Source organism: Oncorhynchus nerka, linkage group LG20, assembly GCF_034236695.1.
Source record: "Oncorhynchus nerka isolate Pitt River linkage group LG20, Oner_Uvic_2.0, whole genome shotgun sequence".
Lineage (NCBI taxonomy): Eukaryota > Metazoa > Chordata > Actinopteri > Salmoniformes > Salmonidae > Oncorhynchus > Oncorhynchus nerka.
In genome coordinates, this window is record NC_088415.1 from 31,930,847 (window position 1) to 32,075,025 (window position 144,179).

At 44.0% G+C, this 144,179-nt stretch overlaps 4 protein-coding genes across 9 annotated transcripts in view; 1 reads left to right on the forward strand and 3 right to left on the reverse strand.

Annotated features, from left to right (window-relative positions):
* Positions 1-25,306: 25,306 nt before the first annotated feature.
* LOC115102283 (MICOS complex subunit mic25a-like) lies at positions 25,307-80,129 on the reverse strand. Of its 3 annotated transcripts, XR_003859430.2 has the most exons (6): positions 79,881-80,129; positions 78,164-78,247; positions 52,047-52,117; positions 41,247-41,382; positions 28,159-28,286; positions 25,307-27,439 (listed from the first exon to the last, which is right to left on the reverse strand). XR_003859430.2 is itself a non-coding variant. In XM_029622074.2 (5 exons), the coding sequence occupies exons 1-5, from the start codon at positions 79,902-79,904 to the stop codon at positions 27,416-27,418; spliced, it is 339 nt and encodes a 112-aa protein (XP_029477934.1). In that variant the 5' UTR covers positions 79,905-80,129; the 3' UTR covers positions 25,307-27,415. The 3 variants fall into 3 exon arrangements, 1 of the variants encoding a protein (XP_029477934.1); XR_010460159.1 differs by lacking the exons at positions 78,164-78,247; positions 79,881-80,129 and adding an exon at positions 52,373-52,443; XM_029622074.2 differs by lacking the exon at positions 28,159-28,286.
* A 43,799-nt stretch (positions 80,130-123,928) lies between these two features.
* LOC115101654 (E3 ubiquitin/ISG15 ligase TRIM25-like) lies at positions 123,929-126,121 on the reverse strand. Its single transcript, XM_029621115.1, has one exon. It carries the CDS (start codon positions 126,068-126,070, stop codon positions 124,445-124,447), a length of 1,626 nt encoding a protein of 541 aa, XP_029476975.1. The 5' UTR covers positions 126,071-126,121; the 3' UTR covers positions 123,929-124,444.
* A 7,365-nt stretch (positions 126,122-133,486) lies between these two features.
* LOC115102285 (twist-related protein 2-like) lies at positions 133,487-139,280 on the forward strand. Its single transcript, XM_029622075.2, has 2 exons — positions 133,487-134,516; positions 137,336-139,280. Exon 1 carries the CDS (start codon positions 133,810-133,812, stop codon positions 134,389-134,391), a length of 582 nt encoding a protein of 193 aa, XP_029477935.1. The 5' UTR covers positions 133,487-133,809; the 3' UTR covers positions 134,392-134,516; positions 137,336-139,280.
* The window catches only part of LOC115102286 (histone deacetylase 7-like), a 73,468-nt gene continuing 67,547 nt past the window's right edge, over positions 138,259-144,179 (reverse strand). For all 4 annotated transcript variants that reach the window (XM_065005412.1, XM_065005411.1, XM_065005414.1 and 1 more), the window contains exons 25-26: positions 143,087-143,225; positions 138,259-142,942 (exon numbers count right to left, since the gene is read on the reverse strand). In XM_065005412.1, coding sequence (XP_064861484.1) covers positions 142,900-142,942; positions 143,087-143,225 — 182 coding nt within the window. In that variant the 3' untranslated portion in view covers positions 138,259-142,899. The remainder of the gene's footprint in view (positions 142,943-143,086; positions 143,226-144,179) is intronic.

The following is a 144,179-nucleotide window of genomic DNA, read 5'->3' on the forward strand; positions in this document are numbered from 1 at the left end:
GGTGCATTCACCTTATGACATCCAGTGGAACAGCCACTTTACAATAGTGCATCTAAATCTTTTAAGGGGGGGGGGGGGGTGAGAAGGATTACTTTATCCTATCCTAGGTATTCCTTAAAGAGGTGGGGTTTCAGGTGTCTCCGGAAGCACCCAGATGAAATAAAATATATTTAATGAAACAAAACCCGAAGATGTTAACATCATTCAGCTACTGTAGCTGCCTACCTAACATCAACAGGCAGCACCAGTAGCACAACAATTAAAAATAGACACCAAAGTAAAGTTCCTGGCGATCATAGCGATCTGACTCCCCCCTTCTGTCTGAACTTGGAATATTCCTGTTCGTGGGCTTGGGCCACTGACCCTTAACCTGGTTGTTCTGTTCTGCTTTGTGTACTATTCCAATAATTAGAAGTTTGATGGAATAACCGTTTTAACTCTACTACAAATGCACCGAGGTGTCTGTTTAATTAAACTACTAGCACACAGCTTGGATGTGTCACAAGACATACCACCAAAGGTCTCTTCACAATCCCCAAGTCAAGAACAGACTATGGGAGGCGCACAGTACTATATAGAGCAATGGCTACATGGAACTCTATTCCACATCGGGTAACTGATGCAAGCAGTCAAATTGGATTTAAAAAACAGATCAAAATACACCTTATGGAACAGTGGGGTCTGTGAAGAGACACACTCAGGCACAGACACAAATACACATGATAAGACACGCACTCTACACACACGTGCACATGGATGTTGTATTGTAAATATGTGGTGGTGGAGTGGTGACCTTTAGGGAACACACAATGTGTTGGGTAAGGTGTTTTGAAATATAATGTAATGTAGTAGAGAGTGTTGCAACTGAGGACAGATAATTTTTGGCGCTACGCTCTTCAGCACTTGATGGTCCCATTTTGTGAGCTTGTGTGGCATCCCACTTCGCGGCTGAACCGTCGTTGTTCCTAGACGTTTCCACTTCACAATAAATGCACTTACAGTTGACCGGGGCAGCTCTAGCAGGGCAGAAATATAATGAACTGACGGTGCCATGTTGAAAGTCACTGAGCTCTTCAGTAAGGCCATTCTACTGCCAATGTTTGTCTATGGAGATTATATGACTGTGTGCTCGATTTTATCCTCCTGTCAGCGAAGGGTGTGGCTGAAATAGCCGAATCCACTCATTTGAAGGGGTGTCCCCATACTTTTGTAAATATAGTGTATGTAGCTGTCTCTGACTGTCTCTGTCACTAACAAATACAGTCATGGGTGGCAACTCTGTTCACTTGAAAGGCGCTCTGGGAAATGTGCAAATAAGGCTTTACACTGAGCAGTGTGTTAATTTAACACAGAAAAGTCTAGACACTGAATAGATACTTTACAGTGTTACATTTAACACTCTCAGTGTTGATTAAATACTGGATAATTTGCTGTGAAATATTGGGAAACACATGTAAAACAGCTAAGGTCTGCTGTCCTCCATGGGGTGGAATCAGCTGCTGCTGTGTGGTGTTGTGCAATCCAGCTAATGGTAAGCCAGTGTACAGCCCCCAGCCTGCATGCTTCAGCCCCATGAACTGGCTCTAGTCTCCAGCCTGAGGAGCTCCAGTGAGGAGGGGATGGAGGGTAAATCCTGGAACCTTGGCAGGCTGATGGGCCCACCATGACGGCTGATATCACACATCCAGCCCCTGCCAGAGGTTCACCCCTCTCCATCCAACCAGGCATAAAACTTAATTACAGCTCAGGGCCGAGAGATTTACTCCCTCTCTATGCTGGTTACAGTGAGGTCTCAGGGCTGCATGGAAGAGTCAAGAGTGTGAGGAGGAAGAAAGAAATTGGATGTGTGGTATTTTAATAGCATGTAGGCCTTCTGAAGAGCAGTGTCGAGTGGGAGCATATGTATTCATGTTTGTAACACCTTAACATTTGCATGGGATAATGGAGAGAATGTAAACCTCACACCTTTATTGTGAATACATTTGACATGTGAGGATTTATGGTGTGTGTGTGCTTGTGTGTATGTTTCTAGTGTGTATGTGTGTGTGTATTGTATGAGCATGCTCCTGTGCATAGACGTAAATCATTTAATTCCCACTGCTCTACACGTCTATGTTACTGTCAAATCCACATACCAACCAGAGGCTAACAGAGAGTGAATTGTGCCTCGGCCTTCAAGCGAGAGTGCACTGGTCTCCTCCGACTCCAGGAAAGTGACAGAATGAATTTTCAGCTTGAGTGGCTGTGATGCCCTCAGTGTCAACACACCTGAGCACCTGCCGCCCTCGGAATGCTGACAGAGGAAGAGTTATGTAGTGTCCTCTTCTGTAGGAAATACCAGAACCACTGGACTTCTAGAAAACTTCATCCTCTTCTTCTTTCTCAAATCATTTCCCCCCGTTTATTGGTTTAACTTAACAGTCAATTTGAATGAGCTTAAATATTTTATTGGTTTAACTATCAATTTGAATGAACTTAGACGTGCATGAAGTGAACAATGATTTAACCACACAGTTATAGAGAGGGGAAAGATTCCTATCCAGTGTATTCACTGCTGTGCTCCATTTCCTATGATTTCCTAGCTTGTGCTCCATATAACCTAGGGAAAAGGTTAGGGCCGCCAAGTTTCCTCTGGAAGATCGGGCTGAGCCTCTTCATGTTTCTCAAACTATGGTCACTGAGGGGGAAACAGCTAAATGTAAATCCCAGCATCTTTTTTTCCCCATCAGGTGATTTGTCTGCAGACGTTTCTGCAGATGCATTGATTTTCTCCCCTCTGTATTATTGCCTGTTTTCTTCCCTTAAATCCCAAATGTAGTCCAGGCTTCTCGCCGCTCATGCATGTAGTAGTGTTTACAGTTGGCTTATCCTAAGAAAGGAGTCAGTGAATTCCCATTCCTAATAAGCTTACAGGCACAACACGTCACACTCTGACCAACTCATGTGTTACAGTAGGAATGACAGAGCACAGCAACTTCAGAATCATAATCCCTTCAGACAGGCAGCACAGCAGCACCGTAGAACAATGCTCTCATTCGCACTAGATGCTATCTCAACATGGAAAAGGCCAGTGTGCTTTGTTTAAGATTGAAATAAACTGGTGTGTTTTACCAAATCTATGTGAGAATTTTAAAAGATCAAATCATTTTACAATATAAGACTGGGTCTGACTGAGACGTATGCTCTCTCCTGGCTGTATCTGCCTCTGAGAATGTCGCAGATGCTGAACTCAAAGTGAGGGGTGATCTTTCTCAGACCCCTGCCTGCACCATGCCAACTATGAACCAGTTGGACTGTGCTCTGCTTCGGTCAGAGAGGAGACTGACTGGGGTGCGACTGGGAAAATAGCCCCATGTAATGCAGGGCCCATCACTGCCCTGGGGCTGTCCACACGCATGCCTGCCAAGTCAAACACGCCAGCTGCGTCGCCAAACAAGTGCTCACATTATTAGGCTCTTCAAAGCGAGAAGCACTCGCACCAGTGGACCGCTGCGACTGCTGCAAGCACTGGGAGCATGGGTGCAGTTATTTGGGTTACAGAGGCTGAAAACCCTAAAACATTTACTTATGTATTGCTCTAACATAGAGTAACAAAAGCAGGGTTAATGGGGGGAGAGGATATGGACCGCAACGGGAGATAACTGTGTCAACAATTGTATTTATCAAACTACATGTAATTGATTCTGTATTAGAACAATTCAGCCCAATCAGGTTGTGATCTTCCATATGTTAACTCCACCTCCCCTTACAGAACTGGACTGAAGGCTGTAATACGTCAAAATTGATAACTAGGTTTCTGGGTCAGTCCCAAATAGCATTCTTTCAATACAGCGAGAAAGCACTGGTCTCTATTCTGAGCTTTGGGTTGCTCAACTAAGCTTACCTTTCCTCTGGGACACATAGGCTGTCTGCTTTCGCTAGCTACATTAATTGAATGTATTCTGATAAAATATTTGTATAGACCGGACTGCCAGTGAATAAACAAACACAACAAACACATTTTGTATGGAGTAGGATGTGGCTGATGTGGCCCTAAAGGCATCTGGGGTAATATTACAGCCTGGTCTCATAGACTAGATGTAAAATAGTAAAGGTAAATCCGGGACACTCAAATTAGTATGATGTGTTACGTTTGGTATGGTTACATAAGGTAGATGGTTACTTAATGCAAAAACTAAAGTAAGGTGGTTGGCCGAGGTGGATGGGTAGGTGTATAACGTGAGTGTCTAGCAACCCAAAGTATTTAGAATTATGAATGTTTGAATCTCAACATGGACAACTTTAGCATTTTGCAACTACATGTTAGCTAACTCTTCCCCGAACCCAAGCCTTAACCCTTTAACTAACTCCTAACCCTAACTCCTAACCCTTAACCCTAACCACCTGGCCTAGCGTGGCTAGCCAACAAATTGGAATTCGTTACATATCGTACATTTTGCAAATTCATAACATATCATACGAAATGGAGGATGGACATCCACAAATTAATACATACCAATAAAAAAATGTAACATATCATACTAATTGGAGTATCCCGGATTTACATTTACTATTCTATGTCTACCCCTGAGTCCAGGTTGTATTAATAATACAGCGTTTACTGTTGGCAGGTGGCTGTAAATCCCTCCCCCTCCCCACCCATTCCCTCCATTAGATGCTGATTCCCTCCTGCTCTGCTGTTCCCTGATTGTGATGGAAATGACTGGGGAGTGACTCAGGGAAGGTCCGTGTGTCTCTTCCTGTCAATCACAGCACCATTAGCAGGTTGTGGGTCATACATATGTGGAGGAGTAATATCAGCTGTGGCAGAATACCATCACCCCCTATGCCTCGATGACACATACATGCCGCCTGTCTCTGGAGAATGTAGTTGAGCAAGTCACAACACCCAGACCATACTGGATATTAGAAAGGCTCTGTGAGTTTATGCATGTGTTCAGATGAGAACATGTTGATACAATGTTGTTACTACAGTAATTACAGCCATATAAAGTGTTACACCTGCCCCTTTCCCGTCTCCGACAACCGAACAACCATCTTTGTAGTAATGATAAAAAAACTTCTCAGAGAGACAGACAGAAATCTATAGCTGCACTGTTAGTCTGGTTATTGTGAATCTCCTCACTCCCCTCTACCAGTGTGCTCTGCTCTGCGTACAATCTCATCCTTCCGTAGCACAGCTGGGGAACCTGGGAGTATAGCTATCCTGTCTCAGGCTCCGGCAGGCCCAGCCAAGCCAGGAGAGATAGACAGGGGCAGTGGAGCGGACTACAGACCACCTGCAGGACCACAACACCACTCCCCGCCACGGAGAAATAGAGGGGGTGATATGATCAACAGGTGAGTCTTTACTTCCTCGTAGAGTTTCAAACATCTCAACAGTCCGCTTATAATGAAGCTCACCATAGTGTGAAGTGTACCTAATGTTATATAAAAACACTATAATGTGGAATGGCAATGCATTCTCTCTGAGTGACCAACCCTCTGTCAAACTGTCTGTGGAACAAACACAGGGCCAAACAATGACCCCATTTCCCACTTAGGAGAAGCAGGTCCACTCTGCTGAAATATGTAGATGAGGACCCATTTGCTTCCTTCCTTTTACAGTCTCTCCTCTACTCTCAGACTTTGTTTGTGATCTGCTGGTGCTGAAACCACCAGGGGTTGTACATAACCATGTTCTGTATATCAAGAGCTGCACAATGTGAGAATTTATAGTATGGATGAGGATTTTATGACTTAATTAGCTCATTTGTGTATGTATGGGAATGAGCGTGTGAGAGTGCATCATATTGTTATATATACATCATATTGTTATTGTTATATGTCCCTGCGTGTCAGTGCATCAGGCCTATGATCCTGTGATGCACTGCCCCCCTCTGAGGCAGGACATCATGAATCATGTCACTGTGGATCTGCCATAAAAAGAGGAGCCCTGTGCTTTACTAAAACAGACAGCCAGAGCCTGCGCCAGCAGCACTAAATCACAGTGGTCATCACTTCCATTTCATATGCGGAGCATGACAGACACAGATTTATGGAGGGCTCATATGGAGGTGGCGCTGGCTGGCGAACTAAAGAGAAGAACAGGTGGGAGGGGCCAGGCAGGCCAGTCAACATGCTACACATGGTTGTACAACTAGAGAGGTTCACTGTTTCTATGCCAGAGGTACCCACTGGGTTGGGGTTGGATTGCTACAATGCCAGAGGTGTTATTGGTATGTACTACATTTACATTGATATGTAGTAGCATTTCCTGACAGTGCCCACTTTCAAGTTTTTGTCCCCGATTGGGCTTTTTCTAAGAGCTAGTTCTAATGATAGACTGCAATTGATAGAGGATGCATCCCTGTGAACATCAGTATTGTCAGCAAATATTGAGAATGTGGAGGTGTATGGATGTTTCTGTGTACATACCTCACAATCGGCAATAATTCATAGCATCCCTTGAAGAAACTCACTCCACTTGAAAGTCTTGTGTTGTGCATTTTTTATCTGATCTGAGACAAGACCGTAGCCCTCTGAAAAAAGTTAACTGAAAAGCAGAAATAACAACTACAAAGGATACGTGGAAAAGTGGCTCTGCTTGTATTAGCAGCACACTCTGAGTACAAGACTGCCATCTATCGTTGTCAGTGGGTACCTTCATGCCTCAAACCATTAACGGCAAAAACACAGGTACTTGAGCAAGATGTATAAATACTGGTTTTACTGTAATAGTGTACTAAATGTGTTACTGAGGAACATATATTTTATTCAGTGTATGTGAGAGCATGTGGGTCTTATATTTGAGGCTCTGCAGTTATGAGCAGGTCAACATGTTGTACTGTAACATGTTGAGAAGGAACTTACTGTTACGGTTATCAGCCAACCAGACCGAATGTTGATGATGATGTAAATCAAGTGTTATCTAGTGCCACTAGTAGCAGCACTAGATAGCTAGTAAATAGCAGTGTAGCCAATTTACCAAGGTGATAGCTAAAGCACAAGCAACAGTTGTTGCTTGGTTGTAGTGATTTTTTTGGCATTAACATAGAATCAAAAAGTTATCAAAACTAAATTAACACATAGTTAAACATTAACACATAGCTAGCTAGCTCTCCTCCTTCATATATACAGTCATTACTATCCTAATTTCGGCCACTACTTCTTCTTCTTCTTCTTATTTGGTATCACATTTTGCTTGTGCATGCCGCCACCTACTGTGTGGTAGTGTGTGATCGATCACGTAAAATGTTGTGATACAAAAATAAAAAGGAAGGGGGAAACTAAAAAATTTGCACCACCAACTAACCTACACCTAAATACTACTATTTCATTCAAATAAAAATCCACATCCCATTCTACTACTTGTATCCTAACTGATCCTAGTCTAGGCTGACGGTCTGGGAGGACGGGACCCTTACGTTCAACACACCTTGTAACTATTTTGCAGTAAAACCTTGTACAGCCAAGTACTTCTCTGCAGCTGCCTCCACAAAATATATTTTCTTTGATTTGCGTTCCATTTCTGCGGTAGAGTTGATAACCATGGCAACGAATGCGAAGAAGCCAACCTTACTGAAGCACAAATTCATATCACTCTTTATTGGCCTATTACTCATCCTTGACCCATCATCCTCTACTCTCTTCACTGCCTCAGCATATGACACCTTCTGTTGCCCTGGCAACCTCAACCTGTCTCTCTCGCACAGGCCACTTCTGATCCCCAGCAACATGGGCACCCCCACAATTGACACACACAGTTTTTCCACCGACTTTCCTTTGTCCCATGCCTTCCTGCACACTTCTCACATCTGGGAATCTCCCTCCTACACACTGCTGCAACATAAGCTTGGCATCGGAAACACATTAGTGGGTTCGACACAAAAGATCTCATAGGATAAGTGACATATTCTGATATGACTTTATCAGGTGAAAACTCAAGAGGACAGACAGTGTCTTCTCCGATTCACCACACTCGCCAACAGGTCGCGTTGCACCTAACGGAGGGCTTCACAGGCACAGGGAACCTTCCATTTCAGTTGGTTTCACTCCTTTTAAAGGTGCCCTTCTCCAGAGAGCAAAGCACGTCACAGGTCCACTTCAAGCTACAGTCACCGATTATACAGTACCCAACTTATTTTCTATCCAGCCTATGGATCAGCCAAAAGGCAGGGATCCACTTTCTGCAAAAATGTCACTCTCACTGGGCCCGAATCAGCCTTGACCATCAGGGCGAAGCTCAGACTCTGAGGTCTTCACCACACCTGCCACCACAGGTAAGTCATCCTCACTCTCATCAGGTTTAGTTTTTGAGCCATCAGAGACAGCAGAATACAGTTTGTACATGGTGCCATTCTTCCTCAACACACATCTTCCCACCGCACTCAGCTCTTCCACCTTCTTCCTCGCTGACCATAACCACGTCTATCCATTCACCACGCTCATGTCTCACCTGCATCCGCTGTACTGCTTGCAGAACACACACCGATGGCCTTTCTCCAAAACCCACCTTCTGTTCCTTAACCTAATTTACTCATCTGGTCTCTCCATGCTAACAAAACGTCCACTGGTCATTCACAACTTAACACACCAGAAAGAATCAACAACAACAGTGACCTTAGACCATTACGATACTAATACACTAATATAACGCCCTGGACCAGAGCTAGTGCACCGACTGGTAAGTGCGTAGCACACTGACGCCCTGGAACACGTCGTAAAAATACCATCTGAGACGCATGTGCTTTGCAATTTGCAGACCAGGTGACATATTCTGTAGCTGGATCACAGATAGAACAATGAGCCAGATGTTTCACCGGATGTATAAATCTGAAAGATCTGATTGGCATTTCCACCCATTTAAGCAAATTGGGCTGTCACGTCCTGACCTTAGTTTCCTTTTATTGTCTCTGTTTTAGGTTGGTCAGGGCGTTTGGGGTGGGCATTCTATGTTTTGTTCTATGTTTGTATTTCTATGTGTTTGGCCTGGTATGGTTCCCAATCAGAGGCAGCTGTCAATCGTTGTCTCTGATTGAGAACCATACTTAGGCAGCCTGGTTTCGCCCTTGAGTTGTGTTTAGTTGTTTTCTGTTTTGTGTGTATCACCTGACAGAACTGTTTCATTCTCGTTATTCCTTGTTGTTATTTTGTTTAGTGTTCAGTTTTGATGAAATTTCCAACATGAACACTTACCACGCAGCGTTTTGGTCTACTGCTTCTTCCACCTACGAAAGCGGTGGCATTATGAGGAGTTAGCACGGCAGCGCAACAGGGACGAGAGGCAGCCCCAAAAATGTATTGGGGGGGCACACGGGGAGTGTGGCTAAGTCAGGTAGGAGACCTGAGCCAACTCCCCGTGCTTACCGTGGAGAGAGGTTGACCGGGCAGGCCCCGTGTTATGCGGTGAGGTGCACGGTGTCCCCAGTGCGCATGCATAGCCCGGTGCGCTACATCGCAACTCCTCGTATCGGCCGGGCTAGAGTGGGCATCGAGCCAAGAGGAATGAAGCAGGCTCAGCGCATCTGGTCTCCAGTGCGTCTCCTCTGCCCGGGTTATATGGCACCAGCCCTACGCACGGTGTCACCGGTTCCCCAGCACAGCCCTGCCTCCTGTGGCAGCCCCACGCACCAGGCCGTTTCTCCGTCTCCTCCCTCCAGGTGCTCCCGCCTGTCCAGCGCTTCCAGAGTCTCCCTCCTGTCCAGCGCTTCCAGAGCCTCCCTCCTGTCCAGAGCCGCCAGAGCCGCCCAACATGAACACTTAACACGCTGCTTTTTGGTCTACTCCTTCTTCCACCAACGAAAACTGTTACACGGGCATTAATAAATGATTGGTGACAGCCTATATGCCCTGCCACCTATCTGTTTCGTGTCTCAGGTAGCCCGCGAAAGCCAGCATGGATAGAATTAAATAATTGACCAATATTTTAGAATGCAATAATTTACGAATATTTGCCATATTCTAATAATTCTCATGTGCCAATGTATCGCCACGGCCCGTGCCGTTGTGAAATGTGCACTCCTGTAGATCTGAAATAATTGTATAGCCAAACTTGCCAGCCAAACGGAAAAGCAAGGCAAGGCAATTCAGGCAGTCTTTGAAGTCAGGAAAATCATTGTCCTGCAAAGAATCATAAATGTTATAGTTGAAATTTTATTTTGTAAGCAGTAGCCGTTTAGAATGTGTGGAGTGGATGCTTATTTACTTATTTTATTATTATTTTTGCACCAAAGAAAACAAGTGATAGACAACAATACAGATAGTTATAGTTATAGTATTTGGCGATCATAATTTATTCTGAAAACTGTCACACCCTGATCTGTTTCAACTGTCCTTGAGATTGTCTCCACCCCCTCGAGGTGTGACTTATTTTCCCTGGTGTATTTATCCCTGTGTTTCCTGTCTCTCTGTGCCAGTTCGTCTTGTATGTCTTTGCTTCTATTCTCTTTTTGCTAGACCACCCTTCCTGTTTTCTGGACTCCGTACTGCCTGCCTGACCATTCAAATCAAATCAAATGTATTTATAAAGCCCTTACATCAGCTGATGTCACAAAGTGCTGTACAGAAACCCAGCCTAAAACCCCAAACAGCAAGTAATGCAGGTGTAGAAGCACGATGGCTAAGAAAAACTCCCTAGAAAGGCAAGAACCTAGGTAGAAAGCTAGAGAGGAACCAGGCTATGAGGGGTGGCCAGTCCTCTTCTGGCTGTGCCCGGTGGACCATTCTGCCTGCCCTGACCTTGATCCAGCCTGCCACTCTGTACCTTCTGGACTCTGAACAGGTTTTGACCTTTTGCCTGTCCACAACCATTCTCTTGCCTACCCCTTTTAGATTGATCAATAAATATCAAAGACTCAAACCATCTGCCTCCTGTGTCTGCATCTGGGTCTCGCCTTGTGCCTTTATAGTACGAACGGGCCACGACAGACCCAGCAGACTTGGACCATCTCCGCCAAGCTGTCTCCCTGCAGGGAGCCACCATTGGGAGGCATGAGGAGCTTCTACAGGACGTTTTAGAAGGGCTTTGTTCCTTGACGGAATCCCACGGCCAAGGATTTAAGGCTATTATGGAGCAAGTCAGGGAGTTAGCTCATAGGCAGCCTGCCACCTCTGAGAACCGCCAACCACCCAGTAACTTTTTTCCTGTTAGTGGTGAGTTTGTACAGCCTACTCCGTCCCCCCGAGAACCCCACTTACCTCCTCCGGAGCAATATTCTGGGGATCCTGCTACCTGCTGGGGTTTTCTTTCTCAGTGATCTCTTAATTTTGAGCTACGGCCATCTTCGTTTCCTTCGGACCGATCAAAGATAGCGTATATTATTACGCTAATGTGGGGAAGGGAGCAACAATCCGCCATTTGTCGTCATTTTGAGGATTTCATGGCAGAGGTGAGGAACGTGTTCGATTCTCCGGTATCCGGGGGAGAGGCGGCCCGAGAACTTCTTGAATTACGTTAAAACACCCGTAGTGTGGCAGACTATGCTGTTGGTTTTTGCACGTTGGCCGCCGAGAGTGCCTGGAATGCCGAAGTCTCTTTTCGATACCTTTCTTCTCTGATTATCTGAGGTGGTAAAAAATGAGCTAGCTGCTCGGGAATTACCGTGTGGACCTAGACTCCCTCATCGCCCTCACCATTAGAATTGATGGATGTCTAAGGGAACGCAGGAGTGAGAGGAAGTCTGGCTTAGTGCACACTCGTTCATTCGCAATGGCTCACTCACCTTCGAAGGAATCCGGAAGTCCTCGAAGGCTGCTTTTCCAAGAGGATCTGAAGCCCCCCAAGCTCCCTCGAGAATCATCGGCGACCGGTGAGTCAAATACTCCAGAACCTACGAAACTGGGCAGAGCTAGATTATTGCCTAGGGTCCGTTCACATAGGCTAAGTTCCAACAGTTGTCTGTATTGTGGGGCTGCGGGACATTATATAGCCACCTGGTTAAGACACCTATTTCTGTAGAATCCTCTAAATCCCATCAACCTCCTTTTTTGTGATTCTGCTGTGGGGAGATCAGTCTATATATCTCCGGGTCCTCATTGACTCTGGGGCAGATAAGAGTTTTATGGACGCTACACTAGTTTCTGAATTAGGTATCCCCACTCAAATCAAATCAAATCAGAGTTGATGTGTCACGTGCGCCGAAACAACATATGTAGACCTTACAGTGAAATGCTTACTTACAGGCTCTAACCAATGGTGCGGAGAAAAAAAAGTATGTGTGTGTGTGTGTGTGTGTGTAGGTAAGTAAAGAAATAAAACAACAGTAAAAAGACATTTGAAAATAAGTGTCACGTTCTGACCTTTATTTCCTTTGTTTTGTCATTATTTAGTATGGTCAGGGCGTGAATTGGGTGGGCAGTCTATGTTTGTTTTTCTATGTTTTGGGGTATTTCTATGTTTCGGCCTAGTATGGTTCTCAATCAGAGGCAGGTGTCATTAGTTGTCTCTGATTGAGAATCATACTTAGGTAGCCTGGGTTTCAGTGTGTGTTTGTGGGTGATTGTTCCTGTCTCTGTCTTTGCACCAGATAGGACTGTTTAGGTTTTCCATGTTTATTGTTTTGTAGTGTTCATATGTACATTTACGTATTAAAAGAGCCATGGACACTTACCATGCCGCATATTGGTCCTCTGATCCTTTTCACCTCTCCTCTTCGGAAGAAGAGGAGGAAATCCCTGACAATAAGAGTAGCAAGGCTATATACAGACACCGGTTAATCAGGCTTATTGAGGTAGTATGTACATGTGGGTATGGTTAAAGTGACTATGCATATATGATGAACAGAGAGTAGCGGTAGCGTAAAAGAGGGGTTGGCGGGTGGTGGGACAAAATAACTCCTCTCTGTTCCCATGGACACTAGAACACTGGACGGCCGCTCCATTGGTAGAGTTACCCACAGCAACGTTCCTGTTCATTTGCGGGTTTCAGGAAATCACAGTGAGGCTATACAGCTTCTCCTCATTGAGTCTCCCCATGTTCCTGTTTTGGGATTTCTTGGTTCAAGAAACACACCCCGTTGTTGACTGGACCACAAGTTCAACCCTGGGTTGGAGTTCGTTCTGCCAGTCCCATTGCCTCAAAGCAGCGCAGCCTTCCCCGAAATGGCCTCCTCAGGCTTAAGTCAAGTCTCGGATTTCTCTGCTGTCCCCACAGAGTACCACAACCTCCTGGAAGTCTTCAGCAAGGCACAAGCTACTTCTCTTCCCCTGCACTTTCCTTAAGATTGTGCCATTGATCTCCTCCCAGGCACCACATCACCTCATGGTAGGCTATATTCTCTATTTGTGCCGGAGACCAAGGCCATGGAAGAGTACATAGAGGAGTCTCTTGCTACTTGTGCCCTCCGTCCATCTGCATCTCCTGCCGGGGAAGGGTTTTTCTTTCTGGAGAAGAAGGACAAGACCCGGCATCCGTGCATTGACTACCGGAGTCTGAATGACATTACTGTTAAGAATCGTTACCCCCTACCAGTCCTCTCCTCGGCTTTTGAACCTCTCCAGGGGGCCACCATTTTTTCCAAGCTGGACCTTCGGAATACCTACCACCTGGTTCGGATACGCGAAGGAGATGAGTGGAAGACAGCCTTCAACATAGCCAGCGGACATTATGAGTACCAAGTCATGCCATTTGGACTCACCATTGTCTTCCAGGCTTTGGTAAACAATATGTTCCGGGACATGCTAAAGAGTTTTCAGTTCGCCTACCTTGACGACATCCTGTTTTTTCTCGGTCTGACCAAGAACATGTTCTTCATGTCAGACAGGTCCTTCAGCACCTCCTGGAGAACCAATTGTTTGTGAAAGCCGAGAAGTGTGAGCTCCACCGCTCTACAATCTCTTTCCTGGGATATGGCATCACTGAGGGAAATGACCAGATGGATCCTGGAAAGGTGAAAGCAGAGGTGAATTGGCCTCAACCAACATCTAGGGTGCAGTTGCAACGTTTCCTGGGTTTTGCTAACTTCTACCACTGTTTCATTTGCGGTTACAGCACCCTGGTGGCCCCCCTCTCTGCACTCACCTCTCCCAAAGTACCGTTCCCATGGTCTCCAGCTGTCGACAGAGCCTTTGTGGACCTGAAGCATCAGTTCACCACAGCACCCATCCTCATCCATCCGGACCCGTCCGGTCAATTTGTGGTAGAGGCTGATGCTTGTGACTTTAGAGTGGGGGGACATCCTGTCCCAGTGATCTGCCCAGGACCAAAAGCTTCATCCCTGTGCCTTTCTGTCCCATCGTCTCAATCCTGCAGAGAAGAACTACGATGCAGGCAACCGAGAACTCCTAGCGGTCAAGATGGCGTTGGAAGAGTGGAGGCACTGGCTGGAACAGAGCAGTACAGCCATTCGACAACGTTTCTGGTGGCCCACAATGGTTCCTGATGTTTCTGCCTTCGGCGCCTTGTGCACGGTGTGTGCCCAGAACAAGATTCCACAGCAAGCTCCTTCTGGCCTTCTTCAGCCACTACCGGTCCCTCGTCGTCCCTGGTCTCATATCTCTCTGGATTTTGTCACTGGGTCAAAAAGGAAAATCCACCCCTGTCGAACAGATAAAAATGTTGTTGATCTTTAGAAAATGTCTCCAATATCTGCCGTTTCCATTAGACATTGCTTTCGTTGAATTAACCTGCCTAATGATTTTAAAAAATCTCAATACAGTTCTAGAATATGTTACGAACAGAGTGGACTAAGTTTTGGAGACTTTACCCTTTGCCAAAGTGTCTAAAAATTGTGTTGTTTTAAAGGAGTGCAAGAGTGAATTGAATTATTGCACACGCGCACTTCAGAGACCAGGTGTTCCATTATGGAAATATGCAACTACATGCTAGAACGTGCAAATCGTCCGTAGAGCTCGAAGACAGGTTTGTGTGTCGAGGCACAGATCTGGGGAAGGCTACCAAAAAATGTCTGCAGCATTGAAGGTCCCCAAGAACACAGTGGACTATTCCTAGTGCTGGCCGCCTGGGCCAAACTTAGCAATCGGGGGAGAAGGGCCTTGATCAGAGAGGTTACCAAGAATCTGATGGTCACTCTGACAGAGCTCCAGAGTTCCTCTGTGGAGATGCGATAAGCTTCCAGAAGGATAACCATCTCTGCAGCGCTCCACCAATCAGGCCTTTATGGCAGAGTGGCCAGATGGAAGCCACTCCTCAGTTAAAGGCACATGACAGCCCGCTTGGAGTTTGCCAAAAGGCACCTAAAGGACTCTCAGACCATGAGAAACAAGATTTTCTGGTCTGATGAAAGCAAGATTGAAGTCTGGCACCATCCCTACAGTGAAGCATGGTGATGGCAGCATCATGTTGTGGGGAGGTTTGTTATTGGCAGGGACTGAGAGACTAGTCAGGATCGAGGGAAAGATGAACGGAGCAAAGTACAGAGAGATCCTTGATGAGAACCTGCTCCAGAGAGCTCAGGACCTCAGATTGGGGCGAAGGTTCACCTTCCAACACGACAACGACCCTAAGCACACAGCCAAGGCAACGCAGGAGTGGCTTCAAGACAAGTCTCTGAATGTCCTTGAGTGGCCCAGCCAGAGCCCGGACTTGAACCTGATTTGAACATCTCTGGAGAGACCTGAAATAGCGTTGCAGCGACACTCCCCATCCAACCTGGCATAGCTTGAGGGGATATGCAGAGAAGAATGGGAGAAACTCCCCAAATACATGTGTGTCAAGCTTGTAGCGCCATACCCAAGAATAATCAAGGCTGTTAATCGCTGCCAAAGGTGCTTCAAAAAAGGGTCTGAATACTTATGTAAATGTGATATTTCAGTTTCTTTTGTAGTGCATTTGCAAAAACGTCTACTAACCTGTTTTTTCTTTGTCATTATGGGATATTGTGTGTAGATTGAGAACAAACAACAATTTAATCCATTTTAGAATATAGCTGCAATTTAACAAAATGTGTAAAAAGTCAAGGAGTCTGAATACTTTCCAAATGCACTGTGTGGAGATGGTTTAGTGGCTAAAATATGGGGTTAAACACATGTCCCAAAAAATATAAATATGTTTCCTTCTTTTTCTTATATCGCTCAGATATAGGACATACACTTCAGAACAAACTCTTTATTTTTTATTATCTGTTTATCCATGTATGAAGCTGTTATTCAATGCGTTTCTATGGGCTAATAGCAGAAAGGCCAAATTCAACGTTTAATCTTTAAAAAATGTTTTATACCTTATGGGGTCCTAAAATTCAAAATCCATTAGCTAAATGATCCTTGGTATGACCATCCTAAAACAATTCCATATGTTAGCTTAGCAGACCTCCCCCTCTATTCGCATGTCCATGCAGAACTCCATGTCATTATCTAGTTTGATTTGACAAGCTGCTGACATACATTCTCTTCTCTTCCTCTCACGATGACCTCTAGTAACCACTTGTTTTTGTGTTAAAAATGAAGCAAAACCTCCCCAAAATGTATGAATAACTGGATTATATGGCCAATTGTGCAAGCGCTTTGTTACTGAAGAGCTTCACAAGTTAATTGCATAATTTTGTGTAGTGGCAGACAGTAGTAATTAACACCAACAAATATCACTTGTATTAACATGGATCATTTTCCTCTTATAGACATGACCAGAGGGGTGGGAAGTGGCAACTCTCAGTAAATGCCAGTGAATCCATGCTCCCCGCTGCTGGAACAGGAACTATCACGACAAAGGGAAAAACAAAATCCACAATGATGAACCACTAAAGCCACTTGGTAGGGAGCATTATGGGGGGAAAGAAAGGGAGGAAAAGGGAAATGACAATGCGGTCCGGAGAAAAAAGAGGAGCGATAAGAGGAAGACTGTGGTCTAATCCTGCTTCCTAGAGGGATTAAATTGTGCACTCTCTCTAAAGTTGATGCCAGGGTTAAACAGACCAGTCGTTCCTCTCCTCTCCTCCCTCTGTACGCGTTCCACAGGTCTAATGGCATTACAGGGATGTGGAACTCTTTTATCTGAACGTGTAATATCACAAGGTAGAGAAGTCTTTAGCAGTACATCTAAGCTTGGCAGCGACCAGGTCAGTCTAATAGATGTCACTCGTCTGTCTAATCTGATGGAGGAGGTGATAAAAACGCTCTCCGTTCTGTGAGCCGATTTCCCCTGGGGACTACCGGACAAGAGGATGCACTCACTGTCTCTCAGGCCTACACAGACAGGGACAAGAAGACCAGCCACGCTGGCAGTTAATATCATACAGAGGAGAATGATATTAATAACCAGTACAAGAGTGGAATGACAATCACAGTAATGGCAATAATATACAGACAACTCATTTGGGTGTGATTTGTCATCATATAATGTACACAGTCAACTTACACTGTACAATAAAACCACTTCATGAGGGCATGCTGGTGACTATTGATGTTTTCTTATCCAAATGGCAAGGTGGAAATTACCAGTTGTGATTCTTCTTATTTTCTATTCTGATGCCTTGTCACTTTACCCTGCATTTATGTACATAGCTACCTCAAAGACCTCGTACCCCTGCACATTGATTGGTACTGGGAAAGCCCTTTCCTATTTCAGCATGATAATGCCCCTGTTCACAAAGCGAGGTCCATACAGAAATTGTTGAATTGGAATTGGAACGCTGACTGCGAGCCAGGTCTAATTGCCCAAAATCAGTACCCAACCTCACTAATACTCTTGTGGCTGAATGGAAGCAAGTCCCAGTAGCAATGTTCCAACATCTAGTGGAAAGCCTTCCCAGAAGAGCGGAGGCTGTTTTAGCAAAAAGGGGGGGCCAACTCCATATTAATGCCCATGATTTTGGAATGAGATGTTCGATGAGCAGGTGTCCACATACGTTTGGTCATGTAGTGTTACTTCATTTTTGTGTATTTAATTCCTCTTGTGTTACTAACATATACAGCGAATTCGAAAAGTATTTATACCCCTTGACTATTTCCACATTTTGTTACTTTACAGCTTTATTCTCAAATAGACAACAAAGAACACAATACACACAATATAGGTTTTCAGATCTGTTTATAAAAGTTTAATATCACATTTATAAGTATTCAGACCCTTTACTCAGTACTTTGTTGAAGCGCGTTTGGCAGAGATTACAGCCTTGAGTCTCCTTAGGTATGTACCTGTATTTGTGGAGTTTCTCCCATTCTTCTCTGCAGATCCTCTCAAGCTCTGTCAGGTTGGATGGGGAGTGTCACTGCACAGCTGTTTTCAGGTGTCTCCAGAGATGTTCGATCAGGTTCAAGTCCGGGCTCTGGCTGGGCCACTCAAGGACATTCAGACTTGTCCCAAAGATACTCCTGTGTTGTCTTGGCTGTGTGCTTAGGGTCGTTGTCCTGTTGAAAAGTGAACCTTTGCCCCAGTCTGAGATCCTGAGTGCTCTGTAGCAGGTTTTTCAATGATCTCTCTGTCCTCTATGTCCTGTTGGAAGGTGAACCTTTGTCCCAATCTGAACCTTCGCCCCAAAATCTTGTGTTCTGAGAGTCCTTTAGGGGCCTTTTGGCAAACTCCAAGCAGGAGGTCAAGTGCCTTTTACTGGGGAGTGGCTTCCATCTGGCTACTCTACCACAGAGTCCTGATTGGACTGTCAGAGTGACCATCGGGTTCTTGGTCAACTCCCTGACCAAGGCCCTTCTCCCCCTATTGCTAATTTTTGCCGGGCGGCCAGCTCTAGGAAGAGTCTTAATGGTTCCAAACTTCTTTCATTTAAATGATAGAGGCCACTGTGTTCTTGGGGACCAATGCTGCAGTAATGTTTTGGTACCCTTCCCCAGATCTGTGCCTCGACACTGTCTCCGAGCTCTACGGACAATTCCTTCGTCCTCATGGCTTGGTTTTTGCCCTGACATGCACTGTCAGCCGGGGGACCTTCTATAGACGGGTGTGTGCCTTTCAAAATCATGTCCAATCAATTGAATTTACCACAGTTGGAATCCATCAATTTGTAGAAACATCTTAAGGATGATCACTGGAAACAGGATGCACCTGAGCTCAATTTTATAGCAAAGGGTCTGAAAACTTATGTAAATAAGGTATTTCTGTTTTTTACTTTGAAGAATCTGTTTAAGTGTGTAACACTTTTTTGGTTACTACATGATTCCATATGTGTTATTTCATAATTTTGATGTCTTCACTATTATTCTACAATGTAGAAAATAGTAAAAAAATATATAAAAAAACTTGAATGAGTAGGTGTGTCCAAACTTTAGACTGGTACTGTATTTTATTTTATTTTTTACTCTGCATTGTTAAGAAGGGCTGGTATGCAGGCATTTCATGGTGAAGTCTACACCCATTGTATTCGATGCATGTGACACATGCAATTTTGATTGGATTTAAATACCAGTTGGTCACATTCACGTGCTTTGTTGAAAAACGGCGTCAACCATAAACTAAATGTACAGCGATCATGCTGTAATTGTAAACTAATTACAGTGTTCAAAAACATGTTATTAGATTGCTTTTAATAGATTATGTTTTGTTATTAAATGTAACTGCCAAAAATGCTGTAATCAAGATCATTTTCTTAGTAGGTGATGTCAGAGGTCAACATGTGGGAGAAGTTGGAGCTCAGGGATGATGGAAGAGTTTCCAGTCATATGTGGTAAATACCACCTTCCCACTTGGTTATAAACACAGGGTAATTATGAACATTACTATCACATTGAAATTGGCTTCCCTATCACTCTCATTCTATGAATTGTTGAGGGCCCAGGTTAAGATGAGGAGATTGGCTTACAGGTAAACTGAGGTTTCAAAGTGGAGTGCCCCCTGTTGTCCTCCTGAAGTATTGTCAGGTATGTATGAGAGAGGTGGTGTGTGAGGGAGAGAAGCAGAGCCTCTGAGTGTGACTGACTGTAATGAGTGTGTGCAGCGCCACAGTGCCAAGGCCTGCTGTGAGTGCTGTATCGCCAAAGGGCAGACAGGGGAGGCATTGCAACCACCCACCATGCAGAAAGAGAACGCGAGAGAGAGGGAATGGGGCTGAGAGTCAAAGTTCACCATGTAGTACACGGAAATCAGTTATGAGTTTTTATTGTCACACTCCTCTACAACATACCAACCTGGACTCAGGGGTAGATGTAACATAGTAAATGTAAAGCTGTCTCCCACCGTATGGTATGTATTAATTTGTGGATGGCCATCACCCATTTCATATGATACGTTACTAATTACAATTCATATGATATGTTACAAATTTGCAATATGTATGATATGTCACAAATTTCAATTTGTTGTGGAACTTGTTGTGGAGCTAGGTGGCTAACGTTCCCTATGTTAAGGTTAGGGTTCAGGCTAGGTTAAAGGGTTAAGATTAGGGGTAAGGTTAGCTAACATGGCAAGTAGTTGCAAAGTAGCTAAAAAGTAGTAAGTATTTGCAAAGTATCTAACGAGCTAAAATGCTAAAGTTGTCCGTGATGAGATTGGAGCAAGCAACCTTTGGGTTGCTAGACATTCGTGTTATATGTTCACCCATCCACCCCAACAAACCACCCACCCACCATCCTTTCGTTTCTGCCTTTAAGTAACCTTCTGTCTTATGTAACCATACCAGAAATAACATATCCTACTCATTTGAGTGTCCCATATTTACTTTTACTATGTTACGTCTATTCTATGAGACCAGGCTGAACATACCTGTAGGAAGTATCACAACCATACCAAGTCATAAGATATCTCTCTAGCCTCGATTATAAGAAACTCCTGTAATTCTAGAAATGTCAGCTCTCAACCCAATCAAATCAAATCAAATCAAATCAAATTTATTTATATAGCCCTTCGTACATCAGCTGATATCTCAAAGTGCTGTACAGAAACCCAGCCTAAAACCCCAAACAGCAAACAATGCAGGTGTAAAAGCACGGTGGCTAGGAAAAACTCCCTAGAAAGGCCAAAACCTAGGAAGAAACCTAGAGAGGAACCAGGCTATGTGGGGTGGCCAGTCCTCTTCTGGCTGTGCTGCCTTTCTTCCTTAGAAATCCCTGATCAGGGCTGGGCGAGGAGAGGAGGACTATCCGGGTCTGATTCAATTAGTATAAGACAGGTTCCGCTATGCATTAACAACTGGGGTTAAAATGGGAGTGGATTGAATTAGCAGTGAATCAGCTGTGGAGGAGCTGGTAGCTGGGATTGTGTAAAGCTGTTGTGTGGAGCAGGACATGCTGGAGCAGAATAGAGGCTGTCAGACAGAGGCACGCTCTAATTAAGGACCATTGTCAGAGTACTGCTCTCCCAGTGAGCTGGCTTATGGAGCAGCCTGGGAGGAGGGAGGCCCACTGTTTAGAGACTACTGAGAGCGATGTTAGGCTACACTGCAGCATGCGACGGGAGGGAAGAGTGGCTTGGTGTTCGAGACAGTTGGTGGTCCATGTTCAGTCGATAACATTTGCCTGGCATGGGTAAAGTAATTGTCCTGTATTGTTTGTACATGGAACCTTTACATACTGTAGCTTCATGTATCATGATTCCACCCTCTTCTCTTCAGGTGTGAGGATCTATGGCATGAGATGCTAAATGGATTCTAAATGTAGGTAGAGAGGAGGTGAAGCCAGCGGGTTATGAGGAATGATGGGAGGTGTTAGGTAGACCTGTGAATGCAATCAGAGACACTGCTGAAACCCCACCCCCAGCGAACACCATTCCTTCACAATCACAGGTTGGCATGCAAGGAAATTCAATCAAATATATTCAGTACATTTTCCAAATGACTCTAATTTGTGTAGCCCTTGAATTATATATAACTTTGTTATAAACAAGCCTGTTCACGAAAGTCACACTGTGTTACACCCTTGTGCAACCGCATGACTTTTCAACTGGGGAAGTAAAATAGAAAATATTAAATAAACGTCCTTCGCAGTGCTGTACTGTACTTCCTGAGATGCATCCGTGGGTGTCAAAAGTACACTACATGACCAAAAGTGTGTGGACACCTGCTTGTGGAACATCTCATTCCAAAATCATGGGCATTAATTAGGAGTTGGTCCCCCCGTTGCTGCTATAACAGCCTCCACTCTTCTGGGAAGGTTTTCCACTAGATGTTGGAACATTGCTGCAGGGACTTGCTTCCATTCAGCCACAAGAGCATTAGTGAGGTCGGGCACTGATGTTGGGCGATTAGGCCTGGCTGGCAGTCGGCGTTCCAATTCATCCCAAAGTTTCCTCCGCTCCAAAGTCTAATGGCGGCGGGCTTTACACCACACCAGTCTTCGCTTGGAATTATGCATGGTGATCTTAGGCTTGTGTGCAGCTGCTCGGCCATGGAAACCCATTTCACGAAGCTCCCAACGAACAGTTCTTGTGCTGACTTTGATTCCAAAGGCAGTTTGGAACTCGGTAGTGAATATTGCAACCGAGGACAGATGATTTTTACGCGCTACGCATTATAGCACTCGGCAGTCCCATTATGTGAGCTTGAGTGGTTTACCACTTCACGGCTGAGCTGTTGTTGCTCCTAGACGTTTCCACTTCACAATAACAACCCTTACAGATGACCAGGGCAGCTCTAGCAGGGCATAAATTTGACAAACTGACTTGTTGGAAAGGTGGCATCCTATGATGGTGCCAAGTTGAAAGTCACTGAGCTCTTCGGTAAGGCAATTCTACTGCCAATGTTTGTCTATAGAGATTGCATGGCTGTGTGCTCAATGGTATACACCTGTCAACAACAGGTGTGACTGAAATAGCCAAATCCACTAATTTGAAGGGGTGTCCACATACTTTTGTAAATATAGTGTATGTGAATTCAATCAAATTCAATCATATTTGAAAGGAGGCTTTCAGCAGGCTGAATGGAACATGTCTGTAGTAATATCTCCTGTGGTAAATGGTATGACATGGGATCAACAGAAGACGCATTTGAATGCCAAGGATATCATTTTCCAATCTGGTACCTGGAAGCTCATCGCTCAAGGCATTCAAGTAGTGGATACCAAAACATCTACGTGACCACATCCCGTGACATTTCTTTTATTACGTTTGCCCGCCAGTCGTTTCCTAGAAAGCAGAATGTCCATGTGTTGAGACCAGTTATGTGGTCTCTCAGTACTGTAAAGCTGATTTTCATATGAAATTACTCTCTAAAAAAGACTATTCTTAGAATTCCTTTACGTGGTTTTGTAAACAGTCCCTTATCACTTTATCAAAGCTGTGTCTATTACAACTTTCAAAGCAGCATTCAAAGTCAGAATGTGTCTCTTGAACATACTTTGTGTGATCAGTTGAGATTGAGAAAGGAGAGGGAGTATAAAATGATACAACATCATATAAGTACAGTATGTAGCAGCAGTTCTTCCAGTTTTGGTTGATTGAGAGGGTGTGTGTGTGCGTATACCAGCTCACGGGGGTCATGAGGGATGGTGTTCCTTACTTACGCCACCTGAGCCCCTCCCTGTGATGACTCGAGCAGAATGAAAAACGCAATAAAGCTGATATCTGACCGTTCGGACCTGCACTGCTCTAATTATTCTCCTCTTTACACACGAAGCGAGGGAAGAAGAGCAGCTAATAACTGAACCGGAGTGATCTGTGTAGCCTGGTATTTGAGGATAAATGTCAGCTGGGTGTGTGTATATACCAGTGTTGCCTAGCCTCTGTGCTCGGATCAAACCTGTGGACACCTCATTCTGGCAGCCCCGGAGTTGAGCCCCAGCGATACGACTGGATTAGCCAATGGTGCTCCTCTACTAACACAGCGCCGGAGAAGCCAGCCCACCACCACCACACTGTTTGCCCAAAGGGTTATCATTCTCCAAATGTCAGGGGCACATGTGGGGGAGTCCAAGAGAGCTCGGAAATAGACCGGGCCTAGGGTGTCCCCTCCGTTGAATGTTCTATTTTTTATATTGCTGCACTTTGCTGTGTGGGTTCATGTGTGGACATTGCTGTTGGCCTATGGTTGTGTGCAGTAGAGCTTCTGCTTCTACAGAAATACAGTACAGATTTGTTTGAAGGCCACCATGTATTGCTGTCCTCTACTCCTCTACTACCATTGTCACTAGGTTGTGGTGGCCTTTAGATCCTGTCCATCTCCTCTACAGGGTTGTGTGAGGTCCCTCTACCCTGTCACTTCTCACAGCACTCTCACTGAGAGAGCCTTATTATGAAAGGCAAATGGGATCCTGCCAGGCACTGTACAGACAGACACACACGCACAAACGCACACACAGCTCCTCATAAGAGATGCATAGCAGAAAGTTAATCGAGGCTCCGATCTTGTGCTAGACCTATCAACCCCTGCATGTCAGGTTACAAATTATGTCACCGCGGCTTGACATGAACAGCACCCTGGTCTGAAATCAATCCCAGCCACAGCCTCCTCTCCCAGCAGTATAAGTGTAGAGGTATTATTCCTGGCAATATTACTCAAAAGCCTCGAAAGTTTTGGAATACTGACTGTCCAAACATCAGGTTACAAGTGGCTAAATCAGATTTGTGTGACAGCAGTAATTTGCTGACATGGCTATGCAAGTGGTCATAGTAATGACGTGTGTGTGCACAGTGGTGTAGGCTGATTGGTGGTTGTGCTCCTGCTTCCTATCACTCAGAAGTGATGTAGCAAGCTAAGGGGACAACATTGCCTGCCATGGACGTTTCCCAGTTGCTTTGAATGTTCAATATCATAGTTCAAGAACACTTTTAAAGCCTCAAAGGATAAGTTGATTCAACTTTCAAAACGAGCCCTTTTTGGCTAGCCACAATCAGATTTGTATCTGACTTCAAACCACCTACGAAGGTGGTTTGAAATGCGGATTGAAATATCAGATTCCATGTGCTAGCTGCCTGTTCAGACTGCAGGAAAAAGAACAGATTTGAATCGGATATGCAACAAATTTGGATTTGAGTCACTTCAAACTGCCAATGTGTTTTAGTTGTGCTTAAATTAATTGGGCCAATAGGAAACACCACTTCATCTTTGTGATGACAGCCAACTGGGGGTGGGTGCTTCTGTGGATGAGGTATGACTTTCCACAGTTGTTTAAACCACTGGTGAGGCGTAACACCACTTCTTGTTATCCATACCTCTTATCTCTCTCATACCAAAATGAAACTGCCTTGATATTTTTCATTTGAATTGAATAGAGAGCAGAGCATCACTGCTGGACTTGATAACATGCTCCCAGGCAGCTGAAACACCTGTATGAGCTGGTCTCTCCTAACAGACACCAGGGTTATTATCTACTACCCACACTCCTGCCCCCATGCCAACAACACATTATATGCTTTCTTTATGGATAAAAGGGAAAAGTGGATGAATTACTATAAAGAAATGTGTTTCTTTCCATGTTTACAAAGAAAATAAAGTGAGCGGATGGATATAGTCACACAAGTATAGCTATAGCCAAACCAAGAATCAGACATACATTAGCATATGGATATTATTTAATTAATGACATCAAGGAAGTAATATAACATAAGCCTGATAAATTAATGGTCAGGATTGCCTGATAATATATTTTTAAAAGTATATATACAGTACGAGTCAAATGTTTGGAAACACCTACTCATTCAAGGGTTTTCTTCATTCTTTACTATTTTCTACATTGTAGAATAATAGTGAAGACATCAACACTATAAAAAAACACATATGGAATCATGTAATAACCAAAAAAGTGTTAGCTTCTTATGGCTGGGGGGCAGTATTGAGTAGCTTGGATGAATAAGATGCCCAGAGTAAACTGCCTACTTCTCAGGCCCAGAAGCTAAGATATGCATATATATTTGGATAGAAAACACTCTGAAGTTTCTAAAACTGTTTGAATGAGTATAACAGAACTCATATGGCAAAAATATGGGAAATCTGAGGTTTGTAGGTTTTCAAGTCTTTGCCTATCCAAGATACAGTGTAAATTTGGTCCGATTGCACTTCCGAAAGGCTTCCAATAGATGTCAACAGTCTTTAGAACCTTGTTTCAGGCTTATACTGTGAAGGGGGAGCGAATAAGAGCTGTGTGACGAAGAGGTCTGGCAGAATGCCATGAGCTAAGTCATGTGCGCGGCCGTGAGAGCGAGCTGCGTTCTGTTTCATTTCTAAAGACAAAGGAATTGTCCGGTTGAAACATTATTGAAGATTTATGTTAAAAACCTAAAGATTGATTCTATAGATCGTTTGACATGTTTCTACGAACTGTAATATAACTTTTTTGACTTTTCGTCTGGACTAAGTGCCTGCGCCTCGTGAATTTGGATTTGTGAACTAAATGCGCGAACAAAAAGGAGGTATTTGGACATAAATTATGGACTTTATCGAACAAAACAAACATTTATTGTCGAACTGGGATTCCTGGGAAGCATGGGAAGCACCGTGAAGCATGGAGGAGGAGGTGTGATGGTGTTGGGGTGCTTTGTAGGTGACACTGTCAGTGATTTATTTAGAATTCAGAGTACACTTAATAACCAGCATGGCTACCACAGCATTCTGCAGCAATACACCATCCCATCTGGTGTGCGCATCATTTGTTTTTCAACAGGACAATGACCAAACACACCTCCAGGCTGTGTAAGGACAATTTGACCAATAAGGAGAGTGATGGAGGGCTGCATCGGATGACCTGGCCTCCACAATCACCCGACCTCAACCCAATTGAGATGGTTTGGGATGATTTGGACCGCAGAGTGAAGGAAAAGCAGCCAACAAGTGCTCAGCATATGTGGGAACTCCATCAAGACTGTTGGAAAAGCATTCTAGGTGAAGCTGGTTGAGAGAATGCCAAGAGTGTGCAATGCTGTCAACAAGGAAAATGGGTGGCTACATTGAAGAATCTCAAATTTCAAATATATTCTGATTTGTTTAACACTATTTTGGTTACTACATGATTCCATATGTGTGGTCGGGGCGTGAGTTGGAGTTGGGTTTCTTCTATGCGTTTGGCCTGGTATGGTTCCCAATCAGAGGGAGCTGTCTTTCATTGTCTCTGATTGAGAACCATACTTAGGTAGCCTGTTCCCACCTGGTGTTTGTGGGTAGTTGTTTCCCGTTTTGTGTTGTGTCACCTTTCAGGACTGTTTAAATTTTCGTTGTTTCACTTGGTTATTTTGTATTTCGTGTTCAGTGATATTAAATTAACATGGACACTTACCACGCTGCGTTTTGATCCGATCTTTCCTGTTCCTCAGATGAAGATCGTTACAGTAGTTTTGATGTCTTCACTATTATCCTACAATGTAGAAAATAGTCAAAATAAAGAAAATCCCTTGAATGAGTAGGTGTGTCCAAACTTTTGACCGGTACTGTATATACAACTTAAAACCTTTAGTTAGTCAGTCCTCTTTCAAATATCTATTGTACCCTGAAAAATGTACAATAGTGTCTGCTTAAAACAATGTATAAAAGACATGATGCTAACACCAAAGCAGCCCGCTGCCCCTAAATAAGAATGAGGGCTACATTTGGAACTGCCAATTTTTGTGCTTCAGTAAAACTATTCCTGGACATGAGTTTTAGTATTTTCCACTGCTGTTCTCCATTGCTCTTCATCCATGGTTTACCAGCAGGTTCTGAAAACAAGGACAACGTTAATCAACCATATGTCAGATCAATTTAACACAATACATAACACAACAACACACACGTCTTCAGACTCACTTCAGCTCAATTCTTAACAAAATGTCTATCAAGCCTCTGACCCCCTTGGGTCTTGACTCTTGTAGGGGAAGCGAGCACAATGATTTTCATTCCTCTGTGATGCTCTTAGGAATTACTAGGTGTGAGTAGGGGGAGGAGTCTCCCTTCTAACCAGCACCAATCAAAGGTCAGCACCAATGATGTCTATGGTCAAGACAATTGTAGTGATTCTCTCGGTGGGGCGTAACCACTTGTCACATCTGCTCCTGCTACTCCCTCTGGTGTTCATCCGGTGTCTTCTTGACCTGCAGTTACTCTCCCTGTACACTCTCTCTCCCTCTCCCTCTCTGTGTGATTGTGTGGTTGGAGACAGATGTGCTGGAGTCAGAGCAGATCCCTACCAGCTGCAACTCGTTCCATAATCAAGACCTCTACAAATACTCAGTCCTGCTACTTCCACTCTGCCAGATCGTAATCTCTGCTCAGTCAGTTCATGAGTCTAGCCATTTATGATTATTCAAGATCCTGTTACTCTGCTGTGCCTGTTTCCCTGCCTGACACCGTTTATCCTCTCATTGCAGTTTACCTCTCTGACTCCTGTCTCCTGTTCCACATCTCACCACCCAACCACCTTGCTCTGGATTTTACTCACCACCACCACCTTGGATTCCCCTCAGGACTTGTTTACCCTGTTCTACTCAGCCAACTCCAACCTCAGTCTTCACGTCTGTTTTTTCTGCAACTCATCCAAGCTTCCCCGGATCTGCACTCCATATCTCTCTGTGTGAACAATAAATATTTTGGTTCATTCATCCCTGTTTCCTCATCTGAGTCTTCTCTTGGGTTCCCCTGTGTCGCTCCGCTTAACACCACTGACACTTTCATAAAGAGTACTCACAGATTACTGACAGAAGTCCTTTCCGTCTCTGACAACAATAAAGCAACATACCGTACATCCACAGTTTGTCCATTCATTTAGAGAGAAACAATAGAGACAAAAGAAAATCAAAATAAATAATTATCAGCTTGATCAAGGTGATGGCCTAACTAGTCTTTAAAAGCATTTCTAGAGTGTACTGTAGGCTTTGACATCATCATAAATACATTTGGTGCACAAATTGGGAACAGGTGATTTAAAGAGCACTCTCCCTGCATTCTCATCTATTCATTTGGCCAGACCTACAGGGCCATGGCATGGAGAGCAGAGTGCTGCTGCAGAGGGGGCAGGAATAATGGCATGTTATTGAGGTCCATGTGGAACAATACTCGGAGCCTTAGCAGGCAAGCCAGGCAAAATCCAGGATGGGATATTGACCTGTAGCTGGAGGTAGCAGTGCGAGGTTAGTACACACTGAGAAGCATGCCCCGAGACACACAGCAGAATCAATACGTGTCTCGTCACGACCGAGATCACAACACATCCCATCAGAATACATCGTAAGGGACACCTCCACCTGCAGGGAAAGTAAGTGTTTGTGTGTCAGGGAGAGAAAGACTTGCAGAGCTTAGCCAAAAAGTTCCCAGTGTGAATACATGCTCTGCTAGTGCGTACTTGTTTCACTTTATCGGAGGTGATTTCTATTTACTCACTCTACCCAAAGTCAGCACAATACTGTTTCACACTTACAAACATACAAATGGAAATGGAAAAAGTTATCCTATAGCTCTAATAGGAGCTACAGTATACAGTAGTAGTGTCTGAGCTGTTGTAGGGTCAGTCTTGATTAGCTAAGAGGGTTTCCTCAGCAGGTAGCTCTGACAACTGGGGTCAGACAGCAGCACATTGACCCCGGACCTCTGGCCTCTATATAATCACCACAGTGACAAGAGGTCAACACAGAGGGGAATATACATATGAACTATGACCTGAGTGTCTGTGGGAGTTATGTCAATCTGTCTGATGCTGTTCTGTGTCCAGACAGAGCCATCTACCCAGCTGGTAAGGAAGAGAATGAAGATGAGTGTCTTAATTGTACACAAGCATTATCGTTGATTCTACTCGTTTTCTTTCATCTATATCACTTAAAAATAACATATAACATGTCCAGCAATTTATTTTATAACTTTCTACTTAATTCATGGTAAGTGCATGTATACTGTATGTCACTGAGAATCATTTACTTTAGAAAGCAGTCCATTTTTACGGCAAGGAACACATCTCAAACGTCTGGTGACAACATTCCATCTGACAGGCTACTTATACTAGCCTGATTCCTCCATGGCAGTGGTACTACTATTTGTTTTCTGCTCAGATAGTTTTTGGGGTATAGAGGAGGCCGAGTGAGAGTCAGGAGGAGAGGGGGAGACCATAGACCGTACTCTGAGCACTCGGTCCCCTCTCCCAGGCTCAGCTCAATTGGAAATCCGTCTTATCTGATGACTGGCAGGCAATTGGAATTCCCGGGCGATAGCCCCCACTCTGCCACAGAGAGGGAGGCAGACAGGCAAAGAAAAAGAAAAAACTACTGAGATGTGATACGAGTGCCTGGTTTTCACTGAGAGCTTTCCTGTGTGGAGAGATAGCCTCTCCTAGCTCCTGACGGATGGCAACACAACATGCTGGCTGCATCCCTTTCAAAGCCCCCAGGCCACTCTATACCAGAAATAGGTTTAGTTTCCCTACTTTCCATTTATTATTAAATATTTACTACTTTACATGTATTATTTCTGATGATTGCATTCATGAGGAGAGGGATCAATTGCTTTGAAGCTAGACATGAAAGTGAGCATAACATGTCAACCTGGCCTTGAGTGGGGAAGTCAGGATGCCACAAACAACAACCCAACATAACTTTTTTTGGGGAAATGTTTTTGTATTAAAAGGGGGAAATTATTTTAGAGTACAAAGAGGAAATTGGAGTGCATTGTGAGGTGAGGGCCTGTGAGCCAAAGTGGCCAGGAGGACGTGGAGCGGCAGCCTGGCCGTTTGCGGTTTTGGCCATTTTGTTTAACAAAGCCAATTGAACCCCCCAGATGGCCAGGCAGGCTGGACATTTATCTCAGCTGGGGGCCTCACACAGCCTTTCACCCACAGGATAAAACAGAGCCCATCTCCAGGCCCAGGCGTTCTGTGAAATCCGCTACAGAAAGCCAAAGTGTGCCAATTCTTTGGCGTTTGAGGTGGCTTTCAACTCCACAATGTGTGAGCCATGGACCTGTGTTATTATCTGGTCTATTAGAGAGAGAAAGAGAGAGAGTGGGGAAGCGAGAGGAGAGAGGCTTTGGAAAGGTCAGCCAGCGCCGCTGGAGCCCATTGTGTCCTCCCTCCGTCCCCCATCCCTCCACTGATGGACGTTTGAAAGCCTTGTGTTGACCAAAATGGTAGCTTTGGATTCAGCTTGATCAGATGTGCTGTTCGATAGCACTCAGCGAAACAACAAAAGAGAAGGAGGATTGAAAAGGGAAAGAGAGAAAGAGGGAAAGGGGTATAGCTAGAGCAAGACCATGTTTAATGCATCACTGTTAAGGCTAGACCACTTTGCTGTACCGTGGTAGAAACTACACAAAACGGGTGAACAATCAAATATGTAACGACATTAAACATCAACGTATGTGACAGCTTGATGGTAGTAGTGGTTACGATGACCCTACGTGAGATAGCTGGCTTTTTCTGGTCGTAAAAAGGGGCTTAGCAGCTAATGGGCATTTGAGGTGAGGCTGAATAAATGAACTGCTGAGAGAGAGAAAGAAACAGAAAATGAGAGAAAAGAAAAAGACCGGGAGAGACTGAAAGAGAGAGATAGAGAAGAGGGAGAGACAAGAGAACCAGCACTCTCTCGCCAGTAAATGTAATCTCAAAAGGCCATGCAGCACAAATGTTTGAATAATCCCTAGCGACAAAAGAGAGTGATGGAACAAAAATAATTGCTTATAATTCCCATTAAAGTAATTCTACTGTAGTGCACAGCACAGCCCAACAGGCCCAGCTAATTGCAATAGAGACAGAGAAACAAAAGACTCTTTCGTGAAAGGCAGGGGAGACATCAGTGGCTGGGTGAAGAGGTTACCATTGTGATTGTGGTGCAAGCACGTTATGCATCAAAGAAAGCGGTCAGGTTCCAAGTTGGAAGACCTTAGTGACTTCAGAGATATCTTGATTGATCTACCCCAAACAGGCAGAGATATACAACATATTGTATTGTGATGGAGAAAACAATCAACCAGTACATTTACCTCAGTGTTTTTGTCTGTGGAAGAAAGCACAGGGATCCGGATGGTGACTTGCCTTGCTCTAGACTACCATTATAAAAGATAGGATAATTGTCCTGAGATTGCAGTATGCTCTTTCCTTGAACAATACTCAGACCCTGAAACCAAACTCCCATTATAAAACATTACACAATGTTGGACTCAATTAGAAACAAACTTTCCACTATGCTCTGTGCTATTCACTAGTCAGGTGTGCTGTTATTGTGTGCTGTTATGTCTGAAAACAATGTGGCACATAGCAAGTCGACGCCACGGCAACAGAAAGATAATGGTCTTCGGTTTGATTGGCTGCTTCTCCGAGCCTGGATCAATTCTTGTTTGAAAGGAGGGAAAGGCTGTTCATGATGACGCCTCCAACAATATGAAAATGAAATCAATAAGTCCACTGTGAAGGACTGTGAAAGAGAGAATGAGGGAGACATAAAAGAGAGATATACAGGGAGGTCAAACACAAACAGACACACACAGCTACAGTTCCTACCCACTGATATAATACTATCCCCCCCCCACCCTCTCTCTCCCTTGCATCACCTTGGAGACTACTCTCTCTCTCTTTCTCTTCCTCTTTTCTCCCTTTGTCTAAGCACACAAGTGGAGAGAGCGAGGCCAAAAGTTGCAAACCTCTGATTGTCGTGTCTGACTTCACACTCCACTGTGTGCTCACTGCGCTAGGGATTCATATTGAAATCATTGGAATTATTCTCCCCTGCAGGCCTGCTTGACGAGGCCTCTACTCTGTGTGTTGCTGTGTGTGTGCTGGGCTGCAGTCAGATAGATAGCTAGTGATAAGGACCATAGGACCAGTCCTTCTGTAGCCTGGCTTCTGACTCTTTAATGAGGCACGGCTGAGGGCCACAGAGAGCAGAGAGGGCTCCTCCGGCTAACACACTGGACTGGCTCTCTCTCACAGGGGCAAGGGTCTGGCTGTCACCACTGTCACCCTCTTCACTGGACACTGACGGAGTCACAAGAGACCAGTCATAGAGTTGTGACTGCCTCTTCACCCTACACATGGATGGAACACTAACCTATGTAATTGTCAAAGAGAAGACTGAAACAAAACTGGAGAAAGTAAAGTGCCACTAGACAGGGAAACTTTGTTGTACAACTTGTCTTTTTGTCCTACTTTTGCTCTTGAACTTTTGCATGTGTCAAAAGTTTTGCTTGTGTGAATTTAGACATACAGCTGCAAGTTATAACATACTGTATGTGAGGAGTACTGAGGATCAGGTTTTGGCTGTATAATTGTAGTTATCTGGATTCAGCTATAGAAGTGTAGTTACTGGTCCGGTCCATATTCAGTTCTGTGTGGAGCAGTGATTACTGGAGAATGACAGTCTGGTGGGACAGTATTAACCTGTGTCCCTTATAGGCCCTGCCAGCCTGTGTAGCCAGGCACACATCCTTCTTTATTAAGACTGAGTGATGAGGGACCTGGACTGGCATGGCTCTCCACTCCTCTGTGTCCCTCTGCTGTCTATCTCTCTTCAACTCCTTAAACACCATTCATTTCTCTCCATCTCTCTTTCCATCTCTCTCAGCTCATCCATCTCCTGCCTTCAGAGGCCTATTGTCTTTTGTCTAATTCTCTTACTCTTACCTTCAATTTTTTCTGACTATCTGTTTGTTTGTTTCCTCTTATATTTTCTCTGTTGACAGTCTGTTAAAAGTGTAATCTCTGCCCCTGCAGCATTAGTTCAATCCAGAATATTAAAGATCAATAGGTTTGTCTGCTCCCTCAGATCTACAGTAGAACCATACTTACATCATCCTGAGGAGCTACAGAGTTGATTTGCTTTTACTTGATCTCTGGACACATCATTAATCATGTTGTGAACAGCCCCGATTGTTCTCTGAGGCCAGCCCAAGGCTACAAAGCAGATAGATACTACCGGTGGACCTGCCTGCCTGCTGTCTCTCTAGCTACAAAGCAGATAGATACTACCGGTGGACCTGCCTGCCTGCTGTCTCTCTAGCTACAAAGCAGATGGATACTACCGGTGGACCTGGCTGCCTGCTGTCTCTAGCTACAAAGCAGATAGATACTACCCGGTGGACCTGCCTGCCTGCTGTCTCTCTAGCTACAAAGCAGATAGATACTACCGTTGGACCTGGCTGCCTGCTGTCTCTCTAGCTACAAAGCAGATAGATACTACCGATGGACCTGCCTGCCTGCTGTCTCTCTAGCTACAAAGCGGATCGATACTACCGGAGGACCTGCCTGCCTGCTGTCTCTCTACTTTCATAAACTGGGAAGGGTCCAACAGCATGGCTAGTTAACCAAGCTGCTGGGGATATTCTGCCCTTGCCAATGGAGTGTATCAAACTTAATGCACTCAGTAATTCTACAAAGTGTGTCCTGATGGACAGTGGAACTGACAGCTGATGAGGAGGAGCAGGTTTGACAGCACGCCCGCGTGCATGCGTGCGTGCGCGGCGGTGTGTGTGTGTGTGTTTGTGTACTGTATATGGGTATGTGTGTATATATCTGAGTGTGTGTGTATATATAATTGTGTGTACATATGAGTGTGTATGTACTGTATATGAGTGTGTGTGTATATATATATATATATGAGTGTGTGTATATATATATATATATGAGTGTGTATGTACTGTATATGAGTGTGAGAGGCTGACAGGAGGAGAATAGCGCTGATAGTGTGTTTCTCAGAGACCTATGACAGGCAGGGGAGAAGATGGTAACTCCAGGGTCCGAAATTAAAATAACTTGCCGCATCGACAACAGCGCAGGGCAGCCAATCAGAGAGCTGAGGCTGCAGCACTGCCAACATCAGGAGCTCAGGTAAGTTATTAAGACATGTGGCAGCAGCTTTAGGACAACACCACAGGGACAGGTCCGAACTGAGGTCTACACAGAAACAAATTCAGAAGCACATTGACAGTCAAAGACTATACACAAAATACATTTCAGTTCTATAAATCATAAAGGTGGTCGATAAAGAAGTATTTCATTCCATTGGGGAACCACTTGAGATCCTTAGTTTATGGAAAAACGATGGACAAATATACCTAAAACATTTAGGGTGGGCAATAGACGCTGAAGCATTTGTGACCGACTGGCTCGATTCGGTCTTATGTGGCAAAATTTTGAAATTGTGTTTTTTAAATTGATAAAAGTAGCTAGAAAATGGTATATAAAACTGCGGGTTGAGGAACAATGGGAAAGTAATTCTGCTTTGAAAGTTGATAAACTTTGAGCCCTTGAATGTTTTGGTAAACCTACTGGAGAGCTCTTCTTTGTCTACACCCATTCAGCATTGTTCACACCTTCTTAAGCCTTAGCCCCACCCATCTATTTAAGGATTCACATGAGGCCGTGTACTAAACAACCAAAGATTTCAAGACTAAAGGCTGGTTTATACTACGTTTCCCATTGAGGGGTTGGGTTAAATGCGGAAGACACATTTCAGTTGAATGCATTCAGTTGTACAACTGACTAGGTTACACCCTTTCCTTTCCCTTTCCACTGCGCTCTGGGCAGTACGCATGAAGCAGTTCAACACACCATTCTCCAAGAGAGCTCAATTCTGCATCGCTCAGTCAGCCCTGCAATCTTGCAGAACTTTGAAGTGAGCTCAACTTCATTGATGGAGGGATGGCACCTTACAGGAGAGGAGAAGAGAGGAGAGCTGCAGGAGGCTGGTGGTGTAAACTGCTGCAGGACAGGTGGAGGGCTGAAGGTTTACTCACTCCTTCCCCAGTCTGACAGTGGGGCTCTGGGAATAACGCCCAGACTTTAACACAAAAGCCTCAGCTGATGGTTTACGCCAAGCCAGGGCTACAGGGAAGGGAGCGCAGAGGGAGAAAACAGCATTAAAAGTTTCTGAGGTCTAAAACTTGGGGCTTTGCACACTGACCCCGTCGTACTGCAATATCAATCCGGCATCAGACACGCTACCCTAACCAGCGCATTCCCATCTCTCTCCGTCTCTGTCTCTGTCTCTGTCTCTCCTTCCCTCCACCCTCTTTCTTTTGTGCTAAATGCAGGGAAGCTCAAAACATCTATCACCATCAAAGTCAGGGCGTCTCTCTCTCTGTAAATGTCTTGAGAATCCTGCAGAGCGCAGAGACGGATCAGGCAATCTCAACTCATTATCCGAGACAGGGGCGAGCGTGGGCGCCTCCCAATCTCCTCACCCCCGCACCCCCCTCCCCAGCCTCACACTCCGCTCACTGGCTCCATTCTCTAATAAGGCCTGCCTCTGTATCCCCCTTTAACCATCACCACAACCCAAGCCCATTTACTTCACACGAAACAGAGGGGAAATACACAACACACACACACATACTGATACACACATTTACTGATACACACACATACACACACACACAGATATATACACTGGTACAAACACACACAGAGATCAGAAGATGCCTTTCATTTGCTGAGCGTTAATAAGGCAGTGTGTAGGGCTAGGTCGGCAGTTGGCCTGGTCTGGGCAGATGGCCTCCGTCTACAGTAACTGATGAAACCATACAGTTACAAGACTCCCAGTAACACAGCTGTCAACTGGCCTGCTGTGCTGCTACAGATGTCAACATCAAACAGGCATCAGAGTCAGACATTGATAGAAAACAGTTAGGGTGGAGATCTTTCAACTCAGAATGTTCAGGAAATGCTCACCTAGTCAAAGGGATACTATGAGATTTAGAGATTTAGGTGGTTTCTCTACTTACCCAGTCTCTCGAAATCTTGCAGTATCCATTTAAAACTAGGTGAGCATCCATTAAAAATAGATGAATTTGCTGAACATTCTGAGTTCATAGATCTCTGTCCTAACGGTTTCCTATCAATGTCTGACTCTGATGCCTGTTTGATGTAGACATGGTCTGGAACCAGAGTCAAACAAACTCACAGATACCATTTTTATGTCTGGTTGCAGTTTGGAGATGATTGAACTTGCCATATTTTTAGCTTAGCGCAGTTAATGGAAGTCTCCTGATACAGTAGCCATGTCACGAATCCCTCTGGAACTTTCATCATGAACACCTGTCCCCTATTCCCACTGATTAGTACTTGTATAAGTGTGCCCTTTGGTTTCTATTGGGCTGTCGATTATTGTTACAATGTCCGTTGGTTTGTGTGAGTACCTGTGCTATGTGTTTTGGGCTTTCGTGGCATTGTGGATTGCGCAGATGAATACGGGTCTCGTCCCGTGTGTTAATCATTGTGCGCATGTGTTATTTATTCGAGGTACTCCTCGCTCTTTTGTTTGGGTTTCAACCCTGTGTTTTTGTTACGTGTTTGTTTGGTCTTAGTCCCAGCGCCTTTACACAGCACGTTGTAATTTGGGTACAATAAAAATAACTATTACGCATTCCTGCGCCTGTCTCCCAAATCTCTTCATACCAACGTGACAAGCCAGCTCCTCTCAAAAGCAGGGAAGTAGACCTTCTAACTACTACAAAGCTGGGTGGTTGGTCATATAGTCTTACAAAGATATACATAGTAATCAATATTTTATAAATGTGTTCATTTTACTGATAATCATAAGAAACAAGATTCTATCCACGTCCTCCTTCTCTGTCCCACTGTCTCATAGAGATGTATAGAGATCATAACGTATCTGTCTCAATGGCGCTGACCGTGCGCTCATAGATGGCATAACAGTACAGGTACAACGTTGTGATCTCTATGCGACAATGGGACAGAACCTTTAATATCCTTAGAAATGTTTTTGGAAGAAAGGGTTCTTTGATGATTCTTTGGAAAGCAAGAAGGACTCTTTGGAAGGCATTATTAAGGGTTCTACATAGAACCTTATATCATATTTCCCAGCATGCCCTATTGGATGGTGATTTTCAGAATTGTTTGTTTTAATATCTGTGTTTTTGCATGTACAGTGCCTTGCGAAAGTATTCGCCCCCCTTGAACTTTGCGACCTTTTGCCACATTTCAGGCTTCAAACATAAAGATATAAAACTATTTTTTTGTGAAGAATCAACAACAAGTGGGACACAATCATGAAGTGGAAATGTATTGGATATTTCAAACTTTTTTAACAAATCAAAAACTGAAAAATTGGGCGTGCAAAATTATTCAGCCCCCTTAAGTTAATACTTTGTAGCGCCACCTTTTGCTGCGATTACAGCTGTAAGTCGCTTGGGGTATGTCTCTATCAGTTTTGCACATCGAGAGACTGACATTTTTTCCCATTCCTCCTTGCAAAACAGCTCGAGCTCAGTGAGGTTGGATGGAGAGCATTTGTGAACAGCAGTTTTCAGTTCTTTCCACAGATTCTCGATTGGATTCAGGTCTGGACTTTGACTTGGCCATTCAAACACCTGGATATGTTTATTTTTGAACCATTCCATTGTAGATTTTGCTTTATGTTTTGGATCATTGTCTTGTTGGAAGACAAATCTCCGTCCCAGTCTCAGGTCTTTTGCAGACTCCATCAGGTTTTCTTCCAGAATGGTCCTGTATTTGGCTCCATCCATCTTCCCATCAATTTTAACCATCTTCCCTGTCCCTGCTGAAGAAAAGCAGGCCCAAACCATGATGCTGCCACCACCATGTTTGACAGTGGGGATGGTGTGTTCAGGGTGATGAGCTGTGTTGCTTTTACGCCAAACATAACGTTTTGCATTGTTGCCAAAAAGTTCCATTTTGGTTTCATCTGACCAGAGCACCTTCTTCCACATGTTTGGTGTGTCTCCCAGGTGGCTTGTGGCAAACTTTAAACTACACTTTTTATGGATATCTTTAACTTCTTGCGTCGAGCCATCCCGGATCCGGTATCGTGACTACAGCCTCAAGCTCCTTACCATAACGCAACGTTAACTATTCATGAAAATCGCAAATTAAATTAAATTAATCTATTTGCTCTCAAGCTTAGCCTTTTGTTAACAACACTGTCATCTCAGATTTTCAAAATATGCTTTTGAACCATAGCTAAACAAGCATTTGTGTAACAGTATTGATAGCCTAGCATAGGATTATACCTGGCTTTCAGCATGCAACATTTTCACAAAAACCAGAAAAGGATTCAAATAAAATCATTTACCTTTGAAGAACTTCAGATGTTTTCAATGAGGAGACTCTCAGTTAGATAGCAAATGTTCCGTTTTTACAAAAAATATTATTTGTGTTGACAAATCGCTCCGTTTTATTCATCACGTTTGGGTAAGAATAAAAAATAAAAAAATTAAATAAATAAAAATATTAAGTCATTAAAACACGAACTTTTTTCCAAATTAACTCCATAATATCGACAGAAACATGGCAAACCGATGTTTAGAATCAATCCTCAAGGTGTTTTTCACATATCTATCGACGATAAATCCTTCGTAAATCCTACGCAGTTGACTTTCTCTTCTGAAGAAATGGAACGCGCATGGACCTACAGATTATGCAATAATTTCGACACAGGACACCGGGCGGGACACCAGGTAAATGTAGTCTCTTTATGGTCAATCTTCCAATAATATGCCTACAAACATGTCACAATGCTGCAGACACCTTGGAGAAACGACACAAAGGGCAGGCTCATTCCTGGCGCATTGACAGCCATATAAGGAGACATTGGAACACAGCGCCTTCAGAATCTGGGGCATTTCCAGTATGAAACTTCATCTTGGTTTCGCCTGTAGCATTAGTTCTGGGGCACTCACAGATAATATCTTTGCAGTTGTGTAAACGTCAGAGTTTTGTCTTTCCAAAGCTGTCAATTCCATGCATAGTCAGGCATCTTTTCGTGACAAAATATCTTGTTTAAAATGGGAACGGTTTTTATCAAAAAATTTAAATGATCTCGAAGAGGTTAAGAAATGGCTTTCTTCTTGCCACTCTTCCATAAAGGCCAGATTTGTGCAATGTACGACTGATTGTTGTCCTATGGACAGAGTCTCCCACCTCAGCTGTAGATCTCTGCAGTTCATCCAGAGTGATCATGGGCCTCTTGGCTGCATCTCTGATCAGTCTACTCCTTGTATGGCCTGAAAGTTTAGAGGGACGGCCAGGTCTTGGTAGATTTGCAGTGGTCTGATACTCCTTCCATTTCAATATTATCACTTGCACAGTGCTCCTTGGGATGTTTAAAGCTTGGGAAATCTTTTTGTATCCAAATCCGGCTTTAAACTTCTTCACAACAGTATCTCGGACCTGCCTGGTGTGTTCCTTGTTCTTTATGATGCTCTCTGCGCTTTTAACGGACCTCTGAGACTATCACAGTGCAGGTGCATTTATACGGAGACTTGATTACACACAGGTGGATTGTATTTATCATCATTAGTCATTTAGGTCAACATTGGATCATTCAGAGATCCTCACTGAACTTCTGGAGAGAGTTTGCTGCACTGCAAGTAAAGGGCCTGAATAATTTTGCACGCCCAATTTTTCAGTTTTTGATTTGTTAAAAAAGTTTGAAATATCCAATAAATGTCGTTCCACTTCATGTCGTGTCCCACTTGTTGTTGATTCTTCACAAAAAAATACAGTTTTATATCTTTATGTTTGAAGCCTGAAATGTGGCAAAAGGTCGCAAAGTTCAAGGGGGCCGAATACTTTCGCAAGGCACTGTACATTGATTGGTTGCAGTTAGTAGTTTAACTTATTGAACCCATTACTTAAATGGTTGTTGCAGTTTAAATGGCTTAGGTAGACTCCTCACAATGTTCCTAACCCTGGCAGTCGTTCTGAAATCAGGTTGTGGGTGATTTAAAAAGAATCCACTTATTAGATATCTGGCTGGATTCCAATAGGAATTACACATCACTTTGCAAGCCAGCATAATGTGACTTGCAGGGCCTGATGTGGCCTGTAAACCAGGAGATTCCTAACACCACTGTGTTAGGGTATAACTATGCCCTCAAAGAAAGGCCTCGTGATATATGTAATGTATTGTCATAAAGAATGTCATTTTAAAGGGTGATAAGGCTGGTGGAACTGTTCACATAGTTCTAGGAAGAAACCGTCATAGATGGTTCAAATGTAGGTATAATTACAGTATCTACAGGGGGTTCTTTGAAGAACCTTACATAGAGGGTTCTAGGTAGATACATATCATATGGGGCGGCAGCGTAGCCTAGTGGTTAGAGCGTTGGACTAGTAACCGAAGGTTGCAAGTTCAAACCCCCGAGCTGACAAGGTACAAATCTGTCGTTCTTCCCCTGAACAGGCAGTTAACCCACTGTTCCTAGAATATAAGAATTTGTTCTTAACTGACTTGCCTAGTTAAATAAAGGTAAAAAAATAAAATAAATAAATATAGGGGTAGCACTCTTGTGAAGAAGAGGCAGAAGACTCTAACGAGCAAGATTTGACTTGGGGGTAGAGATGCTAGAAACATCTTTACCTTGACTTCTGTATAACCTTCACCCTAAACCAGGTTATTTGGAACAGGGACACAAATAAAGTTGTATCTTTACTGGATGGGAAAAAATATCCTCTTGTTAAACAAAAAATATGAACAGGTGTAGGGTCTATATAATACATGTATCTATTTTGTAGAAAGAAGCCATGAAAACCCCCATGCATCCACTGAGTCAGAGCCTATCGTGAACACTGACCTTCTTGGCTGCGTCAATGCACTGCATGTACGTTTTGGCCAGGTCAGAGCATTGCAATGTCTGCTCCCGGTTCTCCTTGTAGCAGTTGAGGATCTGGGACTGCAGGTTGATGCACACAGACTCTGTGTTCCTCGCTCTGTGGACACACACAGACAGACACAGGTCACGGGTCAGCCCAGAGGTCATCAAAGAGATACAGTTTCATGATTTTTATGAGAACACAACCAGCAACATATGTAACATTACTACAGTGTATGATCAGTGACATTGCAGTTTTCTGAAAAACACTTCAGGTGATTGACGTGAAGGAAACGGGAATAAAATGGTGTAAGTTAAGGAAGTCTCAAATGAAACTGTTTCCACATTGTGCCTGAAAAGGAAGCCCCCCGTTTCACATAAACACACACTCAGACTCCACATTACATACCAATACACAGAAACACACACAGACTCCACATTACATAGCAATACACAGAAACACATACCAACATCCCCCATCGTGTACAAATGTCTCCCTCCCCATCTTGTGGACACTTTAGTGGAATGAATGGATGGGAAGAGACAGGTTAAACTGAATTACCAGCAGAGAGGATATTTATTAATAGAGCCTGTGACAAGCGTGGCATTGACTAACACAACGATGATAAATAACCTGATACGGCAACTGGAGGAGGAGGCAGGGAAACACAGTCACCCTGGCAATCTTGTAGCAGTGATGTCACTGAGCCTCCAGATTCCTGTAGACACAGAGCCAATGGTGTGTGGTTGTGTCTACCGAAGATGTTGACTTTAACATGGGGGGGTGCTTAGTACACTACAGTACCACCTCCATCTATCTACCACAACTAACGCACCGCTACAGATTAGAAATGGTGAAAATAGGGATAAATCCTTCCGAATTCAACGAATCAAGTTGAGTTGATCAAATCAGACTGATTTCACAGATTGGATTAGCCTGTTGTAATATGATATGTGATATGTAACATAATTGGTCTCTGCATTCCTGTCCCTCGCTGATAGAGCTCTGTGGCAGATTCATTGCCAGGTTGCCATGCTTAATGAAATTTGATTGATTAAGCAGAGTCATGTGCGTTAAACCCTCCCATCCGCTCCACGGCTGCTGCCCTGCACTCCAACTGCTACTATCAGAGGACCGTTTGACACTGCGCTTAATTGAAACCCAAATTAAAGCCCGGGCTCAGCTTTGATTCAGCGCGCAAGTCAACCTCTGCATTTCAATTAAAGCTCATCCAATGCTACCATCACATCACACAGCATATCACCAAACAGTAGAGCGATATGCTATCGCTAGCGTTTCCTTGTGAGTTGCTTGTCTTATCTGAACAGTCAAGAGAAAGAAGAGAAAGCTCCATCAATCCATGTTTAAGGGATGATGCCTTTGCGTATCAGATCCCCCTGTTTTACCCACTGCTGAAGCTCTTCCTTCCTCTGTTTAATCACACTAGGAGCAGAGAAAAAGACTAAAGCAGCGCTGTTTTTTGTGCTGGGAAGATAAGGAACTCTCCTTTAATTTAAAATAAACTGCCTTCATCAGGGAAGGAAAAGCTCCTGACAGTGCAGGAGGTTTATTAAAGGGGCCTGAAGCAGAAAATTGGTTTGCCGCAGCCAAAGCTGAACCGAATTGAACCAAATTGAAGGTGAGGCCTTAAATAAAAAATATTAACTGAGCCGATTATGCCACTTTGAGCGGAGCAGGCCATGCATATGAGCAGTAATTTCTGAATTCAAAATCTGTGAGTAAATATAACGGAACACTGAGAGATTAGGCCTTAATTACTGTCGATTCCCATTATTTTTTGTCTCCTCCAGCAAACGTGCAGTGGCAGAACAAAGGCCAACTTCTGAAAGTACGCCGAGCTTAGATAGGCAAAATGAGAAATGAAAGACTAGAAATCAAATGGGAATAAGAAAAACAACTACTACAAAAGGTTCCATTAGCAAGCCTGCAATGTGCATATTCAAGGAAGAGATTGGAATCAAATCAATGGAAATGCTAAGCAGCACAAACACACAGAAACTCCAAAGAGAGTGTGTTGGATGTGATTGGCTAGAGGCAGCGAGGGCAGAGGTCATGTGTGTGCTAGGTCTGCAGCTCATAGTGCTTCAGGTGCTATCAGATGGAGTCTGAGAGGAGAGGCACCGGTATCTCTATACAGCTGCTGTTGTGGGCAACCAGCGCTCGCTCAAATCACAGAGAGAGTAGCTACTGTACCGCCTTGAGATAACTCTGCTCTGCCATCCTCAGCCAAGCCACAGCAGATTACTGCAATAGGCAGATAAATAAATTAATCACACTGGCTTTACACTGTAAATCCACCAAACTTTATCTGCAAGGGAATTCAGAAGGGGCTGAAATTAACTAGAGGCCCCAGCTCTGACAGCTTTCACATTGACTGAGCTGAGGTGGGCAGCGCAGGCCTCCTCTCCCTCACCCTCCCTACATTCTCCTCCTTCTCTATCCCCCCCCCAGCCAATCTCACCTGCCTGGCCCCTCTCCCTCCTCTCCTCTTCTCCACACGATGCTCCCCCACTTAAGCCTGTCAGGTCTAAAGGGGCCAGAGGCAGACCGCTGAGGGCTCAGGTCAAATACAGGCAGGGTTCTGACACCGCTGACAATTACTACCGCAGAGGCCTGACTTGTTAGACCTCTGGGTTAGAGTCGCATGTAAGTGTCTGTCTCGCATGTAAAGATTCACATCCTAACCTGGAGGGGGTCACCTCTCCGATGGAATGTCCCCTTCCAAGTCATGTTTATCCAGTCTAGCTCACACACACATACATACACACACAGTGTAGTGAGGTGGCATAGTCCTGGTTTGACCATGGTGTCATTTGCTGTAAAGGACTGGTCCAGCTGTATAATTCACCACTGTGTCGTGGATCACAAGGTTGACAGATTCTTTTTTTTTTTGTCTCTTTCATTTGAAACACAATTACAGGGAAGAGGTGTGTGTCAAAATCAGAATCCTTATGACTTCTACTAAATAGTCATATTTTATGCATGACACTTACAGCATTGTTGCTGTTAGCACAAGACTACTGTATCATGAATGATCATGAACAACAGCTGTGGTACTGTATGATGGTAGTGGTAGTGGTGTTACCGTGCTACAGCAGCAAAGGAGAGGAGAGTGGGCTCAGAGCTGGTCCATGTGTGTGGTCAGCCAGTGATGACTGCCAGTTTTACACTCCCTGGACAGCCTGTGTCTTCTATAATGAGGGCTTTTTCTCTGAGAGGCCATAACACCAGCAGCAAGAACAACAAGAGCAACGTCTGTCTGGAGCTAACTAATTGGCCACTGTTGTTAGCTGTAGCTAGCTCACTGTGACTGAACGCTGGACACCTCATATTTTGTTTATATACTGTTTGCTTACTGTGTATGTATATACTGTATTCTCAACATAGTTCATCCTAATACACACTACCATTCAAAAGTTTGGGGTCACTTAGAAATGTCCTTGTTTTTGAAAGAAAAGGCCTAGAAGGCCAGCATCCCGGAGTCGCATCTTCACTGTTGACATTGAGACTGGTGTTTTGCGGGTACTATTTAATGAAGCTGCCAGTTAAGGACTTGTGAGGCATCTGTTTCTCAAACTAGACTATCTAATGTACTTGTCCTCTTGTCCTCTCAGTTGTGCACCGGGGCCTCCCACTCCTCTTTCTATTCTGGTTAGAGTCAGTTTGCGCTGTTCTGTGAAGGGAGTAGTACACAGCGTTGAATGAGATCTTCAGTTTCTTGGCAATTTCTCGCCTGGAATAACCTTCATTTCTCAGAACAAGAATAGACTGACGAGTTTCAGAAGAAAGTTCATTGTTTCTGGCCATTTTGAGCATGTAATGCTGATGCTCCAGATACTCAACTAGTCTAAAGGCCAGTTTTATTGCTTCTTTAATCAGAACAACAGTTTTCAGCTGTGCTAACATAATTGCAAAAGGGTTTTCTATTGATCAGTTAGCCTTTTAAAATGAGAAACTTGGATTAGCTAACACAACGTGCCATTGGAACACAGGAGTGATGTTTGCTGATAATGAGCCTTTGTACGCCTATATAGATATTCCATAATGAAAATCAGCTACAATAGTTTCCAGCTACAATAGTCATTTACAATATTAACAATGTCTATACTGTATTTCTGATCAATTTGATGTTATTATAATGGACAAAAAATGAGTGTTTCTTTCAAAAACAAGGACATTTCTAAGTGACCCCAAACTTTTGAATGGTAGCGCACCTACCACTGTACATACCATTTTCTTAATATCAATACCACACAGCAGCTCGTATACAGCTAGTTCTGTGTTGCCTTTCATTTTCACAGAGGGGAGCTCCTCAATACCAATGCTTTTCTGTTTACCTCAGAAAGGTCTGCAGTGCCTTGGTATGTTGCCAAGCTGATTATGGTGCAGCCAGCAAGGCTGTTCCATCAAAGATACACACCTTTGTCAGGGCGGCTCATAAGGTGTGCATTACATTACAATCACAACACAGCACTCTAACAGCCACACTCCAAGACCACAACAAACTACGGAGTGCTTTGAGAACTACTTCACTTTACCCGTCACAATACAGCACATTATCTCTCTTCAATTGAAGACTTCAAATAGGTAAAGTATCTGTCAGATAGGTAATGTCTGATACGAGAGATAAAACAGCAAGAAGACGATGGGCACTAGGTTTTGAGTGCCCTGTGCTCTGCTCTGTGTGCTAGAGAGGGAGTGAAGTCAGGAAGCAGTGAGGGACAGAGAGGGAAAGATATAAGAGAGCAGCCTTGTCATGCTCCAGGAGAGTTGGGGCTTGGGGAGCTGCAGCTGAGACAAGGCATCAGCGTGCACACAGGGAAGACAAGCAGGGACAGGACGCCCCTGGCAAACCTTCTCCAAGTCTAGGGATTAAAACCTGGATTAAAACATCACACCGTGGAGGAGGCTGGCAGGTAGGAGCCCGGCAAACTGCCACTGTCTGCTTAAACTCTGGTAGTACAGCTCAGGAAAATGACAATTTACAGTACGCAAACACAGCCCAAGCCTTGTAGCCCAATTCAATACTCTACACTCTCAGAAAAAAAGGTGCTATCTAGAACCTAGACTGTCCCTGTGGGAGAACACTTTGACCAACCCTTTTGGTTCCAGGTATAACCTTTTTTGGTTCCATGTAGAATCCTTTTCACAGAGGTTTCTACATGGAACCCAATAGGGTTCCGCAAAGGTTTTTCCCATAGGGAGAGCCGTAGAATCCTTTTGGAACTCTTTTTTCTCAGAGTGTAACCTTAGACCTAGTCTTGCTGCATAACCCCTGACCACATCCTGGCCTCCATTCCACCCTAACCCTTCCCCCAGCCCAACTGCAACTGTCTTCTTTTGATCTCCTTACCTCAGAGTCTTCACTCAATCTAACCTTCACCTGGTTGGCCAAAACTGGAATAGGAGACACTGGAAGGTTCTACAAAACCATAGCACCGAAAAACACTGTCTGAGACCATCACTGTACTGGAGACAGGGTACGAACACTTACGGAAGAGAGATCTCGCTCTGATCGTATTGCCATCTGATGGGAGCGTGCGTTGCCATGACTCCTGCCTGGGAGGGAGTCACTTCCTGGCTGACGTGGCATCAGACGGCAACACGCTCACATGAGCTTAGAAGCTCAAATCCCTGATTAGAGGCCTTCAGTAGTTTGCAGCGAGGAGCAAGGTTAGCACAGAGTATACAAGGAGAACAGCAGTCCCTAAGCATGGTAAATGCATTAGAAATAAGAAGGAAGGCAAGTAAACTGGTAGGATATGTGATAAGGCTAATCAGGAAAGCTCTCATTTGGACACAACATTTAAATATACAGACAACTGCCTAAATAAAGGAAACACCAACATGGTGTCTTAATCGTTTTCATGCTCATCAAACCATTCAGTGACCACTCGTGCCCTGTGGTTGGGGGCATTGTCATCCTATGGGGGTATAGTCATGATAGCCAAAATCATGGAAAATAATGGCCTGCCCAGCATTTTTATACAGGACCCTAAGCATGTGTAGGTGAGTTAAAATGGTTATTCCATCAAACTTCATATTATTAGAATGGTACACAACGCAGAACAGAACAACCTGGTTGAGGGTCAGTGTCCAAAGCCCGTGAACAGGAATATTCCAAGTTCAGACAGAAGGGGGGAGGCAGATCACTATGATCGCCAGGAACTTTACTTTTGGTGTCTATTTTTAATTGTTGTGCTACTGGTGCTGCCTGTTGATGTTAGGTAGGCAGCTACAGTAACTGAATGATATTAACATCTTCAGGTTTTATTTAATTAAATGTATTTTATTTAATCTAGGTTCTTGTGTCACCTACTAACACCCTGGTATACTCGTAGCTCCCGTTCTCCTCAGTCCAAGAAAAACACTGAGAGAAAGGTATGTGTTGCAAATTACTCATTTGTAGAAGTCCATAATGTGAAATAAATAAAACATCCCAAGGTTAATGCTGTATATATTGTTATAAGGGAGTGTGAGACTATTGAAACATGTAACTTTCAGAGTTTTATTGTTGTTATTGATATAGTATATATAGTATATATAGTTTATAGAGTGCTAAACATTATTGCTGTTGCTAGCTAGCATGCCTTCCTGTGATGCAAACGGTTAGCTGTGCTGCCGACTGATGCTATAGCGTTGCATTATGGGAAATGTAGTTTTAGCCATCTAAGGTCTGAATGGATTAAAGGCGATTTCATGTTGTAGCTTATTTGTATTACAGTGTTTTTGTACATGAGTTGTTGTATTTTAATACTGTCAACACTGAAAGCACCTAGCAATGTATTGGACACAGGATATGTGTTTTACCTTCATGCTCCTGTGTAGAACAACTTGTTAGATTGGAGACTGTGTTCCTGTCCTGTCTTTTCACAATACTATTGCAGGTATGGTTCTATTGTCTAAGAATTAAGATTATACATTCTTTGTATTAAGGATTGGTTATTATTTTATAGTATACATTATGGCTTTATGTATGAATGTGATTGTGTGAGTCCGAGAAAACACTGAGAGAGAACAACTTGTCAGATGATGCCTTGGAGACTGATGTGTTCCTTTCCTGTCTTTTCACAATACTATTGCAGATCGACATAAAAGCCAGAAAGACAGCCGTGGTGTCGCTCTTCATTTCTTGGTTCTCCTGTGGTACATGTAAAGACCGCTACACATGGTGGGATGTTAATTGCTTAATTAACTCAGGAACCACACCTGTGTGGAAGCACCTGCTTTCAGTATACTTTGTGTCCCTCATTTACTCAAGTGTTTACATTATTTTGGCAGATATTTGTACGATTCCCTATTCTGAAATAAATCAACAACTTCACTGTCATTTGTGAGCAATTTTCAAGCCCCCCATAATTCTTCAGGTGAAAAGGACATTATTTAATATTGATTAATAAAACAGTTGACAATTAAAAGCTTATTAGGTTTACAGCACTTTGCACAGGGGGGGGGGGTGTTTGCATTTAACTGGTAAGATCAAATTAATGGCGAAGAAAAGATTGCTATCTGGGCAGGTTATTTCCTCATGTGTAAAAGTAAGGTTGAGGTGAATTGAATTTACACTGACATTCACTATGGGCATAATGAGTGTAGTGTGTACGTTTTTATTAATCTGCATTAATTCCATGTGTCTCAGATATCCACTTGCTCAGAGGGAACGTTAGTCTGAGTCTCCAGCCCAGGCACAGGTGAATAGATCCTGTCATACATATGTCATTCTCCAGTTTACCAGAGGTGGAGCTTATGATGCCCAATACACCTACAGATGTTTCCCAGTTAGGTTAAAACTTCTTAGGGATTGGCGTCCCGTCAACGGGGTAGTTGTAAATCATGCAGCGCCTTTTGTCACCATCACAGATTTGAGAGAAACAACAAATGTTGGTACATATAAGTGTCTTATATCGGCTGAAAGCTTAGATTCTTGTTAATATAACTGCACTGTCCAATTTACAGTAGATATTACTGCGAAAAAATGCAATGCTATTGTTTGAGAGCTCCTAACAACAAAACACTACAATCCTCTCCTTAGTCCTGATCACTTTGAGGGAGAGGTTGTTATTCTGGCACCACACTGCCAGAATATTCTCCCTATAGGCTGTCTCGTCGTTATTGGTGATCGGCAAACTTAATGATGGTGTTGGAGTCGTTCCTGGCTGTGCAGTCATGAGTGAACAGGGAGTACAGGAGGGGACTGAGCATGCACCCCCGAGGGGCCCCAGTGTTGAGGATCAGCATGGCGGATGTGTTGTTATACCTACCTTCACCACCTGGGGGTGACCTGTCAGCAAGTCCAGCATCCAGCTGCAGAGGGAGGTGTTTAGTCCCAGGGTCTTAGCTTAGTGATGAGCTTTGAGGGCGCTATGGTGTTGAACGCTGAGCTGTAGTCAATGAATAGCATTCTCACATAGGTGTTCCTTTTGTCCAGGTGTGAAAGGGCAGTGTGGAGTGTAATAGAGATTGCATCATCTGTGGATGTTTTGGGGTGGTATGCAAATTGAAGTGGGTCTAGGGTTTCTGGGATAATGGATGTTGATAATGTTGATGTGAGCCATGACCAGCCTTTCAAAGCACTTCATGGCTACAGACGTGTGCTACGGGTCGGTAGTCATTTAGGCAGGTTGCATTACTGTTGTTGGGCACAGGGACTATGATTGTCTGCTTGAAACATGTTGGTATAACCGACTTAGACAGGGAGAGGTTGAAAATGAAGACACTTGCCAATTGGTCAGTGCATTCTCGGAGTACAAGTTCTGGTAATTCGTCTGGCCTGCGCCTTGTGTATGTTGACCTGTGTAAAGTTCTTATTCAGATTTGCTCCGGAAAGCGTGATCACACAGTCATCGGGAACAGCTGGTGCTCTCATGCATGTTTTAGTGTTACTTGCCTCAAAGCGAGCATATAAGTAATTTAGCTCATCTGGTAGGTTTGTGTCACTGGGCAGCTCCCGGCTGTGCTTCCCTTTGTAGTCTGTAATAGTTTGCAAGCCCTGCCACATCCAACGCGCGTCGGAGCCGGTGTACTACGATTCGATCTTAGTCCTTTATTGATGGTTTGTCGGAGGGCATAGCGGGATTTCTTATAAGCTTCCGGGTTAGAGTGCCGCTCCTTGAAAGCTGCAGCTCTACCCTTTAGCTCAGTGCAGCTGTTGCCTGTAATCCATGGCTTCTGGTTGGGGTATGTACCTACAGTCACTGTGGGGACGATGTCATCGATGCACTTATTGATGAAGCCAGTGACTGATGTGGTGTACTCCTCAATGCCATCGGATGAATTCCGGAACATATTCCAGTCCGTGCTGCAAAACAGTCCTTTAGCTTAGCGTCTGCTTCATCTAACCACTTTTCTATTGAACAAGTCACTGGTGCTTCCTGCTTTAATTGTTGCTTGTAAGCAGGAATCCGGAGGATATAAATATGGTCAGATTTGCCAAATGGAGGGTGAGGGAGAGCTTTGTACGCGTCTCTGTGTGTGGAGTAAAGGTTGTCTAGAGTTTTTTCCCCCTCTGGTGGCACATTTAACATGCTGACAGATTTAAGTTTCCTGACAATAAAGTCCCCGGCCACTAGGAGCGCCGACCTCTGGATGAGTGTTTACCTGTCTGCTTATGTCGGTATACAGCTCATTGAGTGCGGTCTTAGTGACAGCATCGGTCTGTGGTGGTATGGAGACAGCTAAAAAAAATACAGATGAAAACTTTCTAGGTAGATAGTGTGGTCTACAGCTTGTCATGAGACTCTACCTCAGGCGAGCAAAACCTTGAGACTTCCTTAGATATTTTGCACCAGCTGTTGTTGACACGTATACAGAGACCGCCACCCCATCTTACCAGAGGCTGCTGTTCTATCCTGCCGATACAGCGTATAACCCATCAGCTGTATGTTACTCATGTCGTCATTCAGCCACAACTCGGTGAAACATAAGATATTACTGTTTTTAATGTCCCGTTGGTAGGATATGCATGCTTTTAGTTCATACAATTGATTTTCCAGCGACTGTACGTAGGCCAGTAGTATGGATGGCAAGGGCAGATTAGCCACTCGCCAGAGGATCCTCACAAGGCACCCCGATCTCTTTCCGCGATCTCTTTCCGCAATATATTTTCTGTCTCTTCATCCTGCGAATGACGGGATGAGGGCCTGTTCGGGTGTCTGGAGTAAATCCCTCTCGTCCGACTCATTAAAGATAAATTCTTCATCCAGTACGAGGTGAGTTCTGATTTCCAGAAGCACTTTTTGGTCATAAGAGACGGTAGTAGCAACATTATGTACAAAGTAAGTTACAAACAATGCGAACACACTAACGAAATAGCGTGTTTGGTTAAGAGCCCATGAAACGGCAGCCATCTTCTCCGGCGCCATCTTCAACAGTGCCATCTTCAATCTCCATGGAAACCAAAAGCACATCACTCGTTGGTTCGTTGTATACAAACTCTTCTACCATTCCGACAACAACATCAATTACTGTGATTTGTACTGGGAGACAAAACGGGAGGAACTAGTATACAATCACTGTGTAATTTACAGCAAAGCCGAGATGAGAAATTGATCTACAGTCTACATGGATCCATCATAGATCTAGTAGAACACATTCAAGTGTTATAGCTTTTTCAGGGCAAACCAATTGTAAATCACTTTCTCTGTGGTGTTGGGTTGTGCTACAGAGGGACTGTACTTCCACAGGTAGTACATTGTAGCAAGTTTTACTGTAGAGTCTGGATGTGAACAGAACTATACAGGTGGACAAGCGGTTCTACTTACTTTACAAGAGCTTTGGATTTTGTGGCTTGGTCGTAGAACTGTTTCTTGGTTTTCTTGTATCGATCCAAATTCTGAAATAAACAAATAAATATTATGAGAAAATACTGAATGAAACAGGTAAGGTTAAGGTTACTGTACAGTTCATATGATGAAAGAAAATAACATGATCCCTCATAAAATGCACATCTATTACGCCCCAACACTTACTAAATACATACAGTGTATCCAACTACAGCCAACAAGCTTTCAATAATGAGATGGATCGTTTTTCCCCCCAACATTCTAATGCATCTACGTATGTACAGCGACCAACTGAGCCTACACACCTCGCCGATTCGTTCAACAACCATCCATAGACGGTCAGGTTGGCTGTAGTTGGACAGATGTGGAGAAACCTTAAAAGTGATGGCATAAAAAAATAACATTTTATGATACAATCCATGAATAATTAAAATGTTTGGATGCTAATAAAAATATGACTATAATCAGTATCACCTCCTTATTTGGCCACCATCCCAGATCATTGCCTTAGGTAACAGCCAATTCATTTAACATCTGCATATTAGCTGATGCAATTCTTGTTAACTGCCTTGTTCGAGGGTACATAGGAACTTTAATAGGTTTTAAAACCCTATCCTTATTGGCCATCATGGGGTAGTTCGTAGATGTTCTGCTGGCAGTCAGTCAGGCAGACTGGGGAGGGATCAGTGAGCCTGGTCACAGACACACGGTCTCTTCATTGTGCTATGCTATAGAGACTTTCACAGAGACCATCATCACCCACACAGTCCTCAGTAACAGTTCTAATTACTGCTGAGGAGACTCTGGTGTAGCCACAACATTAGCCCATGGCATATAGGCACTGGCCCATAGCACAGTGCCTCAATTCCCCAGAACCAAATCTTGCATGCCCTGGCCAGCTATAGTCTGTTACGAGAGACTACATGTCACTGTATCGTGGGGGTAGCTGTTGGATTCTCAACCAATGGTGTGGCTACTTCCCATAAAAGAAGACACTCTCTCAGCCCAGGTGGAGTCTCATTTCCCTAATTACTCCTGACAGGCAGCACCTCAGTTTGATGAGGTAATGACCATGCCTCAGAATGCCATCCTTAAGCCCAGGCTAAATGGGCTTCCCTTAATTATTTCTGATATTCGTCTTTCCGACTGAGAGAGTGAACCGGGGGGATTTGAGGTGAGCAGAGCAGGAGAGTGATGGGAGCATCGCTGAAGTCCAGCCCTGAATCCCCATCAATTCACCAGGTGCCAGTGGGGTCAGTCTCTCTCATATTTCACACAATCTGAACCCTACACAAGTCATCTCAAGGCGAGGGAGCCGACAGTGGAAACAGAGGAGCCCCGCTCATATGCATTCACACCAATTCAACTATCACAGGACAAATTATCGTCCATTTGACCCCATCCTCTCATCTTCTCCAATCATGGGAAGGGAGGAGGAAAGGAGGAGGAGCCTGAGTCAGCCCAGGCCCACTGCTTTGCCTCATCTCCCGTTGTCTGAACTCTCTCTGAAGGCCCCATTAAGAGCTGCTGCTTCTTAAATGTTAATGTATTTTATGAGGCTGTGAGGAGGTTCTCATAACAAGCAAGGAACTACAGCAGGGACTGTTATTGTGTGAGCACCGGTCCAGGAGATTGTGATGCTTGCAATTAAATGCAGATTTACCAAAGAGCAGTGACCCACTGTGGTTCTCTGGAATCAGTGTTCTGTAGCTACATTATGCATGGCTAAAATTATTAACCCATTTATGTGAGTGAAAATACGTGTGTGTCTGTGCATTTGTGTGTGGGTGCATGAGAGAGTGTGTGTGTATGTGTCTGTTTGTGTCTACACTACAATGAGGGCTGACAAGGTGAGACGTGGAAGTGGGATTACAGACACATTGACCCAGATACTACAGTACTATTGGATCTCCTTCTTAGCCATTACTGACTGATCTCCATTCAGGCCAGTTCATACCACCAGGGAGCAGATAGAATGCCTCAAAACAAAACTAGAGTGCATCCTTCCCACTTATCCAGTGGGGCTTCGAGGCGTCTTTGAATTTCCCAAATATTTAGCATACATAAACTGCCATCTTGAACTGGGTATATCTAAAAAGGTGAATGTAAAGACCTGGATTCATTGAAAACGTTGATTAAATGTCGTAGGATGGTTTGGGAGCCCTGTTGCGAGACTATTACTATATTGTGTCTGTTATTAAAAACAGTAGAAAGTCTAAGCTCCATCATATGTGCAGGTGGGTAGTGTGGGTTCACAGTGAAAGTAGGGTCAAGAAGGAATGGCCTAGTGGCATTTAAACCCACCGTTACTTTCACTGTGAACCCCTTCTTCCTTCCTGAATACATTTGCAGTGATGCATTGCCGTGGCAATGCTACCTGCATTAACCGGATTTGCCTGTGCTAATCTAACAGCTGGCAGCTGGCTCGTCTCACACTCCTCTTCCTGGCTGGCAACTGCCGTCAGCCACCCTCATCTGCCACCCTCCCCCTGCCCACCCTCAGTGCCGCTTCCTGCTGTGCTAATCCAATGGATATCTTAATCTGTGCAGGGTGGCTCTGCCTGGGCGTCGCCGCAGGCTAAGTGCTGTTCTACACACCTACACTAGGGGCACTTATCAGCCCAGCCCAACGATCCCACCGTCGACACCAACAGCCATGCTTTGATGCGCTGTAAATGGACCAGGTTTTCAGCGCACGCACGCTCCTGTTTTAGCGGCCATTTAAAAAAAAGAAGGGTGAAATGAATTCTGCAGTGAGATATTTAGACAAGAGATGTATTAACCTCAGCCAATCTCTGTCTTTGAGATGGATCCTCTCCTGCAGGCAATAATGAGTCTAGGAGATCGCTTTCAGTGTCCTGTCTCTTCTTCTATAAATATCAGGGGGTATGAGGAGGACGTATTACCCCTCCAGGGCCTCTGGTTCAGAGAACACCTTCCATTTAACTGCTAGTAGATCCATGTGAGGCGGCTTCCCATTATGGTGTTGCTGAGTGACAGCACAATGAACTAACAACATGTCTCTCTCGCTTGCTCTCTCTGTATGACATGTTGCTTCTACAACATAGCTCCTGTCATGACAGGCCTGTTCGGGTCAGGTTCCCGTGGACCATAATCCTACAGAGATATCTCTCACACCCAACAGAGGGGGAGAGATTGAGAGGTATGGAGGTGTTTTTTTTAATGACACCTCCCGTCCATTGTAACTCTTAAGGCAGCAAAATCCCCTTTGTCCTCTCAGTATGGAGGGATGGAGGGATGGAATGTATGTTGGGCCTATGGAGAATCTACCTCTGAACAGTAACATGCAATAAAAGGACTTTGGGACAATATGTTTCGTCAGCCAAAATGGTGGTAGTGACGATAGATGGAATATGAAAATGAATGTTGTTTTTGTTATCCTATTAAAAGTTAAATGACGACGTTATAAAGAAAACATAACTTGAAGAGATTTCACACTATGTACTTGAGGTTTGCATACTGTACGTTGTGTGGAAAATGTCCAGATCAAAGAGAATGTTTTTGTAAAGATGAAATCTGAAGTTAGTTGTCTAAATTGGATCTGAATAAAATCCAGACCTTGCCTCGGAACTAGTTATGCCCAGAGAACGCCCATTACCCAAGGGTATAAAACATGTGAGGTAAAAATGAACATATCAGACTAAGTGACCACGAGCTTCAGCCAAGGTCCGAATTAGTTGTAAACCCAAAATTCAACACGAGGTTGAAGAAGACAAAGGAACCTTTTTACAATCTATGCTATGGATGAGTAGCTGTGTCTAAGAGGGTGAATTCAAACAGGACCACCCAGTTACCGCTCTCCAAGGAATCGTGTGGCTACACTGCTTTCATTCCCACGCTGGAACCATCTACACGGCTGATTAGCCGTCCTTCGAAGACCCCCTTTCAGAGCAAGGGCGAGAAAACAGCCCACTAAGAGAAAGGACACTGACATCGTGAGGACAAACAGTGCTACACCCGGTAACTGAAGACGTGCCGTCATCAGAGAAGTCGGAACCCGGGCCACGAAGAGAAACCCATCGGAGACCTTCAACACGTAATTACATCATTATATTCTGACCCATAAGAGCGGCAGTTCGGGGCAACGTTAGGGTTAAAATAAGCAAGTTGACAAATGTACCCAAGTGTGCTTTTCTCTCGTGCTCTCTTTCTCTCTCTTTTGAAATCCCCATTTTGTTTAACATGTTTCATATTGTGTTGGCCCGCTAGGAACCTGTTTCATTGTACTAAGTTCTATTCAATAGATTAGACTGTATGTTTGTGCATGTGTACCATATATAATCAGTTTAGCTTGTTAGTAAATAAATAATCAACTCAGTTGGTGTGGTACAGCCTTATTTACTGAGACTCGGGTTTGTGCAGATTCACAAATTATGCGACGTTCAGTAGGAGTCTGTAGAGAAAATGAATTAATTAGCGACTGTTGTAAAATTGATATTCTGATATTCTTTGAGTTCATTTGGAAAATAGAAACTCAATTTTAAAAAAACTTTCCCATGGTGCCCCAGGTTACCAAGTTAATAATTACCTGATTTGTTTAATCACGTAATTATAAACCGTTAATCATTCGATGAGCAGCAGTCGTCACATTAATCAATACAATGTTATGACACAACTCTCTGAGCAAACTGATATTTTGTATCGGGAGATGAGCTTGACCTTCTGTGCCCAACATTACAAGGCTAAAAGGTACAAAGAAAGGGAAAATAAAACGCCTCATCCTTACTTGAAGTTTACTTCTTACATTTCCATTAGAAACCAGCAACACAGCAAAATGTGCTTTTAGTGTGGAGAAAAAAAGCACCCTGTACAGCATTCTGATTAGAATGCTTCTCCTGTCGTCTCTGTTCTAACCGCTGGCCCTGTGGTTTAAGAGGCGAAGAGGTATTACACCCCCTGGAGCCCCTGATATGTGCCTACATCCGTCTGGCATGCTGAGAAATTAATAATCCTTGCTCCAAAAAAGAAAATTAAAATGCATTCGTCTCCCCTTTGAAGTAAATTAATTTGTGATTGGTTAGCCTCTGCAGGCCTTGAGGCTAAAGGGGGCTGACTGTGTGGCGGCCGGCTGCTCCACTCTCTGTCCATCCAGGTAAAATCAGCTTCAGCTGGTTGGATGGGGGAGTCATGCAGATATTTCCAGAACAAGGCCCCTGCCGACAGCGTGTCAACGCGGCTGTCAGGATTTCAGGAGGATTATTATCTCGTACCCACGCTCAAGTGCTTCAAAGTGCTTTGCAACTAGTGACAAGGAAGAGAGAGAGAGAGAGAGAGAGGGTACTGGGTGGAGGGCTGGGGGGGCCTTGACAAGCAGAAGAGTGAAGCAAGGAGTGGTTCAGGATAGGAGAGGGATGGAGACAAGAGCAGGGGAGCCAGCAGAAGGCTTTAGCTGGATTAGAGAGAGCCTGTGCTAATTCAAACAGCAGTGGAACATTGCTGTTCACAACAAGTAGTTTTCACAGCTCTCCGACTTCCAGCATTCGGGAGAATTCACAGACACGAGACGATTATGTGTGGCGTCTTCACAAACATTATCGCACTCATCAAAAGCCTCTCTCCCAATTTCAAACCTTCAGAGTTGCAGCCAGGAGAGAACGACTGCCCCCTCTCATTGAAGACACGAAATTTCAACGCCAACCGCAGTACAGCAGGCATTGTTAGCAGAAAACAGGATCCTCATTATAGTGAATGGGAAAAATGGCAATCTTTGTTAAAATGAACCAAAAAAATTGAAGACAATCAATGCTAATGGCAGCCTGCAGTACCCTTGAGATATTCAGTGAGAGAGGGCCGAACTGAGCTAGCCTGCAATGTCACTTCCTGGAGTAGCTCAAACTGCGCATGTTGTCTCCATGAGACAACATCATTTTATATTTTTTAAACTTTGTTTCACATATACATTTTACACAAATTTTGCATACATGGTACTTTCATACACAGTAGTTACATAAAGGGTTAGTAATGTTTTTTTGATTATAAAACATAACATTTTGGATAGATAGTATCCAAAATGTATAGGGTTTTCAGCAATAACTATTTCTGATCATGAGCCTCAGCCCATCCCACCTATCTCTGTAGACCATCCTCTTTTGATTTGCACGTGTCATATATTTTTCAACTGTGATGTCTTTCATTCATTTTGAACCTTTCTAATTGCATTGATTGTGTAAGTTAAATATTTATATTTTTCCTAGGAGTATTATTATATTGTTGATTGATTTGGCTTTCCAAATAACCAAAACACTGCTAACCACCTGTGACCAGAAACAAGCTACATGGGGACAATGCCAGATGAAATGATCTAATGAGACGCCGTGTTAACCGACGTCATTTGGCTTCAATGAGTCTTTACATTTGGCTCTATTGAGTCTTTACATAGGGTGTCATGTGATAGATGGCTTTCTCCATTCATATGTACAGTCATTGGTTGCAGCCTACCTACATGTTATAGACAGCTCTAATTAATGGCTTCCATTAGCTGTAAAGGGAACTTAGGGTATAAAGTCTAGAATCCCTCTTCTTCTCTGAACCAGTCTGTCGGGCAGGGCCCACCCACCTAACCCAAACAGAGTGACAGCAGTTTGAACAGACACACCAACTCCACAGTATTATCTGCCTCCCTGGTCCGGCTCATAACACAACCCAAACCCAGCAGCAAATAGTGCACACACCATTTCCCCGCCAGTCTCTGATCCCTTTGGTAAATGCCACATTCTTATAATGAGGTAAATATAAACATAAAACACTCCAGTTTTCTGTCCCCACTTGCTTCAAGAAGTCCACCATTGTTCCTGTACCCAAGAAAGCAAAGGAAACTGAATTAAATGACTATTCGCCCCGGAGCACTCACTTCTGTCATCATGAAGTGCTTTGAGAGGTTAGTTAAGGATCATATCATCTCTACCCTACCTGACACCCTAGACTCACTTCAATTTGCTTACCGCCCCAATAGATCCACAGACGATGCAATCGCCATCACATTGCACACTGCTCTATCCCATCTGGACAAGAGGAATACCTATGTAAGAATGCTGTTCATTGACTATAGCTCAGCAGTCAGCACCATAGTACCCTCCAAGCTCATCACTAAGCTCGGGGCCCTGGGTCTGAACCCCGCCCTGTGCATCTGGGTCCTGGACTTCCTGACGGGCCACGCAGTCATGGGTGAACAGAGCGTACGGGAGGGGGCTGAGCATGCACCCTTGTGATTACTTCAGACAAAAAATGAAAGTAGAGTGGTTTGTCGGGGTGGATGGGTAGGAGGAATAACGCAAACATCTAGCAACCCAAAGATTGCGTGTTCGAATCTCATCATGGACAACATTAGCATTTGAGATAATTAGCTTCTTTGCAACTACTTAGCCTGTTAGCTAATCCTAACCCCTTGCCTAGCTAATGTTACCCACTTAGTTAACATTAGCGTTAACCACCTAGCTAACGTTAGCCACAACAAATTGGAATTTCTAATTCATTACATATTGTATGAATTGCAGTTAGTAACATATTGTACGAATTGCAATTCATAACACATCATACGAAATGTAAGTCATAACATATCATACGGAATGGATGATGGACATCCATAAATGAATACATACCATAAGAAACATCACATATTATACTAATTGGAGTGTCTTGGATTTACTTTTACTATGTCACGTCTACCCCTGAGTCCAGGTTGGGAAAAAAGGGTAGTGGCGAATGTGTTTGCAACATGGCATGGAACTAAATTGTTATAAAGTAGACAGTGGTGTGGTAAATCAGCAATACAACAAAGCTACCATGAACGGCTGTTCTACTGGTAATATTTCTCTCTCAAACCCTTTGTTTTCACATGGCCATGCATGAAGCTTGCATCGTCTGATTGGACATGCTATCTAGTTTAAATAAATGAATCCTAAGTGAACAAACACAAAAAGCCTATGAATACATTTGACAATAATAATGTTGCAGGGTGTAAAACATTTCTGAAATAAGTCCTTGAGACTGCCACACAGTAACAGCAGTCAGCGTTTCCCAGTCTTTCTGCAAGCCACCATGCAATGCATAAAAATTTAGGCTAATCCACACAAGACAAACTGTTAGATTAGATGTTATTGTCCTCCAAGGAGGAAATTCATTTCCACATGCTTGTACATTGAAATACAGACCACCAAAATACCCATACACCCATTCATAATATTTACAATACCAAAAGTAAACTTCCCTACACCCAGCAGATAAAACAGTCGGCCCAGTTAACAATTCTAAGGAGAGAGAAGGTTTTTGTAATGTTACCCGTAATGTTCCCTTCATGTTTGAGTGTCCAGTTTTCTGTTAGTTAGGGGAGCATTCTATACTGCAAAATATATATAAATGAACATGTAAAGTGTTGGTCTCATGTTTCATGAGCTTAAATAAAAGATCCAGAAATGTTCATTTTGCACAAAAAGCTTATTTCTCTAAAAAATTGTGCACAAACTTGTTTACATCCCTTTTAGTGAGTGTTTCTCCTTCACCAAAATAATCCATCCACTTGACAAGTGTGGCATATCAAGAAGCTGTATTGAACATAAAAAAATGTTTTTAGCTTCTATGTGGTAAATGGTATGTGTGTATGTAGATTCTGTATAGGCTCGTCTCCCTTATTAATCTTCCCTTTGTGCCAGACTGGGTTCAAGTGACTTCTGTTTATTTTGTTCATTTACTTCTGTATTTATTCATCTCTATATTATGTGTATGTATTTCTGTATGTGTATATATGCAGTGTGTATATATGCAGTGTGTATATATGCAGTGTGTATATATGCAGTGTGTATATATGCAGTGTGTATGTATGCATGTATGTATGTATGCATGTATGTATGTATGTATGTATGTATGTATGTATGTATGTATGTATGTATGTATGTATGTATGTATGTATGTATGTATGTATGTATGTATGTATGTATGTATGTATGCAGTGTGTATGTATGTATGTATGTATGTGTATATATGCAGTGTGTATGTGTATATATGCAGTATGTATGTGTATATATGTATGTATGTATGTATGTATGTATGTATGTATGTATGTATGTATGTATGTATGTATGTATGCAGTGTGTATGTGTGTATGTATGTGTATACTGTACATGCAGTGTGTATGTATGTATGTGTATATATGCAGTGTATGTGTATATATGCAGTGTGTGTGTATGTATGTATGTATGCAGTGTGTATGTATGTATGCAGTGTGTATGTATGTATGTACAGTGCCTTGCGAAAGTATTCGGCCCCCTTGAACTTTGCGACCTTTTGCCACATTTCAGGCTTCAAACATAAAGATATAAAACTGTATTTTTTTGTGAAGAATCAACAACAAGTGGGACACAATCATGAAGTGAACGACATTTATTGGATATTTCAAACTTTTTTAACAAATCAAAAACTGAAAAATTGGGCGTGCAAAATTATTCAGCCCCTTTACTTTCAGTGCAGCAAACTCTCTCCAGAAGTTCAGTGAGGATCTCTGAATGATCCAATGTTGACCTAAATGACTAATGATGATAAATACAATCCACCTGTGTGTAACCAAGTCTCCGTATAAATGCACCTGCACTGTCTCAGAGGTCCGTTAAAATCGCAGATAGCATCATGAAGAACAAGGAACACACCAGGCAGGTCCGAGATACTGTTGTGAAGAAGTTTAAAGCCGGATTTGGATACAAAAAGATTTCCCAAGCTTTAAACATCCCAAGGAGCACTGTGCAAGCGATAATATTGAAATGGAAGGAGTATCAGACCACTGCAAATCTACCAAGACCTGGCCGTCCCTCTAAACTTTCAGCTCATACAAGGAGAAGACTGATCAGAGATGCAGCCAAGAGGCCCATGATCACTCTGGATGAACTGCAGAGATCTACAGCTGAGGTGGGAGACTCTGTCCATAGGACAACAATCAGTCGTATATTGCACAAATCTGGCCTTTATGGAAGAGTGGCAAGAAGAAAGCCATTTCTTAAAGATATCCATAAAAAGTGTTGTTTAAAGTTTGCCACAAGCCACCTGGGAGACACACCAAACATGTGGAAGAAGGTGCTCTGGTCAGATGAAACCAAAATGGAACTTTTTGGCAACAATGCAAAACGTTATGTTTGGCGTAAAAGCAACACAGCTCATCACCCTGAACACACCATCCCCACTGTCAAACATGGTGGTGGCAGCATCATGGTTTGGGCCTGCTTTTCTTCAGCAGGGACAGGGAAGATGGTTAAAATGGATGGGAAGATGGATGGAGACAAATACAGGACCATTCTGGAAAATGGACCTGAGACTGGGACGGAGATTTGTCTTCCAACAAGACAATATTCCAAAACATAAAGCAAAATCTACAATGGAATGGTTCAAAAATAAACATATCCAGGTGTTAGAATGGCCAAGTCAAAGTCCAGACCTGAATCCAATCGAGAATCTGTGGAAAGAACTGAAAACTGCTGTTCACAAATGCTCTCCATCCAACCTCACTGAGCTCGAGCTGTTTTGCAAGGAGGAATGGGAAAAAATGTCAGTCTCTCGATGTGCAAAACTGATAGAGACATACCCCAAGCGACTTACAGCTGTAATCGCAGCAAAAGGTGGCGCTACAAGTATTAACTTAAGGGGGCTGAATAATTTTTGCCCAATTTTTCAGTTTTTGATTAGTTAAAAAGTTTGAAATATCAATAAATGTCGTTCCACTTCATGATTGTGTCCCACTTGTTGTTGATTCTTCACAAAAAATACAGTTTTATATCTTTGTGTTTGAAGCCTGAAATGTGGCAAAAGGTCGCAAAGTTCAAGGGGGCCGAATACTTTCGCAAGGCACTGTATGTATGTATGTATGTATGTATGTATGTATGTATGTATGTATGTATGTATGTATGTATGTATGTATGTATGTGTATATATGCAGTGTGTATGTGTATATATGCAGTGTGTATGTGTATATATGCAGTGTGTATGTATGTATGTATGTATGTATGTATGTATGTATGTATGTATGTATGTATGTATGTATGTATGTATGTATGTACAGTTGTTGGAAGTTTACACACACTTAGGTTGGAGTCATTAAAACTTGTTTTTCAATGACTCCACAAATCATTTGTTAATTCTTATGGCTGACGGGACAGTATTGAGGAACTTGGATGAAAGGTGCCCAGAATAAATGGCCTGCTCCTCAGTTCCAGTTGCTAATATATGCATATTATTGTTAGTATTGGATAGAAAACACTCTGAAGTTTCTAAAACTGTTTGAATGATGTCTGTGAGTATAACAGAACTCATATGGCAGGCAAAAACCCGAGAAGAAATCCAAACAGGATGTGGGAAATCTGAGGTTGGTCGATTTTCAAACCAGCCCCTATTGAATACACAGTGGGATATTGGTTATGTTGCACTTCCTAAGGCTTCCACTAGATGTCAACCGTCTTTAGAAACTTGAATGAGGCTTCTACTGTGATGTGGGGCCGGATGAGAGCTCTTTGAGTCAGTGGTCTGGCAGAGAGCCAGGTCCTGGTCATGCGCATTTCACATGATAGCGACCTGCTTTCCATGGCTTTTCTACAGACAATGGAATTCTCCGGTTGGAACGTTATTGACGATTTATGATAAAACATCCTAAAGATTGATTCTATACTTAGTTTGGCAAGTTTCTTCGACCTGTAATATAACTTTTTGAAGTTTTCGTCAGACGATCGGCTGGACATGCACGAGCGTTTGGATTTGTGTACTAAACGCCCTAACAAAAGTAGCTACATGGACATAAATGATGGACATTATCGAACAAATCAAACATTTATTGTGGAACTATGATTCCTGGGAGTGCATTCTGATGAAGATCATCAAAGGTAAGGGATTATTTATAATGTTATTTCTGATTTCTGTTGACTCGAACATGGCGGATAAAAAAAAAAATTCTGAGCGCTGTTCTCAGATTATTGCATGTTTTTTAAATTTTTTATCTGACACCGCGGTTGGAACTTGTTAAGGCGAGGGGTCCCCCCCCCCCGTTCAGCTGAAAAGGTGGCGCAGGGAATGCAAAAATATTCTTTAGAAATATTTAACCTCCACACATTAACAAGTCCAATACCTCAAATGAAAGATAAACACCTTGTTCATCTACCCAGCGTGTCAGATTTTTACAATGTTTTACGGCGAAAACACAACATATATTTATGTTAGACCACCACCAAACCAAAGAAAAAACGTAGCCATTTTTCCAGCAAACGACAAAAATCACAAAAGCAGGATTAAAAAAATCAATCACTAACCTCTTGAAAATCTTCATCATATGACAGTCATATGACATGTTACACAGTACATTTATGTTTTGTTCGATAATATGCATTTTATATCCATAAATCTCGGTTTACATTGACGCCATGTTCAGAAAATCCTCCAAAATATCCGGAGGAATTATAGAAAGCTACGCCAGATAACAGAAATACTCATCATAAACTTTGACTAAAGAAACATGTTCTACATATAACTAAAGATACCCTGGTTCTTAATGCAACCGCTGTGTCAATTTTTTTTTAACGTTACGGAAAAAGCCTAACATTGCAATAATCTGAGACGGCGCTCAGACGTAACAATATTTCTCCGCCATGTTGGAGTCAACAGAAATACAAAATTACAACATAAATATTCCCTTACCTTTGATGATCTTTCATCAGAATGTAGTGCAAGGAGTCCTAGTTCAACAATAAATCGTTTTGTTTCATAATGTTCAATTCTAGTGTCCAAGTAGCAGCATTTGCTATCACCTTCAGCTCACATGGCCAAAAAATGACTTCTGGTCCAGGATAACTTTGCAAAAAAACTTCCAAAACTTCCAAAAGACATATTACAGGTCGAAGAAACTGGTCAAACTAATTGCAGAATCAATCTTCAGGATGTTATAATCATATATATTCAATAGCATTCCAACCGGATCATTCGTTTTCATCTGGGGCTGATTGGAACAGCCGTAGCAATCAAAGACAAACGCGCCACAACAAAATGGCATTCTTTTGCGACATCGACTACTTTCCTTCCCATTAGGTCAAAGTACACAGCAAATGCTCCATTACACTTTCTACTGAATGAGGACATCTAGTGGAAGACGTAGAAAGTGTTTCCAGATCCATAACTTGTTGGGAAGGGAGGGGGCGATGACGTCAAAGTTGCCCCAACTTTTGCCCCAAGTGTTTTCTATCCAATATTAATAATAATATGCATATATTAGCAATTTAGGACAGATTTTGATGCAGTTCACTATGGGCACGCAATTCATCCAAAGTGGAAATGCTGCCCCCTATCCCTAACAGGTTTTAAACAGCTTGGAAAATTCCAGAAAATGATGTCATGGCTTTAGAAGCTTCTCATAGGCTAATTGACATAGTTTGAGTCAATTGGAGGTGTACCTGTGGATGTATTTCAAGGACTACCTTCAAGCTCAGTGCCTCTTTGCTTGACATCATGGGAAAATCAAAAGAAATCAGCCAAAAACGGTAGACCTCCACAAGTCTGGTTCATACTTGGGAGCAATTTCCAAACGCCTGAAGGTACCACGTTCATCTGTACAAACAATAGTACGCAAGTATAAACACCATGGGACCACGCAGCCGTCATACCGCTCAGGAAGGACACGCGTTCTGTCTGCTAGAGATGAATGTACTTTGATGCGAAAAGTGCAAATCAATCCCAGAACAACAGCAAAGGACCTTGTGAAGATGCTGGAGGAAGCAGGTACAAAAGTATCTATATCCACAGTAAAACGAGTCCTATATCGACCTAACCTGAAAGGCCGCTCAGCAAGGAAAAAGCCACTGCTCCAAAAACACCTTAAAAAAGCCAGACTACGGTTTGCAACTGCACATGGGGACAAAGATTGTACTTTTTGGAGAAATGTTCTCTGGTCTGATGAAACAGAAATGGAACTGTTTGGCAATAATGACCATCGTTATGTTTGGGGGAAAAAGGGGGAGGCTTGCAAGCCGAAGAACACCATCCCAACTGTGAAGGATGGGGGTGCAGCATCATGTTGTGGGGGTGCTTTGCTGCAGGAGGGGCTGGTGCACTTCACAAAATAGATGGCATCATGAGGCGGGAAAATTATGTGGATATATTCCAAATGGACAATGACCCCAAGCATACTTCCAAAGTTGTGGCAAAATGGCTTAAGGAAAGCAACGTCAAGGTTTTGGAGTGGCCATCACAAAGCCCTGACCTCTGTCCTTGTAACTTCAAAAACAAATATGAAATATAACTTTTAGTACAGGGACACAGTCTTGGAAATTCATGTTTGCGTGCGCTATAAAGACAGGACGCACCTGCTAAAATTGGTTTCCTATAGAACATACTTCTTTCCGTAAGAAATGCTATAGTTTGATTACATTTTAGTTGAAACAAAGTTTAGGGGTAGATTTTCGGGGTCCTTTCTCTACATGTTGAACGTGTGGATTACTCAAATTGATGGCGCCAACTAAACAGACTTTTCAGGATATAAAGAAGGATTTTATCTAACAAAATGACACTACATGTTATAGGTGGGACCCTTTGGATGACAAATCAGAGTCAGTGAATATTTAATCGCTATTTGTGATTTTATGAAACCTGTGCCGGTGGGAAAATATTTGATTTGCTGCGCCGTCCTCAAACAATCACATGGCATGTTTTCACTGTAATAGCTACTGTAAATCGAACAGTGCAGTTAGATTAAGAATTTAACCTTTCAACTGACACTTACATGTACCTAAAGGTTTAATATCCATAAGTTTTATGATTATTTATTTGAATTGAGCGCCCTCCAGTTTCACCGAAAGTTGTCCCGCTAGCGGGACGCCTAGGCTTATTAACAAGAAATTTGAGGAGTGGTGGATTAAACGAGTTTTAACTCCAACCTAAGTGCATGTACTTCCGACTTCAACTGTATGTACAATACTGTTCAAAAGTTTGGGGTTACTTAGAAATGTCCTTGTTTTTGAAAGAAAAGCACATTTTTGTCAATTAAAATATCAAATTGAACAGAAATACCGTGTAGACATTGTTAATGTTGTAAATGACTATTGTAGCTGGAAACGGGCAGATTTTTTATGGAATATTTACATATGTGTACATAGCCCCATTATCAGCAACCATCTCTCCTGTGTTCCAATGGCACGTTGTGTTAGCTAATCCAAGTTTATAATTTTAAAAGGCTAATTGATCATTAGAAAAACCTTTTGCAATTATGTTAGCACAGCTGAAAACTGTTGTTTTTATTAAAGAAGCAATAAAACTGGCCTTCTTTAGACTAGTTGAGTATCTGGAGCATCTGCATTTGTGGGTTCGATTACAGGCTCAAAATGGCCAGAATCAAAGGCCTTGCTTCTGAAACTCGTCAGTCTATTCTTGTTCTGAGAATTGAAGGCTATTCCATGCGAGAAATTGCCAAGAAACTGAAGATCTTGCATAACACTGTGTACTACTCCCTTCAGAACAGCACAAACTGGCGCTAACCAGAATAGAAAGAGGATTGGAAGGCCCGGGTGCACAGCTGAGCAAGAGGACAAGTACATTAGAGTGTCTAGTTTGAGAAACAGATGCCTCACAAGTCCTCAACTGGCAGCTTCATTAAATAGTACCCGCAAAACACCAGTCTCAATGTCAACAGTGAAGAGGCGACTCCAGGATGCTGGCCTTGATGTTATTTTAATGGACAAAAAAATGAGCTTTACTATCAAAAACAATGAATTTTCTAAGTGACCCCAAACTTTTGAAAGGTACTGTATATTATTTTGACTGTTCTAGGGACTGTTCTAGGGACGTAATTATTGCTTGGATAATCTTATTTGCTATTATGTATTGATATATATTTTTTCCACTCTTTAATCACACTATTTTTTTTCACTCTTAACGCCGGAAAAATAATTATAATTTAATTACCATAGTGAATTATTGTAATGTTTGTTTGTGTCAATTAATCCCATAAGGGATGGGTTGCCAATTGGCGATTTGACACAAATAAAATTTCATTCATTCATTCAGCTGATTAAACAGCATGATCATTACACAGTTGGACCTTGTGCTGGGAACAATAAAAGGCCACTCTAAAATGTGCAGTTTTGTCACACAACACAATACCACAGAAGTCTCAAGTTTTGAGGGAGCGTGAAATTGGCATGCTGCCTCAAGAATGTCCACCAGCGGTGTTGCCAGTGAATTTAATGTTAATTTTAGGGAATTTGGCATTACGTCCAACCAGCCTCGCAGCCACAGACCACGCCAGCCCAGGACCTCCAAATCGGCACTTGCAGGATCGTCTGAAACCAGCCACCTGGACAACTGATGAAACTGAGGAGTATTTCTGTCTGTAATAAAGCCCTTTTGACTACCCAGTCATGTGAAATACATAGATTAGGGCCTAATTTATTTATTGATTTATTTACTGATTTCCTTATATGAACTATAACTCAGTAAAAGTGTTGAAATTGTTGCATGTTTAGCAAAAACCTCATGAGAACCCTTTTAGCATGTTTTGATGTTAAAGTTAGCAGAACATTCACTTAATGTCAAGTAGAACTTATCTAGATCGTGATTACAGTGTTCTCAGAATATACAACATTAATGTTCTAGATGTGCTTTCTGGGACGTTGCAAGAACATTCATGTCTCCAGTAATGAGGGTTATGAGAATATTCCATCAGGCCTTATAACTGTTGCCAAGCCCATCAAGGCCCTGATTGGTGAACCACTGATCCATTCACAGCTCCTTTTGTCTGTTGGCAAGATCAGGGATACTCACACAAACACACAGACACAGAGTGCTTTTAAAACCTTTTAAGGATGTTGCGAATTTTCGCAGCTTTTTGTTAAAAATCGCGCAACATTTCAGCGCCCTGCTATTCATGCCAGGAATATAGTATATGCATATGATTAGTATGTGTGGATAGAAAACACTCAGACGTTTCCAAAACTGTTTAAATCACGCCTGTGGCATTTACAGAACGGGCGTTCCATCGAAAAGTGCATGAAAATCTGTTCACTGAAAATGGAAAAATATATCCTTCCGCGACTACAGGCAAATGTTCAAAGCGAACCAAATTAAATAGAGCCGAGTTTTCATTGGCTACAGCTTCCACAGGTTGTCTAGAGTCACGTCATTTGTTTCGCAATTGATTCTTGGTCTAACCGAAACAAGGGAACTCCTTCCCTACTGTCCCCGCCCAGATTTTTGTTCGACCATTTCAAGACATCTTTTTCTCCACGGACAAGCTAAACATTTCACATCGCCTCCTGAGGAATTTTATCGCTTATTAACGTGTACTAATACCTAAAGTTGCATTATAAAAGTATTTCGAAGTGTTTTGTGAAAGTTTATCGTCGACTTTTTGAATTTTAAAAAATGACGTTACGTTATGAAATGCAAATTTTTTTCTTTACTCGCACAGTATTCTTAGCTCGATATCTAGGCTATATATGGACCGATTTAATCGAAAAAAGACCCTAAATGATGTTTATGGGACATCTAGGAGTGCCAAGAAAGAAGCCCGTCAAAGGTAATGAATGTTTTATATTTTATTTCAGCGTTTTCGTTTGCGACGGCTAACGCAAAATCTGTCGTTTTAGGTGACGTTGCAGTATTTTGAGGGTGCATGGTATCAGATAATAGCTTCTCATGCTTTCCCCGAAAAGCATTTTACAAATCTGACTTGGTGGATAGATTCACAACGAGTGTAGCTTTAATTCAGTATATTGTATGTCAATTTTAATGAAAGTTTGAGGTTTATCAACCTCTATGGTGGCGCTCTTGAGCATTTCTGCTGATTGTGGTCCCCACTTCGGTACCACGTCCTTAACTTAACAGAGTGTTTTTTAATAACATATTTGACACACCATGACATATGATTACATTGTGGCCACTCCCGAGCGGCGCAGTGGTCTAAGACACTGCATCTCAGTGCAAGAAGTGTCACTACAGTTCGAATCTAGGCTGTTTCACATCTGGCCGGGATTGGGAGTCCAATAGGGCAACGCACAATTTGGCCCAGCGTCGCCAGGGTAGGCAGTCATTGTAAATAAGATTTTTTTTTAACTGACATGCCTAGTTAAATAAAGGTTAAATATATATATATATTTTTATATAATTTATACAGTAATTATTATTATCCTCACCTGGGAAATTAACTCACAACCTCTTGGTTCATGGCGTTCAGATCTTCCTGCTACACCACCATGTCTGTGTCAGTTATCAGTTAATTTGACAATTCTTTAACCATTGATTTAATTGACTTATGAAAACATGTAATGGCTTTCTGTATAGTGGTCTAATGTTGGTGGGGCATATTAACCTGTTTTAATGATACTCCTGAATCACTAGATTTTCTTGAGTGTACTTTTAACAGAGCTGAGATTTACTTTAAAGTGCATTCACCTTATTGCTTTCACCTATCAAGTTGTTTCAGATCTAGGGGTGAGCGGTTAGGGATTGTTCTGGACAGGGCCTAACTATACTGGCCCAAGAAGCAAATGAACTGGAGATATCTCTTATTGGGTTTGAGGCCAAAAAGAAGCAGGAAGAGGCGCTGTGCGCTTTTCTCCTTCGGAGGTCCTTTGAGGATGCCAGGGGGGACACCTTCCGGAAGGCCGACAGGCGGAGTTCCGCTGGCTAAGTGGGCTGCCCCAGGACCAGTCCCAGCACCAGGTTGGACTGGCCTAGTTCCCCGGCACAAGCACCGCCAACCAGGTGCGAGATGGTCCTGCTATGGTGTGGGGAAGGATACAGCCCCTGCGTACCTCGGGGATGGGGGGTGGCATGGGATCGGGTCCTTCCTTGCCAGCCGGCCTAAACACCCATGTTTACAACAGTACCCCCAACCCAGAGTGGACCGGGCTTCAGGCAAACGTTTGCCCCTAAACACATTGTTTCACTGTTTTTGGATTTCAAGAGTGTTGTGTATTCCGCGTGAGTTCAGTAAAACAGGTCCCTCCTCCTCATTTAGACACAAGGTTGCCAATAGTGGTGGAGATTTTATTTTTTTAATGAAAAAAAAACGTATTTCTCCCAGTCCACGAGGGGTGCACATGCGCAGTGTTGATCTGATTAATGCGAACAGTAATGTCGGGGTACAGGCTATAATTTGTTGTATACCCCCCATGTTTTTGCGGGGTCTTCACATCGACTGTTCCCCTGGCCTCAACCCCAGTATTAAGGGAGGAAATATTCTCTCTGCTCCAGAAACAGGCAACACGAGTGGTTCCTCTGGCTTCTATGATAGTATTCATTCCCCTGGGACTAGTATTGATGCGGCCATTCCAGCGCTGGGTGCTAGCAACATGCCTGGATGCATCTCGCCAGCTAAGACGGTCGATTCAATCAATCCCTATACCAGTCTGCTGTTCCCACATGCTTCAAGAGGGCCACCATTGTTCCTGTTCCCAAGAAAGCTAAGGTAACTGAGCTAAACGACTATTGCCCCGTAGCACTCACTTCCGTCATCATGAAGTGCTTTGAGAGACTAGTTCCTGGGCTCGGTGAAGAGCTGTATTATACATCACCTGTGGAAGGCAAGGCTTCCAGTGAGGCTCGGATTTCATTGGCCTTGTCAGGCGTGATTGTAGATCCTTCAACTGAAATCGATAGTATGTTCCTTCAGTGAACAGTAGTTATAGTCATAACGTTACGTTTACAGGAAGGGGCTCAGAACACACCCCTGGGGGTGCCAGTGTTGGTGATGACCAGTGGGGATGTTTTGCCTTCCAATCTGATGGCCTGGGGTCTGTGGTTGAGGAAACTGTGGATCCATATAATGAGACATGAATAGCCGTGAAGGTTGGTGGGTTTTCCATCATTCTGTGCCTTTGTATGGTGTTAAATGCTGAGCTGAAGAACACGAAAAGGATCCTGGCTTAGTTCCCAGGGGCCTCCAGATGTTCAAGGAGTATGTGCAGCAGACAGGCCACAACATCATCTGCACCCCTGTTTGTTTAATAAGCAAATTGATGGTGACAACACAGTGCTTCATCAATGAAGCAATATAATAAGACGTGCAGAAAAAATTACAGAGGCGCCAGAGTCTGCAAGTCTTCTAAAAGGTAGATACAGGTTGGTGAGGGCCATTTGCCACCCAATGCCAATAGATCCTTCCCTTCATTTCAAAAGGACCCTATTCCAAATCAACCAGTCCATTTGACAATGATAGCAGAATGCATGAGGAAACCATTTATTTTTTCCTGTGTGTGATTGATAAGGAGGGAGAGAGAGAACAGACATTTTCTTCTCCCTCTCAGAAAAATGTTATCGCAAATCTTGGAGAATGGCCCTGACTCCATTAGCCAATAGCTCAAACACTGCAAGGTAAGCCCATTCCATTTAATGTCTCCCCTTCACGTGTTGGAACGCCGATGTAGTGAATCAAGGCGCAGTACTGTAGGCCTGCTGAACAAAGACACGTCACTTAATGACCTCCCGTATGAAGCAGATGGACTTCCTCTAGCCACCTCAGGGAGATAATATGCTTAATTAGCTTTGTCGTTCACTGCCATCTGAGCACTTCACTACCTCGTACTAGAGCTCCTCAGAGTCACTATTAAAAAGGCTATTTAATCTGGGAAAACAGTCAGGCCCGGACCAGTCAGTCTGTGGCCAAGAGTGACAAGGTATATGTCATCATAAAGGTAGTAAGAGTGGTGTATCCTACTCAGCCAACATTGCTTCCACTTCCATGAAATCCTTTCAGTGTCCATTTCCCTAACTGTTTTGCTGTGGCCCTAAGGGAGGCATGGGTTGCCCTTTCAAGTTGAATCTCTCCCTGCCAGCAGCACAAGACAAACAGCATGATAACTCCCAAGGAGCCTTCCTACTGGCCTTACAGGACAGGACTGCCTCTTGCTCTACTCTGCTTGGCCTGGGATATTAAAATCCTCTCCATCGGCGCCAGGCCGCTGTTTAGCGCTGCGCATCACAACTTTTATGTATTGGAAATGTCAGGGACACGCTGGGAAAATGATGGAAAATTAAAGATCCGTAAAACCCAGAAAAACAGCCTTTTCCCCTCTAAGGGCAATGTGTTTCTGGTCCCTACCATAATAAAGTGAAAGTAGGGGACTACTCTCCTGCATGTGTGATGTGAGAAAGCTCATCCCACAGATGGGCAAAATTTCACCCACCGCATTCAGTGAAGAGACTCAAAGAGAATGTTCACGCTTTAACGCCTGTCTTCCCCATTAGTCCGTAACGTTCTGTGTTTTTAAGAGCTTGGTTGTCCTATGGTTATTTTGCAGACAACCTCCCCACAACTTTCTAAGAATGATGCAGGATAGTTGCTTGGATTTGGAACATTCTCAACACATTTAAGGAACTTGACAAAAAACATAATTTTCTTGGCATTTTATTACCTTAACAGACGTTTCCTAAAAGTTCAAACATGGTTACATTTAAATAACATTTTTTGTAATGTTCTCGGAATGTTTTTGAGCTGGTTTGACATTGGGAATGTCCTCAAATAGTTCAGAGAACATGAACCCTTTTACACTTGTATCCGTATCCGGGTCATAAATGGCAGATTTGGACACTGATGAGCAACTAAATTGAAACGCAGTGGCTGTACAGTAACATGCTATACATGACCTCAGGGTCTCCGCTTCACAGCATTGTAATGGGTTTTGACTGACAGACTTTCTGAACTTGAGCACAGCACATAAAAATTCACAGCGGAACACCCATCTGAATTCCATCCTATGCACTCCAAAATTACAATCTGCTTCTCTGAATTGCCTTGTGGAGATCGTATTTATAACTTAGGTAGTCATGTTGAAAGTAGAACAAGCCTTCACATGATGCCCACCTGACCCAGATTGTGGTTTATAATGGACCGTTTTTTGGATTATGTGAACAACTGTAATTGTGTGAGGCGGGAATACAGGTCTGTGTTCCTAACAAAACAACCTCAAGTGTGCTTGCTCTAGTTCCTCAACAGCACAGCTAGGAGAGCACAGAAAATAACCTTATATACTAAACAAAAATATTAAAGCAACATGTAAAGTGTTGGTCCCATGTTTCATGAGCTGAAATAAAATATCCCAGAAATGTTCCATACGCACAAAAAACGTATTTCCCTGTGTGAGAATTTCTCCTTTGTCAAGATAATCCATCCATCTGACAGGTGTGGCATATCAAGAAGCTGATTAAACAGCATGATCATTACACAGGTGCACCTTGTGCTGTCGACACTCTATAATGTGCAGTTTTGTCACATGCCACAGATGTCTCAAGTGAACGTGCAATTGGCATGCTGACGGCAGGAATGTCCACCAGAGAATTGAATATTAGAGAATTTGGCAGTACATCTAACCGGACTCACAACCGCAGACCCTCTACATCTGGCTTCTTCACCTGCGGGATCGTTGGAGACCAGCCACCTGGACAGCTGTCGGAAACTGTGTTTGCACAACCAAAGACATTCTGCACAAATCATCTCAGGGAAGCTCATCATCCTCACTAGGATCTCGACCTGAGTGCAGTTTGGCATTGTTACTGACTTCAGAGGGCAAATGCTCACCATCAATGGAGAAGTGTGCTCTTGTTATTTTACCTTTATTTAACAAGGCAAGTCAGTAAAGAACAAATTCTTATTTTCACTAACAGCCTAGGAACATTGAGTTAACTGCCTTGTTCAGGGAAGAATGACAGATTTATACCTTGTCAGCTAAGGGATTTGAACATGTAACCTTTCGATTACTAGACCAACGCTCTAACCACTAGGCTACCCTGCTGCCCTCTTCGTGGATAAATCCTGGTTTCAACTGTACCGGGCAGATGGCAAAGCGGTGTTGTGTGGGCAAGCACTTTGCTGATGTCAACATTGTGAACAGAGTGCCCCATGGTGACGGTGGGGTTATGGTATGTGCAGGCAATAGCTACAGACAATGAATACATTGTCATTATCGATGACAATTTGAATGCACAGAGACATCATAATGAGACCTTGAGGCTCATTGTCGTGCCATTCATCTGCCGCCATCACCTCATTTGGGCTCTCGAGTAGCGCAGCGGTCTAAGGCACTACATCTCAGTGCTAGAGGCGTCACTACAGACCCTGGTTTGATTCCTGGCTGTATCAGAACTGGCTGTGATTGGGAGTCCCATAGGGTGGTGCACAATTTGCGCAGCCGCGACCCCGATGGCGCACGTCCAGAAGCTGCCGGACTGTATAAGCAGGACGGTCATTGATGAGCCGAGGGGGTGGAGGAGCTGCTACAGGGGACTGGAGCAGACAGGTTTAATCAGGGATATATGAAAGGTAGGGTAGATCCTGAGAGAGGCTGTGAGTTTCAGTTGCACAGCAGAGGGGTTAATGACACAATCAATTTCAAAGGAATCAATGAATCGGGGGTAAAGTTTCTTAGAAGCCACTTTCAATGGCAGGTCCTTCGAAGAGAGCCATACCTTTTGGCCTGGGGTGTAGACTGGAGCTGAGGCACAGAGATGCTTGGCTTGGGACTGGGTCATGGCCACGAAGAAGGGCAGCCTGGGCCTTCCTTCAGGTACGATCTCAATTACGTATATGGTCATGGACAGAGGGGGGTTGGTAACCCAGAGCACACTCCAAAGGTGACATAACTGACGAGGCATTGGTGAGGGTGATGTGGGCATTTTCAAAACAGGGTAGCTGAGCGCTCCAGGAGGAAGGTTTAGCAGAAGTCACGCAGCATAGGGCAGAGGACAAAGCAGACCGGTAGTGGGTTTAGTGGAGGTTTTGTTCCGGGCAGAGAACGAGCAGGCTGAGACAAACTCCCAGACATCTCTCTCCATAGTGAGCTACCAAAAGCTAGGGTCAGGAAGGCGAGGGTCCGGTTCATACCAGGGTGACAGGTGAGGTGTGTAGAATGGGCCCACTGAACATCATAGCGAACAGAATCTGGAACAAACAGAGCATTTCTAGGACCGTTACCCGGGTCAGGCTGGTTCTGCTGAGCCTGGCGGATACGGGACTCGATCTCCCAGGAGACAGCGGCAACGATGCAGGTCGATGGCACAATGGAATCTGGCTCGGAACCAGTGTTATCGGCAGTGAACTGGCAGGCTTGGTATTCCTAGAACCGGGCAATAAGTGAGTGTGAAATTGAATCTACCGAAGAACAATGCCCACCTGGCTTGCCGGGAATTCAGACGTTTTGCGGTCTGGATGTAGGACAGGTTTTTGTGGTCGGTCCACACGATGAAGGGGAGTACAGAGCCTTCCAGCCAGTGAAGCCATTCGTCAAGAGGCAGCTTAATGAGTTCCCGGAAACCGATGTCAACATTTCTCTCTGCAGGTGAGAGCTTACGGGAAAAGAATGCACGTGGGTGGAGCTTCTGATCAGAGGGGGAAAGCTAAGACAGAACAGCACCTACCCTGGTATCGGAGGCATCCACCTCCACGATGAACTGGAGTTCTAGGTCTGAGTGAGGACCGGAGCAGCAGTGAAGCGACGCTTGAGTTCTCAGAACGCTGCCTCTGCCTCAGGGGTCCAGTGGAACGGAGTGGAGGTGAGAGGTGCTGCCAGACGGCTGTAGTTACGGATGAAATGTCTGTAAAAATGTGCAAACCCCAGGAAATGCTGGAGCTGCGTCAAGTTAGAGGGCGCAGGCTACTCTGACTGCCATGACTTTGGCAGGGTCCATACATAACTGTCCCTGTGCAATAATATAACCCAGGAAAGACAGAGGCAGCATGGAACTCACCTTTCTCAGCTTTAACAATAACCGTGTTCTCCCACAGCCGTTGGAGAATGTGTTGCTGGTGAGCCTCAGAGTCCTTAGAAAAAAATCTGAATGTCATCCAAATAGACAAAAATGAAGCATCCAATCACATCCCTCAGTACATCATTGACTGGGTTCTGGTAATCAGCAGGGGTGTTAGGCATGACCAAATACTCAGTGTCCAAGTGGTGTGTTGAATGCCATTTTCCACTCGTCCCCCTCTCTGATGCGATCAAGGTGGTAGGCATTCCGGAGGTTGATTTGGTGAACACCGTGGCACCATGGAGGGGGGCAAAAGCAGAACTGATGAGTGGCAAGGGGTACTTGTTCTTCACAGTACTATGATTCAGCCCACGGAAGTCTATACACGGCCTCAGTGACCCATCCTTTTTGTTTACAAAGAAAAACAGCACCCACCGGAGAGAAAAGCCTGATATGACCTGCAGCCAGGGAATCCTGGATGTACCCCTCCATAGCCTCCTGCTCGGGGCGAGAGAGGTTATACAACCGGCTACAGGGGAGTGGAGCTCCAGGTTGGAGGTCACTGGCACTCGTACGGCCAATGAGGCAGCAGCGACAGGGCGTGGTGCTTGTTGAACACAGGAGCTAGATCGTGATACTCGGGAGGAACTGATGACAGGTCCGGAGATTCTGGAATGGGGCACAGACAAGGCAGGGGCAAGGGCAGACTGAAGACAATTTGAGTGACAAAATGAACTCCACCTTGCCGGCGGTCCAGTTGATCTGTGGATTGTGCAGCTTTAACCATGGATGGCCGAGAACCAGGGGAGATTGAGGGCAGTTAATTACGTGGAAACTGATCCTTTCCTGGTGGTTTCCAGAGAGACACAGGATGACAGGGACGGTTCTCTCACAGACACCGGCACGGAGCTGTCCGTTGAGGGAGTTGGCATCGAGGGGTGAATCGAGTGGAACAGTGTCCAGGCCCAACTCCCCCCAACAGGCCCAACTGGGAGGAAGGTGTTGCCCTATCAAATTCCTGACACAGTTCACATATCGCATCTCATCCTGCCAGCAGCGCCAGACAAATAGCATGCTAACTCCCCAGGAGCTTCCCTACTGGACCTACAGGACAAGACTGCCTCTGTTCTGCTCTTCTTTGGATATTAAAGGTCCTCTTCGCCGGCGCCTGGCCAGGCCACATCCAACTAAGCACATTCATTGAAGAGGCTCGCAGACAATGTTCTCGTTTTAACGCCTGGCTTTATAATTAAGTCAAGAAACAATCCCCATATATATTTTAATTGATTTCTGTTTCGGTAGAATTGTGAGCATTAAGTCAGGGTCAGTGGTGTGTAACATAGCATTACAGTGTGTGTGTGCATGTGAAGATAATAGTCTCATACCCTCTTCTCCACTTGTTCCAACTGCTCCTTGAAAAAAGTGCCCAGTGCTTTCATCTCTGCCTCTTTCTTCTCCAACTGTTTAGCCTGAAAGAGAGGAAAACCAGAGATTGGAACCGGTTCAGGGAACAGAACCGAACCGAAAGCTAGAAAATAACAATATTTTTGGAGAACATAATCTTAAGCCGGGAAAGACAGTGATCTATTCCGTTCCGGAACAGAAGCGTAATTTGAAAAGCATGGGAACCGGTTAGTATGTTATTTTACCATCCGGTCATGTTTTCCCAGTCCCAAAAAAACACAAAGTGACTATGCAAAGCTCTCACTCTGTCACTCAGAAATGTATTCTAATGTCTGCCTGTCAGTTGAAAATCTTTGCCAGTGTGTGTCTGTGTGTGTAGACCCTTCCCCCTCCAAAACATAGTCTACTGTAGCTGACATTACAAGCATGATTCAGAAATTAGGGAGAGATCTTTAATTAGAAAAGAATGGATATATTTTTTCAATGCTAGTTAAGGATACTATAGTCATGTATATCATGTTTTGCATTGGATTTATTAACTACAAAAATATACGATGTGTTTTAATTGTAATTCTGGTGCTGCTCTGCACACAGAAGCTTGTTAAGCCAACCCTCTGAAGTTCAAAGACATTCAAAGTTCCTTTATAGAAGCTGCTTCTCTGTAGGTATAATTCTGTGGCCTAATTAAGATAATGCATGTCATCACAACAAGATGTCTATAGCTTCAAGCCAAGCCTCCTCCTCCACCCGCTCTCGCTCTCAATACCCACAAAAATTTCAATCCCTACACTTGTCTGTCCAATGCATGTGAAACCTTGCTCCATAGCAAACTGCTATATCCTCGCTGATTGGTGAAGTACTTTAATCAAACTAAATTTGATTTCAGAGGTTTCAAAAAGAACAGAAAGGAACGATATAAACCATTACATTTTGGGGTTATATAAACCATTACATTTTGGGGTTATATAAACCATGACCTTTTGGGGTTATATAAACCATTACATTTTGGGGTTATATAAACCATGACCTTTTGGGGTTATATAAACCATGACCTTTTGAGGTTATATAAACCATTACATTTTGGGGTTATATAAACCATGACCTTTTGGGGTTATATAAACCATTACCTTTTGGGGTTATATAAACCATGACCTTTTGGGGTTATATAAACCATGACCTTTTGGGGTTATATAAACCATTACATTTTGGGGTTATATAAACCATTACATTTTGGGGTTATATAAACCATTACATTTTGGGGTTATATAAACCATTACATTTTGGGGTTATATAAACCATTACTTTATGGGGGTTGGAACTGGTTCCTAACTTTATTTTGCTGGTCGGAAGAGTGGAACGAAAAAAAAAACGAAAAAAGAATGTTGGAAAATGATTTAGGTTCACACACACACACACACACACACACACACACACACACACACACACACACACACACACACACACACACATAGTGGTCAGCGGTGAATAAGGGTAGTAAGACTACCCTGTACAAGGCCACAGTCAGACTGCAAAAAGAGAACATTAAAACAATGGTGGAGTCCCAAAACAAGCAGAGAAGGCAAAGCATTGAAAATGACAATGATTATGATGATGAGGGTATCATTCAGGAACACATCAAAACCTCCATAACAACAAAAATGCCAAACAAATACAAACAAGACAAACATGCAAACTGACATGCATGCTGGAGTCCTCGTCCATGAGACTGTGCTCCTGCTCCTTTCTCTCTGGCTGTGTGCTGTCGTGTGTCCACTCCTGTAGGTCTACTGTGTTGTGGCCTGTAATAACTGTAGCCTGCCATATACCATAGAGACACTAGTGTCTGTGAGAGAGGGAGAAGATGTAGAGGAGAGATAGTTCTGCAAGAGAGGTAGAGTTAGTAGAGTAGGATGAGGAAGAAGAGAATAGTGTCCGTCTGTAGGAGCGTTAGCTTACTAGTGAGTGAAGAGATTAAGAGCTGAGTTGAGAGGTGGGACAAAGAGCAACAGACGTCACTGAGGACAGCTGGTGTCCCCAAACTGTCTGGAGACAACTGAGGAGACGGCCATGGAGGATGGGCACAGGCTGACGAGACACACAGAGAGATAACACAGCAGGGATGCACTTAAAGACACACAACAAACACACAGACGCACACAAACACTCTCTCTCGAACCCCGTTGGCTGTGCTCAATGTGCATGGCGGACGCTGGCGGTAATGCGAGGGCTTCCTACAGCACTGAGCCGAGAGAGTGTCACATGTAACAGCCAGACAACAGAACGCAACAAAGCGCAACCCCAAATTACACCCAGACGAAAATTACCCCCTTTTCCTCCAGTCTCCCGTGTCTCTCACACAGAAAATAACCTCCATCCCTACGCAGATCATATATCATTTTCGAGCTAGATAGCTCTGTACCGCGGAGGCAGAGTGGCCTGCTTGCATGCACACATTCAGCCTTAATGCAGGGAAACAACAACACTGTAGTTGGAGCAGACAAAACCGGGAGGAAAAGAGAGGGATATTAACAGAACATCAAGCTGTGATTACCCAGGCATCCACATCTTCAACACGCTAGTAAGGTCAGAGATTGAGAGAGTGAGGGAAGGGAAGAGAGAGAGAGAGACAGACGGAGAGACTGAGTGAGAGGATGGGGGGGAGATGAAAAAGGATGCAAAGAAAAGGAAAAGAGAGCAGCTCTGTTGATCATTGTGAGGCAGAGCGGGTAAAGGAGGGGGTTATTGAGAGGCAGAGCGGGTAAAGGAGGGGGTTATTGAGAGGCAGAGTGGGTAAAGGAGGGGGTTATTGAGAGGCAGAGCGGGTAAAGGAGGGGGTTATTGAGAGGCAGAGCGGGTAAAGGAGGGGTTGTTGTGAGGCAGAGCAGGTAAAGGAGGGGGTTATTGAGAGGCAGAGCGGGTAAAGGAGGGGGTTATTGAGAGGCAGAGCGGGTAAAGGAGGGGGTTATTGAGAGGCAGAGCGGGTAAAGGAGGGGGTTGTTGTGAGGCAGAGCAGGTAAAGGAGGGGTTATTGAGAGGCAGAGCGGGTAAAGGAGGGGGTTATTGAGAGGCAGAGCGGGTAAAGGAGGGGTTATTGAGAGGCAGAGTGGGTAAAGGAGGGGTTGTTGTGAGGCAGAGCGGGTAAAGGAGGGGTTATTGAGAGGCAGAGTGGGTAAAGGAGGGGTTGTTGAGAGGCAGAGCAGGTAAAGGAGGGGGTTATTGAGAGGCAGAGCAGGTAACGGAGGGGTTATTGAGAGGCAGAGCGGGTAAAGGAGGGGGTTATTGAGAGGCAGAGCGGGTAAAGGAGGGGGTTATTGAGAGGCAGAACGGGTAAAGGAGGGGGTTATTGAGAGGCAGATCGGGTAAAGTGGGGGTTATTGAGAGGCAGAGCGGGTAAAGGAGGGGGTTATTGAGAGGCAGATCGGGTAAAGGGGGGTATTGAGAGGCAGAGCGGGTAAAGGAGGGGGTTATTGAGAGGCAGAGCGGGTAAAGGAGGGGATTATTGAGAGGCAGAGCGGGTAAAGGAGGGGGTTATTGAGAGGCAGAGCGGGTAAAGGAGGGGGCTATTGAGAGGCAGAGCAGGTAAAGGGGGGGGGGTTATTGAGAGGCAGAGCGGGTAAAGGAGGGGGTTATTGAGAGGCAGAGTGGGTAAAGGAGGGGGTTATTGAGAGGCAGAGCAGGTAAAGGAGGGGGTTATTGAGAGGCAGAGTGGGTAAAGGAGGGGGTTATTGAGAGGCAGATCGGGTAAAGTGGGGGTTATTGAGAGGCAGGGCAGGTAAAGGAGGGGGTCATTGAAAGGCAGAGCAGGTAAAGGAGGGGGTCATTGAGAGGCAGAGCAGGTAATGGAGGGTTTTTTTGAGAGGCAGAGCAGGTAATGGAGGGGTTCAAGCGAGAAGCAGAGAGATGATTCGTCATCATTATAAAAGCTGCTTATTGGTTTAAAAAACACAGAACTGGTGTGTTAAATAGGCTGCAGGATGGGAGGGGTGGTAATTTGATTTCATAAAGAGTGCTGCACGTGTGAAAAAGCTCAAGTTTGGCTGAGAATGCCTCAGTGCTGCATAGAAGCTAGACAGTACAGAGAGCCAAGGAGAGGATGGTTTCCACTGTCTGAGATAGAGGCTGTGGGCTAGGGTCACAGAAGTCAACCAGGGGCCAAAGTTTATAGAGCTTTCAGTGTACTGTTCTTCAAACAGGGTTCCTAATCAAGCCAGCACGTGCTTAGAAACACAATGCATTTACCTAGCTTGTGTCATTGCTAAGTGCTTAACCTGCCCTTTCCTGTGTGAGACCGTCTGTGACACGATTTAAAGACCCCTCAAGTCTCCAGTCGGCAGTAGGTGTGTCTGTTCCATTATAGCCTCTCCTCTCCCCTCTAGACTCACAGCCAATCAGCCAGCCAGCCCAGCAGTAAAGATGACCGCAACTCCAGTCTAAATTACAGGCATTACAATCACAGTAGAATCGCCTGAGGAAAATCTCCCTATTAGTCCCTGGTGTTCAGGACTGGGCGACAGCAGAGCTGAGGAACGCACTGCTCCACCAGAGGAGAGAGGCATGAGCTCTGAAACACTGCTGCTGTGTTATACTCTCGATGTCTGCATGTTTGACTTACTGTCTGCAAGTCTTATTCATGTTGTCGAGTAAGATCTACTCCTATCCTACATATCTAGCCATGCACATGTCACACTATATAATACAGCAAATAGTCATGATGTGGTGAGTTTTAGTGCACAATCTCAATGGGTAGTTATAGCAAGTTGCTAAGGAACAGCATCTTCCCTATAGCTAAATCACAAACATACAATCTGACAGCCTTACACTCGGACACGCAGACATGCATGCAGACACACCATCACTAATACTAATGAGTGAAACCCTGAATCGAACCAATGGACCAGCAGCACTGTAGTAGCGCTATAACGCCGGACTTAATCCCCTTTTCTCCCTGACCACACACAGACCTTGTCATTTTTTAATTCAACCTCTTTAATTCGCCACAGAGACAAAGGCAATCTGATGGGCTCTCTCCTTCACCGCAGAGCCTCCTTTGGGGATCTGGAGCCGGCAGATAATACTCAGCCAAGCATGAATTACAGAGATAAGTCTTGAAATGAGGCTTGCTGGGCGCTGGTTTTCTCATAAATAAGGCCGTCCACGCCTCGTTATCTGTTGGGCTGCAACTCAGTAAACAGGCCGGATGGGATGGATGCAGGGAAACAGGCCGACCCAGGCACGCTGAGAGAGAGGCTGATTCTAGAACCATGTGGTGGAACTGGAACTGAAGACCAGTCCTAATGAATGAGAGGAAGCTGATGAGGAACACAAAGCAGAACTAGGCTTATACAGAACCTAAAGAACCAGACAGACAACCTGTTATCAATGGTGAGATGAGAGATATAGGCTAGCTTTACTCAAATCAATTGTGCACAATGCAAATACAATACTATGCACATGAATCATGTCAATATTGAACACAGACCAAGCTAGATGAGAAGAGACACTTGTTGTTGTAACAGACTACTCCGAATCAGAGCATTGTGACAGCTGAATTCCTCATTGCCCTCATCTAGCTTACATCCAGTATCTCAGCATCACAGTGCAGTACAGTTATTAGAACACATGAAAATAGCACCACTCACTCAAACACACACACACCCCTGCGCTGTCGTCCCGTACTGAGTTTCCATCCGATAGCAGCAGTCTCAGCCCTGCCTGGGTTCCCTCCCTCTGCTCCTCTGTTTATTTACTCTGATGTATTTATTTAATACATAGCTCCCAGCTATGCAATAAATTAGCAGTTAATAATCAAACTGATTACCCAGAGTGGGAACTGTCTGGGGAAACGGAGAATATGGGCCACTGGCTTTCCTCTCCTCTCTTCTACCATTAATAACTCTACAGCACTGATCCTGGGTGGAACACCACTCCAGTTCTTATTCAAGGGGAGCCCAGCTGTCCTGACAGCAAGGATGTGAAATAATAAGGAGCAAAGGAGAGGGGCACTCATACACACATATTTCAAACTCATATTAACACACACACAAACACACATACAAAATATAGGCCTAGACTCATATACTGTATGTAAACAAATCAAAAACACCCTCAAATTATTTCCAATACCTTTCACATCCTCCAATAAGATGACGTCTCATTATGCATCTTTCAGACCACGGTTATCAGTCAAATCCATTACTACTGACTGAACAAAACACAGACATTATGGCCAACAGCGTTGGGCGGTATCCATATGTTCATACTGTCATACCGTTTCTGTACCATACCTGGGTATACGGTATTACCGGAAGTACACACAAGTGGCTCTATTTAAAAATGTTTTTACAAAAACTGACGCACATAACAATTTAAGCAACACGGATCTTGATGTCTCTGCTGTAACCAAGAAGCTTGATCTTGACATTTACCCACTTAGCTAGCAAGTTAGCGAACCACATCCATAGCTGGAGCCCTGAGCTGGATATCATTTATTTGACAGATCTTTGACGTCTTAAAGTTATACTTAACTTTAAGTTATAAGCAGTGACGTAGCACGCACCCCCAGAAGGCGGGGGTGCCCCCAACCCTAAACATATTTTTTTTCTCGTACCACCCCAGTATACGGTATTAACTGTGTATCGCCAAGCCTACTGGCCACAGTCTGGTCACATGTTAAACTAAACAGACACACAGATACATAATCACACACAGTGTTCTGTCTGTACTCTTTGTTTTCGATCACCTGATGCAGCTTTATCCAACTGACTAATTCTCTTTCACTCCACGAGTTCCTCCTGCACATCTCTGAGAGGAGAGCACTGAGCAGCGGATGTGTTGCTTGCCATGGTGTGCCTGTTCAGAGTGTGAGGGATAAAATCTCTCTGTCTCCTCCACCTGCTGTTACGTCTGCAATTACTGGCATTCTGGGCTGCTTGTGAGAGGCAGCTAGTGGAGCCTCAATAGCTTTACATGCAGAAAGATGTCAGCTCTGAGATTACAATTACCGATAGAGCTGGGTTATCTGTGCAAGCCCTGTTTACTCTGCTGTTCACTCTCTCCGCACAGCCCCGATTACTGCTGCTACTACTATCTCTCTGATAAACCAGAGAGAGAAAGAGAGAGATGGAGAGGGGGAGAGAGAGAGGGAGAGAGAAAATTAGAGAGAGAAAGAGTACAATACCAGACAAGAGTGCAAAGGGCAGGTATTAATTGAATCACCCTAAGAGGTGTGAGCACCCTACAACAAAACGCGAAAAAATATACAAATATACTATCTAACGTTGAAGTTCTGTAGCATCCATACTGAGCAGTCCATCAGCAAATAGTTTGTGCGTGAACAGAATTGTAGTGATGGTGCTTCAGAGTGCTGCATGGGGTAGCCCTCAATACAGAGCATCTGAAGACATGATAACGTGGCTCTGTCTGCCATCTCAGAGAAGAACCCAGGGCTACCCAGTCGTTCACACATGACAGGTCACGACAACGAAAGGACGGCCAAAAGTGTCACCTGGGACTTCTGCCAGTGGACGTCCCCTCGTTGTGGTCTGATCGATTTCATATTAACCCTCAACTGGCACGTTCTTAACGTACTGCACCACAGAAGACTCTTCACTACTCATTTGCTTCAACCATCAACACCTTTTTTACATGAAAGCGAGCAAAAACAGTTGAAATGCTAACAATATAGCTGGATTTGTATGCATCTGAGCCACAGTAATGAAGCATGCTGCCATATGCCTAAGTAGAGTGGATCTTTCTAGAAGGGCTGAGCACACAGCTGTTGCAATTTCGAGGAAAACCAATAAAGGGATGTAGTCTGAGTGTGTAAGACGCTCGTTTTTTTAGAGACAATTGGCTCCACGTTGAGGAAATGTGAGTAATGTAAACGGAAACGTAAGAATTTCCAATCAAACTAAACATCTGTTGGATTGCCACTTTAAATCCCCTATCCATCTTCACTAGAGGAGCATTTACTATGATCACGGTAGTGCAGTGTGCCACTCTACCATTCATATTATAATGGAGGTAAATGGCTTAGGCTGCTGCTGGACTGAAATCCTTATGAAAATGTGAGCGATTAGGGCCTATTAGATTATCTGGGGTGATATCATAACATTTGTCTCTAGCTTTCCTAGGAGAGGGAAATGACACACTTACAGTACAGTAGGGTAGGTAGAAGAGTAGCCTACTGTAGGTCTTCATGCAGCACGAAGATGGACCCAGAGCTGGGATACAGAACACTTCTACTGCCATCCAGTGTTGAGATGAGGAAGTGTCTTAAGGACATCTTGGCTGGCTGGGATAAGGAGCACTGGCTGAAGTTAACCTTGTCATACATACATTGACAAAATCAGCAGGTTAACTACATGCTAATGTCGTGGTAACCAAGTTCACAGCCACTAAAATGACATTAATCTGAAAACATAAAAGACATGCATCTGATGCCCTGAACCTAAACATAGCCAAAAATGATTTGCTGTAAGAGAGAGGGGTAAGATATAGAGCCATACAAATACGGATTGTTTACATGTGTATTCATGTTGTATTTACTGAGGATTCACTGTGATTAATGTAGAGAGTCGCAATGTGCAAACAGCCCTGAGAAACCGTAGATGGCATTTGGTGTGAAACAGTATCAGAGGCGAAGCTGGGAGGCTGCTAATGAAATGAGCTTTTTAATTGTACGGACAGGGAGGGGGTATGCTAATGTGACTTATCACCTATTTCTGCCGACATACTGCAAAAGGGCATTAATACATTTTAAAATACAAAATCCCTTCAGCCCTTTTTCTTCCCTCTTTCTCTCTGAAATTAATCTTCTGAAGAATTAACAAGGACTATTCATAGGGCACAGAGCAGCAAGGGCCTTGGCAGGAGGAGAGAGGGATGAGGAGATGAAGAGGAGGAGGAGGGGGGTGTCCAGCGGTTTAGTTGGATGAAGACAAAAGGCTGGAGCGAGGGATGAAATTAAAGGAGGGCCCTGACGCTCCACTTCACATCCTCTAGTGATTTGGCTTGAAGTGACCCCGGCTGTCGCACGGCGCCAACCCCGAGAAAGACAAGAGAAAAGCTTTTATCACCTTCCCTCTGCTAATAACATTGCTATTCTCTTACCCCGTCTGACAAAGGTCACAGGAGGGGCTGGACAATGAGCATAATAGTGCACTAATGAATTGAGTTGATGCAGAGAGAGACCTTTGGAGAAATACCAGGGTTTGTCAGAGATAGTGAATCACTGAGACACAGGGGGGAGGTATTGGTTAGACCAGCTGGTCCATGGTCAAATACTGAAGCATCACTAACACCAACAATAGTCAACCCAGGAAATTAGCCTAGTAGTCAAATGATGCTTCATTACTTCCTTATCCTAATCATTGATTTTATGTGTACGGGCCCTTTAATCAGTAGCAGTTAGGGATGCAGAGTGGTGTGGTAATGGGTTGCCAGAACTCCAGTTTATCCTGCTCACTGACTGGATCTCTATGGAGCTGAGGCCATTCACAGAGACACTCAAGCCCATGCAGGGCCTATGAAAGCAGGGCAGAGCTCCAGTTAATCCTGGATGAATACCCAACCACCGCATAGTATCAAACCATAAAACCAGACTCTGAAGCTTAGCTTCCATCCCCTCAGTGACGTCTAGGGCCAGCCGACATCAACATCTCTACGGTAAAGCAAACTAAAAAGACCATTGGTACCATATTCAATTAGGACACTCCATGCAAATCATGGCCCCTTTCACATCTGAGGAGGGCGATGGAGGACGGTCTACTAATACAGCTGCAGATCAACCAAGGTTAAGGGTCGACATGGTTACAATCACTGACATTAGTGTCCTGACTAATCAGGAGGCAGGGAGGGGACGGACTTGAGGGAGATGGGGGGGTTGAACTGCAATTACCAGTTACCCCTCCTCTCACATCAGAGGCCCGGGCTCTGGTGGCTCATTGAGCATTCCCCACACGCTCCCTCTCCAAAGAATTTCTATTAGTGTCCGGCGTGTGTCTGAGCGAAGATAAGAGCCTCCACAACACGTCTCTTTGCAGGCTTACTGAAAGGGGCTACGTGTAAAACACACGCTCCCCTCCTATCTAAAGCCCCAAGAAACTCTCTGAGTTCAATTTACCGCTCACACACAAGATAACGCAGCCCTGTGGGTGATGAGTGAGGGAGGGGAGGGGTTAGGGGAGAAATACAATCCATCAAGAATTGGAAGAGTGGTGTGTGGGGGTGGGTTATTATTATTTATTTTATTTTATTTTAATTTTACCCCTTTTTCTCCCCAATTTTGTGGTTTCCAATTGTTTTTTCTAGTAGCTACTATCTTGTCTCATCGCTACAACTCCTGTACGGGCTCTGGAGAGACGAAGGTTGAAAGTCATGCGTCCTCTGATACACAACCCAACCAGCCGTACTGCTTCTTAACACAGCGCGCATCCAACCCGGAAGCCAGCCGCACCAATGTGTCAGAGGAAACACCGTGCACCTGGCAACCTTGGTTAGCGTGCACTGCGCCCGGCCCGCCACAGGAGTCGCTGGTGCGCGATGTGACAAGGACATCCCTACCTGCCAAGCCCTCCCTAACCCGGACGACGCTAGGCCAATTGTGCGTCGCCCCACGGACCTCCCGGTCGCGGCCGGTTACGACAGAGCCTGGGCGCGAACCAAGAGTCTCAGCTGGCGCTGCAGTACAGCGCCCTTAACCACTGCGCCACCCGGGAGGCCCTGGGTTATTATTATTATGATGAAAATATTAGCCCAATCAAAATTAATCAATTTTAGCTCTGGGTTGTTCCACGAAAAGAGTGCCTCTTACATCCTTTTGATATTTTAAGTAGAAATTGTACACCAATATTGCATGTTAAAAGTCTGTTACATTAAATGAAGTGCTCTTAAGAGAGAATTCAATATATCTGGCTTGCTAAAGTGACAAAATACACTCTGTGACATCAAGGAAGATCTAAAGCCACTTGATCATTTATTTCATGTGATTTGTGAATCATTAACGCCCGTCCCTCATTTTAAGGACAACCCTGCAATGTTGAGGAAGCTACTCTGAAAATAGAGTTTACCAAGCTAACAATTACTTCACACTGGAAAAAGTTCAGCTGTGTAATGCTGCGGGTGTCGTGGGTGTGGAGTCAGACGCAGGAGACAGAGAGTGCAATGCTGTGCGTCTTTAATTGCACCAACGCACCACAGGGTACTCACAATAGTAACGACCCCAAACACAGGGAATGAAAATGTACAACGGAAAAGTCACCCAGGCACTAACACGTACCTCTACAACAGAGCCGAAGGTTACACTGAAATAATCCCGCACAACAACCAGGCGGGCCGGCTGTCTAATAAAGACAAACTAATCATACCTAAACAGGTGCTACCAATAAACATACAAGGAGGGGGAGGAAAGACAATCAGTGGCAGCTAATAGGCCGGTGATGACGACCGCCGAGCGCCACTCGTGACAGTACCCCCCCCCTGACGCGCGGCTCCCGCCGCGCGCCGACACCGGCCTCGAGGTCGCCCCGGAGGACGAGGTGCAGGGCGATCCGGATGGAGGCGATGGAAATCCCTCAACATGGATGGATCCAAGATGTCCCCCACCGGTACCCAGCACCTCTCCTCCGGGCCGTACCCCTCCCAGTCCACGAGGTACTGCAGGGGACCAGCTACCACCGGTCTGAGGAGAGACACATGAAACGAGGGGTTAATACGATAATAGGAAGGGAGTTGTAATCGATAACACACCTCGCAGTGAGGACTTTAAAGGGCCCTACACACTGCGGACCCAGCTTCCGGCAGGGCAAGCGGAGAGGTAGGTTTCGGGTCGAGAGCCAGACCCTGTCCCCCGGTACAAACACGGGGGCCTCACTGCGGTGGCGGTCAGCACTCCTCTTCTGCCGTCCACTCGCTTGTTGTAGAGATTCCTGGACGGCCCTCCAGGTCTCCTTGGAGCGCTGTACCCATTCCTCCACCGCAGGAGCCTCGGTCTGGCTCGGATGCCATGGTGCCAGGACCGGCTGGTACCCCAACACACACTGAAAAGGGGACACGTTAGTAGAGGAGTGGCGTAGTGAGTTCTGAGCCATTTCAGCCCAGGGAATGTAGCGTGCCCACTCCCCTGGCCGATCCTGGCAATACGACCGCAGAAACCTACCCACCTCCTGGTTCACTCTCTCCACCTGCCCATTACTCTCGGGGTGATAACCGGAGGTCAGGCTGACAGAGACCCCCAAGCGTTCCATGAACGCTCTCCATACCGAGGCGTGAATTGGGGGCCCCGATCAGAAACGATGTCCTCCGGCACCCCGTAGTGCCGAAAGACATGGGTGAATAACGCCTCCGCAGTCTGTAGGGCTGTAGGGATACCGGGCAACGGGAGGAGACGGCAGGACTTAGAGAACCGATCCACAATCACAAGAACCGTGGTGTTCCCCTGAGACGGCGGAAGATCGGTCAGGAAATCTATGGACAGATGTGACCATGGCCGCTGTGGAACGGGGAGGGGTTGTAACTTCCCTCTAGGAAGGTGCCTAGGAGCCTTACTCTGAGCGCACACTGAACAGGAGGAGACATAACCCTTAACGTCCTTAGCCAAAGTAGGCCACCAATACCTCCCCTGAAGGCTCCCCACTGTCCTCGTCACCCCAGGGTGACCCGAGGAGGGTAGGACATGAGCCCACCGAATCAGCTTGTCCCGAACACCAAGCGGCACGTACCTTCGCCCCGCTGGACACTGAGGAGGAGCGGGTTCAGCCCGTAACGCCCGCTCGATATCCGAGTCCACCTCCCATACCACTGGTGCTACCAGCTTTGAGGCGGGAAGGATGGGAGCAGGTTCGGTGGACCCATCCTCCGTGTCGTAAAGGCGGGACAGTGCGTCAGCCTTTACGTTCTGGGAGCCCGGTCTATAAGACAAAGTAAACCGGAACCGGGTGAAGAATATGGCCCACCTTGCCTGACGTGGGTTAAGTCTCCTAGCTGCCCGAATATACTCCAGGTTCTGGTGGTCGGTCCAGATGAGAAAAGGGTGCTTAGCCCCCTCAAGCCAGTGTCTCCACACCTTCAGAGCTCTAACCACCGCTAGCAACTCCCGGTCCCCACATCATAGTTACGCTCCGCTGGGCTGAGCTTCCTTGAGAAGAAAGCGCAGGGGCGGAGTTTTGGTGGCGTACCCGAGCGCTGCGATAGCACGGCACCCACCCCAGCCTCGGACGCGTCCACCTCCACTATGAATGCTAGAGAGGGGTCCGGATGCGCCAACACGGGCGCATCAGTGAACAGCGCCTTCAACTTGTTGAACGCTCCGTTCGCCTCTGCTGACCACTGCAACCGCACCGGGCCCCCCTTCAGCAGTGAGGTAATGGGAGCCGCTATCTGGCCAAAACCCCGGATAAACCTCCGGTAGTAGTTGGCAAAACCCAAAAACCCCCGAGGTGGAAATGCGATATCCCAGAAAAGAGACGGCTCGTTTAGAGAACACGCATTTCTCAGCCTTGACGTATAGGTCATGCTCCAGCAGTCTACCAAGCACCTTGCGCACCAGAGACACATGCGCGGTGTAAGTGGCCGAGTAGATCAGAATGTCATCGATATAAACAACCACTCCCTGCCCGCACAGGTCCCTGAGAATCTCGTCTACAAAGGATTGAAAAACGGCTGGAGCATTTTTTAACCCATACGGCATGACGAGGTACTCATAGTGGCCTGATGTGGTACTAAATGCGGTTTTCCACTCGTCTCCCTTCCGAATACGCACCAGACTATACGCGCTCCTGAGATCCAGTTTTGTGAAGAACTGCGCTCCGTGGAATGATTCCACCGCCGTAGCGATGAGAGGTAGAGGGTAACTATACCCCACTGTGATGGCGTTTAGACCTCTATAATCAATACACGGACGCAAACCTCCCTCCTTTTTCCTCACAAAAAAGAAACTCGAGGAGACGGGTGAAATGGAGGGCCGAATGTACCCCTGTCCCAGCGACTCCGTGACATATGTCTCCATTGCCAACGTCTCCTCCTGGGACAGCGGGTACACGTGACTCTTGGGAAGCGCAGCGTCTACCTGGAGATCTATCGTACAATCCCTTCCCGGTCGATAAGGTGGTAATTTAGTCGCTTTCACTTTACTGAAAGCGATTGCCAAATCGGCATACTCGGGGGGAATGCACACCGTGGAACCCTGGTCTGGACTCTCCACCGACGTAGCACCGATGGAAACTCCCAAACACCTTCCAGAACACTCCTCTGACCACCCCTGGAGAACCCTCTGTTTCCACGAAATTTTAGGATTGTGCCGGGCCAGCCAGGGAGTCCCCAGCACCACTGGAAACGCAGGCGAATCAATAATAAAAAAACTGATACGCTCCCTATGATTCCCCTGCGTCACCATGTCCAGTGGGACAGTGGTCTCCCTGACCATCCCTGACCCTAATGGCCGGCTATCTAGGGAGTGCACGGGGAAAGGAGAATCTATCGGCACCAGCGGAACCCCTAATTTAAGGGCGAGTCCGCGATCCATAAAGTTCCCAGCTGCGCCTGAATCGACTAGCGCCCTATGCTGGGAAGAGGGAAAAAAGTGAAGAAAAAAGGTTAAGACAAACATGTGGCCAACAGGGGGTTCTGGGTGAGTTTGATGCAGACTCACCTGGGATGATCGAGAAGCATTCCGCCTGCCATCTCTACTCCCAGACGGACCCCCCCAGCACCGATCAGACGTGTGTCCTCTCCGACCGCAGTTGGTGCAGGGAAGGCCTCCTCCTCCGGTACCCCTCGGCGCAGCCCCTCCCAACTCCATCGGAATGGGAGGGGAGGGGCTGGGTGGTGGAACGCACAGGACCCTCTCTGAACGCCCGCGGGCAGCCAGCAGATTGTCCAGTCGAATGGACATGTCAATCAGCTGATCCAGTGACAGAGTGGTGTCCCGACACGCTAACTCCCGGCGGACGTCCTCTCGGAGACTACACCTGTAGTGGTCCATAAGGGCCCTGTCGTTCCACCCAGATCCGGCTGCCAAGGTCCGGAACTCCAGCGCGTAATCCTGGGCGCTCCTCCTCTCCTGCCTGAGATGAAAAAGTCGTTCTCCCACCGCTCGGCCGTCTAGAGGGTGATCAAACACCGCACGGAAGCGGAGGGAAAACTCTGGGTAGTGCTCCCCGCTGAGTCTGGGCCATTCCAGACTGCGTTCGCCCACTCCAGAGCACGACCCGTGAGGCAGGAGATGAGGACACTCACCCTCTCCGCTCCTGAGGGAGTGGGTCTAACGGTGGCCAGGTATAGCTCCAGCTGAAGCAGAAACCCCTGGCAACCCGACGCCGCTCCATCATAAGCCCTCGGTAGCGTCAGACGGAGGGTGCTGGAGTCGAGTGATGGGGAGTCCGGGCCGTGGGTGCCGAAGGTGGAGAGAGGAGACCACTCCTCTCCCATCGGTCCATTCTCTCCATTACTTGATCCATCGCGGATCCGATCCGATGGAGAACGGTGGTGTGGTGGAGAACCCGTTCCTCCATCGATGGGAGAGGGTTGGCTGCTGCTCCTGCTGACTCCATTCAATTTGATTTAGGTGCGGGATTCTGTAATGCTGCGGGTGTCGTGGGTGTGGAGTCAGACGCAGGAGACAGAGAGTGCAATGCTGTGCGTCTTTAATTGCACCAACGCACCACAGGGTACTCACAATAGTAACGACCCCAAACACAGGGAATGAAAATGTACAACGGAAAAGTCACGACCAGGCACTAACACGTACCTCTACAACAGAGCCGAAGGTTACACTGAAATAATCCCGCACAACAACCAGGCGGGCCGGCTGTCTAATAAAGACAAACTAATCATACCTAAACAGGTGCTACCAATAAACATACAAGGAGGGGGAGGAAAGACAATCAGTGGCAGCTAATAGGCCGGTGATGACGACCGCCGAGCGCCACTCGTGACAAGCTGTAAGATTCATAAAGGATAGTGCTTGTGTCACTGCTAAAATGATAACGCATATTGCAAACCTTTCTATTAGTAGTATTTCCCAAGGATCTCAAAACACCCCAGGTGGTTCCACTCCACAAGAAGAACAGTAAAACAAATGTAGGAAACTACAGGCCTGTGTCGATCCTAAGTATCTTATCCAAAGTTGTTGAGAGATTTGTTTTTAATCAAATTGAGGGATACCTTCCTGAGCATAAAACTTCTTTATGAACTACAATCTGGCTTTAGAACCGCTCATTCCACTGATACTTGCCTTATCCACCTTTTTGACCACATTAAGCAGGAAAGTGAGAAGGGGAACTATACAGGCATGATCATGTTAGACTTGCAGAAAGCTTTTGACACTGTGGACCATGATATTCTCCTGATGAAACTGAAATGCACGGGTCTAAATTATGTAGCAGGGAATTGGTTTAGGTCTTATCTGATCAACATAACACAAGTATGTAATGTTGGTGATGTTCTGTCGAGGCCAAAGAAATATCCTGTGGAGTACCGCAGGGATCCAATTTAGGGCCTCTCTTATTTCATATATATGTTAATGATATGCCAGATACAGTAAAGTGCAAAATCTTTCTTTATGCTGATGATTCAGCCATACTGGTATCAGGGAAGGATACAGTTTACATAGAGGAGACCCTGAGTAAGGAATTGCATTTTGTTAGAGATTGGTTGTCTGACAACAAATTGTCACTACATTTGGGAAAAACTTAATTGATTTTGTTTGGAACAAAACATAGATTGCTTAGTGCTGACAAGATAACGGTAAACTGTGCAGACAAGGAGATTGAATCTAAAACAAGTGTATCTTATCTTGGTGTGTCCCTAGATCAAATCATTTCTGGAGACCTGATTGCTGCTAAAATTCTTTCTAAAGTGGCAAACAAATAGAATTTTTGTAACACTAGATATTTTAACATTAAAGATAAAAGAAACTGCTTGTCTCAACTTTGATTCAGTGTCATTTTGGTTATGCCTGCTCTGCTTGGTATAGTGGGCTATCACAAAAGCTGAAAAAGAGAATGCAGGTCATGCAAAATAATGTTATCAGGTATATACTGAACGTCCCCCCTAGGACCCACATAGGGGTACAGGAGTTCCGGGAGGTTGGCTTGTTGCCTTTGGAGTCCAGAGTGGACCAACTTAAACTTAATCATATGTTTGACATCTTAAATTATTGTGTCCCAGGTTACATGAAAAACCACATTGATATATGGTCTATAACCAACACAGTCACAATACCAGAGCTAGTGTTATGTCTTGTAAAATCCCAAGAGTAAACAGTACTGCGAGGAGCACGTTTTTCTATATAGGCATTTGCCTATGGAATAGACTTCCCTTGGAGATCAAGCAAATAAAAAGATAAAATAGCTCTAAAAAGCAGGACATGTTCAATAAAAAAAGCTCTAAAAATATACTTTACTTAGCTGAAGTTACTTTGAAAAAGTAGTTGACTACATCCAGACTACTTCGTGAAAAATGTGCAGCAGTGGAATAAGTACCCAATTGTCATACTTGAGTAAAAGTAAAGATCCCTTCACCGAAAACGAATCAAGTAAAAGTGAAAATCACCCAGTAGAATCCTACTTGAGTAACAGTCAAAGTTTTTGGTTTAAAATATACTTTAGTATCAAAAATAAATGTAATTGCTCAAATATACTTAAGTACAAAAGTAAAAGTATAAATGATTTCAAATTCTTAATATTAAGCAAACCAGACCGCACCATTTCTTGTTTTTTTATTCACTGTAGGTATAACCAGGGGCACACTCCAACACTCAGACGTCATTTACAAATAAAGCATGTGTGTTTTGTGAGTCTGCCAGATCATAGGCAGTAGGGTTGACCAGGGAAGTTCTCTTAATAAGTGCGTGAATTTGACTATTGTCCTGCTAAGCATTCAAAATGTAACGAGTACATTTGGGTGTCAAGGAAAATTAATGGAGTAAAAAGTACATAATTTTCTTCAGGAATGTAGTGAAGTAAAAGTTGTCAAAAATATAAATAGTAAAGTAAATTACAAATACCCCAAAAAACTACTTAAGTAGAAGTTTAAAGTATTTTTACCTAAACACTTTACACCACTGAAAATGTGCATATGTAAATCTGAAATGTCATAGACCACAAATTGCTAGACAGATCACTTTCGGGTCAAATGTTATCAGCAGTGCTTGACATGGGCAGGAGCTAACCAGAGCTGAGTACTGACACCTCAAATGTTCTACTGCTTGAGCTCCTGTTCCTCTTCTAGAACATTATCTAAAAAATATTGTGGAGCTCCTGCCCCTAAATACTGTATAAACAGTACTGGCACCCAAAATGAGAACCGGCAACTATTTTAGTCCAAGTCAAGCACTGATTAACAAAATGTGTAATTTAGCCTATTAAACACAAAAAAATATGTTTAAAGTGAAAATTAGGCAGGTGTAATGCCAAAAAATAACTGCCTACTTCAATTATATTTTATATTTGATAAAAAGCAGTGTGTAGTTCCAGTAGTTAGCAACACCACTACATGGCAAGACAGTAGTTAACTACTGAAAACACTACCTAGATTTGATTTTAGTTCAACTACCACCATGGGCAGGATATCAATCCTGATGACACGGTCTTTAACCCATTAGATATTAATAAAGAGAACTATAAATATAACAATTGTGTTGATCCAGATATACATTTCCTCAAATTGACCAGAAATAAGTCTATCGCTTGTGATGACAAGCAATTTAACAAACCTGTATAGCAGTTTAACTCATTTCAAGACAAACTTAAAAATCATGACCGACTTGTTCATTTTCTGTCTTCTCTCAATTTTCCATTGTTGCCCTTTCAGAAACATGGTTGACTGAAGAGACAAGCTTTATGACTCCTTACAATACTGTTCACCAGTGTAGAACATCCAGAGTAGGAGCAAGAGTATCCATTTTTGTTCATTTTGGATTATTTTAGATTATTTGTAAGAGATGACCTCTCACTTACGTCTAATAACATTGATGTTGAATCTCTTTTCATAGAAATTCCCCCCTGTAAATGTTTTGGTGGTAAAAAAAGGGGTAATTGGATGCATCTATCGGCCACCCAATTCTAACACTGGTAGTTTCATTGATATCCTTGCATCAACCTTGGAATCAATTAATAATGAAGATAGAATTCGTTTTCTATTGGGTGATGGTTCTGCTCACACTGCCCTACCCTGTGCTCTGACCTCTTTCTCCCCTCTCTCTCCAGATGACATCTCGCGTCTTGTGACGGCCGGCCGCCCAACAACGTGCCCGCTTGACCCTATCCCCTCCTCTCTTCTCCAGACCATCTCCGGTGACCTTCTCCCTTACCTCACCTCGCTCATCAACTCATCCCTGACCGCTGGCTACGTCCCTCCCGTCTTCAAGAGAGCGAGAGTTGCACCCCTTCTGAAAAAACCTACACTCGATCCCTCCGATGTCAACAACTACAGACCAGTATCCATTCTTTCTTTTCTCTCCAAAACTCTTGAACGTGCCGTCCTTGGCCAGCTCTCCCGCTATCTCTCTCAGAATGACCTTCTTGATCCAAATCAGTCAGGTTTCAAGACTAGTCATTCAACTGAGACTGCTCTTCTCTGTATCACGGAGGCGCTCCGCACTGCTAAAGCTAACTCTCTCTCCTCTGCTCTCATCCTTCTAGACCTATCGGCTGCCTTCGATACTGTGAACCATCAGATCCTCCTCTCCACCCTCTCCGAGTTGGGCATCTCCGGCGCGGCCCACGCTTGGATTGCGTCCTACCTGACAGGTCGCTCCTACCAGGTGGCGTGGCGAGAATCCGTCTCTCTGCCTCACCACGTGCTCTCACCACTGGTGTCCCCAGGGCTCTGTTCTAGGCCCTCTCCTATTTTCTCGCTATACACCAAGTCACTTGGCTCTGTCATAACCTCACATGGTCTCTCCTATCATTGCTATGCAGACGACACACAATTAATCTTCTCCTTTCCCCCTTCTGACGACCAGGTGGGGAATCGCATCTCTGCATGTCTGGCAGACATATCAGTGTGGATGACGGATCATCACCTCAAGCTGAACCTCGGCAAGACGGAGCTGCTCTTCCTCCCGGGGAAGGACTGCCCGTTCCATGATCTCGCCATCACGGTTGACAACTCCATTGTGTCCTCGTCCCAGAGCGCTAAGAACCTTGGCGTGATCCTGGACAACACCCTGTCGTTCTCAAATAACATCAAGGCGGTGGCCCGTTCCTGTAGGTTCATGCTCTACAACATCCGCAGAGTACGACCCTGCCTCACACAGGAAGCGGCGCAGGTCCTAATCCAGGCACTTGTCATCTCCCGTCTGGATTACTGCAACTCGCTGTTGGCTGGGCTCCCTGCCTGTGCCATTAAACCCCTACAACTCATCCAGAACGCCGCAGCCCGTCTGGTGTTCAACCTTCCCAAGTTCTCTCACGTCACCCCGCTCCTCCGCTCTCTCCACTGGCTTCCAGTTGAAGCTCGCATCCGCTACAAGACCATGGTGCTTGCCTACGGAGCTGTGAGGGGAACGGCACCTCAGTACCTCCAGGCTCTGATCAGGCCCTACACCCAAACAAGGGCACTGCGTTCATCCACCTCTGGCCTGCTCGCCTCCCTACCACTGAGGAAGTACAGTTCCCGCTCAGCCCAGTCAAAACTGTTCGCTGCTCTGGCCCCCCAATGGTGGAACAAACTCCCTCACGACGCCAGGACAGCGAAGTCAATCACCACCTTCCGGAGACACCTGAAACCCCACCTCTTTAAGGAATACCTAGGATAGGATAAAGTAATCCTTCTCACCCCCCCCTTAAAAGACCTAGATGCACTATTGTAAAGTGGCTGTTCCACTGGATGTCTTAAGGTGAAAGCACCAATTTGTAAGTCGCTCTGGATAAGAGCGTCTGCTAAATGACTTAAATGTAAATGTAATGTAAATGGTGATTCCAACATAAACGTATTTAAAAGTGAGAACCACTCTGACATCTGACTTTTTGAATACTTTATCCTTTATATCTGTATCCCCTCATCTATAAGTCCATAAGACTGACCAGTTAATCTGTATCCCCTCATCTATAAGACCACAAGACTGACCAGTTCATCTGTATCCCCTCATCTATAAGTCCACAAGACTGACCAGTTCATCTGTATCCCCTCATCTATAAGTCCACAAGACTGACCAGTTCATCTGTATCCCCTCATCTATAAGTCCACAAGACTGACCAGTTCATCTGTATCCCCTCATCTATAAGTCCACAAGACTGACCAGTTCATCTGTATCCCCTCATCTATAAGTCCACAAGACTGACCAGTTCATCTGTATCCCCTCATCTATAAGTCCACAAGACTGACCAGTTCATCTGTATCCCCTCATCTATAAGTCCACAAGACTGACCAGTTCATCTGTATCCCCTCATCTATAAGACCACAAGACTGACCAGTTCATCTGTATCCCCTCATCTATAAGACCACAAGACTGACCAGTTCATCTGTATCCCCTCATCTATAAGACCACAAGACTGACCAGTTCATCTGTATCCCCTCATCTATAAGACCACAAGACTGACCAGTTCATCTGTATCCCCTCATCTATAAGTCCACAAGACTGACCAGTTCATCTGTATCCCCTCATCTATAAGTCCACAAGACTGACCAGTTCATCTGTATCCCCTCATCTATAAGTCCACAAGACTGACCAGTTCATCTGTATCCCCTCATCTATAAGTCCACAAGACTGACCAGTTCATCTGTATCCCCTCATCTATAAGTCCACAAGACTGACCAGTTCATCTGTATCCCCTCATCTATACGTCCACAAGACTGACCAGTTCATCTGTATCCCCTCATCTATAAGACCACAAGACTGACCAGTTCATCTGTATCCCCTCATCTATAAGACCACAAGACTGACCAGTTCATCTGTATCCCCTCATCTATATGACCAGTTCAGACCACAAGACTGACCAGTTCATCTGTATCCCCTCATCTATAAGACCAAGACTGACCAGTTCATCTGTATCCCCTCATCTATAAGACCACAAGACTGACCAGTTCATCTGTATCCCCTCATCTATAAGACCACAAGACTGACCAGTTCATCTGTATCCCCTCATCTATAAGACCACAAGACTGACCAGTTCATCTGTATCCCCTCATCTATAAGACCACAAGACTGACCAGTTCATCTGTATCCCCTCATCTATAAGACCACAAGACTGACCAGTTCATCTGTATCCCCTCATCTATAAGACCACAAGACTGACCAGTTCATCTGTATCCCCTCATCTATAAGACCACAAGACTGACCAGTTCATCTGTATCCCCTCATCTATAAGACCACAAGACTGACCAGTTCATCTGTATCCCCTCATCTATAAGACCACAAGACTGACCAGTTCATCTGTAGCCCCTCATCTATAAAACCACAAGACTGACCAGTTCATCTGTATCCCTCATCTATAAGACCACAAGACTGACCAGTTCATCTGTATCCCCTCATCTATAAGACCACAAGACTGACCAGTTCATCTGTATCCCCTCATCTATAAGACCACAAGACTGACCAGTTCATCTGTATCCCCTCATCTATAAGACCACAAGACTGACCAGTTCATCTGTATCCCCTCATCTATAAGACCACAAGACTGACCAGTTCATCTGTATCCCCTCATCTATAAGACCACAAGACTGACCAGTTCATCTGTATCCCCTCATCTATAAGACCACAAGACTGACCAGTTCATCTGTATCCCCTCATCTATAAGACCACAAGACTGACCAGTTCATCTGTATCCCCTCATCTATAAGACCACAAGACTGACCAGTTCATCTGTATCCCCTCATCTATAAGACCACAAGACTGACCAGTTCATCTGTATCCCCTCATCTATAAGACCACAAGACTGACCAGTTCATCTGTATCCCCTCATCTATAAGACCACAAGACTGACCAGTTCATCTGTATCCCCTCATCTATAAGACCACAAGACTGACCAGTTCATCTGTATCCCCTCATCTATAAGACCACAAGACTGACCAGTTCATCTGTATCCCCTCATCTATAAGACCACAAGACTGACCAGTTCATCTGTATCCCTCATCTATAAGACCACAAGACTGACCAGTTCATCTGTATCCCCTCATCTATAAGACCACAAGACTGACCAGTTCATCTGTATCCCCTCATCTATAAGACCACAAGACTGACCAGTTCATCTGTATCCCCTCATCTATAAGACCACAAGACTGACCAGTTCATCTGTATCCCCTCATCTATAAGACCACAAGACTGACCAGTTCATCTGTATCCCCTCATCTATAAGACCACAAGACTGACCAGTTCATCTGTATCCCCTCATCTATAAGACCACAAGACTGACCAGTTCATCTGTATCCCCTCATCTATAAGACCACAAGACTGACCAGTTCATCTGTATCCCCTCATCTATAAGACCACAAGACTGACCAGTTCATCTGTATCCCCTCATCTATAAGACCACAAGACTGACCAGTTCATCTGTATCCCCTCATCTATAAGACCACAAGACTGACCAGTTCATCTGTATCCCCTCATCTATAAGACCACAAGACTGACCAGTTCATCTGTATCCCCTCATCTATAAGACCACAAGACTGACCAGTTCATCTGTATCCCCTCATCTATAAGACCACAAGACTGACCAGTTCATCTGTATCCCCTCATCTATAAGACCACAAGACTGACCAGTTCATCTGTATCCCCTCATCTATAAGACCACAAGACTGACCAGTTCATCTGTATCCCCTCATCTATAAGACCACAAGACTGACCAGTTCATCTTTATCCCCTCATCTATAAGACCACAAGACTGACCAGTTCATCTGTATCCCCTCATCTATAAGACCACAAGACTGACCAGTTCATCTGTATCCCCTCATCTATAAGACCACAAGACTGACCAGTTCATCTGTATCCCCTCATCTATAAGACCACAAGACTGACCAGTTCATCTGTATCCCCTCATCTATAAGACCACAAGACTGACCAGTTCATCTGTATCCCCTCATCTATAAGACCACAAGACTGACCAGTTCATCTGTATCCCCTCATCTATAAGACCACAAGACTGACCAGTTCATCTGTATCCCCTCATCTATAAGACCACAAGACTGACCAGTTCATCTGTATCCCCTCATCTATAAGACCACAAGACTGACCAGTTCATCTGTATCCCCTCATCTATAAGACCACAAGACTGACCAGTTCATCTGTATCCCCTCATCTATAAGACCACAAGACTGACCAGTTCATCTGTATCCCCTCATCTATAAGACCACAAGACTGACCAGTTCATCTGTATCCCCTCATCTATAAGACCACAAGACTGACCAGTTCATCTGTATCCCCTCATCTATAAGACCACAAGACTGACCAGTTCATCTGTATCCCCTCATCTATAAGACCACAAGACTGACCAGTTCATCTGTATCCCCTCATCTATAAGACCACAAGACTGACCAGTTCATCTGTATCCCTCATCTATAAGACCACAAGACTGACCAGTTCATCTGTATCCCCTCATCTATAAGACCACAAGACTGACCAGTTCATCTGTATCCCCTCATCTATAAGACCACAAGACTGACCAGTTCATCTGTATCCCCTCATCTATAAGACCACAAGACTGACCAGTTCATCTGTATCCCCTCATCTATAAGACCACAAGACTGACCAGTTCATCTGTATCCCCTCATCTATAAGACCACAAGACTGACCAGTTCATCTGTATCCCCTCATCTATAAGACCACAAGACTGACCAGTTCATCTGTATCCCCTCATCTATAAGACCACAAGACTCCAGTTCATCTGTATCCCCTCATCTATAAGACCACAAGACTGACCAGTTCATCTGTATCCCCTCATCTATAAGACCACAAGACTGACCAGTTCATCTGTATCCCCTCATCTATAAGACCACAAGACTGACCAGTTCATCTGTATCCCCTCATCTATAAGACCACAAGACTGACCAGTTCATCTGTATCCCCTCATCTATAAGACCACAAGACTGACCAGTTCATCTGTATCCCCTCATCTATAAGACCACAAGACTGACCAGTTCATCTGTATCCCCTCATCTATAAGACCACAAGACTGACCAGTTCATCTGTATCCCCTCATCTATAAGACCACAAGACTGACCAGTTCATCTGTATCCCCTCATCTATAAGACCACAAGACTGACCAGTTCATCTGTATCCCCTCATCTATAAGACCACAAGACTGACCAGTTCATCTGTATCCCCTCATCTATAAGACCACAAGACTGACCAGTTCATCTGTATCCCCTCATCTATAAGACCACAAGACTGACCAGTTCATCTGTATCCCCTCATCTATAAGACCACAAGACTGACCAGTTCATCTGTATCCCCTCATCTATAAGACCACAAGACTGACCAGTTCATCTGTATCCCCTCATCTATAAGACCACAAGACTGACCAGTTCATCTGTATCCCCTCATCTATAAGTCCACAAGACTGACCAGTTCATCTGTATCCCCTCATCTATAAGTCCACAAGACTGACCAGTTCATCTGTATCCCCTCATCTATAAGTCCACAAGACTGACCAGTTCATCTGTATCCCCTCATCTATAAGACCACAAGACTGACCAGTTCATCTGTATCCCCTCATCTATAAGACCACAAGACTGACCAGTTCATCTGTATCCCCTCATCTATAAGACCACAAGACTGACCAGTTCATCTGTATCCCCTCATCTATAAGACCACAAGACTGACCAGTTCATCTGTATCCCCTCATCTCCACAAGACTGACCAGTTCATCTGTATCCCCTCATCTATACGTTCACAAGACTGACCAGTTCATCTGTATCCCCTCATCTATAAGACCACAAGACTGACCAGTTCATCTGTATCCCCTCATCTATAAGACCACAATACTGACCAGTTCATCTGTATCCCCTCATATATAAGACCACAAGACTGACCAGTTCATCTGTATCCCCTCATCTATAAGACCACAAGACTGACCAGTTCATCTGTATCCCCTCATCTATAAGCACACAAGACTGACCAGTTCATCTGTGTCCCCTCATCTATAAGACCACAAGACTGACCAGTTCATCTGTATCCCCTCACCTACAAGACCACAAGACTGACCAGTTCATCTGTATCCCCTCATCTATAAGACCACAATACTTACCAGTTCATCTGTAGCCCCTCATCTATAAAACCACAAGACTGACCAGTTCATCTGTATCCCATCATTTATAAGACCACAAGACTGACCAGTTCATCTGTATCCCCTCATCTATAAGACCACAAGACTGACCAGTATCCCCTCATCTATAAGACCACAAGACTGACCAGTTCATCTGTATCCCCTCATCTATAAGACCACAAGACTGACCAGTTCATCTGTATCCCCTCATCTATAAGACCACAAGACTGACCAGTTCATCTGTATCCCCTCATCTATAAGACCACAAGACTGACCAGTTCATCTGTATCCCCTCATCTATAAGACCACAAGACTGACCAGTTTATCTGTATCCCCTCATCTATAAGACCACAAGACTGACCAGTTCATCTGTATCCCCTCATCTATAAAACCACAAGACTGACCAGTTCATCTGTATCCCCTCATCTATAAGACCACAAGACTGACCAGTTCATCTGTATCCCCTCATCTATAAGACCACAGACTGACCAGTTCATCTGTATCCCCTCATCTATAAGACCACAAGACTGACCAGTTCATCTGTATCCCCTCATCTATAAGACCACAAGACTGACCAGTTCATCTGTATCCCCTCATCTATAATACCACAAGACTGACCAGTTCATCTGTATCCCCTCATCTATAAGACCACAAGACTGACCAGTTCATCTGTATCCCCTCATCTATAAGACCACAAGACTGACCAGTTCATCTGTATCCCCTCATCTATAAGACCACAAGACTGACCAGTTCATCTGTATCCCCTCATCTATAAGACCACAAGACTGACCAGTTCATCTGTATCCCCTCATCTATAAGACCACAAGACTGACCAGTTCATCTGTATCCCCTCATCTATAAGACCACAAGACTGACCAGTTCATCTGTATCCCCTCATCTATAAGACCACAAGACTGACCAGTTCATCTGTATCCCCTCATCTATAAGACCACAAGACTGACCAGTTCATCTGTATCCCCTCATCTATAAGACCACAAGACTGACCAGTTCATCTGTATCCCCTCATCTATAAGACCACAAGACTGACCAGTTCATCTGTATCCCCTCATCTATAAGACCACAAGACTGACCAGTTCATCTGTATCCCTCATCTATAAGACCACAGACTGACCAGTTCATCTGTATCCCCTCATCTATAAGACCACAAGACTGACCAGTTCATCTGTATCCCCTCATCTATAAGACCACAAGACTGACCAGTTCATCTGTATCCCCTCATCTATAAGACCACAAGACTGACCAGTTCATCTGTATCCCCTCATCTATAAGACCACAAGACTGACCAGTTCATCTGTATCCCCTCATCTATAAGACCACAAGACTGACCAGTTCATCTGTATCCCCTCATCTATAAGACCACAAGACTGACCAGTTCATCTGTATCCCCTCATCTATAAGACCACAAGACTGACCAGTTCATCTGTATCCCCTCATCTATAAGACCACAAGACTGACCAGTTCATCTGTATCCCCTCATCTATAAGACCACAAGACTGACCAGTTCATCTGTATCCCCTCATCTATAAGACCACAAGACTGACCAGTTCATCTGTATCCCCTCATCTATAAGACCACAAGACTGACCAGTTCATCTGTATCCCCTCATCTATAAGACCACAAGACTGACCAGTTCATCTGTATCCCCTCATCTATAAGACCACAAGACTGACCAGTTCATCTGTATCCCCTCATCTATAAGACCACAAGACTGACCAGTTCATCTGTATCCCTCATCTATCTATGACCAGTTCAGTATCCCCTCATCTATAAGACCACAAGACTGACCAGTTCATCTGTATCCCCTCATCTATAAGACCACAAGACTGACCAGTTCATCTGTATCCCCTCATCTATAAGACCACAGCCTGACCAGTTCATCTGTATCCCCTCATCTATAAGACCACAAGACTGACCAGTTCATCTGTATCCCTCATCTATAAGACCACAAGACTGACCAGTTCATCTGTATCCCCTCATCTATAAGACCACAAGACTGACCAGTTCATCTGTATCCCCTCATCTATAAGACCACAAGACTGACCAGTTCATCTGTATCCCCTCATCTATAAGACCACAAGACTGACCAGTTCATCTGTATCCCCTCATCTATAAGACCACAAGACTGACCAGTTCATCTGTATCCCCTCATCTATAAGACCACAAGACTGACCAGTTCATCTGTATCCCCTCATCTATAAGACCACAAGACTGACCAGTTCATCTGTATCCCCTCATCTATAAGACCACAAGACTGACCAGTTCATCTGTATCCCCTCATCTATAAGACCACAAGACTGACCAGTTCATCTGTATCCCCTCATCTATAAGACCACAAGACTGACCAGTTCATCTGTATCCCCTCATCTATAAGACCACAAGACTGACCAGTTTATCTGTATCCCCTCATCTATAAGACCACAAGACTGACCAGTTCATCTGTATCCCCTCATCTATAAGACCACAAGACTGACCAGTTCATCTGTATCCCCTCATCTATACGTTCACAAGACTGACCAGTTCATCTGTATCCCCTCATCTATAAGACCACAAGACTGACCAGTTCATCTGTATCCCCTCATCTATAAGACCACAATACTGACCAGTTCATCTGTATCCCCTCATATATAAGACCACAAGACTGACCAGTTCATCTGTATCCCCTCATCTATAAGTCCACAAGACTGACCAGTTCATCTGTATCCCCTCATCTATACGTTCACAAGACTGACCAGTTCATCTGTATCCCCTCATCTATAAGACCACAAGACTGACCAGTTCATCTGTATCCCCTCATCTATAAGACCACAATACTGACCAGTTCATCTGTATCCCCTCATATATAAGACCACAAGACTGACCAGTTCATCTGTATCCCCTCATCTATAAGACCACAAGACTGACCAGTTCATCTGTATCCCCTCATCTATAAGCACACAAGACTGACCAGTTCATCTGTGTCCCCTCATCTATAAGACCACAAGACTGACCAGTTCATCTGTATCCCCTCACCTACAAGACCACAAGACTGACCAGTTCATCTGTATCCCCTCATCTATAAGACCACAATACTTACCAGTTCATCTGTAGCCCCTCATCTATAAAACCACAAGACTGACCAGTTCATCTGTATCCCATCATTTATAAGACCACAGACTGACCAGTTCATCTGTATCCCCTCATCTATAAAACCACAAGACTGACCAGTTCATCTGTATCCCCTCATCTATAAGACCACAAGACTGACCAGTTCATCTGTATCCCCTCATCTATAAGACCACAGACTGACCAGTTCATCTGTATCCCCTCATCTATAAGACCACAAGACTGACCAGTTCATCTGTATCCCCTCATCTATAAGACCACAATACTGACCAGTTCATCTGTATCCCCTCATCTATAAGACCACAAGACTGACCAGTTCATCTGTATCCCCTCATCTATAAGACCACAAGACTGACCAGTTCATCTGTATCCCCTCATCTATAAAACCACAAGACTGACCAGTTCATCTGTATCCCCTCATCTATAAGACCACAAGACTGACCAGTTCATCTGTATCCCCTCATCTATAAGACCACAAGACTGACCAGTTCATCTGTATCCCCTCATCTATAAGACCACAAGACTGACCAGTTCATCTGTATCCCCTCATCTATAAGACCACAAGACTGACCAGTTCATCTGTATCCCCTCATCTATAAGACCACAAGACTGACCAGTTCATCTGTATCCCCTCATCTATAAGACCACAAGACTGACCAGTTCATCTGTATCCCCTCATCTATAAGACCACAAGACTGACCAGTTCATCTGTATCCCCTCATCTATAAGACCACAAGACTGACCAGTTCATCTGTATCCCCTCATCTATAAGACCACAAGACTGACCAGTTCTCTGTATCCCCTCATCTATAAGACCACAAGACTGACCAGTTCATCTGTATCCCCTCATCTATAAGACCACAAGACTGACCAGTTCATCTGTATCCCCTCATCTATAAGACCACAAGACTGACCAGTTCATCTGTATCCCCTCATCTATAAGACCACAAGACTGACCAGTTCATCTGTATCCCCTCATCTATAAGACCACAAGACTGACCAGTTCATCTGTATCCCTCATCTATAAGACCACAAGACTGACCAGTTCATCTGTATCCCCTCATCTATAAGACCACAAGACTGACCAGTTCATCTGTATCCCCTCATCTATAAGACCACAAGACTGACCAGTTCATCTGTATCCCCTCATCTATAAGACCACAAGACTGACCAGTTCATCTGTATCCCCTCATCTATAAGACCACAAGACTGACCAGTTCATCTGTATCCCCTCATCTATAAGACCACAATACTGACCAGTTCATCTTTATCCCCTCATCTATAAGACCACAAGACTGACCAGTTCATCTGTATCCCCTCATCTATAAGACAACAAGACTGACCAGTTCATCTGTATCCCCTCATCTATAAGACCACAAGACTGACCAGTTCATCTTTATCCCCTCATCTATAAGACCACAAGACTGACCAGTTCATCTGTATCCCCTCATCTATAAGACCACAAGACTGACCAGTTCATCTGTATCCCCTCATCTATAAGACCACAAGACTGACCAGTTCATCTGTATCCCTCATCTATAAGACCACAAGACTGACCAGTTCATCTGTATCCCCTCATCTATAAGACCACAAGACTGACCAGTTCATCTGTATCCCCTCATCTATAAGACCACAAGACTCACCAGTTTATCTGTATCCCCTCATCTATAAGACCACAAGACTGACCAGTTCATCTGTATCCCCTCATCTATAAGACCACAAGACTGACCAGTTCATCTGTATCCCCTCATCTATAAGACCACAAGACTGACCAGTTCATCTGTATCCCCTCATCTATAAGACCACAAGACTGACCAGTTCATCTGTATCCCCTCATCTATAAGACCACAAGACTGACCAGTTCATCTGTATCCCCTCATCTATAAGACCACAAGACTGACCAGTTCATCTGTATCCCCTCATCTATAAGACCACAAGACTGACCAGTTCATCTGTATCCCCTCATCTATAAGACCACAAGACTGACCAGTTCATCTGTATCCCCTCATCTATAAGACCACAAGACTGACCAGTTCATCTGTATCCCCTCATCTATAAGACCACAAGACTGACCAGTTCATCTGTATCCCCTCATCTATAAGACCACAAGACTGACCAGTTCATCTGTATCCCCTCATCTATAAGTCCACAAGACTGACCAGTTCATCTGTATCCCCTCATCTATAAGACCACAAGACTGACCAGTTCATCTGTATCCCCTCATCTATAAGACCACAAGACTGACCAGTTCATCTGTATCCTCATCTATAAGTCCACAAGACTGACCAGTTCATCTGTATCCCCTCATCTATAAGACCACAAGACTGACCAGTTCATCTGTATCCCCTCATCTATAAGACCACAAGACTGACCAGTTCATCTGTATCCCCTCATCTATAAGACCACAAGACTGACCAGTTCATCTGTATCCCCTCATCTATAAGCACACAAGACTGACCAGTTCATCTGTGTCCCCTCATCTATAAGACCACAAGACTGACCAGTTCATCTGTATCCCCTCACCTACAAGACCACAAGACTGACCAGTTCATCTGTATCCCCTCATCTATCACAATACTTACCAGTTCATCTGTAGCCCCTCATCTATAAAACCACAAGACTGACCAGTTCATCTGTATCCCATCATTTATAAGACCACAGACTGACCAGTTCATCTGTATCCCCTCATCTATAAAACCACAAGACTGACCAGTTCATCTGTATCCCCTCATCTATAAGACCACAAGACTGACCAGTTCATCTGTATCCCCTCATCTATAAGACCACAGACTGACCAGTTCATCTGTATCCCCTCATCTATAAGACCACAAGACTGACCAGTTCATCTGTATCCCTCATCTATAAGACCACAAGACTGACCAGTTCATCTGTATCCCCTCATCTATAAGACCACAAGACTGACCAATCTGTATCCCCTCATCTATAAGACCACAAGACTGACCAGTTCATCTGTATCCCCTCATCTATAAGACCACAAGACTGACCAGTTCATCTGTATCCCCTCATCTATAAGACCACAAGACTGACCAGTTCATCTGTATCCCCTCATCTATAAGACCACAGACTGACCAGTTCATCTGTATCCCCTCATCTATAAGACCACAAGACTGACCAGTTCATCTGTATCCCCTCATCTATAAGACCACAAGACTGACCAGTTCATCTGTATCCCCTCATCTATAAGACCACAAGACTGACCAGTTCATCTGTATCCCCTCATCTATAAGACCACAAGACTGACCAGTTCATCTGTATCCCCTCATCTATAAGACCACAAGACTGACCAGTTCATCTGTATCCCCTCATCTATAAGACCACAAGACTGACCAGTTCATCTGTATCCCCTCATCTATAAGACCACAAGACTGACCAGTTCATCTGTATCCCTCATCTATAAGACCACAAGACTGACCAGTTCACCTGTATCCCCTCATCTATAAGACCACAAGACTGACCAGTTCATCTGTATCCCCTCATCTATAAGACCACAAGACTGACCAGTTCATCTGTATCCCCTCATCTATAAGACCACAAGACTGACCAGTTCATCTGTATCCCCTCATCTATAAGACCACAAGACTGACCAGTTCATCTGTATCCCCTCATCTATAAGACCACAAGACTGACCAGTTCATCTGTATCCCCTCATCTATAAGACCACAAGACTGACCAGTTCATCTGTATCCCTCATCTATAAGACCACAAGACTGACCAGTTCATCTGTATCCCCTCATCTATAAGACCACAGACTGACCAGTTCATCTGTATCCCCTCATCTATAAGACCACAAGACTGACCAGTTCATCTGTATCCCCTCATCTATAAGACCACAAGACTGACCAGTTCATCTTTATCCCCTCATCTATAAGACCACAAGACTGACCAGTTCATCTGTATCCCCTCATCTATAAGACCACAAGACTGATCAGTTCATCTGTATCCCCTCATCTATAAGACCACAAGACTGACCAGTTCATCTGTATCCCCTCATCTATAAGACCACAAGACTGACCAGTTCATCTGTATCCCCTCATCTATAAGACCACAAGACTGACCAGTTCATCTGTATCCCCTCATCTATAAGACCACAAGACTGATCAGTTCATCTGTATCCCCTCATCTATAAGACCACAAGACTGACCAGTTCATCTGTATCCCCTCATCTATAAGACCACAAGACTGACCAGTTCATCTGTATCCCCTCATCTATAAGACCACAAGACTCACCAGTTTATCTGTATCCCCTCATCTATAAGACCACAAGACTGACCAGTTCATCTGTATCCCCTCATCTATAAGACCACAAGACTGACCAGTTCATCTGTATCCCCTCATCTATAAGACCACAAGACTGACCAGTTCATCTGTATCCCCTCATCTATAAGACCACAAGACTGACCAGTTCATCTGTATCCCCTCATCTATAAGACCACAAGACTGACCAGTTCATCTGTATCCCCTCATCTATAAGACCACAAGACTGACCAGTTCATCTGTATCCCCTCATCTATAAGACCACAAGACTGACCAGTTCATCTGTATCCCCTCATCTATAAGACCACAAGACTGACCAGTTCATCTGTATCCCCTCATCTATAAGACCACAAGACTGACCAGTTCATCTGTATCCCCTCATCTATAAGACCACAAGACTGACCAGTTCATCTGTATCCCCTCATCTATAAGACCACAAGACTGACCAGTTCATCTGTATCCCCTCATCTATAAGACCACAAGACTGACCAGTTCATCTGTATCCCCTCATCTATAAGACCACAAGACTGACCAGTTCATCTGTATCCCCTCATCTATAAGACCACAAGACTGACCAGTTCATCTGTATCCCCTCATCTATAAGACCACAAGACTGACCAGTTCATCTGTATCCCCTCATCTATAAGACCACAAGACTGACCAGTTCATCTGTATCCCCTCATCTATAAGACCACAAGACTGACCAGTTCATCTGTATCCCCTCATCTATAAGACCACAAGACTGACCAGTTCATCTGTATCCCCTCATCTATAAGACCACAAGACTGACCAGTTCATCTGTATCCCCTCATCTATAAGACCACAAGACTGACCAGTTCATCTGTATCCCCTCATCTATAAGACCACAAGACTGACCAGTTCATCTGTATCCCCTCATCTATAAGACCACAAGACTGACCAGTTCATCTGTATCCCCTCATCTATAAGACCACAAGACTGACCAGTTCATCTGTATCCCCTCATCTATAAGACCACAAGACTGACCAGTTCATCTGTATCCCCTCATCTATAAGACCACAAGACTGACCAGTTCATCTGTATCCCCTCATCTATAAGACCACAAGACTGACCAGTTCATCTGTATCCCCTCATCTATAAGACCACAAGACTGACCAGTTCATCTGTATCCCCTCATCTATAAGACCACAAGACTGACCAGTTCATCTGTATCCCCTCATCTATAAGACCACAAGACTGACCAGTTCATCTGTATCCCCTCATCTATAAGACCACAAGACTGACCAGTTCATCTGTATCCCCTCATCTATAAGACCACAAGACTGACCAGTTCATCTGTATCCCCTCATCTATAAGACCACAAGACTGACCAGTTCATCTGTATCCCTCATCTATAAGACCACAAGACTGACCAGTTCATCTGTATCCCCTCATCTATAAGACCACAAGACTGACCAGTTCATCTGTATCCCCTCATCTATAAGACCACAAGACTGACCAGTTCATCTGTATCCCCTCATCTATAAGACCACAAGACTGACCAGTTCATCTGTATCCCTCATCTATAAGACCACAAGACTGACCAGTTCATCTGTATCCCCTCATCTATAAGACCACAAGACTGACCAGTTCATCTGTATCCCCTCATCTATAAGACCACAAGACTGACCAGTTCATCTGTATCCCCTCATCTATAAGACCACAAGACTGACCAGTTCATCTGTATCCCCTCATCTATAAGACCACAAGACTGACCAGTTCATCTGTATCCCCTCATCTATAAGACCACAAGACTGACCAGTTCATCTGTATCCCCTCATCTATAAGACCACAAGACTGACCAGTTCATCTGTATCCCCTCATCTATAAGACCACAAGACTGACCAGTTCATCTGTATCCCCTCATCTATAAGACCACAAGACTGACCAGTTCATCTGTATCCCCTCATCTATAAGACCACAAGACTGACCAGTTCATCTGTATCCCCTCATCTATAAGACCACAAGACTGACCAGTTCATCTGTATCCCCTCATCTATAAGACCACAAGACTGACCAGTTCATCTGTATCCCCTCATCTATAAGACCACAAGACTGACCAGTTCATCTGTATCCCCTCATCTATAAGACCACAAGACTGACCAGTTCATCTGTATCCCCTCATCTATAAGACCACAAGACTGACCAGTTCATCTGTATCCCCTCATCTATAAGACCACAAGACTGACCAGTTCATCTGTATCCCCTCATCTATAAGACCACAAGACTGACCAGTTCATCTGTATCCCCTCATCTATAAGACCACAAGACTGACCAGTTCATCTGTATCCCCTCATCTATAAGACCACAAGACTGACCAGTTCATCTGTATCCCCTCATCTATAAGACCACAAGACTGACCAGTTCATCTGTATCCCCTCATCTATAAGACCACAAACTGACCAGTTCATCTGATCCCCATCTTATCTGACCAGTTCATCCCTCATCTATAAGACCACAAGACTGACCAGTTCATCTGTATCCCCTCATCTATAAGACCACAAGACTGACCAGTTCATCTGTATCCCCTCATCTATAAGACCACAAGACTGACCAGTTCATCTGTATCCCCTCATCTATAAGACCACAGACTGACCAGTTCATCTGTATCCCCTCATCTATAAGACCACAAGACTGACCAGTTCATCTGTATCCCCTCATCTATAAGACCACAAGACTGACCAGTTCATCTGTATCCCCTCATCTATAAGACCACAAGACTGACCAGTTCATCTGTATCCCCTCATCTATAAGACCACAAGACTGACCAGTTCATCTGTATCCCCTCATCTATAAGACCACAAGACTGACCAGTTCATCTGTATCCCCTCATCTATAAGACCACAAGACTGACCAGTTCATCTGTATCCCCTCATCTATAAGACCACAAGACTGACCAGTTCACCTGTATCCCCTCATCTATAAGACCACAAGACTGACCAGTTCACCTGTATCCCCTCATCTATAAGACCACAAGACTGACCAGTTCACCTGTATCCCCTCATCTATAAGACCACAAGACTGACCAGTTTCATCTATAAGACCACAAGTATCCCTCATCTATAAGACCACAAGACTGACCAGTTCATCTGTATCCCCTCATCTATAAGACCACAAGACTGACCAGTTCATCTGTATCCCCTCATCTATAAGACCACAAGACTGACCAGTTCATCTGTATCCCCTCATCTATAAGACCACAAGACTGACCAGTTCATCTGTATCCCCTCATCTATAAGACCACAAGACTGACCAGTTCATCTGTATCCCCTCATCTATAAGACCACAAGACTGACCAGTTCATCTGTATCCCCTCATCTATAAGACCACAAGACTGACCAGTTCATCTGTATCCCCTCATCTATAAGACCACAAGACTGACCAGTTCATCTGTATCCCCTCATCTATAAGACCACAAGACTGACCAGTTCATCTGTATCCCCTCATCTATAAGACCACAAGACTGACCAGTTCATCTGTATCCCCTCATCTATAAGACCACAAGACTGACCAGTTCATCTGTATCCCCTCATCTATAAGACCACAAGACTGACCCAGTTCATCTGTATCCCCTCATCTATAAGACCACAAGACTGACCAGTTCATCTGTATCCCCTCATCTATAAGACCACAAGACTGACCAGTTCATCTGTATCCCCTCATCTATAAGACCACAAGACTGACCAGTTCACCTGTATCCCCTCATCTATAAGACCACAAGACTGACCAGTTCACCTGTATCCCCTCATCTATAAGACCACAAGACTGACCAGTTCACCTGACACCCTTATTGATAATATATTTATGAATTCTTTGAATAATGTGGCTAATACAGGTTTGCGTTATATTGACATTTCTGATCACTTTCCAATTTTCCACTTCTCTTTGGCAGCTGGAAATGAACAGATGGGAATGATTAGTAGCATTAAACGTAGAATATTTAACAAAAGTAATTGTGAGAGCTTTAAGATGTTGATTGATATTTAATGGGAAAATGTTTATAATCAGGCCAAATTATCGCCCAATATTGGAAGGAGTGCGTACTGGCGGTAGAGAAGTCAGGCGCAGGAGAGCAAAGACTGGGTTACAACGGCGCAGTTTATTGATAAAAATCACTAAGGAACAAAAAACATATATACAATGGGACAAAACCCCAGACATAACGTGCACAAGCACTTACAAAAAACATTTATACAATGGGACAAAACCCCAGACATAACGTGCACAAGCACTTACAAAAAACATATATACAATGGGACAAAACCCCAGACATAACGTGCACAAGCACTTACAAAAAACAATACCAGACAAAGACATGTGGGGAACAGAGGGTTAAATACACAACATGTAATTGATGGAATTGAAACTAGGTGTGTGGGAAGACAAGACAAGACAAATGGAAAATGACAGGTGGATCGGCGATGGCTAGAAGACGACGACTGCAGAACGTCGCCCAAACAAGGAGAGGGACCGACTTTGGAGGAAGTTGTGACAAATATCTGTAACTAGTTTTTCTAAAATCCTAGAAAAGTTAGTGTATAAGAGAATGTTGAAATATTTAAATCAACACTGTATTCTTTATGAGCACCAACATCGTTTTCGTAAAAGCTACTCCACAGATATGTCTCTTTTGCAACTTGTGGATAAAATCTTTAAAGCCCTTAACAACAATGAATACGCTCTTGGCATCTTTTTAGATTTATCCAAAGCTTTTGACACGGTTGATCATGGAATAGTACTTTCTAAATTGCATTATTACGGTTTTCATGATTATACATATAATTGGTTATTTAGTTATGTTTATGACAGAGAACAATGTGTTTACCAATTAGACAATGTGATACCAATTAGACAATGTGATACCAATTAGACAATGTGATACCAATTAGACAATGTGATACCAATTAGACAATGTGATACCAATTAGACAATGTGATACCAATTAGACAATGTGATACCAATTAGACAATGTGATACCAATTAGACAATGTGATACCAATTAGACAATGTGATACCAATTAGACAATGTGATACCAATTAGATTTTATCACACAATAATTTTGATTCACTAATTAATGAATCCAACTCAGTTGTGGTTCCAGACAAACAAATGATCTTAAAATGTTAAAAAATCTAACTTTATTGTATTCACTCATAAGAATAAGAAATATTGTAAATAAAATTGACAGAATCTCAATTGGTGGGAATGAAATGAAACAAGTCCCATCCACATCCACAAGTCCCATCCAGCTTTCCCAGAAAGATCATATTCATTTTGTCTGCAGCAAAGTTATGAAATCTGTTGGTATCAGAAAGATTAGTGGTTTGGTTCACCAGGCTTGAGTCCTAACCCTATACTATAGCACAATTTACCCATATTTCATTTACTGTAATATTCTCTGGGCCAGGACATATTCCTCCTACCTACACAAATTACTCATGATACAAAATACATTTGCAAGACTAGCCACCTCCTCTACCTGGCTCCATCTGAACCATTGTTTAAGAAACTCAGTATCTTGTCTATTCACTACATTAAACTACATTAATGTACACCAATTATACACTGTCATCTACAAATACTCATACCTCCCAGACAGTTTACATAAACCCTTGAATGGATTGTTAATTCTGAAATCAATCTATATAACACAAGACTGCAATAACCTTCACCCTCCCCACATCAATTATCAGATACGGAGGTGCCATACTCTGGAATTCTTATCTTCACCTCATCATCCTTCAATAACTTCACACGAAGACTGGGGTTCAGCTTGATGAACCAAACTACCCGATAATCCCCTCCATAATCAAACATGTTTTTTCTTGTTAACTGAACATATATTATGTACAATTATAATTAATGTGCTTTTTTTAAAACTGTTTGAACAACCTTTTTTTGTACTTATATTTGTGGTGTGGTTTTCATAAGCCCCTATGAGCTTCTAACCTCACCTGCACACCGTTTCTGCCAGGTCTTTTAGCTGTACTTTTTTGTCTTTCGCTTCTTTACTTTGGCACGAATAAAAAAATAATATAACCAATAAAACCAATCTACTGCAAAATGTAGTTAAATGACTAGTTGAAATACATGTAGTACACTACTCCCCAACACTGCAACCCTGTTACATGAACTGAACTCTTGTTTTAAATTGGTGAAACTATTCCTTTTTTCCCCATTGAACATCTAATAGTCAAATCACAGTGCAAAAAGCAGGTGAGCTGGTTCTAGTCTTTCCAGTATTTTAGTCAAAAGAATGCATTCCATCCGCAATCTAGTGTTTCAAGATTGTAATATGACTCAACCTATAGTATCTTCTGCAGCACTGGAACAATGTCCACTGTCACACCCCACAGCAATGCATTTCGGTGTAAACTGTGCTAGTCCAAACATTCCTCAAGGGGGCAGCAAATACCACATGTATGACCTGGAAGAGTGCAGAAACAGAGGGTGGTGAACAACCAGAATAGAGCGTGGACAAAAGGATAGACAATCACAATACAAGACCATCATCCAAAACATGTTCATGTTCTTAACATTCAGATAGGAATAATGTTCACACACCTTGTCTTATAGTACCTGTGAAGTGAGAAATAGTACACTTAATACCATTTTTTTTTTTTACTTGCATACACTAGTGCTCGTTTCCTCTGCAAAATGCATGTTTGGGGCTGATTAAACCAACATTACGGTCATGGAACTGGGCTGTGGATGGAGAGAGGGAGGGGGACCTGCAAACCACAACATTAATCACACAAAGTAGTTATTATTGGACAATTATCAGCATTTTATTATACAGTATTATGCTGTGCAGTACATCCTACTAGGTATCTTTCTGTGGGGGGTGGTGGTGAGTCTGCTGCTTGGTTGACAGGACCTGCACCCCTCATCCTCTGAAAACTGAACACAACATAGGTTTGTTTTGAGGCGAACTTAGCTCCCAAAACCAGGAGCCCCTAAGTGTCTTTTCTCTATAAACAAAGTTATCAGTGGCCTCTACTTGTTGACCATTTATGAAGTGTTTCTAAAGGGTTGTAACGTCGGGAGAGGGATGGGTGTGGAGTCAGACGCAGAGAGCAGAAGGTAAACGGGAAAAACGCTTGGCCTCAGTAACAGTAACAGGTACAAAATAGGGTGAAGCCCAAAACACAGGCGCAAACAACAACCCAAAACCACTGTTACAAATACCGGACAGCGAAAACCCAACAATACACCACTAACGTACAATAACAACAACCCAAAACCACTGTTACAAATACCGGACAGCGAAAACCCAACAATACACCACTAACGTACAATAACAACAACCCAAAACCACTGTTACAAATACCGGACAGCGAAAACCCAACAATACACCACTAACGTACAATAACAACAACCCAAAACCACTGTTACAAATACCGGACAGCCAAAACCCAACAATACACCACTAACGTACAATAACAACAAGCCAAAACCACTGTTACAAATACCGGACAGCCAAAACCCAACAATACACCACTAACGTACAATAACAACAACCCAAAACCACTGTTACAAATACCGGACAGCCAAAACCCAACAATACACCACTAACGTACAATAACAACAACCCAAAACCACTGTTACAAATACCGGACAGCGAAAACCCAACAATACACCACTAACGTACAATAACAACAACCCAAAACCACTGTTACAAATACCGGACAGCCAAAACCCAACAATACACCACTAACGTACAATAACAACAACCCAAAACCACTGTTACAAATACCGGACAGCCAAAACCCAACAATACACCACTAACGTACAATAACAGCAACCCAAAACCACTGTTACAAATACCGGACAGCGAAAACCCAACAATACACCACTAACGTACAATAACAACAACCCAAAACCACTGTTACAAATACCGGACAGCGAAAACCCAACAATACACCACTAACGTACAATAACAACAAGCACAAACACCAGCGGGCTAAACCAACTTAAATAACACCCATCCCAAAACCCAACAATACACCACTAACGTACAATAACAACAAGCACAAACACCAGCGGGCTAAACCAACTGAAATAACACCCATCCCAAAACCCAACAATACACCACTAACGTACAATAACAACAAGCACAAACACCAGCGGGCTAAACCAACTTAAATAACACCCATCCCAAAACCCAACAATACACCACTAACGTACAATAACAACAAGCACAAACACCAGCGGGCTAAACCAACTTAAATAACACCCATCCCAAAACCCAACAATACACCACTAACGTACAATAACAACAAGCACAAACACCAGCGGGCTAAACCAACTTAAATAACACCCATCCCAAAACCCCAACAAGGAACAGGTGAAAACAATTAGACCAAAACAAACTAAAAGGAAAAAGGGATCGGTGGCAGCTAGCAGACCGGTGACGACGAGCGCCGAGCGCCACCTGAACAGGAAGGGGAGCCAGAGAGAGAGGAGAGAGGAGAGAGAGGAAAGGAGAAGAGGAGAGAGAGGAGAGAGGAGAGAGAGGAAAGGAGACCTTCGGTAGTATTCGTGACAAGGGTTTATAAGTAGTTACACGTCACATCATTTTTCAGAATGAGTTATAACTGTTTAGCCTAACTGATTTATAAACAATCTATACATTAATTAGACTTCTACTAACAGCCTATAAGATTCTTAAACTCTTTATAACTTGGCGGTATAGTTGACGATATTGGCCAATCTATCCTTGCCCGAAAAAAAACAAAGAATTGCAGAGTCAAAGTTGAACTTGATTTGATCACATACAGTACATTATTTTGTGATATTTCGACACAATGTGACAGCAGATCAATATCAAAATATTGCCACAATGTTACAAGATACAATGTTCCGTTTTGTTCTTAACTCCCTTTCCTCTTGTAACGGATGTCGTCTGGAGATAGAGAGGAGGACCAAGGTGCAGCGTGGTAAGTGTTCATGTCTTTTTAATAAACAAACTGAACACTGGAACAAAACAATAAACGCTGTGAACAAATGAAACTGTACCGTGTGGCCCAAACACTAACACGGAAACAAACACCCACAAACCAAAAGTGAAACCCAGGATACCTAAGTATGATTCTCAATCAGGGACAACAATTGACAGCTGCCTCTGATTGAGAACCATACTGGGCCGAACTCAAAAACCAACATAGAAAAACAAACATCGACTGCCCACCCCAACTCACGCCCTGACCATACTAAAACAAAGACAAAAACAAACATCGACTGCCCACCCCAACTCACGCCCTGACCATACTAAAACAAAGACAAAAACAAACATCGACTGCCCACCCCAACTCACGCCCTGACCATACTAAAACAAAGACAAAAACAAACATCGACTGCCCACCCCAACTCACGCCTGACCATACTAAAACAAAGACAAAAACAAACATCGACTGCCCACCCCAACTCACGCCCTGACCATACTAAAACAAAGACAAAAACAAACATCGACTGCCCACCCCAACTCAAACGACTGCCCACCCCAACTCCCTGACCATACTAAAACAAAGACAAAAACAAACATCGACTGCCCACCCCAACTCACGCCCTGACCATACTAAAACAAAGACAAAAACAAACATCGACTGCCCACCCCAACTCACGCCCTGACCATACTAAAACACAGACAAAAACAAAGGAACTAAGGTCGGAACGTGACACGTCTACTATTCATTTTCCTAGATTCCTTTCTTCGTTTCCTTTCCTCCTATCCTTTCCGTGCTTCCTTTTCTCCTTTCCTGTTCCCTTGCATAATTTCCTTTCCTCATATCCTAGCTCCCTTTCTTCCTTCCTTTGCCATCTCCCTTTCCTCCTTTCCATTCCTCTTTCATCCTTATCTACTGTAGCTCCTCTTCCTTTACTAGCTCCCTTTTCTTAGCCATTAGGGTTCTTGATATTAATATCAAGTGTACATGTAGCAGTGTGATGTTGTTCCCCTAGATTATGAATAAAGTTGCACACAAGGACCAGTTTGAATAGGCCAGGCCAAAAGCTTTTGCTAGTAAATCTCTTAATCATTCACAATCCAAGTATCCTGCTCACCGGCTGGAATTTCTAGCCATGAAATGGGCCATTCATGATAAATTCAGCCATTGGCTGCGAGGGCATAAGTTTACTGTGTGGACCGACAACAATCCACTCAAATATATTCTTACAAAGCCGAGACTTGATGCATGCGAGCAGAGATAGGTTGTGAAACTGGCACCCCTTGATTTTGATATCCAGTACATACCAGGGCCCAAGAATGTTGTTGCTGATGCTTTGAGCAGAGAGCCATTTGTCCGCTCCAAAGTTCTGCACCGACTGACAAGAATTCCATATGATGTCCTGGTGGAGGAAGCCAGAGGTCTTCGAGTGGATGATGTTCAAGACATGTTCCGTCTCTCTGTGAAAAGCCTGAGGCTGGCTGTAGAACATCTATGGCTCCTGGGAGTGAGTTGCGTAGAGCTGGAGACGATGTCAGTGGGTTGGTTTCCTGTGAAGAAGTGTCTGCTGTCCTCCATGCCCACCGATGGTGTCACAGTGAGGGCCGTTTCACATGTGCAGCATCTTGAGAAGTTGATGTCCATGGGTCAGAGCCCTTTATCTGTCCTTACACACAAGGAGCTGTATGATAACCAGTCGCTGGATCCTGTCATCAGCAGAGTCATGTTCTTTGTAGATAGAGGCCGGCGCCCATCTAGGAGAGAGTGAGTCCTTGAAGCTAAAGAAACAGTTTATACTGTAAGACAGTGGGGAAACCTCACCACGCGGTTAGGGATTCTGTATCGTGCCTCAAAACACCCAGTTAGTAAGAAGAAAATATTCCAATATGTCGTACCTGTGTCTTTAAGAGGCGTTGTGTTGAAGGGAGTTCATGATGATGCTGGTCATCAGGATCAGCAGCGCACATTGTGGCTCACGAGACAGCGGTTTTACTGGGAATCTATGGAAAAGGATGTCAAGGAATACATGGCCCACTGTAAGAGATGTGTGTTGAGTAAAGCACCTATTTTTAGGGGGAGGGTGAGGTATAAGTTAATAGGGATTTATTTTAAAATGTTTTTAATGGTAGTACAGAATTGGACAGATCATGATTGATTGTACATTCCAGCACAGTAGGTGGCGACGTGCACCTGAAACTTTTGTTTGCAGACCGCCATGATATCAACGAAGAAGAACGGCTGGATAAGCAGGTTGGTTGGGAAGAGAGAAGCAATGTCATATCGCGTGTCATCACTGCTCCATCATAAGGACAATGTCTGCTCTGCTTCTCGGAAATCATTAGTGAGGATGTGGACATTTAGTCAACCATAGATTAAAAACAAATCATATGTTGTTGTGGTAGGTTCCCTACGTTGTAGCCGCATTAGCACAATCAATCACCTGTCCCTTTGCTAAAGATTATTTTTTGACTGCATTAAGTCATATATTAAAGTGAGAAAGTTAGTGTGAGAAATGTATTTTTAAACCAGATTGTCAAGGTTCATCTATTGTTCTTGAAGAGGCACTATGGGAGTAGTCTGGGTAGCAGTCTGCTTCACTATCATTCTCCTTCTTGCCACTCCTTGTCATGCTAAACAACTTTCGCATATGACACAGTACAAGGAGTGGAATGTTATCTAAATAGACAGTAGCTAGGCGGCAGGTATCCTAGAGATTAGAGCGTTGGGTCAGTAGATCGAATCCCCGAGCTGACAAGGTAATAATCTGTCGTTCTGCCCCTGAACAAGGCAGTTAACCCACTGTTCCTAGGCCACCATTGTAAATAATAATTTGTTCTTAACTGACTTGCCTAGTTAAATAAAGAAAATAGGCTACTATGGGAGCACAGCGTTTGAAACAACTGTCAAACTATTTAGACCATCCTATCAACCAATCAGGGCTGTGTATGTAAATATCTTCAAATGTGTTTCCTAACGCCCACATGATGAGACTGACCATTTCAAAAGCCAAAGGAGGCTCAGAGACATACATTATTTTAAATAAGCACACACTGATTTATTTGACTTACAGTAATGATTTGAAAAACAGGTACACAAATATAATCTGCTTAAATAGACAGTGCATCAACAATAATTCGAACAATACAATACAAGCCTTGAATCAAAGACAACAAATCAGCAAAGCACAATATAACTGTTTATTCTGTACATTATGATTCCAAAGTGGACTGATTTTCAAATAAAATTACAACGCACACATTTCTTGACATGTTGTCAACAACTGTCAAATTTGAAAATAAAGTAGCTGATATTCACATGTACTATGGCACATTATTTTTGCACTATATCAGCTCTAAAACACCTAAATAGCATAACACCACATAGATATGGCAATTTACTGAATTTAGCCATGCACCAAACTCAATCAGAAGCTGGCATTCCTTTCATTGTGAATAACAAGATACATATATACTGACAATGACTGATGATGTACTGTGCAACAAAAAGGAGCAACTAAAGGACTAGCATGGAACACATTTTTGAATATTCATAGATGTTTTCAAACAGAGATTTAGATTTACCCATTTTACCCATATATTTATCTGTAATAATCATAATAATAAGTAAGGTATTTCTTTGGTTAGTCAGAAGCAAAGGCATTTCAAGCCCAGGTGGATTAAGTGGGAGGCTGAGGGAGGGTTACACTCCACTCTGTAGCGTGATCCAGGACTGTTCTTTGGTGGAGAGGATGCTGAACGCAGGGTACACTGCCTCTCTGAACACAGCCCTGAACGTGTGCAGATGTTCCCGACGGTCCTTGGTGCTGTGGAAGATCAGTGTTCCCCCCTCATAGTCCAGAGCCACCTCCACCCTCAGTGGCTGATTGGCCATCTCCGCCAGCGCCACGTTTGAGGAGGCATGGCACGCCGTCAGCTTCTTGTTCTTCCACTGCAAACGCCAGGAGGCCGGGTTATGCCCCAGCCGGCTGTGGTCACCCCTCCTGGGCATGCTCTTGTAGCACAAGCCCACTGACCACATGCTCTGGTCGCCCACCTCCACCACCCAGATGTGCTCCCCACTGGTGAAGCCCTGGGAGCACAGGACCTGGGGTGCGGTACTGAACCTCTCTGGGTTATCAGCGTAGGCCTGCTTGGTACCACTGTATTTGACTGTCTGCAGGTCGTTGGAGAGCAGCAGGCTGGTGTGGGCTGTGCTGAGGTTAAAGGTCAACTCCAGAGGGTTTAGCAGGACGTGGAGAGACTGGAGGAGCCGAGCCATCTCTGCCCTGAAGTCCTCCATCCTCAGGCTGGCCTGGAGCCGCTTGGGGTTCAGAGGGACCTTGTTGGGCACTCTGGCCACGGTACCCGTCACAACCTCCCTGAGCTGGGGCTCAATTAGCAGGAACCTGTTGATGAACAGACACTTCTCTGTCTCTGTGAGGGCCTCAGTGGTGCGCTGGTGGGCCTCAATCAGCTGCTGCTGCTGTTCTTCTAGGAGCCCCAGGCCACTCTGCCAGCTCTCCCTCTGATGGCCTCTCTCCTTTTCCAGCAGCAGGCTCATCCTGTCCTTGTACCTGCTCACCAGCCCGGCCATGCTGTCCATCAAATCCACAGACTTGGACAGCAGCTTGTCTCCCACAGCCTCAGATGTGCCCTGGTCCTCAGCAGCCCTCTGTAGCAGGGTCTCGGTCAGCTGCAGCCTGTTGGCCACCGCCTTGCTCTGAATCTCCAGGGCCCGCCTCATTTCCTCCTCGGCTGCCTCGAACGTCAGGACATCATGATTCTGGTGGGTGCCCTCAATGAAGCAGTTGGCGCAGAGAGAGGTCATGTCGCTGGCGCAGAAGTACTCCAGCAGGCGTCCGTGGATGGCACAACCTCTCTGGCCCAGCTCAGTCTGGGGCTCCACCAAGTCATGGGTCCTGAAGGACTCCCTCTCAGTGTGGTGCTGCAGGTGCCTGGCACACAGGGACACCTCACACTTTAGGCAGGTCTTGATGGCCAGTGTCTCTAAGTCCAGGCAGTGGTCACAGCGCACCTTCAGCGGCTCTCTCTTCACGTGGTCTGCTGGCGCAACGGCCCTGTAGCCTTCTATGATGCCGCAGAGCTTGAAGTTCCTTTGCAGTGTCTCTGTACCGCCGTACTCTTCTCTGCACTCGGGGCATTGAGGCAGGCTCTTCTCTCCACCGCTGACATCTGTAGCCTTCTGAATGCAGACCAGGCAGTAGTTATGGCCACAGGGCAGATACACAGGATCCGTGTAGAGCTGCAGGCAGATAGGGCAGCTGAGCTCATGTTCTAACAGCTTCTCTGGTTTAGACAGAGGCATGGTCCTTCCTTATTCACTTGAATTCTCCACACTGGACTCTACACACACTGAAGAGACAGAGGGAATGAGAGCAAGTCAAGGAAGTAAGCTTTGATATCTGCTGGTAAAGCAAAGTTGAAATGTGTGCTGAGCAACATTCCGAGAGGTTATTGTCCCAAGATTCCTGCCATTAGGGGCAGTCCTTGACAGTAAGCTGCCAGTATACATTGTTATTAAAATATGTTCTGAATCCAATAACCAAAAGTCTTTAAAAAAATATAACTCAGTCACAATGATTGAAACCCCTCCGTCACATTGAGGAAACTGCAATGTGAGATGGGGGAACTCAGTATTGTACATACTGTATAAACACTTGTACCATCGTATCGTGTCTACTGTAAACACCTCACTCTAAAAAATGTTTGTTTTGTTTTATGTTTGTACAGAGGTTACAAGGTTTAATTGAGGTCGACAAGAAGAGGTCTCTATTTTTTGTTTATTTATTTAGCATGCTAACAATAAGCAAACCTCAAATTCAGTGCAGGGTTCAAGACTAACCAGGGAAGTAAAAAAAGGTCAAAAGTCCAGCAAGTTCAAGTTTGTTTATTTGTCATATACACATTACATACAGGGGCTTGTCAGTTGGCCCTCCTGGTGGCCCTCCTGGTGAAAAAATTACATACATCATTACAAGAAACATATGGCCTAGATAACAAACAACAAACAGACTGATGAAACATTAGGCCTATCTTTTTTAGTATATTCATATACTAAAATAACAACACTAAACAATAAACAGACTAGTTTTCATGCATTGTATCTTGGATGTTGACAGTATGTCAGGGAGAGTATCAAAAATATATTCCAGGATCACTATCCATCCACCCATCCACTCCTAATCCACTGTTAGAGGGACTTTGGCGTCCTCTGCTGGATATCTGGACCGGGACTTGACTTTGACTGTGCTACAGTGGTTTGAAGAGAATAGTGCGGCGCTATAATGGCAGTTGTAATTGAGTTGAGTTGTAATTTATAAATGGTCATTTAGGTAGTAAGAGGCTGATAGTTTACTGTAAGAACAAAGGAAAAACCTGATTTGCGAGGGCATGTGCCATTTCGCAGTGCATATTAAAACTCCTATGGTACCAAAGGTACCAAACTCCTGGTAATAAGCTGGGCTTTGAAGTGGCTCCACAGGTACCAAGCTCCTGGTAATAAGCTGGGCTTTGAAGTGGCTCCACAGGTACCAAGCTCCTGGTATTAAGCTGGGCTTTGAAGTGGCACCACAGGTACCAAGCTCCTGGTATTAAGCTGGGCTTTGAAGTGGCACCACAGGTACCAAGCTCCTGGTCATAAGCCGGGCTTTGAAGTGGCTCCACAGGTACCAAGCTCCTGGTAATAAGCCGGGCTTTGAAGTGGCTCCACAGGTACCAAGCTCCTGGTATTAAGCTGGGCTTTGAAGTGGCTCCACAGGTACCAAGCTCCTGGTCATAAGCCGGGCTTTGAAGTGGCTCCACAGGTACCAAACCCCTGGTAATAAGCCGGGCTTTGAAGTGGCTCCACAGGTACCAAACTCTTGGTAATAAGCCGGGCTTTGAAGTGGCTCCACAGGTACCAAGCTCCTGGTAATAAGCCGGGCTTTGAAGTGCCACCACAGGTACCAAGCTCCTGGTAATAAGCCGGGCTTTGAAGTGGCTCCACGGGTACCAAGCTCCTGGTAATAAGCCGGACTTTGAAGTGGCTCCACGGGTACCAAGCTCCTGGTAATAAGCCGGGCTTTGAAGTGCCACCACAGGTACCAAGCTCCTGGTAATAAGCCGGGCTTTGAAGTGGCTCCACGGGTACCAAGCTCCTGGTAATAAGCCGGACTTTGAAGTGGCTCCACGGGTACCAAGCTCCTGGTAATAAGCCGGGCTTTGAAGTGGCTCCACGGGTACCAAGCTCCTGGTAATAAGCCGGGCTTTGAAGTGGCTCCACAGGTACCAAGCTCCTGGTAATAAGCCGGGCTTTGAAGTGGCTCCACAGGTACCAAGCTCCTGGTAATAAGCCGGGCTTTGAAGTGGCTCCACAGGTACCAAGCTCATGGTAATAAGCCGGGCTTTGAAGTGGCTCCACAGGTACCAAGCTCCTGGTAATAAGCCGGGCTTTGAAGTGGCTCCACAGGTACCAAGCTCCTGGTAATAAGCCGGGCTTTGAAGTGGCTCCACAGGTACCAAGCTCCTGGTAATAAGCCGGGCTTTGAAGTGGCTCCACAGGTACCAAGCTCCTGGTAATAAGCCGGGCTTTGAAGTGGCTCCACAGGTACCAAGCTCCTGGTAATAAGCCAGGCTTTGAAGTGGCTCCACAGGTACCAAGCTCCTGGTAATAAGCCGGGCTTTGAAGTGGCTCCACAGGTACCAAGCTCCTGGTCATAAGCCGGGCTTTGAAGTGGCTCCACAGGTACCAAACCCCTGGTAATAAGCCGGGCTTTGAAGTGGCTCCACAGGTACCAAACTCTTGGTAATAAGCCGGGCTTTGAAGTGGCTCCACAGGTACCAAGCTCCTGGTAATAAGCCGGGCTTTGAAGTGCCACCACAGGTACCAAGCTCCTGGTAATAAGCCGGGCTTTGAAGTGGCTCCACGGGTACCAAGCTCCTGGTAATAAGCCGGACTTTGAAGTGGCTCCACGGGTACCAAGCTCCTGGTAATAAGCCGGGCTTTGAAGTGCCACCACAGGTACCAAGCTCCTGGTAATAAGCCGGGCTTTGAAGTGGCTCCACGGGTACCAAGCTCCTGGTAATAAGCCGGACTTTGAAGTGGCTCCACGGGTACCAAGCTCCTGGTAATAAGCCGGGCTTTGAAGTGGCTCCACGGGTACCAAGCTCCTGGTAATAAGCCGGGCTTTGAAGTGGCTCCACAGGTACCAAGCTCCTGGTAATAAGCCGGGCTTTGAAGTGGCTCCACAGGTACCAAGCTCCTGGTAATAAGCCGGGCTTTGAAGTGGCTCCACAGGTACCAAGCTCATGGTAATAAGCCGGGCTTTGAAGTGGCTCCACAGGTACCAAGCTCCTGGTAATAAGCCGGGCTTTGAAGTGGCTCCACAGGTACCAAGCTCCTGGTAATAAGCCGGGCTTTGAAGTGGCTCCACAGGTACCAAGCTCCTGGTAATAAGCCGGGCTTTGAAGTGGCTCCACAGGTACCAAGCTCCTGGTAATAAGCCGGGCTTTGAAGTGGCTCCACAGGTACCAAGCTCCTGGTAATAAGCCGGGCTTTGAAGTGGCTCCACAGGTACCAAGCTCCTGGTAATAAGCCGGGCTTTGAAGTGGCTCCACAGGTACCAAGCTCCTGGTAATAAGCCGGGCTTTGAAGTGGCTCCACAGGTACCAAGCTCCTGGTAATAAGCCGGGCTTTGAAGTGGCTCCACAGGTACCAAGCTCCTGGTAATAAGCCGGGCTTTGAAGTGGCTCCACAGGTACCAAGCTCCTGGTAATAAGCCGGGCTTTGAAGTGGCTCCACAGGTACCAAGCTCCTGGTAATAAGCCGGGCTTTGAAGTGGCTCCACAGGTACCAAGCTCCTGGTAATAAGCCGGGCTTTGAAGTAGCACCACAGGTACCAAGCTCCTGGTAATAAGCCGGGCTTTGAAGTGGCTCCACAGGTACCAAGCTCCTGGTAATAAGCCGGGCTTTGAAGTGGCTCCACAGGTACCAAGCTCCTGGTATTAAGCCGGGCTTTGAAGTAGCACCCCTTTCTTTATTTATTTTATTGCACCCCTTTCTCCAAAATGAGAGAGAGAGAAGAAAGAGATTTGTCGGAAATCCTTGGAAAGAATCAGTAAGACCTGCATATTTTTTTTGGTTTATTAACTTTATCCATAAAAGTGGATTCTAAACCCCCATCTTGGAACAGTAAAGAAACAGATGTTTTTTCTAACATTAAGAGGGATTTTACAAAAGCCAACTTCAAGTTCCTCAAATGTGGAACATATCCCACAGATATTCAAGCAACGTCAATTATAAAGAACACACCACTTTTATTCCTACTACCTGTACACACTATTACTGTACATACTGTTTGCTATACAGTAGTTCACTTAACACTAAACTACCTTTTAGGCCTACTTCTATCAAACATCTATTTACATTTCCTAAGGTATCACGAGAATGCAGCCAATTAACTGTCTGTCATTTTGAAACTTTTAGATATGTTAAGGAGCCAATGAGATTTCAGTAGTTCAGAAACACAGACAATAAAGCTTATTCACTGCAACTGTCTGTTATCCAAGCCGTGCCCATTCCTGCTCTAACCATAACATTAGTGGATACCCCTCTGACCCTGACCTGTCCAATCTATATCACCTCTGTCCCTGCTGCCCCCTTAGCATACCCAAACTTTAGACGTGCAGCCCCCTTCCCCCTCGAAGCCTGCCCACAGGAAGTGTCTCTTTACTGGAGGAAATGGAGGCCAGATGTGGGGGTGTCCCACAGCTCTGGGCAGTGGGGTGAACAGTGCCTCTGTCACAGGAGGGAGGGGATAGTGTCCCTGTTGGAATTTGTGCAATTCATCACTTTGTTAGCTTCTATTCTTTGGGATTGGTCTGAGTGTTATTTAAAAGTATCTGGCATGTGGAAAACAAACAGTAATTGAACGTGCAATCGAGTTTTGCTTCAAGGCTGCCAACGTTTCACACACAAAATATTGCAAGAATAATTGAAAACTCCCTATGTTGAGTCATATCTCACTCACCACCTTCCACAATGTATATTAAATAGGGACTCTGACGGCAAAATGAGTTCTCAGGAAATGAGATATGAAAGCATTGTGTTTGCAGGTTAAATCTGAGTGGGTTACACTTTGGAGATCTCTGCTTCACGACTGCTCATTTCTTTTGTTGAATTCGATGTAGACTGAGGTCACAGCTAAAGCATTAGACATTCCTGTGGATGTCAGCCATGCTATAATATAGACATGCTCCCTCCCTCACTGCAGTTCCACTGTGTCTTACTCTGATACGCTAGCTGTGAGCTGCTTCAGTCCATTTACAAGTAGATTTAGCAGATCTGGTGGGTTCAGAACTATTTCCAGTCAAGTTGTCTTTTCCAGCATTTTTGGTTTCGATGGTCACAGTTTTGATGTCTTTTCATTGTTTGGTGTGTTGACCACCGCAAAGAAAAGAGAGAGAGAGGGAGAGTAAAAAAAGAGAAAATAGTGGCCGAAACATTATGTCACATCCCTGACGAGGAAATGAAATGTGCAACATCAATCAGGCAGAGTAGAGATCAAAGAGCGCCCTACACCCTCCATCTGGTTCTGTTTGGGGAGACTTTTCTCTCCCTGCCTCTCTCCTTCGTTCGTTCCCTTTTTCTTCTCTGAGCGTGGGTCCTTCTTGTTTTTCCTGTCAGGCATTCCACCATGTTACAGAGACAATGACATAGTGACACGCGAGGTAGAACCAGCCAGAGGACGACATCTGCCTGTTCTTAAACACCTCTCCTTTTATATCTGAACTGGAGATGATTCACTGTTTCTCTGATTGAATAAAGGTATCAGGTATAGTCATGCCCTGTCATCACATCTATATATCAAATGATGAAGTAATGTTTGTGTTACTGGGATGTTGGTGTATATATGCATGTCTGTCTATGCATGTGGTGCATGTGTAAGGGCATGTAGGTGTGTATGTGTGTGTGTGCATATGCGCCAGGGTGTGTATATAACCTCATCATGGGATAATATATTTTTGCCGTCTCTCTCAGTGGAAATATTTAGGCTAAGTCCTCGTTTGAGCGTGCAGTTCAAACAGGAGAAGTCAGATTTCTTCCCTTTTCCAGACGTCGGCTATCTCTGGGGGCTTCCATACAACACAGGCCATTGTGAGCACGCTTGGCCCCTCTCTAGAAATGTGCTGTGTATATGTGTGTTTATATCAACCCTGGTATCAATTTTCCATTATTCCATTAGCTCTGAGATATTTATTTTTACGGTGAGGGTGTTCAATGGGATTGTGATTTATAAATAGTTTGATCATTCACAGGCGTCTTGATGACTCCGGAAAGGACACACAAGCTGATTTGTTTAAAGAGCTACATTTGAAATGGACATAATGAATGCATTCTGCCTCCTAACAACGACACCCAATTGTCCAGATGCTGTGCAGAGTGTAGAGACCCTTTGAAGGTAATGTTTGTTTGTTTATACTAGGCTTAGACATTGACCAGTGTTGGGTATACATTCAGGTCAGTTTCCTGATGACACCAATGGAATGATTTCAAATCCACAGCCTTTACCGCCCATCTGGGCTGGACAGTGGAAGTCTGAGATAAGACAGTAGTAGGTGTTTGTTTATTGTTTATTGTAAGTATCTAGACAAGAAGAAGTTTCTTCAGAGAATAACCCAAACCTCATACTAAATGCACTCAAGTGATTTAATGTCTTAACATTGTATCTGTAGTGCGACACAATTCAATATTCCTGATGTATATTAAGTGCACTTTTAAGTTCATTGAACTGTTTTGGACTGAAAATCAAACAATAGTTTTTGTTCTTTGTTGTGGATATGTGCCATATTTGAGAACCTACTGATGGTGGTAGAACTGAAGGCTGTGTTCTTGTTCTGGCACAGAGGATGAAACAAAGGTTCCCAGAGGCACCCATTGGATTCAGAACCTCTCATTCTTTCCTTTGCTTGAGCTCATTTTGCTATTAGACTTCACTGCTACTCTGGTATGCCAGTTTCCCCTTTAGCCTACTGCTCAGAACACTGCGCCAAGACTCCAGTAAAATAAAACCAATCTGAAAACACTGTCGCTGATGCTTGTTCTGATTTACAAAATGAATGAAACTGTGGAACTGAATCCAGTGAAACTGTGCCTTTGTTGTATACTTCATCCAGAGTATGGGCAGATGACTCAGTTATGTAGGCTACAGACGAAAGATAACAATAACCTAGTACCATAGTATCTATCCACCTAAAACTTCTGACATCTTTAATTATTCAAAGAAAACTGGGCACACTGATGAGGAGTTATAGTATATCATGTATTGTCTGGATTTCAAACGGTAAAGGGAAGCACTTTTGAAGCCTCTCTCTTTTGACTTTCAAGTATTTCCTACGTTCCAAAATCCCAAAGAATTGATGATGGTGTTGAGTTGTGGAGACTTTAGAAGGGAAAAAGGGTGTGGGGGAGGGGAGGGGAACGACTTGTTTTGAAAGAAATCTGGAACCTATAAACTTGGACAACTTCTACGAGGAAAAAAAATGCCAGAATATCCCCATCTGATTGGTCAACCCACGTGCCTTTGTCTCCGCCTCAGCCCTTTACCCTTACCAATCACCAAACGCATTCTCTTCCTGTTATGCTTGGCCTGGCTCTGCCTTAGAACCCAGCTGAGCCAATCTGTGGAACAGATGGGTGGGACTTACAAGTTCCATCCTCTTTCTTCTTTAAAAAGCCAGATGCAGGTTGGCTGCTATCTTACATTGATCTAGGATACTAGATGCAACTGCTGTTCTGAATGTAGCGAGCAGATAGTAGTATTAGATTGTTGTCATGCCTAGGTGTAGGCAACATATGGATTTCCAATACTGAGAATTTATTATTTTTTCCATTCGCTTTCTCTTGCTAGCAGACCTGGCAGATCACTTCGGGTACTTCTATATACAGGCTTGCCAGAAAAGAGAGAAACTAAAGGGGGCATAGCACATAAGAGGGCCTTAAGGAGAGAACAGAGGAGTGGGATAGAAAGTGTAGCTGTAGAAACAGGGTTAGGTAGATAGACTGCCATGAGAGAGGATCCGTCAAGCTGTGGTGAATACCCTGAGGGAGGGGTGGTGTCCAGCGAGGAGGAGCCAGACTGTGCTCCAATCAAATACCCTGTGGTGCTGGTAACACCAGGGGCCGGCGGGCGCAAGAGTGTCACCAGGAAAGATAACATTTCATCGCCAACAGAGGACAACAAGTCAACGACAGGAGGGCCTCCCAGTCTGATCCCATCAGGACCCAAGAGGCCTAAGAAGAGTCCCCAGCCCTCCCTGTCTCCTCTCCCCATCCCAGGCCAGCCCCTGGAGGACCCTCAGCACCAACGGGTGATCGCCAATGTACGGGAGCGCCAAAGGACGCAGTCCCTGAACGACGCCTTTGCCTCGCTGCGTAAGATCATCCCCACGCTCCCCTCAGACAAGCTGAGCAAGATCCAGATCCTAAAGCTGGCCTCGCGTTACATTGACTTCCTCTACCAGGTCCTGCAGAGCGACGAGATGGATGCCAAGCTGGCCAGCTGTAACTACCTAGCCCACGAGAGACTCAGCTATGCATTCTCGGTGTGGAGGATGGAGGGGGCCTGGTCCATGTCCGCTACCCACTAGCCCTGTCACCTACCTCTCTAACACCCCCTCCCTCCTCTCCTGCCCCAGCCAATCTCCCATGACCTCTGACCCCTGCTCTCTGACCCTCATCCTCACATCATCTAACTCTTATCATTCTACACCAGGTATGCACTCCGACTGCCGAGATACAAACCATACAATACATACTCAATATTATCTTTCCAAAGCAAAATCTCACTGTTTTATATTGCATGCAAAGAAGTACTACTGATCTGAACTGATCTGCTGAAGGCGATCAGATATAAACATAGGACAACACCTGGTGTTTTATTAGAGTATTGAATGCCATGCTGGACATTTGTCAGAATGAAACGCAGTAACTACTACCAAGTAAGTGAATCACAAGGGAGGGTCATAGGACAGCACATCTTAGGTTACCACAATTCTCTTTTTACACTCAAGGTATACAATAACTATTCTACAAGATCAGTTAATATTGAACATGTATATAAAATAGTAGCTTGATGTATCCCATGATTATCATCAGGACTATGGACCTAATAGGAGGATGTAGAGCTGTTATTTCATACATTTTGTAACACATAGCGTTGAACTCTGACAAATCGCTCCATTACAGTAGGTATCTTCTTTTTATTATCTACACACATACAAATGTCATTTGGACCAGAAATCATGAACATAATCATATGCAACTTCTTCATAGCATTGATGTTATTATCCCATAGTCTCATACATAACTCATTGCATCCCAGTCTCATACATAACTCATTGTATCCCATAGTCTCATTGTATCCCATAGTCTCATACATAACTCATTGTATCCTATAGTCTCATACATAACTCATTGTATCCCATAGTCTCATTGTATCCCATAGTCTCATACATAACTCATTGTATCCTATAGTCTCATACATAACTCATTGTATCCCATAGTCTCATACATAACTTATTGTATCCTATAGTCTCATACATAACTCATTGTATCCCATAGTCTCATTGTATCCCATAGTCTCATACATAACTCATTGTATCCCATAGTCTCATACATAACTTATTGTATCCCATAGTCTCATACATAACTCATTGTATCCCATAGTCTCATACATAACTCATTGTATCCCATAGTCTCATACATAACTCATTGTATCCCATAGTCTCATACATAACTCATTGTATCCCATAGTGTCATACATAACTCATTGTATCCCATAGTGTCATACATAACTCATTGTATCCCATAGTGTCATACATAACTCATTGTATCCCATAGTCTCATACATAACTCATTGTATCCCATAGTGTCATACATAACTCATTGTATCCCATAGTGTCATACATAACTCATTGTATCCCATAGTCTCATACATAACTCATTGTATCCCATAGTGTCATACATAACTCATTGTATCCCATAGTCTCGTATATTTCCTAGACACTGATCTATTCATAACAATCTACATTAGAAGCCAAATTCTCGTGGAAAAAGTAACATTACAAGTTTCACTTTCCAACAAAAAAACAATTCCATTTATTTATTTTGGTGCAAAAACTTTCCTTTGAAATACTTTCCTTTCATTTTGGCTTAAACTTGCTACGTTGCACGAAAATGAGATAGTTCTTGACAAGGCTCAACAAAAACAAACTGGTTGTGAGAAACCATGCAGCAGTTAGCTATCAAAGGAGAAGTGATGGCTGTCTTACTGCACTCCCACAAACCACAGAGTTTGATGAAAGTGGTGTCATTGATTCGTCCAGTTCCACCGATCCATGTTGAAGACGGCTGTCAGACGCCTCATCAGTGGCTGTGCCTCCCTTCACCAGTAGCCACACATTTGGCCTTTGCCATTTGAAACCACTGCTTTACCCACTTCATTCCCAATGCAGGAAAAACCTGGAACATATCATTAAACTGTCCACAAGATGTACCATTACCATGCTTCTGAGGGAAGTATTATTCATAGTACATTCAGCACAGTGAGTTCCTACAACCTAGCCCACGTTGACAAGTTATTTTCTGTGACATTCACAAATAATACTGTCCTCTAGAAATTGCGTTGGAGGTGAATGAAAGCTACATACCCTTTAAATCGCTTACTTAATACCATGAGAAATGAAAGTGGCCTGTATAGGCGTCTAGATATGAGAAATGCATTCTCAGACAGTGTTTGTTGGGATGGTCATTGTTATGGTTCAGTCTTCAAGCTGACTTTGAAGGAAGACTTTCTTTGCTCCTTTCTCGTTAGGGTCCTGCAGTATTCTCCAGTTAGTCTGCTTAGCTCTTTCTGTTCATCTTTGTATTCATATACATGTGAATACAGTATGCACATGTTCTCCCTGCTATTCCGTGTGGTTGCTTTGGTATGTGTGTTTGTATGCCACATAAATACAGATTTTTTTAGGCATCAATGTTTATCCGTGTCTTTCAAGATGGCCGCTATAACTCACCAGTTGTTGCACCGCTGTCAGATGGCTTCCTTATTAATTAAGGAGATCGAATACACATGGGTGTTTTAGCCTGCTTTGGTCTCGTCGCTAAACCTATTGCCACACACTTTGGCTTTCGATTGACCGTCTGTTCTAAGTTTATACTTATATTTGAGGTTACTTTTGTCTTTTATATGCATGTTTATTGATATTATCCAGTTCCATTTAATAGAAATACCACATTTTACAAGGACATGGTCAACAAAACACCCAGCACTGACCTCCAAACAAAACAGGGGCAGGGAAAATGGACATAAACAGCTTAATGCAAAAGGGAGTTTTTATGCCCATGACTTTTTCCCCTGGGAGTTGAACCAGTTTAACTGTTAGACAGTGCAGAGGGATTTTGTTAGGCATCATGGACTAATCATTTGTGCTTTCTTCAACACAAAAGGAAATGGCATATTTTTCATTACGTAACACTTGCAGAATGTTTGAAGCACGTAGCACTTACAGAATCTTGTGTCTGTCTCCCCAGCACCGTACCAAGGCGACTGAGAAGCCTCCACCTGTTGGTCTGCAATCCCTTTGTTTACTGGTTTGGACCTACACCTCTGGACCAACTAAATCAAAGATATGAGCCTGCCCTCACTCTGGAGAGGTACTGTAGAGAGACTCAGCTTCCTCGAGCCCACACAGAATCTATGGGACAATGATTCAGAGCTACTAGCAGGTCTAGAAGAGGGACAACTATAGAGTTTTAGGACCTGGAAATTGCAACTTGTGACTTGGAAACAATTTGGTAAACAAATGTAAGTTGCAGTTATTCATGGGAATATTCCTATTGTAGTGTGACTACATGTAGTACAGAACTGTTTGTAAACCAACATACAATTCCTCATTAAAAGGGAATGAGTTGGTGTAAGATAATAAAATGAGTACTTGAGCATCTTTGAAGCATATTTCTCAGCCCCATCTTATTACCAATCTCACCTTAAAGCATACACCCTGTACTGCGACTACACCAGAATGTACACGTCCACCATCAGCATCCAAAATGAATGGCCAAACATTTGGAGATGGATGATGACACAATAACATTTCTAAACGCCAAATGCATAAGAAATACAGCGGTTATCCTTCTTTGAGTTTGTTTGTTAAAGAACCTGGGTTAGCAGATTATCCACGTGTTACCCTGTCAGCCTAAATTAGTGCTCTATAGCACAGACTTCCTTAATGAGGGCCAAGTGTCTGCTCAGGCAGACCAGGGTATAATTGCCCATAAAGCTGTTGTTCTTTTGGGGGAAATAAAGGCCTCTAAAATATTTATTGGTTGTCTGGTTGGAAAGAAATCCTATGATATGCCCAACCACAGAAGCACATGTGGATGTATTAGTGGACCAGGAAAGTACACCGTATATCCAACATGTTGTCACACCTACAATTCTGTACACACAAAAATTACCATTAAAAAATTTAATTAAGAGAAAAACAGTACAAAATAGACATCCTTTCTATACATACATAGGAAATATGTAGGAAAAAATTAACACAAGGTAAATAAAAAGTATGAAAAAAAGACTGTTATTCTTAACTCCAGTTAGTGAAGGCTACCAATACTTGACTCAAGGCACATGCGTGATGTATTTTGGTCTTGAGTATCTATTTACAGTGACTTTAAGAAACAGAGCATAAAAAGGACAATATTAAAGGAAATCAAGAGGAGTGGCCCACTTGTCACTAAGACAATAAGAGTGTTGCCCATAGGCCCCTGGAAGTCTTTACAGGAGAGGTAAAGTACAGTATCCAACACACTTTGTCTAACATTACTTCATAGACAACAGATACCCACTGGTGTACTACGAGACAGAGAGCACAGGCACTGTTCTACGAGAATATGAATAATGGTGGTTACTTCTATTTCTTTTTATACAAGTCTTTGAGGGGATCTTACGGGCAAACATTGCCCAGAGTCTTGAAAACAACCACCCCAAAACAAATAGTTAGTACAAACAATAATGAATATTGAAAACTGGCAATGGCCTCCTACACACATATACAGATTTTGATTTTTATTTCAACCTGTTTGCTACAGTACAAAAGTAGTCCTGCAGCAAACAGGAAAAGTGAATTATGTGGATTATAATTTATGGACAGTATTGTAGAGATTGATATGTTTTTTTTTGTTTAAAAGTGGACTTTTAATATACCTCAAATACACTACAAGGTTTAAATTTCCTGCATTTCAGGAAAGTTCTCCGGCAACAGGGTGATCAAATTACTACAATCCTACATCTGTAGCCATCCACAGTGGTTGGTACAGAGTATAGTAAGAAATGACTATAAGACTTGTTAGCATGGTTATCGTGATCTCTCTCTCAACGACAACTAGGGGAGAGGATAAACCTATGGTTAGTTAAGACAAGATTGACGTGTATCACCGGCGTACATGCCCCTGTACTGGTGCACCAGCAGAGAGAGTATGTTCCTGAAAAAATATGCCTTGTAAATGCCTTCTTTCTGCAGTGGTTAGTCAGAAGTGGATGCTCTCTCTCACTCTTCTCTTCGATTTTCAACAGAGAAAACACAGTAATACACATTAATAGAGAGCTTATGATACATTTAGACATTTAGCCACATTCCATAGAAGTATGGGGTCATATACAAAATAATATTGTGAATCTGAAAACAAATGTCAATTTCTCAATTTGATGGTGGGCAGTTTTTTTTCATCCACTGAAGAACCTCTAAAAACAAGTGCAATCTAGATGAAATGCTCATTAAGACAAACTACATAACCCTAGAATGAATATAGAAAATGAAACAGTGGAATGTGCTACACATTTCAATTCAAAACAAAAACAATCTACACTGGACATCATGAACACACAAAAAAAGGTCTCAGGACATGTTAACAAACTACAGATACAGTATATCTGAAAATCTATAATCAGCATGATGTCAAGTACTGCATCATACATACAACTGGAGTACAAGAGAGACTTCCTACACAAGGCCTAAGGGAGAAGTATGCACCATCATAGTAAAGCCACATCTCCATCAGTGGAGGCTCCTCAGAGGAGGAAGGGGAGGACCATCCTCAGTGAATATCATAAAATTGAATGAATTAGATAAAACTATACTATTCACGTCACCAAATAATGAATTAAAACACACTGTTTTGCAATGAAAGTCTACAGTAGCCTCAACAGCACTCTGTAGGGTAGCACCATGGTGTAGCACCATGGTCCATCCTCCTCTGGGTACATTGACTTGTCCTCCAACCTATCTGAGCTCTTGTAGCATAAACTGACATGTCCACCCAAACAAAGGATCAGAGAATTAATTTAGTAGTGAACGCATAAGCTAGAGCTAGCTAGCACTGCAGTGCATAACATGTGGCGAGTAGTTAACTCAAAGAGAGAAAGACACTAGTTGAACAGTTTTGAACAAATTAATTTCTTCCAAAATATAGGAGAAGCAAGAGAGTAATTGTTTTTCACTTTCACTTACTCAGCTAGCCTATGCAGCTATCTAGTTTAGCCTGCTTAAATACTCTTCTCTGACAGAGGGATGCTATGTTAGCTAGCTGGCTATGACTATCCAACAAAACACTGGAACTCTTCCAAGTCCAGGTAAGATTTTTGTTTTACAAATGTATTTCCCCCGGAGCCCGCCGGTGCAGGTGCTAAACTGCTTACTGACTGTACACTGTAACATTACTGCATGATTGTAGCGGGTTTACTGACGCATTAGTTATATTAGCTTTGTTGACTATGACGTTACTTTAGCTAATATGGTGACAACGATGTAGGCTGTGTGTCACGGTTATGATATAGTTTGGCTTGGAAAGTTTTTTTTTGCCTGGTCACATTCAGCTGATGTGTTGTGCATTGAAGTCCACAAGCGAAAGGTGAGAGGTGGAGAGCGCATAGAAGCCAGAAGAAATACAACGTGGCTACTATGAAAGTGAACTGTATTTACTCGTGATCAGGGGTGTATTCATTCTGCTGTAAAACGTTTTTTAAACGGAAGCAAACAGAACAAAATGGGGATAAACATACCTGAATTTGTCCAATAGAAACTTGTTTGCAACTGTTAGACTAATGATTACACCCTAGATGCAGGCAAGAGTGTGCAAGGTGATATTGAATGTGTCACTGTGTGTCCATGTGTCACGGTCTGTCACCTCAAATGGTTCTTTCGACCTGTGTGCACCTACGTTGTAAACTTTCATTCATAGGTTAGGTTGTAGCAACATGATGGATATAGGTAACATTTGAGTATCATGAAGTAGCCTAAACCTATCGATGTTACAGTGAACTGTGTGAATGGAAAAGGAATGACAGTCATCCAATATGCTGTAATAGAAATAAGGCCATGCTCATAAAAAAAGAAATCGTCCTCCCTCATTTTAAATGGCACCGGCCGCCACTGACCTCCATAGTGCTAACAGTAATAGTATTTTGGTTGGTCCACGAAACAAACAGAGCAACACCATAAAGAAGGTTTTCACAAAAAATAATACACTCAGTTTAACTGTTATTCAACTCTGCTTGATATTACTGTCCGTGGATAATATCAAGGGAACTGAACTGTCAAATGAATGTACACAGTAAATGTCTATCCAAAAGTCTGGTCCTGCAAAAACAAACATCAACGTACAGTAACACCGTAACCACACGGGTCCATCTGCAGTAATACAGTCCCACTGCAGCCACGTTGAAGAGCGCTTTCTTTGGGAGATCTCCATGAAGTGCATTAGAGCCTTTGACTAGCATAATAAACAATACAATGGCATAGGAATGAACATAGAACTAGTATTTCCTTCCAAACAGTGGTAGGTCTTCAGCTCTTCATAAGATTCATTGGTTTAATTGTTCCTGTTCATCCAGTTTGTATACTATATATCCTCGAGACAGGAGGTATAATTTTGGTCCTCATCATGTCAGTGGTAAGACATAAAGGGAAATAGCGTGCATGTCTACAATGCCTTTCTGAGTGTGTGTGTTTGTGTGTGTGTCTGCCAACAATATATAAAGACACTTGTCTATGAACAGCAGTGGAAAGTATTCGTAATACAATCTGGCCAAACAGGATTTCTTTTGAAAATGCACTTCGTATAAATACTGAAATGTAGAATGCATAAGTCTTCTTTTTAGAATGTGAGTGGATTTTAGAGGACAACAATATCTTCCAATCTTCAAAGTTTAACAGATAATTAAATAATCTAGAACTTGAGTTTCCCCGAGGTTTGGAATTTTCAACGGTTCACATTACGGAATGCACAGTGTAAAAACAAAAACAACAGATAAAACCACAGTCATCCTTATCTTCATTTACTTCTTATTTTTTGTATTTTCTTTAGTGGTTAAACTATTAATGACATCATCGAGGACCGACTGAGCCATTCAACAGTTGCCAGGTGCTGGCCGGTCCCCTCCAGGCTATCGCTCTCTCCCTCTGTCCGTCCAGGGCCTTCCTCAGACTGACTGGGGTCTGCTCTGCTCACTGACACAACAACAGACACCCACAGACCTGGTGCTAAGAATTCCCTCCTTCAGGGCCACATCTTCCTTTTGTCTCTATGGCCTGTATTATTCACAGACACTGGGGAAATAAGACAACGGATGGGAAGTATTTCTTTACTGTAAGTGCCTCCATAAGACCTTTATGTCTGTACTTGTTTTAAAGGCCAAAGAGTGGTCAATATGACGGCACAGGGCTGGTATGGACGTGTCCTTCTGAATACACACAATAAAAATGACTCTGTCTTGCTAGGGCTTGACAGAGTCAAATAATCAGCTGTTTGAGAGAACATCTTTTACCTCACATATACACTGACAGGTATTTGGTGTGGCTGAGCAGGCTACATTAGTTCCACTGTGTTGAGTTCACTCTTCGCTGTGTTAAGTTGCACTGCATACAGTCTTAGGAGAATGGACGGTGGTCTTTGAGGCACTGTGTGGCTTTAAGGTCTCATTGGTTAAGGCAGAGTTCCATAGTCTACACTCTTCCCCCTCGTCGTGTGACAGGGCAGGATCTCCAAGGCTATTGGGACGTCCTGAAGGAGAGGTCTCTGAGGTCAACAGTCAGCATCTTTCACATGGAATCGTCGTCATGCTCCATAGGCTCGTCGGGGAGGCTGGGGGGCAAACACATAGAGAAGATGGTTAGGAAAAGCATCATGCATCATATTTGTATAGTACTGTACAGGGGAGCCTGCCCTTTACTCTGAGAGTGTTTGAGAGTGTTTAGGAGTGTTTGGGTACATGTGCTCCTGTCGTACCTCTTGCTGGTCAGGACCCCCACAGAGAGAGAGGCCAGAGCATTGACAGCATCAGTCTCCTCACAGTCTCTTCTCTGAGCACCCAGGAAGGACAGTCCCACAGAGCTACTGAACGTCTTCAGGGACTGCCAATACTGACCTGAAAAACAGACAGAGAATCTTTTGGGCTATAGAGTAGGAGAGAGTGGGGTAATTGAGCCAATGGCCATTGGAGTAAGTTGAGCAAATTGAAGTGTTTAGGCATTATCGCTGGGTTATCAGGTAACAACAGGGCCTATGTTAAAAGTGTTAAAGAAAGTACAAAGTGTTTGTTGGGTGTTAAGCCATGCTTAAAATTATTTAAAAAATGAAAAGTGATTGATCTGTGTTTGGGAAATAAAGATAGACATGGTTTTAAAAGGTAGAGGTAATATTTAATTCAGTAGGGGCTTAACTTACCCCATACCCGGTGTAAGGCATGTCAAGAGACCACTTTTTTGGGACAAGCTATGTTTTCAAAACTATATTTTTTACATATATTCAGACAGTGCCTTTCAAAAGTATTGATCCCCCTTGGCGTTTCTCCTATTTTGTTGCATTACAACCTGTAATTTAATGGATTTTTATTTGGAGTTCATGTAATCCACATACACAAAATAGTCCAAATTGGTGAAGTGAAATGAAAAAAATTACTTGTTTAAAAAAAACAAAAAGGGAAAAGTGTTGGGTGCATATGTATTCACCCCCTATGAAGCCCCGAAATAAGATCTGGTGCAACCAATTACCTTCAGAAGTCACATCATTAGTTAAATAAAGTAAACCTGTGTGTCACATGATCCGTCACGTGATCTCAGTATATATACACCTGGTCTGAAAGGCCCCAGAGTCTGCAACACCATTAAGCAAGGGACACCACCAAGCAAGCGGCACCATGAAGACCAAGGAGCTCTCCAAACAGGTCAGGGACAAAGTTGTGGAGAAGTACAGATCAGGGTTGGCTTATAAAAATGATCAGAATCTTTGAACATCCCACGGAGCACCATTAAATCCATTATTCAAAAATGGAAAGAATATGGCACCACAACAAACCTGCCAAGAGAGGGCCACCCACCAA

What these genes read in the sequence shown, in the direction of transcription:
- LOC115102283 (XM_029622074.2), bottom strand. Translation starts at nt 79,904, where the DNA reads ATGGACGAGGACTCCAGCATGCAT. An exon ending in TGGAACAAGTGGAGAAGAGG is followed by an intron (nt 52,118 to 78,163) that starts GTATGAGACTAT and finishes TGTTTATTTCAG; the next exon opens with AATTTGGATCGATACAAGAA. An exon ending in AAATCCAAAGCTCTTGTAAA is followed by an intron (nt 41,383 to 52,046) that starts GTAAGTAGAACC and finishes GTGTGTCCACAG; the next exon opens with AGCGAGGAACACAGAGTCTG.
- LOC115101654 (XM_029621115.1), bottom strand. Translation starts at nt 126,070, where the DNA reads ATGCCTCTGTCTAAACCAGAGAAGCTGTTAGAACATGAGCTCAGCTGC.
- LOC115102285 (XM_029622075.2), top strand. Translation starts at nt 133,810, where the DNA reads ATGAGAGAGGATCCGTCAAGCTGTGGTGAATACCCTGAGGGAGGGGTG.